The sequence below is a fragment of the Dermacentor variabilis genome, chromosome 8 (assembly GCF_050947875.1).
Source record: "Dermacentor variabilis isolate Ectoservices chromosome 8, ASM5094787v1, whole genome shotgun sequence".
NCBI lineage: Eukaryota > Metazoa > Arthropoda > Arachnida > Ixodida > Ixodidae > Dermacentor > Dermacentor variabilis.
The window spans coordinates 91215200-91337095 of record NC_134575.1 but is presented as its reverse complement, the minus strand read 5'-3'; the positions used below and the strand labels follow the sequence as shown (position 1 = coordinate 91337095).

General features: G+C 46.3%; 1 protein-coding gene and 3 non-coding genes across 5 annotated transcripts; 3 read left to right on the top strand and 1 right to left on the bottom strand.

The window, feature by feature from the left end:
* Positions 1-2103: 2103 nt before the first annotated feature.
* On the top strand, positions 2104-2176 carry TRNAF-GAA (transfer RNA phenylalanine (anticodon GAA)). Its single transcript has one exon. It is a non-coding gene; the product is annotated as a tRNA-Phe (tRNA).
* A 1933-nt stretch (positions 2177-4109) lies between these two features.
* TRNAF-GAA (transfer RNA phenylalanine (anticodon GAA)) lies at positions 4110-4182 on the top strand. The gene has a single exon. It is a non-coding gene; the product is annotated as a tRNA-Phe (tRNA).
* Positions 4183-17558: 13376 nt separating this feature from the next.
* Positions 17559-71579, top strand: LOC142590401 (uncharacterized). Of its 2 annotated transcripts, XM_075702485.1 has the most exons (6): positions 17559-17666; positions 20672-20881; positions 23323-23668; positions 26734-26893; positions 33218-33434; positions 71171-71579. In XM_075702485.1, exons 2-5 carry the CDS (start codon positions 20673-20675, stop codon positions 33421-33423), a joined length of 921 nt encoding a protein of 306 aa, XP_075558600.1. In that variant the 5' UTR covers positions 17559-17666; position 20672; the 3' UTR covers positions 33424-33434; positions 71171-71579. The 2 variants fall into 2 exon arrangements, with proteins under 2 accessions (XP_075558600.1, XP_075558599.1); XM_075702484.1 differs by lacking the exon at positions 71171-71579 and having other exon boundaries at positions 33218-35156.
* On the bottom strand, positions 24655-24727 carry TRNAS-UGA (transfer RNA serine (anticodon UGA)). The gene has a single exon. It is a non-coding gene; the product is annotated as a tRNA-Ser (tRNA).
* Positions 71580-121896: the final 50317 nt, after the last annotated feature.

Here is a 121896-nt window from a genome sequence, read left to right as displayed (position 1 = left end):
AAGCGTCCTTAAACGAAACCGAAACTGGATGTAGCAAACCTATTATATTAAAATATTTAGGGCGCTGTGTAGCTTACTTGAAAATCTAGCGTCAGTGTACCCAATAATTCTGTACTTGGACACTCGTGCTACCGCTGCAGCTACATATACATGCGCTTCAGCTACAGTCTCCTCCCGCTGTCGCTATTTGACATGTTTATGATATCTATATTCTTTAAACAAACGCGCACATGGGCTCGCACGAGGTACCGAAGCGAACAGCGCTGACCCGGAGGTATTATACCGATGCCCACGCGGCCACTTTCGATCGCGATCCAGCCCGATCCGGATCGAAATTCTTGACCGCGATTGGTTGCCTCCCGCAGCTTGCGCAAAGAAGCCAATCGCGACAGAAAAATTCGATCCCGATTGGGCTGAATCGCCATCGAAAGTGCTCCGCGTGTCACCCGTATTAATCAACGCTACGTATTAGTGGAGACGATGATGATGATACCATGGTTCTTTTTCATCTTTTGTAGAAAGCGGATGTAAAGGTGCATCCCGGCGGTGACATGCTTTATTTATCTAGTGGTGCCACTTTGCGTCTCGAAACCATGCATTCTAGACAAACGGCGAAAAGAGAACAAGGGACGTATTCTGAAACGTTCGCCGCCGCGAAAGTTTCGCCCTAGCCACGCCTCCGCCGTTGCGGCGCGCGCTGAATGGCTGCTTTGACAAAACCGGAAATTCACTTGCGCCACCTGGTAGTTCCTGTCTACGTCATTTTAACGTCATGGTGTCATTCGGTGCTCCGGACATATATTGAATAAGCGAACACGTCTTTTGGCGTTCGGTTGCTGGTGGAGTCTAGCAGGGTAGTTAGGTGGTAGCTTATAGTAGAGCTTTTGATGGCGTGGTGCATGTGTTGTTTCCAGGCGATTATTCATTGAAATATAACATTTCTCACTTTTTTTCTCTCATTTCCTTTACATAAAGCGACCGGAGCCAACCGTGGCCAGTGCCCAGAGCCGAGCGACGGCCTCTGCACTCGATTACAACACACCCGAGCCGTTCTACACTCGCCGGGCGCGATCTCTCGTGCGATGTGAAGCGTTCGAGAGCGCGCGCTGGTAGTGCACGCTGACGTCACGAGTGAGCAGGCGGTCGGCTTATCGAATGTGACGTTCGCGGCGGCGAAACTTTCGCGGCGGCGAACGTTTCAGAATACGTCCCCTGCTGGTTACCCCATGCCCATTGTCAAGCCTCAGACGCATACTGCCATCTATCGCTTTTTATATGAACGAACAAATAGGTGGGCTGACTTATATAAAACGATGCCCCCCCCCCCCTTTTTTTTTTGCTGCTACCATGCGCAGTTAATTTCAGAGGTCACGTGAACAGCAAAAACCGCTTGTTATTTACATCAACTTCAAAACGTAAAACACGACGAGACGACATACGTTGTTAGTCTCTGAGGCAACGCCAAACCGTGCTTGTTTCCTTGAGAGAAGCGCAGGTGCCGCCACCAGTCAATATGTGTTGTTGTAGATGGGACCAATGGGACTTTCACAGCGTTGATCATAAATTTGTGGCTTTCACGATGTATGAGTGAACGTAAATCGGGGCGATTGTTCGTACGAAGTCTTGAAGAAAATTAAAGTGAGGCGGTTACGAGCTGTCAAGCAACTTATATCAAGCAGCTTATGCAAGCTCACCGACTCATGCCCAGAATGCTCTATGTGATCCCATTCGCTTTGCTGACAAGAATTAGGATGCTGACGTCGTTTTGTATACAGGCACCGCTTCAATTATATCCTTCTCTCTTGTGAGCTCCAGATTGGAGACGAATGCAACATATACTTTGAATGTTCTATTAAGTTATCACAACGAACGTGCATCGGTGAAACATACACCGGCGTTTCGCGATCCCGCAAAACGCTTGCGCAGCCGCCACGGAGATGCTGACATGTCACGGTTCGCGACATTTACGAAGGATGATGTTTTTCTGCGAGCCACAGGTGGCTTGTGGTATTGATTGCACGAAAATGCTAAACCATGGAAAATGTGCGCGCACAATTCTGTTTTAATGAATTGCTTGGTTATTTAGCAAGAAGCTCAGCATCCGCCGAAATAGCTCAGTTGGGAGAGCGTTAGACTGAAGATCTAAAGGTCCCTGGTTCGATCCCGGGTTTCGGCAGTTCCTTTTGACTTCTGTACAACTCATTCGTTTCCTTATTTTTTTTTCTCTATATTGTGTTGCTTCCCAGACAACGTAACGGAATCCTCAGTAAGTCTCCGGGATGTCGGAATCACGACCTTCGTACGTCCTAACGATCACCTGCACGAATCCAGGCTCCTCCTCAGGCCCATTTGTCCGTCCCAAGTATATACTGAGAACATAAATGTTATGCATTTGGAAGGCCATTTTAGGACGATGCCAGGATGTGTTCCAAGGCACTACTGCTTGACGCTGTAATTAGAGGACAGTTAATTATTTACAAATTGGGTTAATATATGCATGACTCAGCTTTGACAGTTGGACTCAACCATAGTGTAGGGCTCCGTTTTGCCTTTTGTGTGCTTTCATGTGCTCTTAAATCTAAAAAAAAATTTGGCGTTCTTGTTTCTTGCAACCATCAAAAAGCCGTTCGGTATCACTGCCTCAGGCACTGCACGAATAGCATAGACTTTCGAAGTCGGCTTTTGTTACTTCAAGAGAGCCGTTGGCTGAAAGTGAAACCACGACCAATAATAATAATAATAATAATAATAATAATAATAATAATAATAATAATAATAATAATATATAAACAAAGTAGTCTACAAATAAATGATCTTTTTTGCAGCATGCCATTTGTATTTCGTCATTGGTCATTTTCAGTTACGTCTGGGCAAGCATGAAGCTCCCAAGTGAACAAATTTGGAAATAACGGAGAGAGATTATCCTGCTGAGGTGGTTGCTCGGATAGATGCCAATGGAGGTACGCTTTATGTTCAACAACGGATGTTGCGTTAAAAATTGACTGTGGGCATATGCCTCAACAAATTACCCCATGCCCATTGTCAAGCCGGATTCGATCCGAGAGTGTCAGTAAACGGCGCTTCGAGAACTGTCGCCTACGGTCACAAAGTGCACCGATTTATCACAAGTCAATACCTACCCCTCACTATAATCACACGAAGAAAGCAAGACATGATAACACTTCCACCGCCTTTGGATATACTCGTACATTGAAGTTATTTGGCAACAGTGGGCACAGCACTCAGTGCACATGTCCGCCTGATAGAAACTCGACATTATAACCACAAAAGGCACAGTTAAAGTAGAGATTAATTTCATTATCATGTTCTTGTTTTGCTTTACAATATTTCGCACGAAATTATTTTATGTCCTTCTGTAAAAATTGCTTATCTGAATATTGCATAGCCAATATGGTGTGACCCTGGAAACGCTAGCTGTTCCGGACGCTGGTACTAATTACGGCGGCTCATTTTCCTTTTCATATGCTGGATGACAGCTTTGGAGTGAATTACCGACAATTCTAACGTCCCGACAGTCGTTTGTTAGTTGCAAAACTAACCTTCGCTCTTTCATGCGCGCATCACTCAATCAGTGAAAATGGAATAGATTTGTACTGTTGAAAACATTTTTGTCTGTTCTTTGAATTCACACGCTCTTATGTATGCATAGAAGCAAATAGCATATAGGGACCCCCTTTACAACTGCTACGAGAGTTACGGGTTCGGCCCACCTTTATGTAATGTCTAACGTGCAATCCTTGTGTAACTCTTGAGGCACTTCTTTGTTCAAGCATTCATTACTAAACGTGAAAAATATGTACCTAGCTTTCGCGGTGATGGCAGCATGCTGGCCGCGGTCGTCCTTACCGGCAGAGGTAGCCGCTCGGACCCATTCGCTCCCCCGCCGGGCAATGGTGCCGTTTTGCGAAGAAACGGCCGTTCTGTAGCTGCCAACCCCCCCCCCCCCCACTCCCGGGCAAAAAGGCTAAGTGACGCTATAATGTGTCCATACCATAACCAGCGCTTCTCGCGTACCGATAGGCGCGAATCGGTTCTTAACACGTGGACATCTGTCAGTGCAGTGACAATCTGGGTCCGCTTCAACATCCGCCGAAATAGCTCAGTTGGGAGAGCGTTAGACTGAAGTTCTAAAGGTCCCTGGTTCGATCCCGGGTTTCGGCAGTTTCCTTTAATTTTTTTTTACTAACAGAAGAGAGTGAGTACGAAATATGTTCCCGCTGCGTGCTTTACTTCGATTGACGGCGAGCGGGGCAACGAAACAAATTTTGTTTCGGGTGCTGCAACGCTTGCGCTGCCCAGCTTGCTTCCATTGGCTCCCCTGATGAACGGCGACCTCTGAAATACAGACGCAAATGTTTCGCTAGCGACACGCTTCCTGACACCGAGCAGCGACGATGACCTGCTTAATTCGAAAGCAGATACGGTTCGTTGAACCCTGTAGTGTCATGTGCTTTTGATAAAGTTCTCAAAGACTACGAGTGCACTTGAGCATAAAAACGATTATACCTGTATTTGCAAGCGCATGCGCACTCGAGGAGTCCCATCGCAGGATCTGACATGAAGTGAATTGTCGTGAAACGCACGGAAATTCCAGCTACTACATACATTTACCGCATACTTTTGTCCCATAGAACGCGCAGGGCTGACTTGAAGTTAAACAAGACAGCGGCAATCGGCATTTTTCGAAGGGTGGAAATGGCCTATTGCTCATCCCCTACTTGCACCAAGCTCGCAGGATCTGACATGAAGTGAATTGTCGTGAAACGCGCGGAAATTCCAGCTACTACATACATTTACCGCATACTTTTGTCCCACAGAACGCGCAGGGCTGACTTGAAGTTAAACAAGACAGCGGCAATCGGCATTTCTCGAAGGGTGGAATTGGCTAGAGTGCTCATCCCCTACTTGCACCAAGCTTCATTGCACCGCGGTTGCTCAACTGCAACAATCCTGTTCACGGTTTACGCATTCCATTGCGCACAATTAAAGCAACGACAAGCTCCAAACAAAATAGAAGTTCCACTTTAGCGACACAATGTGTCGCAGTCTCGATCGCGAAGGGAGCTCCGTGCCACATTCGAATCGGGAGCCTCGGCGATACCCATGATGACTTCACGATCGTCTTAGCCAATCAGACAGAGCCCATTATCCACTCTGCGGCGCCCCGCGCAGCAGCTGCTGCGCATTTTTTTGCTTAATGAAAATGACTTCCCTTCTTTTATGGCCTGTTAAAAGGTGATTTTCGCGTTCAATGGGTGAATAACTCGCTGCAAGCTCACGTTTTTTTAAAAGGTGCTTCAGCTTCCCTGTCCATATATCCTGTCAGTGTTCAGCCTCGATCGTTCGTTCGAAGCATGTCTGAAAGCACTAATGTCGCTGTGCGCAAGCGCCTAGTCACACGGCGCTTTTTCATATCTCGCGCTTCTACTTTGGATCCAGAAAAAATTGAGAAATAATCAAATTCATTATTTCTGAATTCATCTTTTCCATTAATGAAATTTCACGCGCGAGAGGCGCATGGTAGAGTTTTCTTGATTTCTAAAATATGTGTTAGCAGTTCTTTGATACGGTACTTCATTATTATCACTTATAGAAAGCATGTTTCCACTGCATAGTGTGCAAGCTCAATCAGCTTGCCTCGGCCACTAAATGACACAAAATTCGCGCTGGCCAACTCCGTGCTTCCAAAGGGCACACACAGCGTGGGTGCGACTATTCGATTTCTCTGGCATGTATCTAACGGTTATGTGCAACTGCCTTGCAAAAGCACAACAAACCCAGACAACACAAGGCATTCCGTGGATGTCCTGGAAAGATATCTGAACGTCCTAGCTGTTGTGAATATTTGCTTTCATAAAAAAAAGAAAGGCAAGGGGAACGGTGAAGTTCAAGAAGGTCTTGCTATTCTTGTGCATCGAACATGGGGCTCATAACCACTATGGGGCATGGACCAGTGTTAAGTTCATAAGTGTGACCTACGTCGTCTTCTCAGAGTCTCCAACCCTCCAAAGAAATTGAAATTAATAAAGCTGTTAATATATGAGTTGGCCATCCCTCAGGAGGGATACGTTCCACTAACATAGGCTCTACATCTACATATACAAATATACGCTGTCATCGTGACAGATGCCTCACCATGCGAAGAAACATCCGGTATTGAAATTTTATCTACAGATGTTGAGTGGTCATTCTCAATTAGGATTCCGGACTTCTTACCTGTAGTTATGGCTGAATTTCGAGCGGGGGTAACAGCCCTACGCATACTAAATGCGTCAATACCGGCGGTTGTCACAACTACGGATTCTATATACTTATATTCATTGCTATTTGCTAATAGTGGTACTCTCCTTTCACGTACACTTCATTTTCTAGTGCCTGCTCGCGTAACCTTGATTAGCTTGGCTTGGGCACCTGGACACATGGGTTTATTTATGAACGAAATGGCCGTCAGCCTATAGCGACAGCGGCTGTCAGTGTTCTATCTGTTCGCTCATTAATTTCTGTGACGAATTACGTAATTAGTGCCATATTCAGGAGACATGTAATTACTTCCTTGAACCAAGCAATAGTTAATTTCTAAGGGTATCATCAACTCCTATTCCCTTGGCACACAAAATATTTTCATACTAGACGAACTGACGTAATTTTTACCCGATTACATTGTCGGATACCGGCCTTAAACACTTATCGTCACAGGGCTGGTCTGGCATTCTTCTTCTTGGCCCAACCTGGGGAGACTCAAGGATATTTGATCATTTTTTTAAGAGGAACTTTTAGCTGGGCCCATATCAGATTGCGCATACTTGATACGCGTTAATTGCAGAAGCACTTTTTTGAGATAACCCGTGGACCTATATTTTTGAAATTTGTTCCATTTGAGACAGAAAGCTAAGTTCTGCTGCCTACAGAAGCGGAATATTCATTTCGGGCGTAAATCTTTTATGAATATTGCCCGAAATTGATAAGTTCGAAATGAATTGAAGCACATATTTTACGTATTCGTAGCTCTGCACAAAAATAAATATTGCAGTTTTGTAAACTGCATCGGTTAGAACATATAAAGTAGTCTAATATAGTTCAATAATATACTGCTCACGTGGATTTGTTACAAAGTTTACAAAATTATTGCAAATGTCATATTGACAAATTATATATCTAACAGGGGTGTATAATATATGAACTTTGTCCGCTTTAGATGCATTATTGTATTTTGTGTTCAGAATTAATATATTGTTTTTCATTGCTGAGCTAGAGAGGTGTTCACTTTATAGTTTTGTTTTAAATTTTGTAATTTACAACACCTCTCATGAAAAAAAATTGAGGGCCGAAATGAAAAATCCGCTTACAATAGTCGCCAGATCTCAACTGTTTCTTCTAAAAGTAACAAACCTCAACAATATCAATGCAGTGGTTGCTGAGAAAAACGGATTTTTGCTTTCCCATGTAGTTAGGTGGGAGGCCTTGAAATAATAAAGCTTTCTCTTAATCTGTCGCCGTTTTTCGTTATTAAGAAAGAACATTTTAGAAGCAAGGCTTGCACAAATTGGCATGCATTTTTCCATTCTGGAGGTTCTCCCTTCGGGAGTCTCCTCTCTCGGACACTGTCACAGGTATGCTTGCTCAACAATATAAAATTTATTAGTTGCTTCAAACCGGTTTTCTTGGTAAATTCTCCGTGTGGTGCATTTCAATAATTTCTTCCAGAAAATTTGTATTGTTATTACTGGTAAGTTAACTTCTTTCTCAATAAAATGAATCTTTGCCAATTCGCCACAATGGTTATGCGCCATCAGTAAGGAAAATGAAACTAAACACAATGATGAGCTGGGTCTGGAACCTGTAGGGCATTCTGCTCGACATACTTATTAGCCATTTGAGACACCGCTCTTACCATACGACGTCTACACCTCCTATTCCCTTGGGGCAAAAATTTCTCCCGCAATAGAAAAATTGAAGTCCTGTTTACCGAATGCCGATGTCGAATACCTATGCTAAACTATTCCCTGTATCGATCTGGTCTGGCGCCCTCCTGCTTGTGCTCCTACTGTGGTGAGGACGAAACAATATAACATTTCATGTCATGTGTCAAATTATTATTAATAAGAGAACATACATTACAAGGCGAATTTCATGGGGTGGGATTGAATATAACGATTCCCGATATTCTATCTTTCGGAGCCTCTCCTCTGGAACATTGCCATACGGATACTGGTGCAGCTGTTGTGTGATATATTATCGAATCAGGATGATTTCCTTGTTAAATTCTTAAATTTTATCGGAATTCATTCTTTTCAGCTATTCAAGATTTCTCTGTAGTGCTTCTCTTAAGACTCGTATAATCAGTTTTCACAAATAGCCCGATTCTTGGCCAATCCCCCCATAGTGGGTATGAGCCACTCTCGAAGCCAGGCAATCAAGCAAGCGTCATGGCGACGCAGGCTCGAACTGCGCTTCCTAAGCTTCCTAGGCTCGCATCCGGGACTCCTAGCGACAATAGTGCGTCGTGCCCGTCCACTCCACGCAACTCGCCATGCGAGGCCGCTCCGCTGCACGAGCCGCCCGCAGCTGATCCGGCGATCCCATGCCGTGGCACCTCGTCCGCCGCCGTTCCGCCATCGAAGCCCGCAATAGCAGCTCAAGGACAGGGCGGCGGTGCTGGCGCGTGGAGAGGGGCTCCGCCGACTCCAGCGCGTTGCGCTTCGCCGTGGTCTTGCTGGCCGCCGTGGTCCTCTTCTCGGCCGTGGTCAGCGTGGCTTTCGTGCTGCACACCAGCCGCGCAAACGGCGGCGTACTCTGGACACGCGTAAACAACGCCACCGCGTCGACATCGACGCCGCGGCAGGCCGCGGCAAACGCCACCTGCACCACCGTCACGGCGCCGGAGGCAGCGTCGGGATGGAAGCCTAGACCTTTTGGCCGCGCGTCGCACAGACCTGCGCGCCGGCGTCACAGAACGATCCGAGGTGGCCGGCCCACCGCTGTGACGCCGGCTGCGCTGTACGTGCATGAGGTGCCGGACGGTGCGTTGTTGTTGGACGGACAGTACGGCGCATAGGCACGCTCCGCACGCTCCGGCAAGTGGCTGTCCCAAATGCAGTGTCGACTTCAAGCCTGAAGCAGCTGTGAAATTTCGAGCTTACTTTTCTCCGGGCTTTGATCACTGATATGTCCGGAGATCGAACAAAGGGGAAGAGATATTTATACACGTGACACTCGCTATATAGGCGTACCTATGACTCATTCCGCAAGCCGCGTCGCCTCCCGAGGGGTGTGTGTACTGCGCATACGTGGACAGTTTACAAGCGATTTCATTTCTTACCGGAATAAACTAGAAACAATAGGCGGTGGTCATATGGATCAGCGCGACGTCGTTGATGGTTTACGACGTCGCGAAGTTAATTTCCGCAGGCAGTGTTGTTAAGGCTTCTATAAGCTGCTCTCGAATCCGCAACTGCACTTTGAGCAACAACAGTGTAAGTTGTGAAGTGCGACAGCACACAGCGAAGCTGTTCGGTGCAAATTCCGGTCGCATAGACTTCCTCACGTGCCGACAAGGCGCGAATTTAGAAAGTGGGTGCAATCCCCGGTGCGAGAGCTGAAACCTGGCTTAACCACCCCAAAGACGACCTGCCTCTTATTTTAACCTTAGACTTTGGCAGTGACTTCGTGGAGTCTACACCGTACCACTGTTTCGTGTGCGTTATGTGCAACATTAGCGACACTGTACGATGATACCTCTGCGATTAACGGAGTTAGCGAGTTTCAGAAATGGCGAGCAAGTTACGAGCAAGTTAATATCAACCTTGCACTGCAAAATGAGAGGCTTCATCATTGCGCGCGAGGACATGCCGTTGCGCCACGTGACGCCAGTGCTCGAATGACGTTAAAGTTGGATCAAATGCCGGCACGTCTGCTTCAGTGCTGTCACGTGCGTTGTTTTTCGTCGTACTGCAGCGTAAGTTCAGTTTGGTGTAGCAGTCTTACCTAACAGTGCTTGTTCTCTGTTTTGACTCTAAGGTTTTGTACACTGTTTGATTATATCTGGTGTTGATCTTCTTGGTGCCGATTCGGGCCACATCATGCTCTGCGTACTATCGAATAAAAAAAATTACCGACGATTACGTTACTTCCTAATGCGAAATTTGAGCGCAGCAAATAAGCTGTTTCACCTTTTCGATAGATTGAGGCAAAGAAATCGAGCAACACATGTATGCGCTATCACAGAATTTTTTTTTATTTTTCACACGTATTCCTTTAACAAAGACTCCACTAACAGTTCTTGACAGTCATGAAGGAAGCTTTGTGGTCGGAGAAATAGACTGATATATTGTAGCGAAGTGACGCAGCCGTAAGATATCTGACGCATCAACTCACCAGGGAGACGGAAGAAGAATGGGGATGAGCTCTGGCAGGGAAGGTCCAAATCCGCAGGTACGACGACGAGAGTAGCATTTGAACTAGATTTATTCTCTTGGTATTTACCTTAAGTTTAAACTGTACAAAATATATACAAGCAAAACGATGTCATACCCGTCGTCGTCGGCCTGCCTGACCGGCCTGGTCTCCCCTGGTGAAGATGCGCCGTCTGCTGCTGTCTACTTGCTCACTCTAAACTACCCCAAACTATTCCTTAAATAAGTTTCCCCAGCATCCAAGAGACACTTTTCTCCACCAATGGGCTACTTCGTTACTCCGACCAATCAGGCAAGCCGACATCATCCAATAAGCGGCAGAGTTCAAGGGGTCAAGAAATGGTCGCGTCAACACTCCGTACACAAAAGCACTCTGACCATAACTAATTGGCCTTTGACAGCCGAGCGTGAGAAGACGACGCGACATGTGCAGGTGTGACGTCAGGTGCGGCGGGGGCGGCGGCCGCGCGGCAGCACTGTCCGCGGCGCCGTCGAGGTACAAAGGTTTGCCCCGCGTCAAGGACCCCACAAAATTCCCCGAAAGACAGCAAAGAAGGCCGCGTTACATTGTCTTCGCGACACCTCCCCCCTACGAAAAAGAGTGTCCCACTCGTCACAAAGCACTACTACAAAACCAAATTAACAATTTAAACACGTACAAATTAAACACGTACATTTGGGGATTCATATAAGAAAACTGAAGTAACCGTAAGAAAAATGGAACATCACATAAAACAAAGCACCAAACACGTTTTAACAAAATGGAAACAAAGTGGACAAGAAAAGTAACACCAAAGTTCATTCGCGCGCGCTACACAAGAAAATTAACAATGAAGATTATTCGCTTGAGCTGCAATACACATCAATGTCTGTGTCATACGAAGCGATGGTTCGAGACTCAGCCTCCCTATGAAATGTCCTCCAGTTGGAGTAAAGTTCAGTCCCGTGCGGTTTCTTGGCTTGTCCTCGATCATTAGTCGACATCTCACACACACGATTACACGTGGCATGCCTCCGGTCACCACAACTACATTGACGCACAACGCGACGAACACAACACATTTTCTTTTTCTTTGGACGTTCGTTATCAGATTTGCCGTCTGCGTCGTGATCATCGGAGCACTCCCTGACGTGGCACGGTCCTAATCGCGCAACATTAAAAGCGTCGCGTTTGTTGCCGGTTTGGTCGGCTAGAATCTGAGCAGAGTCCATTTGGTGGGCCGCTTTCTTGGCATCCTCGGTTCCGCGTTGAGTTCCTTGGCCCACCTGAAGTGGTGGCTCATTTTTGAAGGTCACAAAGGGGGCGATACTGGCTGGCTTCCTGGGGGCGAGTGGCTCTTTCTGGCAGTCAGAGCAGGAGCGGACATACTTGGTGACGTGGCAAAACATCTTTGGCCAGAAATAGCGGCGGCGAACTTTCTCCCATGTGCGCTTGATACCGAGGTGGCCTGCCGTGATGTCGTCATGGCAGTGCCTCAGAACCTCCGATCTCAAACACTTGGGGACAACGAGTGCTGCGCGATCTTCTTGAAAGCCTTTCGCTCTTCTGTACAATACACCGTCGACCAGCCGAAAGCTCCGTGCCGTTCTTTTCGTTTTTCTGACAACGGGCGCACTCGGCTGCTCTAGGTGCTGTATTATTTCTTGCATCCAGGAATCCTCTCTTTGCTTTTCGCCGATGTCCACATGATCCAGCACGAGCAACGGTAAGGGATTTTCGTCGCTTGCTGGCGCGGAATCATGCGGCAGTCGGGGAAGCGTGCGGGAGTTGCCTTGCTCAAAGTTAGAGCGCTGCTCCTTCCACTGGGGTCCGTTTTCCTGGAGCCATTGCCGGCACTGGGGCGCAACGTGGCCGACGCGGTCGCATAGCTGGCAGCGTGGTCGCTCGTCGTCGTCACGGGTATTTCTCGCTGGCCAAGGCACTGGGGGACGACGTACATCTTGTTCAATACCTTTCAGGCGGTCAAATAATGAGGCTATAGAGTCCGCGATCGTCCTCAAGTCCCTGTCGCGGTCGGTGGCCTCTCGCGGGCAGTGACGCTCTGCCGCAGCGCAGGTGGCGAGACATGTTGGAGGCGGCTGCACTGTTGCTCCAGCGGGTGTCACTCCGGCGGCAGGTGCCGAGGCGAATGGGTAGCACGACTGCTGGCCGGCAGAGAAATAGGTGCCGGTCGCTTCTGGTTGCGACGCACGCACCATCAAAAAAGCTGCCCAATCAATTCTTCGTAAAATTTCGAGGAAAGCAGAGCAGCTGTCCGGGTTTGCAATAAGAATTTTTTCCAGCACGTCCGGACGCAATCCGCGCATGAGGTGCCGCATCCGCTCCTCTTCCGTCATAGATGGATTGGCTCTGGCGCACAGCTGCACAACGTCATAATAATAATCTTCGGGAGATTCTGATGGCAGCTGCGTTCGGTTTTGGAGCCGCAAATATGCGATCTCAACTGAGTGGCGACTTGTGAAAGACGTTTTTAATAGCGTCGTCCACTCTTTCCATGTATTAGGGGCACCCGTTAAAATTTGCGTGGTGTGCCACTTTTTTGCATTGCCCTCTAATGCCAAATATAAAAATTTTACTTTCGTTCCTTCATCCCAGTTGTTGAGGGAGGTTACGTGTTCGTAGAAAAGCAGCCATTCCGATATTGACTCTTCGGGCGTGCCTCTAAAGACTGGCGGTCCGATGAAAGGTTCCGATTGAGGGCTGGACATGGTAGCGAGGACAGTAGGGGGTCCGGTCATGGTCGAGCTGTTAGAGCTAGGTTCTTCGGGTTTGTTGCCACGGCCGATGATATTAGAGCGTGGACTTCGGTACCCAGCACACTCCACCACTTTGTAGCGAAGTGACGCAGCCGTAAGATATCTGACGCATCAACTCACCAGGGAGACGGAAGAAGAATGGGGATGAGCTCTGGCAGGGAAGGTCCAAATCCGCAGGTACGACGACGAGAGTAGCATTTGAACTAGATTTATTCTCTTGGTATTTACCTTAAGTTTAAACTGTACAAAATATATACAAGCAAAACGATGTCATACCCGTCGTCGTCGGCCTGCCTGACCGGCCTGGTCTCCCCTGGTGAAGATGCGCCGTCTGCTGCTGTCTACTTGCTCACTCTAAACTACCCCAAACTATTCCTTAAATAAGTTTCCCCAGCATCCAAGAGACACTTTTCTCCACCAATGGGCTACTTCGTTACTCCGACCAATCAGGCAAGCCGACATCATCCAATAAGCGGCAGAGTTCAAGGGGTCAAGAAATGGTCGCGTCAACACTCCGTACACAAAAGCACTCTGACCATAACTAATTGGCCTTTGACAGCCGAGCGTGAGAAGACGACGCGACATGTGCAGGTGTGACGTCAGGTGCGGCGGGGGCGGCGGCCGCGCGGCAGCACTGTCCGCGGCGCCGTCGAGGTACAAAGGTTTGCCCCGCGTCAAGGACCCCACAAAATTCCCCGAAAGACAGCAAAGAAGGCCGCGTTACATTGTCTTCGCGACAATATGTTCGACTTGGTACACCAATGCTTGATTCTCAAAGACGAGATCTATACAAGTGCCTCGCGAGGTTGTCACAGCCGTGGGGGAAGCAGAGGCTAAGCGCCGCCGCCGAGAAGACCCTGCCGTTCGCGCCGCCGAAGCGGAGGCTCATCGCCGCCGTCGAGAGCAACCAGCAGTAAGCGAGGCTGAAGCAGAAGCTCATCGCCGCCGCCGAGAAGACCCTGCAGTTCGCGCCGCCGAAGCGGAGGCTCATCGCCGCCGTCGAGAGCAACCAGCAGTAAGCGGAAGCGGAGGGGGGCGGCGTGTACACCCAGCGGCAAACGATGGGGGCAGAAGCGCGCGCAGCAAGCGGACAACACGATAAAGGGAGGAGGGAAGAGATAGCAGCGACTGACTGATGCCGCTGACGGCGATAGTGAGTCAACCCCAGCTATCCGCCACACAAGAACAGGGGGGGGGGGGACCCTTTCCTCCTCTTTCTGCATGGCGGCGACGGTGTTCTATGCAGTCACGTTATCTTGACTCTCTAGCGGCGTCAGCGGCATCCAGCGGTATCAGTCGGTCGCTGCTAGCGCTGGGGGGATGAAAGGGGGGCGGAGCTGGTTACGAGGCCGACGACGACGCCGACGCCGACGACGACGCGAAACCCAGGAACGGACGCCAAAGAGCTGCGCTCTAAAAGATAGCTTGGTAGAAAATGACAGACAGAAACACTCGGCGCACTCTGTCCCCATCGCTGGTTGCTTTCAAGATAAGGCTCGCACGGCCGCGCCATACGCAGTAGCCCCCGGAGTAGAGCGCCCCTCCCCCCTTCCCTCGATGTCTTGCGTACGACGGAAGACAGCGCGCTTGCTCCTTCTTTCATCCCTTGCGCGCGCGAGATTGAACCGCCATCGTCAGCTCACGGTCGCACGCTTTCACACGCACATACAATATACGGCGCGCGGCGACGATCTTATCGCCCTTGGACTTTATACGGAACATCAGGGCAACGGCAGAAATGCGCCTATAGAGTGTCCACATAATTGGTACTGCAATAGACGAGTTTAAAGTAGCTGTAGACGGGGCGCGATGTGAGTCTCTCTGGCGTTACCACCCTCTGTCGTGCTGCCGTAAAGTGCCTTACAAGACCTCAGCGCAAATTTTGGAGGCAATGCTGCCAGCTAACTTAACTGTCGTGCCCTGCGCCAATGGCGTGAAGTGCCCGAGCTCAGCACACAGGAGAGCTGGGTCGGAGGAGCAGGAAGGTGGGAGAGTCGCCGGCCGCGCGGGTGGGTCGCCCAAGCATTGAATAGCGCCCGAGCATTGAACAGCGCCCGAGTATGTTGAACAAGCCGTAAGCAGTCGAGGCTAATTGGCCCTATGCAGTCCAGTAGCGTGAAAGAGCAGAGAGGAAACCGAGGCGAGGGGCGTATCCTAGATTGCTAAACGCTGCAAAAAAGAAAGGGCCAACAAAGTGTCGACCCTAAATAGGACAACGTCGACGCAATTGCGCGTGAAAGTGGACACGAGTAAAATACGAAATAAGAGAATAACGAACATGACAAAGAGACATAAAACGACTTAATAGAGGCATAATCAACAGTTCACCATCGACTCATTTGAACGACGTTGTACGTCGACCTTGTCCTGTTTAGCGTCGGCGCTTGGTTGACCCTTTCTTCACTTTTTTTTCTTTAATAGTGGTGTGTTTGAAGGTATATAGGTGCTTCAGCAGGTATGACCTAAGACTTTCCACTAGAAGCAGTGTAGACACGTACATTTGGCTAACTGCTGGAGGGTGGAGGGTGCCCAAATGAAAGCGCCTTTTTGTTGTTGTCTGGAACGGCTAATTAGCCATAACCTGTGGACATTCGAGCAGATCGTGGCTCACAGCTGACATGTACATTGTCTCGTTGCCTGTGAACAAGTACGCCGGTGGTTTAGGTGAGGCAGTGCCATAAAGAACGTTCTTCGGTCAAAGGGAACCCGATGTGGTTCGGTTTTAGTGTTTCCGATTTTAATTTCTCGATCGCACTTCCTACAGTCATGACGCGTAGACTGTGAATGTCAAGTGATCGGAAAACTGAAGAAAACAAGAACCCTCGGGGTACACCGGCTTGCAAATGATGTTGATGCCAAAAGGTTCAAAGGAAAGATTACCAGTCCAATAGGGACACTCCAATATGGCCGGCTGGAAGATCTGACCTGACAAGGTAGCTTTCACTTAGACACGGCAGTCGTACACTGTCCGCTTGCACAATCACTGGCCAATTTAGTGCCATTTATACGGGAGGAATGAGCGCGTCATGATGCCCTGCTGATATTTGTTCCTCAGGTTGTCCTTTATTATCAATTTTTTACACGTAAATACCCCCCCCCCCCCCAAAAAAAAAAAACGATAAAGCTCCGTTAAAAGTGTAAAGCACCGATCTTGACTGTGTAAATTTTTCCATTCTGACCCACATTTTCTGCTGCAGGCAAATGTGCGCTTGAGAAATAAGGACGTGCGAAAATTCGAAACTTCAAATACGGATCGAATAGTTTCTGCTATACGACTGGCGTTCGATTCGAAAATTCCTTATTCGGAGTTGACGAAAATTCGTTTCTATAGAATATATGTAAGGTATGAAAACGGTTCTTGAGAGTCTCGAGGGAGATACAGCGATGGATGTGGGGACTGTTCTAAACCGTTCTGCTGCAGGCTAGCTGCAATTTTTGCGCTGAGGTACGATTTTTTGAGTGACCGCACGGGGCATAAAACTTGTGCTTAATAATTTTCTGTTATTCAATAAGTACGGCTCGCTTTCCGGCAGCTCATACACGCATTTGTTTCCATTTTATATGTGGCCAGTATCACTGTTTACGCCTCCTTAAGTCAACGTGTGGTGCTGTTGTATTGAAGTTTGAGGTTTTACTTGCCAAAACCACGATTTGATTACGAGGAACGCCTTAATGGGGGACTACGGATTAACTTTGACCACCAGGGGACCTTTAACGTGCCCCCAATGCGTGTGACATGGGCGCCTTTGAGTTTCGCCGCCATCGAAATGCCGCCGCCGCGGCCGGCATGTGATCCCCCGACCTCGTGCTCAGCAGCGCAACACCGTAGCCGCTAAGCCACCGCGGCCGGTGTGTGTTGCTGCAAAATGACCCTTTTCACCTTAAGTGGAGACAGTGCTCGGCGTGCATCTGGTAACGTTGTTTTGACACTGTCTTTGCCATAATGCAGCAGATAATCGAAAGCGCTTGTTTCTAACTTACGAGCTCCTCAGTTGTCCGGATGTCCAATTGTGAATGGCATTGCATGTACTTGTCACTGCATAGAATTTTAAATTCATTTTTATCTAACCCAATACGCGCAAACTTCATATTTTGTGTTACTTTCGGAACGAGGGATTGTACAATATTATTGGGTGGTTGTATTTGTCGAATATTTATGCTCGATTTGATTAGGAAATTCCGCTGCTCACACACCTGTATTGCGAATGCTTTAGCTCGCGTTTTCCAGATAACATCACATGTGCGCTTTGTTCTAAAACGCCGTAAGTAGCGTAGTCACCGAGTAACAGCAGATACGGTATGACGTTGTGACCTTATTTCATTTTTTGAACTCGCCAATGTATAAAAGGCCTTTCCGGTCCTGTCTGCTCGCAGCTGCGTTTATGAGACCGGATTTTTTGTCACGGTGTATCCACCGGCACTAAAGCTCTCTGCTCCGTTCATGTACGGAAACCGCCGGTGTCCTATTCTGATATGGTGAGTAGAATGAAAGCCCAAGTGGGATATTTTTCTTTTTCAGAAGTTACGCGATTAGTGAAGAACGTTTCAAGAATATAGCCTGCCACACAGGTGAATTCAAACTTCGATATTTTTCACTCGAAGTATATTCGCACTTCCATATTTTTTCCCCATTTAGGAATGCAACCAAAGTGACGGAGGTCTAATAAGTTTATGGGACTGAGAGGTGACTTCTAAACGTCACAGCCACATTAATTTTGAAACATTGGAATGTTTTTTAAAGAAATAGCGGTCTTAGTAAGCGTTGTAGTCAGATTCACGTCGAGGGTCTACGCCACGACGAGATCTACGTGTATCGGCTGGACAAATTTAGATGAACTGGATGGCGGGAGATAGTCAGCCGGGAGCAGACTGTGGTTTCGCACCCGATTAAGCTTACAAATTTTAAGATGTTTGCCTAACGTGAAGTCTCCGGCATCGAAGCACTTTCTGAAGCGTCAGTCTCAAAATCGTGGTGTGGGAGTTTGCAAGCCAGTGTTGTGCTGCCAGAAAGCACACCATAATAATGTGACAGCGTGAAGATCTAAAGAGAATCTTTGATAAGCAAGACCAAATGTCATACCGAGCTCCACGTGACTGTCACTCACATCACTAACCACCAGGATGATGGTTGATGCAAATATGATCTTTAAAATTTGTATAATCTAACTAATGTACAAATATTGTAGCGATAGATTGCGCAGAAGAAACGTCATTGTATGCTACGTTAGCGGTCACCAGCCGCGAACATGTACTAGCGATATTTTCATGCCGCCGAAGGCCAGTTTTGGTGCCGTCGAGGTTTAAGCCAGTAAATATAAATGTACGGCGCTTGAGTTGAAAGCAGGGAGCGCAGAAATATGGCGTAGTTTTTGAACATTAGCGTACGATTGTGAAAATTTGCACTTCATGAAATAAACGCGGTTTATTCAGTCCCGCGTGTCGAGCTATAACGTCACGCAGAGGCTAGGCAAGACCATCCACTTTGTTTTGCTTGCCAGCTCTTCCTGAGTCTCAGCTAATCGGGACGCTGCCAGTGCTGTTACTCCTGTAATTTTCATCCTCAGAGGGTGTAATCGTGTACGCGCCTTACGATCGTGGAGGCATGTCGAGCTTTATGCTTGTAAGAACAAACTTTGTAGATGGTTTGTAGATGGTGCCTAAAATGTGAGCATAACTGTGGTGCACAAACATGATATAAATGACGTGTGGCGTAAATTTTTACAAGTAGGGACAGCTGGGTGAATTGGTGTGGCAACATAATAATAAAAAACAGCGCCAGAGAGACAGACAGAGAGAAAGAGAGAGAGAGAGAAAACAAGGATAGGAAAGGCAGGGAGGTCAACCAGAACAGCATCCGGTTTGCTACCCTACACTTAGGATGGGGGAAAGGGGAATAGAAAGAGGGAGAAAGGGAGAGAGTAGGCACTGAGTACGTGTGGGAGGGACGCCATACACAAGGAGAGGCAGACAGCGAAAAGAAACAACGGGTCAGTGCGCTCACTCTGAATTACAGTTTATTCGAGAAACACCCGCCGTGGTTGCTTAGTGGCTATGGTGTTAGGCTGCTAAGCGCGAGGTCGCGGGATCGAATCCCGGCCACGGCGGCCGCATTTCGATGGGGCGAAATGCGAAAACACCCGTGTACTTAGATTTAGGTGCACGTTAAAGAACCCCAGGTGATCGAAATTTCCGAAGTCTCTCACTATGGCGTGCCTCATAATCAGAAACTGGTTTTGGCACGTAAAACCTCATAATTTAATTTTAATTTATTCACGAAACACGGAATATAAACCTTTCAAGAACGCCATCGGGCGGACAGATAACATAAACGACATATGAGAACAAAAAGTAGAAAACAGGAAAAAAAAGGCATGAGCAGGGTCATGAGCAGGGAGCATGAGCAATGTGCGAACTCGAAAAGCTTTTCAACAATAATGGCGTGGCGTTAGCGATGGGTTCAAGACGTCACACAGCCTTGAACTATTTCAATGCGTAGTCTCATACTGAATGTAATTTGAGCATTTCAAGCCAAGCCCGTATTGGCTCAATGTTTTGATGGCGTGGTCTTTCATGGTCACGCAAAAAAAAAAAACCCAACCCACTTGCTCCCAGAGCAGAGCCGCTGCGAGAAAGGGCGATTTGATGAGTTGACAGGTGCACAGGCGCCGGAGCGTCAGTCGTTAGCAAGGATTCCAGCTGCATAGGCGCGCGCTCACGCCGCGTGCACAACCAATCAGAGCTGTTTCGCTTCCGCCGGGAAGGAAAAGGGCAGGAAAGGGTCTCGCGCACGCTGCGCCGGCTTCGTTTCCGTTCAGTTCAGTCTCGGAAAACGGATGGGACGGCCGCGCGTTCTGCGTTCCCTCAAGGATCAGGCTGCCTTCGACGAACGGTGGTGAGATCTCGCCCGTGAATGGACTCGCAGTCGGCGCGCCGATCCAACCGTTAAAGCCACATCGCGCGCGCTGCGCCTGCTTCGTTTCTGTTCAGTTCAGTTTTGGAAAACAGATGGGACGGCCACGCGTTGTGCGATCTCCCGAGGAACAAGCAACTTTCGACGAGCGGCGGTAAGAATTCGCCCGTGAAAGGGCTCGCCGTCGGCGCGTCGATCCAGCCGTTAGAGCCGCCCGAGCCCAGGAAATCCGACAGCAATAGAAAGAACATCCTACGCTCAGGGAGCGGGAGGCCGAAGCAATCCGGCACCGTTATCTGTGGGTTACTTAACCGTGACGAAGGTCAGGCGCACGCAGGACAAGCTTCGTTTACCTCCATTTTCCGGTAGGGGAAGGTTTGGTCTTCTTTTTTCATTTAATTTGAGGAAGAAAAATGAACTAAGGACATTGTCCTTCCCGAACTCCGTTTTATCCCTAGCAATCACAAGTCTACTTGCTCATACTAATATGTCGAGTCGTGTATCACTACTGCTTGGTAGTGATGGCTAAGAAAAACCAAATTGTGATTGCGTTCGAATTTATCATCCGCAGAATGGCCAGTTTTCAAGAGCACAGTTTGCAAGCAGTACCAGAATTACCATATGAACAGGAGCGAGTGAATTTGTATGACGTGAACTCTCAGGGACACGTCGGAGTCGTGGCCGAACTTCTAGACACGTTTCATAAAGCTTTCCGGCCCTGTGAAGATGAAGACCAGCAGTTCCTAGACATCGGATGCGGTCCAGGACGTCTCACAGCTGAGTATGTGCAACCAGTCTACAGCTGTACACACATGCGTAGGTAGCATAACATAAATGAAAAATATCTTCAGAAGTTCCGCATTGCAATATCATTAAAGCAGCATTGTTGACAAAAAAGAAAATGTATTGTTAATGACCTCTATAAATGCTGCATCGTGCAACTGCTATACCTGCAATTGTCAATATATCCGCGATCTTTGTGCGTTGCAACGCTAGTGTTAAAGAAATTATTTTTTAAATTTTCGATGTGCTTACGTGGCCAATCCTGCATTTTCTTCCAGGAGGCTAAACGTCGTGATGTAGCCCTCCGTGGATGAACGTCACGCTCTACGCATTTTTGAATTCCGTACCTTTTTGAGGCGAAAGCCTTAGATCTCTATATTTCAAGATAGCGTTGTAGACAGAAAATACCACGTGACCTGAGGACGGCCACAGTCGAACCAAAGCATGTCCAACCGTGTATAATAGGTGATTATTGATTAGCAAAGTTAATTAATGATTCATTAGTGATTGGATTGAAGTAGATCAGAAAGGATTAAGGTGAATTAAGGTTGATTAGGGTGGATTAAGGTAGAGAAAGGTGCTTGAAGGAGGATAAAGGTGGATTAGAGTGGATTAGGACAGATTAGGATGGATTAGCGTGGATTAAGGTTGATGAAGGTGGATTAAGAGTGGTTAAGGTGGATTAAGGTGAATTACAGTAGGTTTGGCAAGGCTTTCGCCTTCGCGTTTCTTAGGCGATGGCTAAGGATACGTGGGATTTTTTTTTCTCGCTATATGACGGCAATGCCTCTCGCGGTAGAGGCGCAATCTTCCTTTCCAATGCGATTCAAGCGTGTAGGTCACCGTACTTGGTCTTTATTACACGAAGCGGTAATGGCGAACGGCTTCTTAAGTTCGTTGAGCTCACATCATCGGCGCTCTCGTTCATATTTGGCCCTGCATGTGTGGAAATTTCCCCAACACAAACTTTTTCAAGTGCAATCTTGGAATACACTATAAAATACATAGTGGTATCACCTGGTTGATTTCTGTGGAATATGAAGCTCAAGAAAATAAAGTTTGGCTTGCAACATTCCATATGAATTCACTCTTTTCCGACTGCTATTTCTTTCAAGTGCTTTTTTTTTTGCTAAGTTTGGCATTATGGTATTTTGCATTTGCACAGCTCCCAATTCAGTTTATGTGTGTGCGTGCATGCGTGTGTGCGTGCGCGCGCGTGTGTATGTGGATGCATGTATATATATATGTAGGTATGAGTAGGTATGAACGGCAGATGTGCTTGCTGAACATAAACGCGAGAGAATGAGAAAGAGACACCGATATGGAATCACACGTTGCGTAAGCACAGTTTTGTTTTCCCGCAAAATTACAAGCATTTAAGCAAAACACTGTAAGAGTGTTTCATTGTGCGACTTCATTGTAGTTCTGCGAATTGAGCGCGCCATTAAACATTCAGTACCATTTCTTGAAATTCAGTGGTACGTGGATGCCCTGGACCAGTTGAACCGGACATCTCCGGAAGGGAATATCATTGAATATAATTTCGGCTAATATGCTCGACGTGATATATCACGAAAAATGTACGGGGCTGCAGGACTTCGGTGCTTTTTGAACGTGTTGCGCTCTGTCATTGAGCAATAGCAAAATATGTGCACTCAATGACCTCACCCCCTCCCCAATGAATTAAATGCTGATTAAAATGTGGGTGCTTTTGCATCGTAGACAGTGCGATACAACCAGGTTGGTAGGAAAGACCACGCTTTGCGCTTTTTTAAAGCTTCAATTATGTTTTAAAGAATATCATTCTGCCTCACTTTGGACTTTGTAACTGCGCGTATAGCGTGGTGGTACGTTAATACCATTAAAATGAATTACGAATTACATAAAAGCGTGGATAGGAAACCAAGGTACACGCTACTTTTTTTGTGACGAAGAAGGTCAGTGTATGGCACACATAACCGGTGGTCATTTATGAAAATACTGTCGCGGGTGGCAAAGTAGTATACAGTGAGTAATATAGACTGAAAAACTTTATAAAAATATGCAGAAATAAAAAAGTTCGGCTAACGCCGGGCATAAGCTATTGGAGATCACAGTAGCCTAAAAGCCTTAAAACACTGTGGACCTTAATCCTTCAGTGGACAGAAACAGGCTCGTATTGTTATTTCTTCTTACTGATATTGGAACTGTGTCATACAATGAGTGTCTTCGCTTACATATTGAGTGGATAATTGCTTCGAAAAATGATAGCTGACCTGTACACTCATTATGGTTCTCATTTTCCTGACGTATCACAATAATGCGTACTTAATGCACGAAACGCTTAAGAAAAAAAAAAAGGAGCGTAGGACTGATGCCACAGACGAAAAGGTAGTGAAATTTTTATAGAAGTTGTGCCAAGCTAAGACACGCACTCATTTCGTTGTTCGTCTCCCGTAGATGCCTGTTCCCGCGCTGCCCTGCGTGCCGGAGGCTCGTGGCCGTAGACAAATCCACAGCCATGCTGAAGTTTGCGGCTGAAAATTACCCTCACCCGAAGATCGATTACCTTGCTCTCGACATCGCGCAAGACGTGGATGAGTTTGTGCGTGAGCAGGGCCAGTTCCAGCGGGTGTACTCCTTCCTTACGCTACACTGGGTCCGAGACCAGCCCAGGGCCATGCAGAACATCGAGAGGCTGATGGCTCCTGGAGGAGAGTGCATCTTACTCTTCAAGCGAAGTGTGCACTTCTTTGACCTCTTTGAAGCGATGATAAATACGCAACGGTGGTCGAAGTACAGGGAGGTAATGTGCTTCAAAACCTACTCAATACGCCGTAGTCCCTTGATTTCCGGGCAGTGCTAGGAGAAGGACAGCACAGGAGAAACTGCATGCACTTATTAACTGAATTAAAGAAATGATAAATTAATCGAAATGAAAGTGGCTGAATAAACAACTGGCCGCAGGTGGGTCATGAACCCACGTTCTCGCATTACACGTGCGATGCTCTTACTAAGTGAGCTACGGCGGCGCCGTTTTCCCATCCTCTTTCTGGGCTATTTATGTTTATCTACCCGCCATGGTTGCTTAGTGGCTATGGTGGCTTAGTGGCTAAGCCCCATAACTTAATTAAATTTAAAACTATATTTATCCACTATAACTAAACCTGGCAGTGTTAGCCAACGCCACACCTTGACGGCCTTGAGGCCTTGACGGCAGATGTGGAACATCCTTTTTTTGACGTTGGCGTCACGTGTACGTTATGTTTTTGGGTGAGGGTAACTGGTTAATAAGCCCCCACGTGCTACCTGAAGGCATCGATGCTGCAGGATTCAAGGCCTCGCTATGTAATGAACAAGAAGAAAGGAAACTGAGGGCACGATTTTTATTAGACATATCATCAGAATCCAAACAAAGACACGAAGGAGAGCATAGAAGAAACTACATGTGCTTATTAATTGAGTTAAAGAAAATGGTAAAGTAATGGAAACGAAAGTGGGTGAGAAACTGGCCACAGGTAGGGCACAAAGCCAAGTCTTCGCATTTTGCGTGCAATGTGCTGATCTCTCTCTCTCTCTCTCTCTCTCTCTCTCTATATATATATATATATATATATATATATATATATATATATATATATATATATATTCATATATAGTCATATATAGTCATATCATAAGAAGCCAACAAACACTGACACCAAGGACAACATAGGGGAAATTACTTGTGCTTAATAAATGATATAAAGAAACTATAAATTAATGGAAATTAAAGTGGATGAAAAAACAACTTGCCGCAGGTGGAAACCGAACCCACAACCTTCGCATTTCACGTGCGATGCTCTACCGTTTGAGCTACAGCGGCGCTGTTTCCCCATCCACTTTCTTGGGTATTTATGTAGTAGAACCCTGGGAGTGTTAGCCAGTGCCACCACTCACAGACCTTGGCGGCGGACGTGGAGCGTCCGTTTTGCCGCAGGCGTCACGAGAACGTGATCTTTTTGGGTGAAGGCAACTGGTCAAGAAACCCACATATGCTACCTGAAGTCATCAATATATATATATATATATATATATATATATATATATATGTATATAAAGAGCTTCTGCGCGTTCTCGTACTTGCGTTAAGGCATGATTAGCTAGACAGCTCCTAATGCCTGTCGCTCACGTGGGCGCTACCCCATTGACTTACATATGTTACAATTTAGAAGTCCTTTTTTTATTGCTATCACGGCTTGCAGGGTATGCTTTAAGAACCTTGTTTAGGTGCTGCTGGAGCTCTACCAGATTTCAAGCTTATACTTTACAGTTATATAAATAAATTTAATTTATTGTCTTATTAATTCATCAAAAATAGTTTTTCTTTGTTGACGGGTCATCACAAAAGAAAGTGATAAACTTCCTGATGGAGTTCTGATCGTGCTGGTTGTAACATCAGCAGTGTTCGTTTTGCGAAATAACTTCATGTCCTACAGTATTTAAAAAAAAGCGTAATTTGTTCTTCTACATCAACGTTTTTCTGTGTGCGCGTGCCTTCTGCATTCAGTTAACCCCATTCAATGCTTGCGAGACAAACTTGTCAACATGCGTGAAGCACGATGTATCCTAGTGGTTTGTGGAGAATAATTTACAGTACCGAAGTGGGGAAAGCATGTGAAGTTGATGAGATGAAAAGAAAGAAACAGCACTTACTGATAACTATGCTACAACAATATACATTTTTTCCTTTCATTATTTATTACGTATTTATGCTCTTACTTTAATCATGTATGAACCAATTTCCCGTTTGCTGTAATAACATATCTTATTTTCCTGTTGTAAATATTAACAGGAGGTCCCGCCCTTACAGTCTTTGACTATAAGACCTCCTTTGGAATATATTGCGTGCCTAAATGTACTTATATATGCAATAAATTTCAATTTCAAATTTCAAAAGAAATGATGATAGCCAAATGTCTTCGAAGCTTTTGCAGGCTAGTTCTTCCAGGAAAGAAATGTGCTGCGGTGCTTAAAACTAACTTTAAAATAATTTGTGAAGTGGCCGGTATTAGAAAATATAATTCTTCGAATTTATAATGCGTCGAAAATAGGAAGCTGTCCTGACAAAGCTTGGCAACGTGCGCAAAAAAAAAAAGAGTATTTAAAAGGCAGTCGTCACGCATACGTTGCAATGGCCATTGGTCGAAACTTGGAACATTTACAGAGCAAAATTAACGAAGCAGAATCATACGAAGAGCTCGCTCGTGCTCTGGAGGCAAGTAAATAGTTCCCGTTATCACGGTACTACACTGCGGAGATGTCCCAGCTGCTCTTGTCCGTTTTCATTGCTTCACGTGCAGACGCATATTTAGCACTTTGTGCCCCAGAAGCACATAAAATTTGTTCTCAGTGCTTAACAAAGGCGCACTTTGTAAAGTACACACGACGAGTAAGTTAATTACGCACACAATCGGTAGAATTATACCAAGAAAACATTTGCGTGCGCTGATGCGGAAAAAATATATATATATATATATATATATATATATATATATATATATATATATATATATATATATATATATAGGGAGAGAGAGAGAGAGAGAGAGAGAGAGAGAGAGAGAGAGAAACTTTATTTGACAGGAATAGATTGTAAGGAGGGGTGGTCGGAGCCCCTCAGTCCAAGGCCCCACTGGCCTTTGCCGTCAAAAAACAAAATATCGGTACACTCATTGCCGACGCGATCGAGAAGAACGAAGGCTGTAGTGCTGAAATACCCATAACGTTGAGTGGCTTTATCGTAATCAGCCGCAACATTTTTTCTAAACCACTGCACATCGTGTATGCATGTTGGGATTATTTATTCGTACTTTTTTTTCTGCTGAACAGGTTCTTGAAAGTATGATGCCAGCAACCAGAATGATCAATGACGTCGTCTCTCTGAGGGCATATGCAAGAAACCTTGTTGAATCTACAAGACTCACGACACTGTCTTGCGAAGTTTTCGTCTCTCCCGAGGAACTACGCTGGACGAGAGGACAAATGACCGGTGAAACATTCAAACTCTTTCCTGTTAGACGTACAGTGTTAACGACCGCAGTGCTTCAGTGATGACGGCATTCTTTTGCATAGCAGGAGGTCACGGGTTGGAGTTCCAGCCACGGCGGCCGCATTTTGGTCGAGTAGCATAAAAAAATGAGGTAGTCTTTTCCGAAGGGCGAAGCCTTAACATATCTATAGCAATATCAAGAGTAGCGCTTGAACTCGTTGTACGGTATTCTAACTATACGTGAACGAGACATCTGGTCGCAATGCGGCATGCGAGGCAACTTCTGCTTGGCAGAAGACAGAGCGCCAAGGCAGTCTCAACACGATGTGGTGACGAGGAGAGCACCAGAAGTGTGACCACCAGCAACGGTCGCACTTCGGTGGTGCAGAGATGAGACCGAGGGGAAACCGCCGGCGGTTGTCGGCATCCAGTGCAATATTAGAGAACACCGGCTTGACATTTACTGCCCATTCGGCTCAGACTAGTGAATACATACAGTAGCTTCGCAGGAATGCTAGTGCGCTTATAGTATAGGGCGTGCAGGCGTGCAAGAGGCACATTACAGCGGCCCTGGCCGCCCTCGCTCCACCACGTATGCGAGTGAGCGTAGCGTTGGCTGCCCGTCGACTTCACTTTGTTTTTTTCACAGCCGAACGCGTTCCACGTCTCTGGAAACGTTGTAATCCCCCATGCGCGAGCCGTGCATGTGCTGTCGAATTGGAGGGCACGACAGCGGCGGTGGCGAAAACCGACGACACTTTTGAGTTTCAAACCTGCGTTTCATTGATATAGCAGTAAAAAACGATTGTGTACACAGCACACTACGTCTCACATAGCCATTGTGCTGCTTTGGGTTAATCAAAGTCCACGAACTAATGAATATACAAAGAAGCAACAAACAAGCATTAAATTGTTTAGTCATTTCTTATGCGTCATGAACACCATGTCAGCAAGAGGCGCACTGATGCGTTAGGCAGGCTAAAGTGGTTAATTAAGGTGATAGGCTCGTACATATTTATTGCGATTACCGTTCTTTGCCTACTTCAGCCATATCGAGCCTGCCTGCCTGCCTGCCTGCCTGCCTGCCTGCCTGCCTGCCTATCTATCTATCTATCTATCTATCTATCTATCTATCTATCTATCTATCTATCTATCTATCTATCTATCTATCTATCTATCTATCTATCTATCTATCTATCTATCTATCTATCTATCTATCTATCTATCTATCTATCTATCTATCTATCTATCTATCTATCTATCTATCTATCTATCTATCTATCTATCTATCTATCTATCTATCTATCTATCTATCTATCTATCTATCTAACGTCCACGCAGTGGCTCAAGTCTAGTAGCCTGGGTCACTAGTTATGTGTTCGTGGTTGTGTTGCCGTCGTGGCAGTTCCACTGTCGTCATTCCAGCTTCGTGATTTGACTCTCGTCATTCCATCGTCCTGACGTGTTCTTCACCAGCCCAGTGGCTCAAGTTGTCTGATAGCTTGAGTCACAAGGTGTGTGCTTGAGGTCGTGATCTCCTCGTGGTCACTGCATAGTCCAGCTTTGTGATCAGACTCGCGCACTGCAGCTTTCGTCACGCCATTGTCGTCATAACGTCGCCCTACATTCGCCGTCGTGGTCGTTCCATCGTCGTCAGCCCAGCTTCATCATCCGACTCTCGCCATGCCGTCGTCGGCACGCCATTGTCGTCATACGGGCTTCGCGGTAAGCCGTCGTCACGCTGCAGTTCTAGACCATCGTCATCACTTCAGTAACGTCCTTCCATTGTGTTCATGCCGTTGTCGTCATGCCGTCTTTGTCGTTACATCGATGTCAGCCCTTTATCATTACATTGTAATCATGCTGCCGTCATCCAGTCGTGATCATGCCACCGTTGTCATGACATCATCGTCATTGCGTCGTCGCGACTCGTTTCTTCATTCGACTCTTTACATGGCGTCATCGTCACAGCATCGTCGTCATGCCGTCGTCGTCATACATAGGGGTCGTGATACAGTCGTCGCCACGCCATTGTAGTCATACACTCGTCGACATCCCTTTGTCCTCATACTGTTGTCACGCAACCGTCGTGATTGCGTCGTCGTGCATTTGTTGTCATACCGTCTTCGTAATACCATCGTGATCTTTCCATCGTAGTCATCAGAACTCCGACATCCGACTCTCATCCTGCCATCATCGTCACCCCATCGTAGTCATGCAGTATTCATACATTCGTTGTCATATCGTTCTGAGGCCATCGTGGCCATTTCTATGTCGTCAATAAAGTTTCGTCATCTGACTCTCGTCATACGGCCGTCGTCACGCCGTCTACGTCGACTCAGTGATCCATGCTTAATTAGTTGACGAATAGGTACCTGCTCGTGACCGTGATACTGTCCTGGTCATTCAATTGTCGTATTTCCATGTTTGTAATCTGACTTTAGTCATGATGTCATCACGCCGTCTATGGCGACCACTGGGCCAAGGTGTCTGACAGCTTGGTCCGCGATGTATGTGTTCATGGCCCTGACACCGTCATGGCCGTTCCATCGGGATCATTTCAGATTTCTCATCTTACTCTAGTCATGCCACTGTCATCATGCCTTTTACGCCGGCCCAGTGGGCCATGTTGTTTAACTTGAGCCACTAGGCATGCGCTCATGATGGTGATACCGTCGTGGTCGTTCCATCATCGCCATCCCAGCTACGTCAATCACGTCCCGTTATGCCATCGTCTCAACCATTTGTCGTGCGGCCATCGTCGTCATACAGACTTCGTAATATAGTCGTTGTTATACAACTGTCATCACACTCGTCATCATCCGATTGTCCTCATACTGTTCCCATGCTGTCGTCGTCATTTTTTCGTCCTCATGCATTTGTTGTCATACCTGGTCGTGATACCGTCACGATCGTGTCATCGTCGTCATTCCAACTTTGTCATCAGACTCTCGTCATGCTGTCGTCGTAAGACAGTCGGCGCCATACCATTGTCGCCATGCCGTCCGCGTCATAGCGCCTTCGTCGTTCCATTGACGTCAGTCCTTGGTAATCTCATCGTTATTGCGCTGTCGTCATTAAATCGTAATTACACTGCCGTGGTCATGCTATCATTGTAACTGCATCGTTATCAGATAGTTGCCATCACGCACCAGTTGTCACACCGTCGTCCACATGCCGTCGCGGTCGGGCAATCATCGTCACTACAGCGTAGTCATCCGACTCTCGTCATGCTGTTATCGTCATACGGCTTCGCGCTACAGTTGTCACACCATGGTATTAATACACTCCTTGTCATCCCATTGTTCGATTTTCGTTGTCATGCCATTGTCGTCATTGCATCGTCATCATACAGTCGTCGTCATACATTCGTTTTCGTACCATCGTCGTGATGCCGTCATGATCGTTCCATCGTCGTCATTCTAACTTCGACATCCCGACTCTCATCAGGCGGTCGTTGTCATGCAATCGACGTCAAGCGGCCGTCGTGATGCCATTATCATGTCGTCATCGTCACGCAGTCATTTTACCAACCATCGTCGTCCTTCCAGTGACGTCATCCCATTTCCGCCATTCCGCCGTCGTAATACCGCCTTCTTCGTTATTCCCTCCTTATTCTATGGCACTTATGCTATCATCTTTCAATGGAGATTATCCACTGTTACCATGCCATCGTCATCATTGAAGAACGGCCATCTCATTGCCGTCATGCCTTTCTCATTACACTGCCTTTGTCGATCCATCGACGCTACTCCGTTTTCGTCATTCCATAGTCGTCACTCCGCCATGCTCCTGGGACTTTGGCAAGTGCCGATAGCAGATTGGAATGATACTGAATTATGCCAATATAGCCAAAGTAGCGGATGTCTCAGAATGACAACCGCAGGTGTCATTCAATCCACAAATAAGCCGTATCAATTCATTGCTAGGGAAGAAGATGAAGTTGCTCTATTCTAGAACGTTTTTTTTCTCTGGTTGCTAATTATTGCGAATAGCATTCTTTGCCAACTGAAGCACTTTCGAGCATCTCTCTCTCTCTCTCTCTCTCTCTCTTAGAGAGAGAGAGTAAAGTGAAGACGAGTACCTCGCACCTCCACCAAATGCCAAGGGATCATCTTTATTAAGTAGAGTCTGGAGGACACCTCACAGAAGGCCAGGAAAGCGGGGCAGTCTCACGGTAACCTTGGGGCCCAAGTTGTCTATCTGCTAGGGCCAATACATGTGGGCTTGTCTTCGCGACGCCGTCGTGGTCCTTGGATCTTCGCATTGCGGCTTTGTCGTTCGACTCTGATCCTCCCGTCGTCATCACGCCATCGTCGTCATAAAATATTCATGGATTGGTTGTCACACCGCCATAGTGATAGTAGTCAGTCCAGCTTCGTCGTCAATTCAACTTCATGATCTGACTCTCGTCATGCTGTCCTCTTCACGCCTTCTGTTCCGACCGAGCGGTTAATAGTTTGGGACACCGCGTATGTTTCCGGGGTCGTGATGCCGTCGTGGCCGTTACATCGTCTTCATTCCGTTTTCGCCATCACTGCGACACGCGACTCTCATTCCGTCTTTGCCGTCATGCCGCCGTCATGAATGGTTATGAGTTCGTTACGGAAGTTCATATACACGCATTCGCACTTGTTTAAATAAGCAGTAGTATGCCTTTCTATTGCAATAACAATTACAAGGACGCTCGAGTTGCACAAACATGTTCGGTGCCGTCACTACCGTTGTAGACGTTCCGGCTCAACAGTGGGGTGATACGCGCATGGAGGATCAGGCGACCTTCAAAGACACGGAGTGCGTTTGTCTGCAAAAACCACAAAACAAAGCAAAGCTACGCTCAATCGACCATTGCACCATTGCTCAATATCGATGACACCATCGCGGTACGATCCTTCTAACGTAACTGGCAACGGTCGACATCGAGCCTACTATGCGAGACGCCTGGTGGCTACTAGGGTGCCGCAACCAGGAGAAGTTGCCTTGCGGTATGAATCGCGCCAACATATCGCACCGGCGTGTAGTTAGAACTCCCTTTGTGGAGTCTAAGCGCAACGTTAATCTTGGTTATCGTTCTGAATGCCGAATTTTCTGCCCTGCAAGTAAGAGATTCATTTCCCATTCCTGCCAATACTGGCACAACAATGAAAGCTGTTGCACTCAAACATAGCGAAGAAGAAGCCACCGGAACCTGTCAACATGAAAAGGTTATTTAACTGCGAGTAACGTTATTTTGAAGCTCTTGCCAGGTTGTAGCGATAATTTCTAAACATCTTGTACAAGACGTTACAACACACTGCCAACATAAAGAATATGACAGCTGCCAGTAATTACATTTTTTTCAGCTCTTTTATTTATTTATTCATTTATTTATTCAGTTACCTCACAGGTTCCCGAAGGAGTATTGCGTGAGGGGAGGATACAGGGAATTAGCAAAAAGAAAGGAGTATGAGGAAATTATACACTGTTAGCAAGTAAACATGAAAAAACAAATATCTAAAAAAACTATAGATGAAACAGAACGGCTGTGTGAAGTAGCAAACATGGAGTGCCAAGAAATTATAGAAGTGGTCGCTGGTGAAGAGGAAAGAACAAGTCTGTAACAATGTTAACGCAAAACAAACAAACAAACAAACAAACAAACAAACAAACAAACAAACAAACAAACATTATACAACGTTGCTAAAAGTATTTACTTAGGTGTGCAGTAAGGTTTAGTTGTGATGAATTATGGAAATAATATGCATAAGCGTGCTTTGAAGGATAGGTTGCCAGGTTGTAGCCATAATTCTTAAAACTATAACGAGGAAGAGGCTGCCACGCCATGCCAAAATAGGTGACTTAGCTACAAGTGTTCGCATTTTTTTAGCTCTTGCCAGGGTGTAGCCGAGATTTCTAAGAAACACAGAGAAGAAGAGGCTACAACACCCTACCAACATAAAAGGGGGTCAACTGAATGTAACCTCATTTTAGCAGCTCTTTCCAGGTTGTAGTCATAACTTCTGAAAGCATAGTGAAGGAAAACGATACAACACGCTGCCAATGTGAAAAGGCGTTTTAGCTGCAGCAACGTGATTGAAGCAGTTCTTGCCAGGTTGTAGTTGTAATTTCTCAATTCTATCATGTACATCTAATTCATTTTGGCACCTTACTTTCTTAGTGACATTAAAACGATCCTTCAAATCAAGACACCTCTATTTTTGTTTAGCAAACATGTTTTATATATCTAGGTATTTACTGTTTCTTTTTCACCAATCATGCGATGAAACGCATCCTGTTTGCTTTTTCACCAATCATGCGATGAAACGCATCCTGTTTGCTTTTCAGAATCGCTCCTTGCATTCAACCCAGTATACCCACTGCTGGTTAAAGAAGAGAAGGAAGAGCTCCAAAACTTCATTAGAGAATTTATCAACACCTTCTCCGTTGACTTTTTCAACAGAGACCCGGCTAATCGAATGTATGTTTTTATCCATGCTTGTAAGCAATTCAGCGAGGGAGATACAACAAACTGCTCAACTGGTTCCTCATAGCTCTTCAAGACGTAAGCGCACTTAACATCAGCTAAGGGAAGAAACTTGCACGATTGATGTATGCTTTTTTCGCTTGGCATAGTTCAGTACCACTGGAAGGGGTGCGCGATGTGTTTACATAGAATACCTGGTAGCAGTAGAATACAAAATTGTTCTATATGCAGTGTCTTCTAAGCACCAGGCGTAGATCAGATGGCATTGCGGCTGTGCGTTTTCACATCCTGAATGTGTGGCAGAAGTCTGGTGCTGGTACTACGATAGGAATGAGGCGGTATTCTTAACAGCAACATACAGGCGCCCATTTCATGGCTTGCTCGAATTTGATGAGGTAAACCTTTCTCCTCTATGGCATTGTTGGGTGGCATGGCATTCACGGGTATATTGCTATATGGCAGAAAATGGAACGTGTAAGGTAGCATCTGGAAATGCTTGCCTTTAGACCACGGTGTAAGAACATTTCCAGGGGTTGAGACTCGCCCTCGAGTGCGGCCGGATATAGTGTTCGCACCTGCGGTGACCAAGCTGCAGTGCCCCCACTATTGTCACTGTCGGTGCATGTACCACGTGGCAGCGAACCCTGACCTCTGTGATTGCATCGGCTAATCTTTGGCTAGGGTGCGCCAGTGCGATTATCGAATCGAGTTGGCTTCTGGGGCGGGTTGACCTTTGCAGTTGAGCTGAAGGAATAATTAGTCTGTCATCGAAACCAGGCGCATAGCTGCAACATTCACAGGCAGGGCCTACGCAAAAGTATAAGCTTGCATGCAGCTGATACCGCGGTACTAAACTGCGACGCAATAGCGCCTCCTTTCCCGCTCCCCCAACACACGGAAAAAAAATCGGGTAGCCTGTATCAGGGGCGCAGCCACAGGGGTACCTGAACCGTCTTGTTCGCAGTGCAGAGGGTGTAAGGGCGCTAGCGTAGAAATGGCGTAACCAAATACAGAAGTTACAATTATTCACGCATTAGGAAGCACCCATGCCTAGTTTAAGTAACAGCTAGCCTTATGGTCTAATATTGCAATCTTGCTCGCTCCCTATTTGTAATGCGTCCATTTTTTTTGCATAGGGTGTTTGGGTACTAGGGTAAATAAATGATGTGACCCCCTAATGATGGCTCCCGGGACGGCCCAGCGACGCTGGAGCCTACCGCCCTCGCAGATGGTTGGGGCTCCTGTGCTTGCCTCAATTTTCCATGCTTGGGTTCCCCATGGAGAAAGACACGTTTCGCCGAGGTCAAAGGGGCTGGATATCCCTCTGTCTTGCTGCCCGAAACCCTTCACACGATTTCTGGACTCTACCTTCCGAACACAAGGGCGCCATAACCGAGGAAGCGTATCATTTCTGCAAATAAATTGCACAATGGCAGGCCTTATAACTGCCCATCAGCTCAAGTTCGAGTTTCATAGAGTGTACCTACGATGGCCGATTGAACTCTCTCAAATGTGTCCATTCTCGCTTGACTTGACAAATGGTGTGCCGAGGTACGCCTCTCTAAACGTCGAGCGAAATACTACATTCACATCCGATTGCGTCTTGCGCGGTGCAGCAACAGGGCCATCTCTGCACACGAAACATGCATGATGGAGTAATGACTGCTCTCATCTACACGACGATGCAAAAGTGAGGCGCGTGGCTAGTAGGGTTGCAAATATATAGCCCATAATAGTATTGTGAGTGAAGAAAAACCAAGCAGACGCTGGTGCCTGGTGTCCAAAATTATATTTTCAGCCGAGCCCGCTCAATCAGGTGGATGCCTGATTCCGCCGATTCTACTGCTCACACACCGTCAGTGTGGTATAGTATGGTATGGCATTCCTTATGCGGTGGCACACACCCACTGTGGAGGATTGGCCAAGATTTGGATGAAATTAGGCAATCTTTATTAAATACTAAAATTGGTAAAGCTAACTGGAGGAAATGAACAAAAATAAAATGTTTAAGAACTCAAGACAATCTCTTTGTAGCAATTATAAATTCCTCCACGGTTGAGCAAATATCCCTGCGGCACTTTTCAAGAGAGGAGGCTCTTAGAGAAAGGATATTTATAATTGAGATGCTTAAACCAAGCTGCGTAAATCTTGATTCTAGAATATTTTTTCTTAAAGAAGTAAAACGGCGGCAGAATATGAAAAAAATGATCTATTGTTTCATCTTCTCCGCAAACTGGGCACAGAGGGGAGGGCGCCATATCAGCCCTGTGACGATAGAAGTTTAGTTTTGGTATTCGACAACATAATCGGGTGTGCTAGGCGTGTCCTCGTCGTCTATTGTGACCGAACGATAGTGGCACGTAGTAGTGGGCTATAGTATAAAATGCTTTCGTTACATGCCGTTTTAGGAAGCAACCCACTCTGACCAATCTTAAAAATGTTTCTCGTAAAGAAACAATGAGAACGAAGAAAGAACATAAAAAAAGACGTATTATGCGGATCTCACGCACTGTGGAAATCGATGTAAGCGAAGCTTTCTGTGCTGGCTGCTTTGACTGACGATAATTAGCGGTGACGTTGACGGCGAATGTTTAATTTCTTCACCGGTTAGTCCAACGCGAGAGTGCTAAGCTGACGTTAAACGTTACGTTGCGTGCACCCCTGCTGTTTGTCTGCCTAGTGCACAGAATGCACAAGGAGAGGTGTTAGCTTGAGCCATGGTTGTGCACCATATTTTATAACCTCTGAGAGGATTGAGTATTGCCATTGCCTCAAATGGCACATCGCATCGTGGCAGAAGTATTGAACTTTAATTTAATTATGGGGCTGTACGTGCCAAAACCACAACGAATTATGAGGCACGCTGCAGTGGCGGACTCCGGATGAATTTCGACACCATGGTGCCCTTTACCATGCCCTAAATCTGAGTGCATGAGCACTTTTTATTTCACCCCCGTCGAAATGCAGCTGCCGCAGTCGGGATCAAACCCGCTATTTCAAGTAATGCCATAGACGCAGAGCTACTGCGGCGGGCACAGAAGTGCTGATTTCACGTGCGACCGCTTTCGTGGTGTCGTCTAGACCCTACGACGTACATTAATGCGGCTGTACTTTTGCACGCCTTGCGTAACTTGTCCGCTTGACAAATTTGCACGGTGTTTATCTTTCAGAAATAGCAGATACGTACCGCACCAGTACACCTCAAAGTTATATAAAAGGATATGCTGTAGCGCTTGCTCTAGCAGCTCAAAACAGCACGTAATACAGCGTCCAACGACACCGCAAGCCGCAGTCCGCCGCGTTGCCTCCGAGATCGCACTGCCGCAACTTAGCGAAAGGCATAACGGTGAAATCTGTGATACAACGGTTCGCCGTAGAGTGGTACAGGCGCTGACTGCGCTATAGCGGGGTTGATGCGGCACGGGGGACTCACCCCAGAGAGCAGCTGCGAACACCATCTGGTCGCGTTCATCCGCCATGCCGAGTGGAGAGCGTCATGACCTAAACTGTTCTCGAGATGAACGATATCTAAAGACATCGTGAACGCGCAACGTCTCGTTCAAGATATGATTCCTCCGCCGTCTAGGCTGTGTGATCTGGCGATGGCGTAGGCATTTAGCGCCCGGTGTCTATGCACTCGATTTATACTGGTCTGTTCAATAACTGCTCATTGTCTACGTGTTGTGCGCGTGAGGTATCTTGAATCAATTGTAAACGCTTTGGCAAACAATTGCCAGGACGAAGGCATGGCCAGAGACGAAGCGTTTCTCTTGCAAGTGCGAGCGACGCAGTTGTTTTCCAACACGCTTTCCAGAAGAAATAAACTGACATCACTGATTGCCGCCAGCAAAACGGTTGCCTTTACATGATCAAAATATTACAGAACGAGATCATGCACGTTTCCTTAACAAATCGTTAATACCTTAAAGGGCACCTCACCAGGTCCCATAGCAAATTTTGGTTATATGCTGGAAGTTGTTGCGTGTCCACTAGGGAGCGTTCTGCCGCAATTTTTTGTCATATCGGCTCCCCCATTAATAGCCGAGATATAAATATTTCAGTCTTCCGAACCCATGATTTTAGGAGGCAAGCTTCAGCGCAGACTTAGACGCTCTCTCCACTCGCCCCGTCTAGCCTCCGCAAGCGAAATTCCTTCCCTGCGTTCTCCCATACCGGACCTCGAGTATCGCGTGACGCCTATGTCACGCGCCCCGCCTTCATTTTTTTTTCTCTTCGCTTTTTTTGCGGCGGGGCGCACTTCCGCTGACGGCGTCGCGTGCGAGCTGTTGCGACTGTCTCGTTTCGCACAGCACGTGATTCCGTCCGCTGTGCACGAGGGCAGATGACTAGCGGCATAAGTCTGTGCTACATGAATACTGAAGCAGACATAAGCGGACCACAGAGAATATAAGTCTGTGCTACATGAATACCGAAGCAAACATAAGCGGATCACAGAGAATGATCCGGCGCTGGATGGATGGAAAAACTTTATTGGCAGTCCTGAGTCCCGCGCTGGAACATGTTAGAAAAAGACATTGTTTCGGTGCCTGCGCGCGTGATTGCACGACGTGGGAACAAGCAGACGAAACGGAAGTACATCTCTCTTGCTGCGGTGCGAAGTAAAACAAAGATATGCAGACATTCGTTTGTGTGTTTTATTATTTATCTAAGCTTTATTTTGTCTATTCTAGCAATATATTAGGCAAATAACAGATGTTGGCTTGAATAATTCTCGAAGTCACTTGTCACCACGAACGACGTCACAGCGCGAACACGTGTACGTCATCTTCCGGCTTGGAGCGCTGCGGCCGCGAGGAGAACGGAAAACGGCGTTCGGTTTGGAATTTCAGATCTTTGCGCGGCGCGTAGCGATGGAATACTTTGCAAACACGATCGTTATCGCACATTGTATGTCTGCACTTGTCAGCTCAAAATGACCAGACCTGGTGAGGGGCCCCTTATGAGGAAGCTTTACCTCGGCGGCTTCTGTCTAAAGCCATGGGAAAGCCGTAATATTTTCTCTCGCTAAGAACTGCACGGAACTTGATGAAATTTATTACAAATAAAAGAAAAAGTTAGAATGCAATTTTTCATTTGCGCTGTCGATGTTTAATAAGTATAGTAGAAAACTGCAAAATTTAGAAAACTATATAAGTTCACAACTAACTCTCTAGCTCAGCAATAAAAAATTCAGAGCCCTTCCACTCTGTGAAGATTGAAGAGCAGCGAAGCTGTATTGCGCAATACCTATATTTTATTTTTATGTTATGTTCAATACTGCCAGTCCCATAAGGGACTATAGCAGGTGGGTACACAAAAATGAAATATATGGTAATAAAAGTGCACGCACAAATTGCGTAAGTTCTATACGGTGGTTATACTATATTGGTTGAATAAAGGCACAAACACGTAACTTCGTTGTTTCGTCTTCTTTATTTGTTGTATCGTTTTATTTCCCTTGTGTTTCTATAATGTAAAAAATTTTTACTATGTAATACATTTTTTAAAACTTTATACATGATACTGACTTTTCGACACGCATTGTAATACATTAGCATTTGGAAAACAATGTCCATCGCTCCGGCCCATTCTTTTTGTTTAACATGATAGGTTCGTTCTTTGTTTCGTCTTTTCTTTATTTCTCCTTCTTATATTTATTTTCTTGTTTTTACGTTTTACTGTTTATATTTAATTTTAATCTTTTTTAAATCTTTTCTTCTTTTTTATATTTCTGGTTTTTCATTTATTCATTTTTTTACTATACAGATATGGTGCTGACGTTTCCACCCCCATCGAGCCCACAGGGTACCACACTCTAAGAACAGCTTACACCCTTTGGAGTGCCCCTTCTGCCACGCAACGATAATCGTCATCTGCCTTGATGCGTTTCCTTTCTTTAACGCTGCAAGCCCGGTACTTTCCACTAACGAACGGCACGCGCGTTACCAGCAGGATAGAATTGCCGACAGGAAATGCTATCACGCTGATAACGCGCGTGCCGTTCGTTACTGGAAAGTACCGGGCTCGCGGCGTTAAAGAAAGGAAACGCATCAAGGCAGATGACGATTATCGTTGCGTGGCAGAAGGGGCACTCCAAAGGGTGTAAGCTGTTCTTAGAGTGCAGGACAGGCGCGCTTGACTTGCTTTTGTCAACATCTCTGACACATTTTTTTTTCGACATCCTAGCCATAGACACCTTCGCTATAAAGCGATATAATGTTACGGTGACGTTTCAGTTCGTGCACACGGGTGACGCGCAAGCGTGGGGGTGCTATGGCGCACGCGACGATATGGGCCCTCGGCGCGCCTACACTCTAGAACCAGTTGCACCCTTTGGGGTGTATATTTGTCGCACAACGATAATCGTCATCTGTCTTGTCCGCATTTCCTTTCTTTAACGCGGCGAGCCCGGTACTTTCCAGTAACGAACGGCATGCGCGTTATCAGCATGACATAGCATTCCCGACAGGAAAGTAACGAGCGCAGCGTTTTCAAGAAAGGAAATGCGGGCAAGGCAGATGACGATTATTGTTGTGTGGCAAATATACACTCCAAAGGGTGTAAACATTTCTTAGAGGAGGGGGTCTTCTGTGTTTGCCGCTAGATGGCTCTGCGTGTGCGGAAAGCGCAGAAGAAATGTAGCGGAAACGTACTTCGCTACGTGTTTAACTGCGACTTCTGTTATTTACATGCTCATAACTACCGATATAGACAGCAGTATAACTTTCTACGGCGCGTTTTTAAGGCAACACCGCATTCACTAGAGGCGTTTTTGTCCCACCTTGAACGATCGAACTCATGACTGAGTGGTAGCGTCTCCGTCTCACACTGGTTCGATTCCCACCCAGTACATCTTGCAAGTTGTTTTTATTTACGAATTGCCATCTGGGATTTTTCACTCACGGCCAACGCCGCCGACGCCGATGACACAGGCTTTTCCGCCACATGAGCTCCTTAATGCTGTCACGTTAATACCCATTGTTAATAATAATGCGTATTGCTTGGTTTTGTAAGTGCTGAATAGACGAGATATGACAATTATATGTGTTTCCCCAGGAAACAATACCATAATTAATGTCGCAGTGAATGAGGGCAAAGTAAAATGCTAATAATTCGTCTTTAGAGAAATATGTTTTTGACTTGATTATTGCTCTAATACCGAAGGCACACTTTTGCTTAATGAAGGCAATGTGTTGAGTAAATTTAAGATTAGAATCTAACTTGATGCCCAAAAATGATGCACAGTCAGAGACAGGAATGTGATGACCATCTAGAGTTATCTCAGGCAAGCCAGGTAGTATTCTTTGGCTAGAACGGAAAATTATAAATTGAGTTTTTGAAGGATTGATAATTACATTATTAGACGAACACTAGGCAACAATATGGTCAAGCTCATTGTTTAGTTTAAGAATTGTAGCGTTCCTAACTGCGTCCAGCGCAGACCGCTTCATGAATTAAGGTAGTTAAAGAATTGTCACGCATCGATATAGTAGTATCGTCTACGTATAGTACACAATGTGCCCACTTAAGACACGTGGGTAAATCATTAATATACATAGAGAATAGTAAGGGACCTAATATGGGGGGGGGAGCCTTGTGGTACACCTTGGTTAATAACTTTAGTATCAGAATAAGCACCTCCAAAAAAAAACTTTGTTCTCTATCATGTAGGTAACTTTTTAGGAAGTTTAGTACTGGACCGGTAATTCCCAGCGCTTCTACATTAGTAAAAAGAATGTTATGATTGGTTGTATCAAAAGCTTTAGTGAAGTCCAAGAATACCAAACCAACGAAGTTTAATCAAGTTAATTTAACTTAAATAGTTTTCCTATGTAATTAATTAAAGAAATAAATTACTTAACTTAATTAGGTAAATTATTTAAATTTAATTTTAATTAGGCGTTTTCATCTCTCGTATAAGTCATGTAGATAAAGCTTTAGAATTGTGCTATCTCATATTGGAAATATAAAAAAAAAATCGGACCTTCTAAAAGAACACACTCGGTATATCCTTCAGGTGTGACCGATGTAAAATGAGGTGCGCAGGAGAGGGCAAAAAAGGAGGTACCAACCCGCAATGTTTGCTGGGTAAATTTTCACCGGGACGCATTGTTTACTGGAGTTTTAACGGTGACAACCGTCATGTTAGTCAGGGCAGCCATGCGCATACTGAACCGACCGACACACGACCCTCTGGGGCCGCGGTTCGAAACTAGTTGGCGTTGCGGGGATCCGGTTCACCTCCTCCAGGCGTTCGCTAACCCCTTACTTTACCGGGCGCCCGGGTAAGGGGGCGCCTGTACCCATCTCATGAACGGTGGGTTTCCGGCGGCGGGTTTCGAACCAACCACCTCCCGAAGCCGTGGCAGGCGCCCTATGCACAACGCCACGGCTGCGGTGGAAGCATTTGGCGAAAAATATACATTTCTGTGTGATATTATCTGTGTTTCCTTTGGCGTGTTTATTTTTTTGTTTTTCGAAAAACAAAATCTGCTGTCACGTCGGCGTATAGAACGAGTAGCGGTGTAGCGCAGTCGCCCATAGCTACAAAGTTCGTGACGAACACGGTGTGACACATAACCTAAGTTATCAATGGCAACGATAGTAGATCACAACGCCCAGTTATCCGTCGAAGTACATAGCGTTGGAAGCGACGCTCACATTGGAGAAGGCTTTTTTCGGTTGAGTGTACTTTAGATGCCCCGTTCGATAATTCTGGCGTTATGCTGGATGGGGCGATGGAAAAATAAACTCCAGCAATACGACTTCGATGCCTTCCACCAGGCATGTTGTTAGGTTACAGAAGACGAGGCCCTGTCGCTGTTGGCAGTTGAGGTCCCATGCGGTATGTTGAAGTGGGCAAACTGATTGTAAGGATATCAGTATATTCACTTTAAGGATAGAAAGTGTGCCCTACCATAGATGGTGATCCCAAAAGAGTTGCTTTACACCACGACAGTTCGGCATCTCAGTGCCACGACGGCCTCTGGTGAACATTCAACAAACTTCTTAAGCAGTTCTCGTAGAAAAGTTGATAATAGACTTTGAAGATTACTTCGAGTCACTGCCACTTGTGTCAAGTTAACAAATCTAAATACCTTTATCGACCCGGCGAGCTCGTCGTAGCTTATCATTCAGCCATACCATATTAAATCGTGCACATGCAGTTTGTACATATCGGAAAAAGGGTCGCGGCATCCTCAAGACACTATATTTCTGGTAGCAATAGATCCAGGTACCTGAATGGCGGCAGCGTGTCTTGGGCGAGAAGACGCTAACAGCGTTGTGGTTTGCTTGTGGTTGCCAGAACTCACAAGTTGTCATATCGGAAAATGCGCCTTCGTTCCTAACGACCAAGCTTCAGCTGCGAGCAGATAGCCGTAGCCGCTGTGTTACGTTATGATGTTGCGTTCCATATCACACACAGGCAGATGCAACGGCTTAACACACAGTGGTTGCGTAGTGGCTATGGCATCCGGGAGCGTGGTGTAAAATCCTGGCCGCGGCGGCCACATTTAGATGGGGATAAATGCAAAGATGCCTTTGCGATGTGAATTGAGCGCAAGTTAAAGAAGCAACCGGTGGTTAATATTATTAATTCCGCAGTCCACTACCAAGGCGTGCGTCATAGTCACGTCGGGGATTTGGCATGCAATACTCTACTATTTTATTCTTTTTAATGGCCAGAACGGCCACTCGCAAGCTCAAGCAAGTTATCTCTATCCACCCAACGTTTAAAAAGGGGCGAAGATGTTTCCTTGATGAAGAATTTTGGATATTATTATCGCAAGGGCCAACTGTGGCGAAAGAGCGCCAATGCAATGTTAGTTAACTGTGAATGAAGCACGAGCTGTGAATTTTGAAATGTGGATGGAGGCCTAATAACATGTGAAGTGTGTGGAATATATATACATTTTTAATATGAGAATTGCGCGCGAGGTGCGACACGCGCTTTCATCATAAAAGATACGCGATGAGTGGATCATATACAAATGATGAGGGTGTCAGTAGCGCAAATGCCTCAGCAGGACCCTGGAGCGCAAGGGCCTAGAAGCACGTGCTCTACAAAAGCGTGTTGTGTCAGCAGCAGCCTCCCGCGAGATGCTGTGCTACGAATCTCTTGAGTGTATAGGATGTAGTACGCCAACATTGTCTGTGAAAGCTAGGAATTATTTACAGTAAAGAATGAGCCATTAGGTAAGAACATTGCTGGATGTAGTTGGACTTGTTGACGGCATGGTAAACCAATTTTTTTTCCCGTGAACATCTAACGCATGGCATTCCAGTAACACGTGAACGCCAGTTAACGTCACGCTACATTTACCACATATAGGTGGCTCGCCACCAATCAAGAGGTACGAATGTGTGCCATACGTGTGGCACATTCTAAGTCGACAGATGATGACCTCGGTTCACGCTATTTTTGATGTGGGTTGCCTGTTTTCTTATTGCGTTGAAGCCATTGAAGCGCAAAGGAAGAGGGGCAAAGAAGAGGACTGGAAACGACGGGTGCTAACTTACAACTTTTTCGAGCTGTGAGTAAGCGCCCATGGTGTCTTGTCCCCTTCTTTCTCTGTGTTCCTCTACCGAATCATTGAAGTCGTCCAAAAAGAAGCTTTATTTTCTAATTTTGCTTTAATGACATGGAGCTCGTTAGATGTTTCATTGTCCCATCAGCATTGCCGAAGATTTTTTCATAAGAAAGGTCTTAAATCTATGGCAGGGACAGCTATAGAGGTGTTAGTGCCTTTTGTTGCTATTGATGTGGCGGTATCGTCAGCGAGCAAATTGGCCTGGATGGCTGTGTGTCCAGGGACCCAGCATGTTGTGACATGATGATTAGACAAATACGTTGCACACAGGACGGGCTAAAGGCAATTTAGCACCACATTTTTTGCCTTTATGAACCAAATTTAAGCTTCTTAAAAATCTTAAAGAGTCAGTGCATATAATGGCTTTCTGGATCTTCGTTTTCTTACTATGCTTAACAGCCGAACGTGCAGCCTATGCCTCCGCCGTACGGATGGTTGTTTGAATGTACATAACGTTGATTTCGGAGAAACATGGTCCGACTGCTACACAAGACACACCAGCATGTGATCTTGATGCGTCAGTGTAGTGCTCCGGGCATGAGTATTTCGCCTAAAGTTCTATAAAGTGCATCATAATGTATGCTTCTGGGGCGTGCTTACTAGTTACCTGAACAAGCGATATGTCACTTTATAAGATATCACACTGCCACAGCGGTAACAACCTTGCTGGAGGCATGAGTTAAAGGAGTGGTACACGCACTTCTTTGCTGACTTTTCATGTCGTTTATGGTTAAATAAGACGGATGTTCCGAATTGGCATTTGCTTTAAGAATATATGTGAAGCTGGGGTACGTCCTTTGTAGATGGGGTGAACACTCGTATGCTTCTACGTAGAGGACTTGTCCGAAAACGGCTGCGCCCAAAGGAATGCCTCAGTGGTGGACGGGATCAAGTATATTTAGGGCGCTGGGCGTAGCTGACTGAGACATTATAGCACGGAAGTCTAATCGTTTACGTAGAAGGGTCATATAGCGGTTGATGAGGCACTTACCATCACTACCCCAGGTTGTGTGACAAAATGAGGAATGTTCATTTTTAATCATTTGTTCTTAACATACTTCATGTGGGATGAAAGTAAACGTTGTGTCTAGTATTATGACTTAAAACTTGTATTCGGTGCTTACAGGTAAGCGCTGTGTATGCAGTTCTTTAACGGGATGAGCGTTCAATCCTGTTTTGTGTAAAAAGCACACAAGAGCTTTTATTCGGGTTCATATGAAAGCCATTTTCGTTAGCCCATTTAGAGACTTCGCTCAGACCAAGCTGAATCTGTTGCTGACAGATTGCCAGGTTTCTCAATGCCTCTAAATTTGGCCTCAGATTTCTTGCGTAAATAAATAAATAAATAAATAAATAAATAAATAAATAAATAAATAAATAAATAAATAAATTTAGCCCATTTGGCGGCGACCAGCTTCCAGTAAGTGGCAAGTGGAGGAAAGTCATACAGCTTTACCAGGCTCATATCATGAGAAGCCAACAAGCAGAGACGCCAAGCAAACATATGGAAATTACTTGTACTTACTAATTGAATTAAAGGAATGATAGATTAATGCAATGAAAGTGGATGAAAAAACAACTTGCCGCTGCTGGGGAACGATCCCACGTCTTCTCATTACGCGTCCGATGCATTGAGCGCAAGACACTTCAGAGGAATTTTGGCTTCTATTCTCGTGATAAGTGGGACTAGTAAAGGGCTTCATTCATGACGTTCGCCAGGGACCTTCGGTGCAATCCATAGCAGCGAAACTACAGCTTTCACCACCGGTTCTGCGCAAGCAAGTTTCAGCTAAATTGTATCGGCTGGAAACTGCTGATATCATCGAACGGGTGGGTCTCAACATCCGAGTGGATTTCTTTCCTCGTCGTGGTTCGGAAAAAGGACAACTTCATTCGACTTTGCTTCGATCTCCGGAAACCGAAGTAGACCATAGTGGCTAACGCTTTTTCGGTATCGACAGCTGATGCAGTAGCATCGACTTGCTGATGCTACTGTTTTCAGTAAGTTGAACTTACAATCTGCCCGTCGTAAGGTTCAGTTAGCCGAGAAAAGCCGAGAGCTTACCACTTTCATTGCTCATGACGGTCCTTTCCGGATTAAAAGCATGTGTTTCGGTTTGGCATCTGCGCCATCCGGTTTTCACTAGATCATGTCATATGTCTTCAAGGGACACTAAAGTGAAAAAGGATTTCTTCTGCATCAGTAAATTGCCGTTCTACAACACCAAAACACCACTCTTACAACGATAAGACGTTTGTTAAGCCAGAAAAAGCGCAAGAACGAAATACGGGTGGCGACGCCTACTTAAGTTCCTGCACCTGGGGTCTGTGACGTCTTGGATTTTGATGGAATCTTCTAGGGCCTACTAAATATACATAGCGGTACAGATTGACTACACTGTGTTCCAAAGGAACAAAATATTAAACATGACAAGTTTCGGGAACCTCTATTCAGCCAACGCGACCCAAATGCGATAACATACTTTGGAATCCCTGACGTCACGCTAACGTACAGGTGCTGGGGTTTCGGCGCGACATTCAAATGCTGATACTTGGACTTCATTTCGTCATCTAATAATCAAACTTTTTTTTTGAAATAACTGCCTGCAGGGTTCTCAAACATTGCTTCATTAGTCTAAACTGATTTATTGTTTCGCTTTAGTGTCCCTTTTAAACGCTGTCAGGGTACAATATGTTACCTTGATGATGTCCTTGGTTGTTGTCATACTCAACGCGACCACAATAGAAATTTGGAAGGGGTCCTTTCCAGAATAAGTGATTCTGGAAAGGAACCCTTCCAATAAGTGATTGATGGGGTCCTTCAATAAGTGAAAGTACCCCTTGAATAAGTGATTGATGTTTGGTGGATTGGTTGATTGACGTGTGACGTTTTATGGCGCAAAGGCCAGACTCGGCCATAGAGCGCCATGACAAATGTTCATGTTAGATGAATTATTGATGGCATGAACAATGTTTTTTTCGTGCCACATTTGGCATGGCAGTAAAAGGGCCTAAAAGCTGCGGCTGTAGTTGGCTTATAAGATATAGCAACTAAAGTAATGACGCTGACTAGTTAGTGATGTAGGCTATGGCAGCTGGTAGCATTAAAACATAATGAAACAAAACCTAAACGTGATGCAAGATCTTAAAAAGAGCTCTGGTGAACCAGGGCTGTTAATCACGTGCTAAAATTACTTGGTCAAATGATTTTTAGAGTGTCTGTTCCCGCTAAAAACTCTAAGGCGGTTTGCAGATTAAAACGCAGTTCATTGCTAGAAAAAATGCTGAGTGTAGAGGTATGTTTTCGTCGTATGCAAAAGGGAAATACTTTTTACCCTCTGCCTCTATTGCAAAACATTGAATAAGAACATAAACTGTGAGATTATTACCGCAGTTGCTATAAGTCGGACGATCGCTTCTATTCAAGAGGTAAGAGTTCGCACTGTAAATGTGTCCTATTCGTAATCGGCAAACAAGTACTTCCTTGTACCATGCTGTTTTCTCACTTATCCAGTTTCCTAGTTTTGGTTTTGCCATGTGTAGCTTATTCAGTACTCGGTTATTCCGTTGTCCTCGACAATGCTTCCTCAGCATACGGCGTAGAAGATACTTTAGTGGTGTGGCAGTGATGGGAATAGTTGCATCTGTATCGCTGAAAGTTACTGGCATAGCGTTTTTATCAGCAGCTACATTGCCTTCGATAGCTTTGTAGCCAGCTACCCAGCATGTGACAGTCACTTGATTGCACACATATGCAGAGCACAACAAACTGCACAGGTCACTAAAAACGGAGTTCTCATGCTTTCGCAGACTTATTAGACTTTTCACTACACTCAATGAATCTGTAAACACAATCGCCTTAGCGAGATTTGTGGGCCTTATGTGTCCACCAGCTGAGAGTATAGCGTAAGCTTCCGCTGTAAAGATACTTGTGTGCAAATTCAATTCCCCGGATCTTGAATATGAAGGTCCGAGAGCTGCGTAAGAAACACTAGTAGAGGACTTGGAAGCGTCTGTATAGTATTCTGTACAAAACTACTTGTCCCGGAGTTCCGAAAATTGGAGTGTATATGTGCTTCTGGCGCACGCTTTGATCTTTCTACAAAAGAGATGTCGCATTCAATGGTCTGCCATTCCCACGGTGGGGGCAGCGGGTGGGAGCCATTAGGACATTGTCTAGAATTGTGACGCCTGTGTCTTCCGCCAATGCTTTCAAATGAAGGTTCAATGGAGCCCTAATAGCTGGGCGGTTACGAAACAGCCTGGCAGTAGACATGTCATGAATAGATGAGTGACATGGGTGTTCCACATCTAATTTAACCTTGAAAGCGTAGGAAAAGCTTAGATATGTCGTTTGGAGATGTAGAGATGATTAATTAGATTCTACCTACAGGCTTTCTACGGGACTAGTCCTGAAAGCACATGTAGCTAGGCGTATATACAAGTGGTGAACTAGATCTAGCGTCTTCAAAGCACTAGGCGCAGCAGAGTTATGTACTGTAGCCCCGTAATCGAGGCGGGACCGCATAACGCCTTTGTAGAGACTCTACTGTGACTTTGTAAAGGCCTCTACTGTGACCAACCCCAGATGTGTAGGATAAGAGCTTGAGTAGATTCGTTGTCTTGAGACACCTCGCTCTCAGATACCTAAGATCAAGAACAAAAGTTAGTTTGGAGTCTAATATAATTCCTAAAAATTTATGTTCGCGGCTGACAGATAGCCCTTGCCCACTAACATAGATAGCGAGGTGAGGAATTACACCTCTCTTTTTGGAGAAGAGAACGCATGTGCTTTTTTGAGGGTTTAGTTTAAATATATTCTTGCCATCCCGCTTAGACAATTTATTGAGGCCGAGCTGTACATTTCGCTCACATATAGAATGATTACATGATTTAAATCATAGTTGTACGTCATCCACATACACAGAATAGAAGATTGTGCGTGGTATGTCCTTGCGTAGTGAGTTCATTCTTGCAACGAAGAGAGTGCAGCTCAGGACAGCACCATGTGGTACACCCATTTCCTGCGTAATTGGCAGAGATACATTACCAATCCTGACACGAAACATACGATTAGAGAGACAGCTTTGAATCACGTCCAATACGTTACCTCGGACATCGATACCAGCCAGATCACGAAGAATTCCAAAACGTCAAGTTGTGTCGTATGCCTTCTCCATATCTAAAAATACCGATAATAAGAACAGTGTGTGCACGAAGGCATTGCGGATATTCGCCTCGATGTGGATAAGGTGATCTGTTGTGGATCTACCCTCCCTAAACCGCTGTGCAAGGGGTCTAGTATTTTGCTACTTTCAAGATAATAGGCCAAACGTCGGTTTACAATTTTCTTAAAGAATGTGCATATGCAGCTTGTTAGGGCTATAGGCCTGTAGGTGCTGGCCAAAGACCGGTCCTTGCCTTCTTTGAGAATATGAATTATAACTGCTTGCTTCCAGGCGGATGGAATATAGCTGGCAGAGAATATGGCATTAAAAAGTGATAGGAGTCTTTTGTGGGCTTCCGGGTGTAAGTGTTCGATCATCTCGTAAACTATTCGATCGTTTCCAGGAGCTGATTTATTACAACTTAGTGCAGCCTGAAATTCCGCCATGTTGAATGGACAATTGTAATGTTCATTTCTGTTTCCTTTCTGATCCAGAGGCTGTCCTTCCGCTTGTCGCTGGTGTCTCAGGAATGCACCTGATTAATGGGATGAATTAGAAATGTACTGAAAATGTGCGCCTAGAGGATCAGCTTGGTCCTCAAGGGTGTCAACTTGTGTATTTACTAAGGGCAGAGGATCAGTTTCACGACATTTAATTTTGTTTACCCTGTTCCATGTTTTCGTTTCGTTAGTATAAGAATTTATGGTGGCGACGTATTTTTGCCAGCTTTCACTTTTGGCCCAGAGGCGCGTTCTTCTACTTTTGGACTTCATTTTCTTGAAGCTGATCAAGTTTTCAGCAGTTGGAGAGTCGCGAAGGTGACTCCAAGTCTTATTCTGATTTCTACGAGCTTCCTTATACTCCTCATTCCACCAGGGAACACATCGTTTGGAGGGGGAACTATTTGATTTAGGGATAGATAGTGACGCCACATCAACAATAACTGGTGTCAAATATGCCACTGCATCATCAGTAGGAAGTGTAGAGATGTCTTCTCAGGTCATGCGCGTGAGTTCTTCACAACGTTTCCAGTCGGCTGACTCGACTGTCCAGTGGGGGACGCGTGGAGAGCATTAATCACTTTTTGTTAATGTTATGACAGTTGGAAAATGGTCGCTCCGATATTGATTCTTAAGCCCGTTCCACTCTAGATTCGACACGAGTGTACTAGATGCAATGCTTCAGTCGATAAACGAAAATGTTTTGCTTGCCAAGCTATAAAATGTACGATCTTCATTATTCAGTAAGCCTGCACCTGTAGAGAAGGGGAAATTTTATACTAAGTACCCTCTGGCATCACAACGACAATCTCCCCAAAGGGTGTTGTGCGCATTAAAATCTCTTACGAGAATATAAGGTTCAGGTAGTTCATAGACAAAGCTGTCGCACTCTGTTTTTGAAAGATGGTAGTTGGGGGAGATATTGAGAGAGGTAACTTTGACCAACTTATTAAAGAGCACTGCACGGACAGGAACTGCTTGTAGGGGCGTAATAAGCTTAGAACGACAGAAAGCTGAGCTAGTTGGTAAGGATTCATTATGCACAAAAGACGTGAGGCGTGCAGATTGGACACAAGAGTAGAGAAGTGGACAACACGAACGCCGTCTATACCCTAATAAGCTGCACCCTATACCCTATACCGCAGTAAGCTGTAATTTCCAGCAAGCAACGCCCTTATCTACTTCTATGGCCACACCGCCCAAAGGCAGGGCGTCGTTGCAATCTTTTCGGTGAATGGCACACTGCAAGAGAAAGTTTGTGTGTAAAGAATTAGGATGTGTTTATGGCACATACAACACCCTTGGATTTAACATATGTGCGGGGTCTAGAATGTGGAGTAGACCCCTAACATTCCAGTGTAGTATCCGTGTATCCATGTTATATGTGTTTTGTGCTTTGCGTCTAGGAGAGATAGATCGAGTTAGCTCACGAGGCCTTGCCAGGGACTGTAATACGGAATTTTTCTTTCTTCCCGGCACGTTAGACGAAACTATGCCGCTCCTTGGGCGTCCGAGACGCCGGTGTTGTGCTCTTATCCATCATCTCGTCTCAGACGGTGGATAGTGCCCGCTGAGCGGGCACGTTTGCGGAGATTTTGGATCCATCTGCACGCGCAGCGGCTCCTGGTCCGGTAGACCTGGGGGTCTGTTGGCCCTCCTTGGCATGGGGCAGAACAGCGCTAGCTGCTCCAGCCGGAGAGGGGGGGAGCTGATGGCATGACCGCTGTCACTCCGTGTGCCTTGGCGGCCGCCGAATGATATCACGCGATTTGTGTAGGACGGACCAGACTGGTTCTTAAAGAAGCATTTGCACACCTCTTGGAATGAAAGGTAAAGTTTTATTTTAATTTCGATGATTTCCTTTTCTTTTTCCTACGATGGGCAAGAAGGGGAGCACGCGGGGATGATCTCCGTCACAGCGAAGTGGGTGGTGGAAGTGCAAGTGTCAGACGAGTGCTCGTTCTTTGCACATTTTGCCTCGGAAGCTTTGTGAGCCGTGCCCGGACCACTGACCCTTGAAGCGTCAGCGTGGATTAGGAATGTATGGCCTAACACGGAGTTTACCGTATCCTGCTTCTTTTGATTCTGGTATGTAGCTTGTGCCAAAAGTTATGATTACGTATTTTGGGGCATTCCCTTGCCGTCGCGCCAGATGGCTATTCTCTGAACCTTTTCTACATTCTGATCTTGCCATCCCTCAATTAGCTCACTTTCGCTAAGGGCGAGCAGGTCATTTTCAGAGACGGCACCGGGGACAATGTTCAAGGATCTGTGTGGGCCTACTGAAATTGGAATGTCTCCAAAAGCAATTAGTTTGGACAATTTACTGCACTGCGTCTTGTCACAAACATCAAGGAGAAGGTTGCGGCTTTGCATCTTAGTTACTTTGTATTCTGGGCCGATTGAGTTTGTCAACGATTCCGCCACAACAAAAGGAGATATTGTGCGGGCTGTCTTCGTTTCGTGGTGACTTACGTGGTATTTGGGAATGTTTCTTTCGGATTCATAAAGAAGTGGAAGGAGTCTTAGGTGCGTCCCCTATTGAAGGAGCCATCAGGGAGTGGGGGGAAAGTTGATTCCATAAGTTGTATTACTCTATTCGGCAGAGATGGCCACCGCCCACCATGGAGTCCCACTAGGAGACGACAGAAGATGGGAAGTATTCAGTTATGCACACACCAGCGGCACATCCCCAAATACATATATCCAAGGCTGGATATAATAGACAAAATTAACCTTTGCTGCCCGTGAAGTCGGAAGTAAATTGAAAATAAAGAGAAGACAGGAAAGATTGAAAGTGAGAGAAAAAGACGAAGATTGGCGAGGAGGATAGTAAAAGGCAACTACCGATTTCCCCCGGGGTGATTGACTCCGGGAGTGCCGTCTACGTGAAGCAGAAGCCAAAGAGGTGTGTTGCCTCCGCGAAGGGGCCATAAAGGTCCAAACAACCGACTTCGGCTTAACCTCTAGGATCCTCTTTTTCCCGGATATGGCTAAGCCACACACGCGGGAGGCTTCAACCCTCATATGCTCCGGTACGTGGTGTCGCAACACACCAAACGCCTGCTGATGCAGATGCCCCTGCGGGGACATTGGCAGGTTTACTCATGGGGTCGTCGTTTCATGCTTCAAACTGACCACCAAGCTCTTGTTGCACTACTGTCCTCCAAAAGGTCTAGTCAACGTCCTCTAAGAATTTCTCGATGGAGGCATCTACTCCTTTACTACAGCTTTGGCACAGAATACTGCAAGGGCAACCACAATGTCACAGTCGATGAATTGTCCTGTGTTACGTTTCGCCTACGACGCGCGGTTTAGCCGGCGCGGCTGCAACGGACGCCGGGGCTTCGTTCAAAGCGGCAGACATTTTGGCCCGTTCGGCGCCGCCGCTACGCCTCCCCGCCAAGCGCGTCCAGGCCTGTTCTAATGCCACGTGACTTCATGTGCGTGTGTGTGTGTATGTGCATGTTGGTGCCCACGCTTGTCGAAGCGCGGCAGCCGGGGAGAGGAGCTCCCCCAACTGTGAAGCGAGGGTGTCTGACCGGCGCCGACACGACGTATGCGCCACCTTCTCTTCCCATTGTGCCCGAACGGCGCCGGCACGACGGCTGCTCCACCTTCTCATCCCATTGTGCCCGAGCGGCACAGTCACGTGCTCGTCTATAGAGGGGTTCCTTCTTGCCCTCAACTGCGAGAGTATAAAAGCAGCTGCCCCCGGACGCCAAGAGAGGCTCCGATTTCTTCTGTTGAGTAACGTGCACTCCCGTCTCTCTACTTCGGTCGACCTGACCGCCAACTCTTTGCGATGTTAGAATAAACAAGTTGTTTTGTTGTTACCAGTCGACTCATGCTTTGCCGGGACCTTCGGATGCTTCCAGTTGTGCCCCAGGCCGCCAGGCCAACGCTACCCTTGGGGCTTGCGACCCAGGTGCCACAACGGGCGTCAGCGCCGAGTTCCCAACAACTCGTGCCAGCGGTGCGATTACAACAACTGTCTGCCAGCGGTGAGATCGCGACAACGGAGGCCAGCAGCGAAGAGATGCAGTTGACTGTATGCTGAGCAGCACAACGACCATCCGGGAGCAGTGCAACGAGCCCTGTGTGATGACTGGTTGCCTGCAGCGGAACGACTGCGCTGAATTCTTGGCTGCGAGGTTTGGTGAGTGCGGGACTTTCTTCTTCTGAGCTTTGCCAGGCTTTTGTTAGTGTCAGAAACAGAGCTGGTAGTTGTGGTTGTCGTCGCTGCCGGGTTAGTTTGCGGCAAGACAATAATAGGCAGTAGAGAAAGCAGCATTCAGAGCAGCCATGGATTTGAAGTCGTTGCGCAAACCGAAATTGCTGGAGCTTGCAAGAGAGTTGGGTCTGGATGTCGCAGACAAACTCAGAAAACCAGAACTGCTGAGGGCTATTCTTGAGTTAGAAGCTGAGGATGACGAGCTGTCGGAATGCCTTGAGACCATTGAGGAGAGGGAGACTGCAAAAAGACAGGAGCGCGAACTTAAAGAACAGAAAGAAAAAGAAGAGCGTGAACGTAAAGAACAGAAAGAGCGAGAGCAACAAGAGCGCGACCGTCAACACGCTTTGGAAATGAACCGTCTTGAGGTAGAGATGGAACGCGCTCGTAATGGAAGTCAGGCACACGGTGCAGGAGAACGAGTATTGTTCAATATGACTGACCTGATGCGGCCGTTTAAGCTTGGAGAGGACATTGGTTTGTTCCTGGTTAACTTTGAGCGAACGTGCGAGAAGCAGGGGTTCTCTCGGGAAACGTGGCCACAGCGCTTGCTCACTTTGTTACCCGGCGAGGCGGCCGACGTAGTCGCTCGCTTGAACAGAGAGGAGGCAGAGGATTTCGACAAAGTGAAATCGAGTCTGCTAAAAAAGTACAGGCTGTCAGCGGAGGCGTTCCGTCGGAAGTTTCGGGAAAATGAGAAAGGCAAAAGTGAGTCATATACAGAGTTTGCCTACAGGCTTATGTCAAACATGCAGGAGTGGCTCAAAGAAGAGAAAGCGTTTGGTGACCACGATAAAGTTCTGCAGTGCTTCCGGCTAGAACAGTTTGATAGTCGGTTACCTGAGAACGTGCGGTACTGGGTCTTTGATAGGCCAGACGTTAGTACAGTGGCTAAAGCCGCTGAGCTAGCCGAGGAGTTTGTGACGCGTCGGGCTCGCGGAGCTAAGGGCGGTCAAAAGGGTGAATTTGGCTCGAAGTTTGAGAGGCCGAAGTTCACACCCATGAGAACAAAGGGGAACACACGTAGTGCGGATGCGAGTGAAAGCAGTGCGACAGAACGTAAGGAGACGGCGGCAGCCGAAGCCGAACGCAGAAAGCGGTTCGAGATGAGGCAAGCGCGCGTGTGTTATACGTGCCAGAAGCCGGGTCACTTTTCGGCGCAGTGTCCGGAAACAAAACCTAAAGTTGTGTTTTTGTCATTATGCAGCACTGACGAGAACATGAAGCTTCTCGAGCCTTACATGCGAGACCTCCTCGTGAACGGGAAAGAGTGCCGAGTGCTTCGCGATTCCGCAGCTACGATGGATGTAGTTCACCCCTCCTACGTAGAACCCGATATGTTCACGGGCGAGTGCGCATGGATCAAGCAAGCCGTGGAAGCTCATAGCGTGTGTCTGCCCGTAGCAAAAGTGCTTATTGAAGGACCTTTCGGAGCACTTGAGACGGAGGCCGCAGTGTCATCTATGCTGCCCCCCCAGTACCCGTACCTATTTTCGAACAGGTCCGATCACCTCCTGCGCGAGAAGGGGCTTTTGTTTGGTGAGGCTAGCGTTCAGGCCTTAACCAGATCGAAGGTTCGGGAGCTCGCTGCAAAGGCGGTAGTTGCGGGGCCGACGTTATCAAACAATGAAAAAGGGTCAGAGGCGCAGCAAGCCGATATTCAGAGCACGCCCGAACTGAATAAAATTGAGCCTGTAACGTTAAAGGCACCAGATACTGGAGAGGAAATTCCCGATGCGGGAAAGTTAGAAGAGCTATCTGCAGATTTGCTCATCGCGCCTACGTCAGACGGACTTGATAGGTTGCTAAAAGTCAGCCGGTCGGCGTTGATAGCCGAGCAAAAGAAGGATGGCAGCCTTGAAAACATACGCTGCATTGTCAAGGAAGGTATCGCCAAGAAAAATGCTCGCTTTGTGGAAAGAGGTGGGGTCCTGTACCGGAAGTATCTAGACCGCAGGGGAGTGGAGTTCGATCAGCTGATCGTTCCTCAGTGCTACCGTCAGGATCTGTTGCGCTTGTCGCACGGGGGTTCGTGGTTCGGACACCTAGGAGTTAAGAAAACTAAGGACCGTCTCTTGCAAGAGTACTATTGGCCAGGGTGTTTTCGGGACGCAGACCACTTCGTGAGGTCATGTGACACCTGTCAGCGGGTGGGCAAACCAGGGGACAAATCGAGGGCGCCGTTGAAATTGGTACCTATCATTACGGAGCCTTTTAGACGGCTCGTTATTGATACAGTGGGACCTCTGCCGGTAGCAGCCACGGGGTACAGACACATTTTGACTGTGATCTGCCCAGCGACAAAGTTCCCTGAAGCAGTGCCGCTTAAAGAACTGAGCTCAGTTGAGATAGTCAATGCACTACTGTCCATATTTGCGCGAGTTGGTTTTCCTGCGGAAATCCAATCGGATCAGGGCACGGTGTTTACTAGCGCTTTGACGACAACTTTTCTCGAAAGGTGTGGGGTAAAGCTGTTACACAGCTCAGTGTACCACCCACAGTCGAATTCCGTTGAGAAGCTCCACTCCGTCATGAAGCGCGTGTTCAGAGCATTATGTTTTGAACATCAAACTGACTGGGAGCTGTGTCTGCCTGGGGTGATGTTTGCATTAAGGACCGCGCCGCATGCGGCTACGGGGTTTTCGCCAGCTGAGCTGGTGTACGGTCGCTCGCTGCGATCTCCGCTTCGCATGTTTCGAGAATCGTGGGAAGGCAGGGGCGACGACCCAGTCGTGGTGGAGTACGTGCTTAAGCTCCTCGAACGCTTAAGAAGGGCACAGGAGTTGTCAGGTGAAGCAATGGCAAAGGCCCAGCAGAGGGCCAAGGTTTATTATGATCGGACCGCCAGGGCCCGTCGTTTTGAGGTGGGCGATGAGGTCATGATATTGCGCACATCGCTAAACAACAAACTAGACGTGCAGTGGGAGGGCCCAGCACGAATTGTTCAGAAACTGTCGGACGTTAACTACGTGGTGAGTCTGCCAGGAAAGCGGAAAGCACAGCAAGTTTACCCACTGTAATCTGCTCAAACCTTATAGACAAAGGGAAGCAGTGGTGTGCATGATGGTAAACGTTCCTGTAGAGCTTCCGGTCGAGCTTCCGGGACTAGGCTCAGTGACGAACAGGAAAGACACCAATCAGGTCATTAGTGACTTAGTCAGTGGAGCATCGCTGTCGCCTGAGCAGAAAACCGAACTACACCAGCTCTTACAAGAGTTTCAAGGTCTGTTCTCTGAGAGGCCTGGTAGGACTTCTGTCCTTACTCATGATATAGAACTTACCTCCCCAGAGCCAGTACGATCCAAGGCGTATCGGGTGTCACCCCGCCAGAACGATATTATGGAGGCTGAGGTAAAGAAAATGCTACAGCTCGGAGTTATTGAGGCGGGTGAGAGTGATTATACCTCCCCTTTGATTTTAGTTGAGGTACCGGGCAAGGAACCTCGTCCTTGCGTCGACTACCGCAGGCTTAATTCCATCACTAAGGATCAAATTTATCCGATCCCTAACATCGAGGAGCGCCTTGAGAAAGTTAGTAGCGCTCAGTTTATTTCCACCCTAGATCTTGTCAGGGGTTATTGGCAGGTTCCACTTACAGAAGAGGCTAGTAGGTATGCGGCGTTCATTTCACCAATGGGAACATTCCGTCCTAAAGTGTTGAGTTTTGGTTTGAAGAACGCGCCATACTGCTTTTCAGGCCTCATGAATAAAGTGTTGCGGGGACAGGAAGAATTCGCTTTACCGTATTTAGACGACGTAGCGATATTCTCCGCATCCTGGTCTGAGCATATGGCACACTTGCGGGCAGTATTAACCCGCCTGCGCGAAGCGGGCTTGACAGTCAAGGCTCCTAAGTGCCAGTTAGCACAGGCCGAGGTTGTCTACCTCGGTCACGTGATTGGTCGGGGTCGTCGCCGCCCCTCTGAAATAAAGGTGGCCGCTGTGCGAGACTTCCCGCAACCGCGCACGAAGACCGATATTCGGTCGTTCTTAGGAGTCGCCGGCTACTATCAGAGGTACATCCCCAGGTACTCTGATATCGCGGCTCCCCTGACGGATGCTCTAAGAAAAACAGAGCCCCAAACAGTCGTCTGGGACGAGACAAAGGAAAGAGCTTTTAGCGCCCTAAAGAGTGCCCTAACAAGCCAGCCTGTGCTACGATCGCCAGACTATACAAAAGGGTTCGTTGTTCAGTGCGATGCTAGTGAGCAAGGCATGGGCGTTGTACTGTGCCAACGGGAAAATGGAGAAGTAGAACACCCCGTCCTGTATGCTAGTCGTAAGCTGACCAGTCGTGAGCAGGCGTACAGCGCCACCGAGAAAGAGTGTGCGTGTCTCGTGTGGGCCGTTCAGAAATTGTCATGCTATCTAGCCGGCTCGAGGTTTATCATTGAGACGGATCACTGCCCTCTCTAATGGCTGCAGACCATCTCTCCCAAAAATGGCCGCGTCCTGCGCTGGAGCCTCGCTTTGCAACAATATTCCTTTGAGGTGCGTTACAAAAAGGGGAGTCTCAACGGTAACGCCGATGGCTTAAGTCGAAGCCCCTAACGTAGGAATCAGCCTCAAAATTGTTTGTTACTGATGTGTTTCTTCCTGAGGCAGGATTTTTAACATATTGCTTTTGTGTAGTGTTTCAAAGTGATGATGTTCTTTCTAGTGCAATTTTCCAATTTGTGGACGCGTTCTGAGTGCTGCTAGACTACTTTAAGGAACTAGGCAGTGGTATAGAAGGGGAAAGAGCCTGGCAGGGCTTAGTGAGGGTTGTGCCGTGCTTGCTGACTGAGCGGTTGAGTTTCAGCGTAGTTTTAACGCTTGCCGGGAACGAGAACAAAAATGTGAACTCTCCCGAAGTCACTTTGCAGTGTCCTGTGCGAACCTGAACGAGAGAACGAGGCCTTCTCTGTGCGCTGCGCTCAAGAAACGTCGAGGGACGCCCGACTTCGGTTATGAGCATCATCGAGCGACATCCCTCCGGACAGCGGATGCAGTCCCCTGTCCATCGGGATCTCCTTCCCCCGGCGGGGCGGTCTGTTACGTTTCGCCTACGACGCGCGGTTTAGCCGGCGCGGCTGCAACGGACGCCGGGGCTTCGTTCAAAGCGGCAGACATTTTGGCCCGTTCGGCGCCGCCGCTACGCCTCCCCGCCAAGCGCGTCCAGGCCTGTTCTAATGCCACGTGTCTTCATGTGCGTGTGTGTGTGTATGTGCATGTTGGTGCCCACGCTTGTCGAAGCGCGGCAGCCGGGGAGAGGAGCTCCCCCAACTGTGAAGCGAGGGTGTCTGACCGGCGCCGACACGACGTATGCGCCACCTTCTCTTCCCATTGTGCCCGAACGGCGCCGGCACGACGGCTGCTCCACCTTCTCATCCCATTGTGCCCGAGCGGCACAGTCACGTGCTCGTCTATAGAGGGGTTCCTTCTTGCCCTCAACTGCGAGAGTATAAAAGCAGCTGCCCCCGGACGCCAAGAGAGGCTCCGATTTCTTCTGTTGAGTAACGTGCACTCCCGTCTCTCTACTTCGGTCGACCTGACCGCCAACTCTTTGCGATGTTAGAATAAACAAGTTGTTTTGTTGTTACCAGTCGACTCATGCTTTGCCGGGACCTTCGGATGCTTCCAGTTGTGCCCCAGGCCGCCAGGCCAACGCTACCCTTGGGGCTTGCGACCCAGGTGCCACAACGGGCGTCAGCGCCGAGTTCCCAACAACTCGTGCCAGCGGTGTGATTACAACACCTGCTTTCCTGCTTCTCTGGAATCTGAACCGGCACTAGATGAGGATATATTGACTTTGGTTTCAGTATGCATAACGAAAGAATAGTTTCAGGCAAGTAAACTGGCTGATCTAGTTTGTCAGGCTTTATGAGAATGGATAGTAAATCGATGGAGAAATGCTGCTGATCTGCCGCAAAAATCGCAGGCATATCTGTCCTTACAGTCGGAGTTAACCAACGTAGATAATCTTCGAGGAGAGCGTATGATTTCACCAGCTTCCATGCGTCAGAACCTCCTGTAATTTGCTCATGAGTGTCAATTGGGCATCACCCAAACAAAGGTCAGATTGAGAGGCATCTGTTGGGGGCCTCACATGAACCGACAAGTTGAGGAACTTGTAAGAAATGGCTTTATCTGTTATCCAACAGGTAAATCTGCCAAATCTTCTTCTGCTCCACCTCAACCTGTGGAATGACCTCTTCGACCATGGGAAAATTAGCTATAGACAGAATAGGTCCTGTAGTTCGTGCTCCACGGTAAGTTCGTTTCACCTTAGACATTGTCGACTATCATTCCAAGTGGCCTGGAGTTGTCTTCATGTCTTCAACCAGATCCGAAGCTATCAACTGTCTTTCTTCTCTATTCGATAGAGAATGGTTTCCTGATGCCATTGTGTCCGACAAAGAATCGCGACTTGTTTCCACCGAGATTGAAAACTTCTTGAAAGAAAGAGGCCTCAAGCACTTCCTGTCTTCACTTTACTACCCATAGGCAAATGGCTAGGTAGAAAGATTCATCCATGTCTTAAGACAATTCATGCAGATTGCTATGTTGGAGCAACGAGACCTGAAGTCGGCGGCGTTACAATACTTGGAAACCTACAGGTTTTCTCCACATGCGACTACAGATGTTTTTCCGGTAAGGCTTTCTCATAGTCGTCAACCGAGAGCTCGACTCGATGTCGGAAATATGCCTCCAATCTACTGGTAATCTTCTTCTCCTAAGTTGCACCAGCAAGTGCAAAGACTAGCGATAAAAGACAGGAAAATGTCAACAAGTACGCAGACCGTCAAGGCACCACAAAATTCCCCCAGTTTCACCCAGGAGATCTTGTCTGAGTACGTAACTCGCGAAAGCTCAGTCAAAGATATTTAGGTCCATTCAAGATTACCCGCGTCATCGGATCAAATACTTTCCAGCTTGAAATCGGCAAGCTTCGGAACCCTTCCAAATTGGTTAAATAACCGACATGGCAGGATTCTCTTGAGAGCTTGGATGAAATTGAGTCATTCCAGTCACTACCCATCTGTTGATCATGGTTTCCCACATTCTTCTCCAGATCCTACTGGTACAGGTTCCCCGGCTGCATACTACATTTCTAGCTTCTGTTTTACCCCCGCGAACGGGTTCATTCTCTGCAGAGGAATTTGCTTGTTTCCCCCTGTCACAGTGTCGCAAGAAAGGGCTCTTGAAGGAACTCAGAACAGCAATACTGAGAATCCCAACTCATGTATGAGTAATGATTTTTTTAGTACTACTCCACAACCAGAATGAGTTTTTCGAATGTCGACACGAAGCCAACAACCGTCGGTACGATTTAAGGATTATGATTTAAAATAGCTCCGCTGTTTCATTAGTTTGGAAACTTTCTTTCGCATGTTTTGTTTCAAACAGTCCTTTATACAGTGCACGCACTACTGTTGAAATTGTTGCGTTTTCTATAATTAGCACATTAACATAACATTGGTTTATTCAGCATTTAAGGGACTTTGTGCACAAGTTACCGTTTTTTATGCTAAACAGAGGGTTATTCCTCATATACGAATTCAGATCTCTTCAATGGCGCTAGCGTAACATTGTATCTTTCAATACGGGCAGATTTGATTGAACATTCCCGCACCATAAACGCGACATACGCACACCGCCACGTCAATCACGGTCAAGGACTATCGCTGTCGACCCAGGCTTAGGGCGAATAGGATGTTTAAAGAAAAATTCACGCACGCGTACAATTATGTGAACGCATTTTGGCTGCCGAAAGGCTGATTAATGATCGTCGCCAAGCGAGCAATCGTGCATGCAATTACGTCAGTGACCGTTAACTGAGCGTCATTTATCACTAACCGTAGTTCACAGCAGCTGCACGTTTTTTATACAAGTGGTGCGGACACGTAGATTTTAACGCATTTCAAATGTTCCTATGCCCACATTTCATACAAAGCTAATTTATGCACAACTGCTTCGTAGCAGCACATCTGCAAGTGGAAAAAGATTCAAAATACAGGAGCTTCTAAATCAAATTTATTTCGTACAAGGGACCTATTGTTGCTGGCAGCAGGGTAAGATTGATTGGAGGCTTTGGGGGCAGAATTCAAAGCAATTGAAAAGGCAAGAGGCTACTAACAGAAACAAGAGGTCATTTTTATTGCAGTACTTACATCAAGATGGCAAACTTGCAAACTAATTAGTCACACATTGCAGACTGTGATATGAGAACACATTTTTCATGACGTCCTCATAGAACTGACGTCAATTTACTGTCACACAGCGCTTATTAAGCATACAGGCAGAACTTTACATTTTTCAAGTCGACTAAGTCCGATCTAACAAGAAGGATATTGCAGGCGGTAAACGCTGAAGCTATCACAGCTGCCTCATAAGCGGGAGCGCGCGAGGTTTTCGTCTATTGCAAAAAGATATGAACACTAGCACACAGATGTTACAACAAAATTAGAACGCCTACAAAAATTACATAGAAACAGAAGAGAGCTAAACCAGGGTCCAATGGACAAATTATATCTGTTAGTATTTACGCTGTTTTGAACACACTGTTCGAGACCCGCATAGTCAGAACAATGGTACAAACAGGCCAGCGAATTGGGGGAGTTGGTAGAGAGAGAGAGCAAATTATAAATGAAAGGTAGGGAGGTTAACCAGGGTGAATTGGTAAGTTAACATTCTTGGCGTATATGTGCAGCGGGACACAGACGTGTCGTTCATTCTTTGTCCCGCATCTGTGTCGCGTGGCACACATACACCAAAGATCGTACAACAGCCTCTCACGCCAGGCGAACTCATCTCAGCGTCAACAGGAGTGTTACTCGGGATAAATATCGCTTTATAGAGTAAACAAGCCCAACTCACCTCTGTAAACAAGGCGAACGCACCTTGAATATTGACACGTGTACTTGTTTATCTTTATCGGGCGACCACGTTTCACCACCTAACAAATGTTATCGCCCAGCGGAGGACGCGCCTGCATGTATACGAAGTTTCTGGAATGTTATCGATGGTTCCATCCGCTGTCTGTGACCGAACCTTGTGTAATCTGATTGCATGCATGCGTGAGGCGAATAATGTAGAACTTTTGGAAGACACGTGGGCCCCAGCGATTACTCTGGAACATTCGACGACTGATGTATAAAAGCTATTTATAAGTGATGAAACTAGCATTTTATTGGGCAAACTTGTGCCCTCAAAAAACACGCTATACTGAAAGAACGGCGACAGCGGCGAACACAGTCGGCGATCGTCGAAAATCTGATCAGCGAGACAAGCGCGTCGGATTGGTCAGGCCAAGCTCTGGCTCTTCGGAATCCCTAAAGATGAAGAAAGGCGCCGGCTGTGGGAGCTCAATCTTCACCGCACCGATCGGCCCTTTAGAAGTCACTGACTCCATTTGTGAGCTGCACTTTGATGCAAAGTACTTACTGAGGTATTATGCGCATATTATTGAAGGTGAGGAATTAGCTACACAGCGTGGAAAGCCTGCGCATCGGTTTGATGCAGTACCCAGAATCTTTTGCGCTATCTTCCGGAGTATCTCTGCGAGCAGCTCACAAGCGAGCAGCCCACTCAAAAGAGAATGGCCTCACATGCAACAGATGAAGGCCAGTCATCATAGAGAACGCCCACTCTCTCGGTTGAACCGTCATTGACATTGCAAGCATGTGACAATGGAAACTTGCGCGAGCTCGAAGACGTAAACAGCCGATAATATGCTTCATAATATACACTCGAACGCATTTGCAACGTTGCATTCGAGCTCGGCCGCAACGCTGCAGTTACGGCCGAGCGTTGCGTTGCAATTACTGTGGTTTATATGTTCACGAATTCAGCGATATTTACAGGGTCTTTAATGCTGTTCATGAATTTAAAAGACCGCAAGAGCTATGCTGGCGGACGATTTACAAAGTCGCCTGGCAAAACACGTATTTGGCGCCATAGTCCCGTACTACGCTTACACAGACATTTCACTTATGTATGCAATCCAAGGTGCTCATTATTTGAATGCCAATGCCCCAAGTTTCTACCCACGCAAGAAGGCGATGAGCGCTGGTAATTAAACTACAGACGAATGATGCTGTATCCGACATTTTAGAATGTCAAGAATAATATCTACGGAAGCGAAGAATAGACACTCTAACTCATGATTAGCAATGGAAGTTCAGCTTGGGTTTATATGAAGAGAGCTCAGACAGCGACACGGTATTTTGGAATAGAGCATCCATCTTTTGAGAATAGAGCAATGAAATGGTAAGTATATCAAAAAATCTTTCTCAATCTTTTAATACCGATCCGAAGTGACTTTCGACAAGACTTGATACATGTAGCTTTCAGAGTCCAACGCCTTGGATCTGTGTTGTAACTTAGGCATCGCTTAATTGCTGCCGTTGCAGTGTTTGATATAAAATGTAATATAGAGTCTGTTGATACGGAAGAAAAGTGTAATGCCTACTGGTGACGTTTCTTTAAGTCTTTGAACTACCTCAGTCAGAAACGGCTCCTGATCACGCTTGTTGAAGCTTCGAAGATTCAGTGCTTGCACGTCTCATGTTATGTCTTGATATCGCGTGCTGTATGCCAGCATTACAACCGTAAACCTTCACCAAAATAAATAACAGCTGGCATCCTTTCAGCTGTTATTGCCAGTCTGCATGATCCATGGCTTGGCCTTTAAGTTGATGCCAACTGAGCTAAATTGATTGTGTGCTCTATGTTGCTCTATTTAAGCGATAAAGTAATTTGCTGACGAGATGGCATCGGCACACCTTGTGTTTAAAATGCCGTTTTCGTCTATACTTTCTGCGATTTTGTTCCCCTTGGATCTACTACCACTATCCGTTTACATGAAGGCCACTGCTGTCATTCAGTTAAAAAAATGGACATGCAACATAAAAGTACAGTCGTTAGCCATTGAAACGCGATTGTCGGAGCAAAGGGCTGCCACTGCATTTTGCAGTACCAATGGGCGCTGGGGACACCGAGATGGTGCATTGCGCTATACAATAAAAGCGACGATTTCCGTGACTCGTTGGGACTGCATTTCGCACCCCAGCCATGTGCTAGCGCTAAGCCGAGGCCCAAATTAGCGCCGACCGCTCTGCGCAACGATAATCGCGCTTAAAACGCTAAGCATTTACGTGCAATATGTAGTCACAGTAGATTCGCGAATTAGTTAGAGTTGCTCATTAGGTATAACCTCCTGAACCTTTCTGACCTATAGCGGTTAGAGCTCATCGATAGTCTAGGAGGCCTGTAATTATTCTGAATAAATTGAAGACTCAACTTACATTGCCTAAACGAATCTGTGTGTGTGTGCTAGGCTCACTGAACTTTAGTATATTCATATTGCCAATATAATTATTGATGTTCGTGCAGGGCCGGACTAAGAAAAATGGGGGCCCTGGGCTAATGCGCATGCAGGTCCCCTTTCTCTATACTGACCCCCCTCTCGCCTGCTACGCTACTAAAATATGCCATGTTTCATTTTAATTCCACCAAATTAAAAAGAACGAAGTGCGATCAATGGGATTGTTATTACTATTAATTTAAGGAAAACAACAAAACTTGCTTGAAACGCGTGTTGTTGTAAACACCAACACATATGTCCACTTTGTGATTATTCTGCATTGTGTTTTTAGCAAAAGCTAGGCTTTAAGGAAAAGTTTAGTGCACTCAAGACGAACAAGAACGTAGAAAAGACAACATAGCTCAGATGTCGATCCTTCTGAAGCTAGGCTTTGCTTGCATCACTAAGTTTAGTCCCGTGAGGAGATGCATGGTTGTATTCAAAACATTCTTTATTAAAATTCAAGCATCAGACTGCAGTAATCGTTATACACGTTACTCTATAAATATGGAATAGATATATACAATACTTAAGGCAATAGAAACACCATAAAGATGCGCTAGAATACAGACGAAAATTACCAACTGTAATTACAAAACATTATTTGAAGATATTTCCTTAAAGGTGAGAAAAGCACGGACGACACCAAATAAGCGCGGCACTATCAAAAACAACAAGAATACAGGTGTTTATAAGCACGCTAAATATCACAAGAAGAACAAACAAGAGACGAACAACGAATATTTGCATATCTTGAATTACGCTGCTCAGCGTTTCATTGGAAACGTGGAGGCTAGGAGGCGACACAACGAACTTATTGGAACTATTCATGTATAGCGCAAACAGTCCTCTTTTAAAATGGCATCTTTCGCGCCTTCGCTTTGGCGAAATCCGATATAGTCTGTTCGAAGGATAGATCAGGGACGAGGTCACTTTCAATGGACATGATAGCAAGTGAGTTCACCTTGTCGTCAAGGAGGCTCGAACGAGGCGATTTTTTATCAGCGACAACTTGGAAAACGGTCCTCCGGTCTCACAGTTTGCCACGGATGTGCTATAGAAAGAAAGGTTCGGAAACAAAATAGAAAGGTTCGGAAACACATCAATAAGCTTTCTTTCGTGCAGCAACTTCATTATTCCCAGGGGACTCGTGTCCTGGCACACAGAGTTATGTAGAAAGCTCGCAAACTGAATGATTTCAGCGGTAAATGCTGCCTCCAAATCGTTTTTCTAGGTTTTCACCAACTTCTCAGCCTGCTGTGACAGAGAGGTCTCGCTCCCAACTTCTGTCAGCAATTTTAAGAATCCGAACCTTTCGCAGAGTTCAGTGTAGGCAGCCTTTCGCACTCGCAAAGCAGAGCCTAGACTGTCAAGTGCAACATTGTAGGCCTCTATGATAAACTTTTTTCTACCTTGTAGCGCACTATGGCTTTTTCCGTCCGGGTGCTTACTCAAAACGATGCGTTTGCCCTCATCCTGATAACATTGATTGGTACGTAGCGTGCGTGCTCTCTCTTCGAAGGTATCAGAGAGATGTCGCAAATAATTAACAAAGCCTTCTCGAGAGCTCAGCAGGTCTACAGCAGTTGAAATGTCTGGGCCTGGTTTCTGAAGTGCTACGCTGGTCTTGTCAAAGCGATCCAAGATTTCACTCCAGAAAATCGCCATGAATGCAGTCTCTAGTTTTGTCATTTTCTTGAAGAGAGAGTGCGTTTCGTTCCTAGTGTCACCGTTTTCTTCCTTGTTCTTTGATATAGCTTCAAGACAACACAAGACTGCATTGAAATTTTTCAGAATGGCCTTACATGATTCAGCGGGTCTTGACCAGCTGGTCTCAGAGAGACTTTTCAAAACAACTGCTGGCCAGTTCCGCTCATGCTGTCCAATAGATACTTCCATGGCTTAGATGAGGCAACAAAGAACACATACAGTCTCTGAATCACAGTGAAAAATTTGACTGCCTCAAGGCGACTGTCAACGTTACACGCGCCAACTAAGTTCAGTGAATGACCAGCACACGGGACGTAGACTGCTAATTCGTTCAGGTGTTTCATTTGAGCTTTCAGTCCTTTGTATTGTCCTTACATATTACTCGCATTATCATAAGCTTGGCCCCTACAATCATCATTTGAGATGCCGTTGGTCGTCAAGAGGGACATCATGGTGTCCAAAAGATACAAGGTGGTATGCGGTTCTATTGGAACAAATCCAAGAAAGCGTTCGTGCACTATGTCATTTAAAGAGTATCGTAAAAGAACTGACAGCTGATCAACGTAAGGTCTGGAATTGAATCAACAATTAAAAAGAAGTATTTTGCGCGTTTCACTTCGTCAACGAGACGTTCCCTGACAGCCTTTGCCATAGGCTCGATAAATTCACAACAAATGGTTTTTGACAGATATGATGGGTGACCTTTTGTTCCCGTAGCGTTTGATGTGCTCCTCTAGAAAGGGATCAAACTTGGCAATAGCCTCAAGCACTCCCATATAATTGCCGTTTCTCGGTGAACAAAAAATCTCCTCACTGCCTCAAAACGCTAGGTTGCGCTCAGCTAGAAGCTTAACTACAACGACTACGCGCTCCAACACCTCTGTACAGTAAGCGGTCTCAGTGACAAGATGCTTAACCAGCTCCTTGTTAATTGTGCTGCTCGAGTTAGAACGGGCGAGCCATGCTGCCACGTAGTTCCGGTGCTCGACGCTATTTTCATGCACGCAAACCTTTTCTTCTGCTCTTTTTCAATCAGAAAAGCCGTGCGTGGTGAAAGCACTGGGTTTGCTTGAAATCGAAAATAGTTTGCACATGAAACAGTAAAGGGAACCTTTGGACTCCGAGTACATTATCCAGTGTCGCTCGTACGGCTCCCCATTTACAGCCTTTCGCACGAAAAGATGAGGTGACACATAGCGTTTCTGAGTTTTGTATTGCCTTTCGGAAGACGGAAAATTTTCTGCCCGATTTTGAAAATACAATGGCCCTTTCTCAAGGCATACACTCCGAAAGCTGTCAGTAATAATGTCCGGCCACTTAGCAGGGTCACTTCGGAGAATCTCGCAACTTAACTCTTGCTGCGGGGTTGTCTGTACTTCTTTGTTGCCGCAACGAGAAGCCGTCTCATTCGCCCTCTCAAGGCACACTTGTGGGTGGGAACACGATTATTTGAAGCCAAACTAAAAGGAAACAAATGAGTCGGTTCTTGGAGTGTTGTTTCCTGGCGCTCGTCAGTGGAAGGAGGCTCATCGGGGAGGTTTGGCACCTGTTGATCAGCAGTAGCAGAAATCGGGCGTGGCGGACCGGACACCTGAAGCTCTGTGGCAGGGACCCGGTCGAGTAGCATTGACGTTGCGGACTCAGGAACACGACAGGGCTTGGTTAGCGTCGGTTGCTCAGAAATATGGATGACCGAGGTTGGCACCGTTTTCAAAGGATCCAGACAACCGACGAGTCAAACCTTGCTTCTTGCTAGGAAACCGTGGTGATGGAGTTGGCAAGTCCTCCACAGAAGCACAGTCGGTACTAATGGGAGTTTGACACGGACTCTGGGTAGAGCGATCATACTGCTCCGCGGAAGGTGCATTCAGTAGGTACTCTGTCATTTTTGATAGCTTCTTTTCACGCTCTTCTCTTTCTAACTTCGCCTTTCGTTTAGACGCACAACTTTGATGCTTCCGACCGAGCATTTTCGCATGAATGGATGCTAATTGTTCACCGGGCGCTTCGTCAGTCCGACGCGACCGCAGGTGTCCAACGGTGGCCGTCCCGATGACTGGCGCACCCTGCCTGGATGGCTCGTGGCTGGCCGAGAGCGGTGCGTCCCCTGGGAGCTCCTCAGCGGGCGGGCTTATGCAAGCTTAACTGGCGGCTCAGGGCTGAATCGCAGCCCGCGATCAACTTCCTTTTATAGACGCGTGCCACGTCTGTCTGTTACTAGCGCCAAAGCAGGCGTTCACATACGCATAGAGTTCCTTCTACAAGTTCCCTCCTTCTCCGTACAAACTCACTCCTTCTTCTGTTCCGGTCTCGTCTTCCTATTGACTAGGAGCAATGGTCGGCTCTGGGAGGTTCTCGATTTTTCTTTCGCCCCATGGACGCCGAGAGCGAGAACGAAGGGGAGAGGGCGACTCCTAGCGCGGGCAAAGTTACGCGCCCTCCGTCGCCTCTGAGTCATCTTTTCCTACTTCTTTCAGGGAAGTTCGGCGGCCGGTCTGACCTATCTTTTCCAACGAGCGCGCGCGAGGGTGCGCAGCCACTAGGCAGGAATGGGCCCTGGAGACAGGCCTTTGTGTCCAGCTCTCCAACTTCCCCCTTCACTCTTCTACAACCCTAGCCCGAACAGTGAACATTCCATGCCCTACGGCACGCGGCACGTGTGACGCCTTCTTTCCTTTCCTGCCTAGACTCTGCCACCAGACTCATCATCATCTGCTATCGGACTCATCCTCTCCCGCCCAAATTACCACCACTGTATAGAAAAGTCGAATGGGAGGCACTGTTGGGTGTTGCAGCGCATCATTTCTATGAGAAGGACAGCAGCGGAACTATTTGAGAGGTGGAGGGGTGGCGTCGTGGTAACGAGGGGCAAGGGAGATTTACGTCCTCATCCCACATTACATGTTTTACGTGTTTGCCCCTTGCCCCTCCTCTCCAGACAGCACTGGACAGACGGGCTGACAGGAAACCATGAAAACTCTTCCAAGCAAACGCACCTCGCCTCGTAAGAAACAGGGCCCTGCCGGGGTGGCGGGGGACTCCTGTTTTTGCAACTCGACAAGCTCTCCCCAAATGATCAGGCTAAATGCATGCTGATACATTAGGCAGGGGGCCCCGTCTGCTCGTTCTGGTTTTCTCGCTTCAACCATGGCGCTCGAAGTTCCGTTGCCCATGGTTTCATAGACTAAGCAGGTTAGAATAAATGGGCCCGCTTCTCCTACTGTCTGAGGTGAGGCCCTGGGCTGCAGTCCCCTTAGCCCCCTTAATCCAGTGCGTCCGTGTATGCATATCATTGTAATGTTTCGCGGAACACATTATTTACAAATGATTTGTTACGTCCTTCTGCCGGTGTTGGTATTTCAATTGTGTACGAGAGCCACCAAGAGTATTGATGCATTCTAAATGGCTACACTTTATCTAATACCGCCCTTTAATGAAATATTGACTGTGTATAGTGCAATAGCAGATGGCGCAACCATCTGCCTTTGTTGCGTTAGAAGATCTATGGGCAGTATTTTGGGTCCATTACTGGAGTATTTAAGGTAGAGAGTTGGGAGAGTCGGAATATGGACAAAGACATGTTCCAGTGCGGAATAAAAAATGAAAAGAGGTACAGAGGAAGAAAGGCGATAAGAGGTCTATCTTCACTGGTAGTGCTTCCCATTTTGCGTTTAGTGCATCTTCACATTATTTAAAAATTTTCTCTTCGTTTTGCTAGTTGCTTAAGATTTGGTTCATTGTCGTAAATGGTTGTGTGTATTTTATTATTTACGGCTCATAATTCTGGCGACTTTCCGTAGGGTCAGATAGACTTGTCAGCATGCTCAGTCATGTTTTTATTTTCTCTCTGCAACATATAGAGAGGCAAATAAAGTGCCTGCTACCGGAACGGTGGCTCACGTGACTCTGCATGGCACAGCCCCTTCCGCCCCTTCCCATCTTGTGTTATTGGCTTGCTTTGAAGAGGTTTCACCATTTCTTAAAAATACTCTGTATGCACACTTGCGCAGTATTTCCTCGAACAATTAAGTGGCGTGATAGATTGTTTCATGTTTCTTCTCTTTTATTTTTTTCTGCGATCTGCCCAATGTTGTGACTTCGGAAGTCAACTCCGAGTTTACTCAAAGTTAAAATGTTGTATTCGGCGTGAAGTTTAGGGGTATATAGTTTTTTATCAGCTGCATTTCGTGTTTTTTGTGTCGTGGTAATGTTTGCTGCTTTCGTACAATTTCAGTTTATTTATTCACTTGTTTCATATTGCAGAGTCCCGACCACTACAGCCAAGGTCCACACAGGGCAGCGATACTAAGGTACCTGTGGGATCGCACGCGCATCCCAATATCTCCGGAGTGGCCACGCGGTTACACGCGATAATCACGTGCTCGTTCGTGGGGGGTAGCGGGTAGAGGGCACGTTCGCCGCTCCCGCTGCTCTTCGCGCCTGGCCGCGACGCCGGAGCCATGGCAACGTCAAGGAGGTGTTGGCCAAGGCACCCCGTTCCCTCCTTTCCCCTTTCTCGGAACCGGGGAGCCTCCCTCTCCGCCGCTCGGGGTGAAGCGCTATTCCCCCGACGCATCTTTGTCTTTCGGCTGAGGAGCTTGCGACTGGCCGCATCTCAATTCAGACGCTGAGACCGCCGCACCCCATCCCCCTGCAGCGCTCGGGCCCTGGGGCGGTCAGTTGCTCACGAAGGCGCTCGGCCTTCGTGAGCGACTGACCGCCCCAGGGCCCGAGTGCGGATTCACTTTGGGTGAGCTGAACCCTTATCAGCCCCTACCCCATCCCTCATCCACCCTTACCGAGCGATGGGAGACCTTGCTAACCAGCCCTGCCCTGGAAGACCGGCTCGTCTTGATCTGCAGGGGACAGGCGACTAGGGAAGCACATGAGTCCCCTGAAGAGGGAACCACTTCCATCGACGGCGTCTAAGAAGATGTCGAGCTCCGCTCAACAAAGTTGTTTCTCTCTCTCTCTGTCTCTATCTTGTGGTTTCCAACATTGTGCGGTTTCTTTCACCTCAGAGAACGCTCTGTCGCTGTGGTTTTGTTTTGTATTTGTGTTTGCTGTTGTTGTTCTGTTGGTACTTGTATCTTAAGGTGAATAAACACCTTAAGTCGAGACTCACCCTGTCCCCCTGGACTGAGCCCGCCGTGGTCGCAATTCACTGCGAACCGCGGGTTAGGGGTCTCAGCTCTGACTGTTAGGGTTGCTGCGAAAGTGCTAGCGAGCGACTGCCGGAACGCCGGCGCTGTGCGATCCAGAGAAGGGTCAGATGCGCACGCGCGAACTTGAGTAATACCCTTATATATTTGGTACCATTAGGGACCTATGTTAGGTCCGCTACAACAATGTGCGAGTAAGTGAGCGAAACGCCTCATAACAGTTCGGAGCGATGGCAGGCGCAGAAGTAAATTTTTTATTCTCCTTGCCTTTTTTTTAATCTCGCGGCACGAGGTACAATACACACGTGCCGGAGCGCGCCATATATAAAAAGCGGCCACAGAAGATGACGACGGCTACTAGAGAGCCCTCCCCTTTTTAGGAGATAAGGAACGGTGCCAAAGAAACAGCCTTTGATGTAAGGGAATCGGGCACATCCGTCGTTTCAGTGGTTGTAAAGTCGTTGAGAGCGGATAATGATGGCGAGGCTGCCAGGTAGGCTGCTTTGACCCTGTCTATCGCCACGACTTCTTCATGTCCGTCGAGGTCGACGGTAACAGCTTTTACCGCCCGCTGGAGTAACTTGAAAGGGCCATCATAGGGATGCGTAAGATATGGTAGGATGCCTCCGCGCCGTATGAAAACGTGGCTCGCTGTGGACATGTCTATGCTGACGAAAGCATTACTTGAGGATGCAACCCTATTAAGGCAAGGACCCAAGCACGTAAACAAAAAGCGTCGCTGCTGAACTTAGCTCTCTTGATTGGGCGTGGCAGCAGCAGGTGGAGCGCAAAATTCACCGGGTAAGCACAACGTTGTGCTGTAGGCCAGTCTCGCAGCTTTAAAGCCGAGGTATTCCTTGAAAGTAGAAGCGCTCACCTAGCACGTCGAGAGGAAGAGCTCCAGCCCAAGAACAGCTAGTGTTCCTGTATATGCTCCCGCAGGGGGCAGAGTTGCGCATAGGTCCGGCATTATGTTCCATCTATGCAGTGAAGCCATTCCTCGCGCGCGCAGGAGACAAATGTCGCGTGGTTTTCCCTTTGCTTTTTTGTCTGCTGGTAGCGAGCTACATGCGGCAGTCGTTCGCAAGTGCTGAGGAAGATGACCCATTAGCGCAGCTGGAGTGAGGTGGGGTTGCAAGCGCCCGAAGTTTTAGTTCGCACACACACACACACACACACACACACACACACACACACACACACACACACACACACACACACACACACACACACACACACACACACACACACACACACACACACACACACACACACACACACACACACACATACATATACATACATACATATATATATATATATATATATATATATATATATCACTGTTTTTCAGCATGCATGCATATGAAGTTATCTCGCCGAGGCTGGAAAGCAAGAAACGTCTTAAAGAATGCTTAACGAAGCTTAAATGATATTGCGCGACATAAAAAACGACACGGACGTGAAAGAAGACGACACACCAAGCGCAACCTTTGTTGCGCTTGGTGTGTCGTCTTCTTTCACGTCCGTGTCGTTTTTTATGTCGCGCAATATCATTTAAGCAATGGATTACCAACTTGCCCGGAATGCTGCTCTCATTAAGCTTAACGAAGACTTCACACACGTAACGTGGACAACTATGTGAGCGCATTTCGGCTTCCTAAAAGCCCATTAATGATCGTCGCCAAGCGCACTATGGTGCATGCGATTATGTCAGTGACCGCTAACAGAGCGTGATTTATCATTAACTGTCGTTCACCCCAGCTGCACGTTTTCAGTACATGCGGTGCAGACACGTGGATTTAAACGCATTTAAATGTTCACATGCGCACACTTTATGAAAAGCTTATTTTTACGATTCATTCATACCGCATACTAAACAGCTGCTTCGTAGCAGCAAATCTGCAAGTAGAAAAATATTCAAGATACAGGAGATTCTATGTAAAATTTATTTCGCACAAGGGAATGATTGACCTATGGCTGCTGGCAGCAGGGCAAGATTGCTGGTTGTTGGAGCTTTGGGGGCCTGAATTCCAAGCAACATGCAAGGTAGCAGACTATTAACAGTAACGAGAGGTCATTTTTCTTGCAGTAATCACATCAAGATCGCAAGCTTGTAAAGTAATTATTCAGGTATTGCAGACTGTAATATGAGAACACATATTTGTTGACGTCCTCATACCACTCACGTCGATTTACTATAACAGAGTGCTTATTAAGTATACAGGCAGAATTTTACACTGCTCAAGTCGAGTAAGGCCGATCTAACAAGAAATATATTGTAGGCGGTAAATGCTGAAGCTATCACAGCTGTTTCATAAGCGGGAGCGCGCGATGTTTTCGCTGAATAAGAAAAAATGAACACTAGGACATCGATATTACATGAAAATTAGAACGCCGACAAAAAATAAAATGAGAAACAGAGGAGAGAGAAACGAGGGTGCAGTGGACAAATTGCATGTGCTGGCATTTACTCTGTTTTGAACACACTGTCCTGGAGCCGCATAGCTAGAACAGTCGCACAAGCAGCACAGCGAATTGGGCGAGTTGGGAAGGTAATATTCTTGGCGTATATGTGCAGCGCTACTCAGACGTGTCATTCATTCTTTGTCCCGGGTCCTTGTGGCGCTGCACATATGCACCGAAAATCGTACAACAACCTCTCATGCCAGGCGAACTCATCTCATCGTTAACAGGTGTCTTACTTGAGATAAATGTTGTTTTAGTGTAAACAAGCCCAACTCACCGTCGTTAGCAAAGCGAACCCACCTCTTATATCCTGGTCCCTTACGGAGCCGGCCAGTGTCCGCGCATACACAGTAGCTATATGTAGTCGCGGGCACACGTCTGTCTGTCAGCATGGTACCGCGTAAAAAGCTTTGGCACTTTCCGTGCGGTTTGTGCGCTTTGGTACGCTGCACCCCCGTGATACTGGTATACAAGTGTCAATATGGTGTGTTTCGTATCAGTTAAACAAGGCGCTTAACTTCATATCGTCGAATTCCGAACCTACAGTCCGGAGCCGATGAATGCAACGCGCGCTCGACGCTCCGCTGATTGTAAGGCTGATGGCACTCACGCAAATGACGAGTCGGCGTCAAGCCCGTAAAGTTGGCTTCACAGAGGCGCAGTGGAACATTCGACGCCATTTTCCACCCCGGGACAGCGCTCGGCGAATAGCGGTGCAAGCGGTGCTAGAAAAGTTATGCGCAACTGTGCTCCCTGCGGGAGCATATACAGAAACACTAAGAACAGCGAGCCTGGCGCGCCATCAAGAAGCTTTGAGCTGAAGGTGAAGGCGTTTAACAATTTCATTCGCCTATGGGTGATACGCGGTAGTATGAGTGTGGCGAAGCCGGCACGACAGTTCGCGGAAGAGATCACATTCGAACTGTCGGCGCCGATTGGGAGTAACAACGTTGAGGCATCCAAAGCACGAGATACAGCTACTGAAAAACGCGAAAGTCATTGTAGGTGCCGTTGTGTCAGTGAGAGGGAATGCTTCAGGCCGTCGGGTATAACGGTGTACACAAGTATGTAGCGAGCACCTCGGTATGGTAAAAGCGGGCCAACGATGTCGATGTGAATGTGAAGTGGACGAAAGGAGTGAATTGGCGGCTTCTTGTGCCGTGCCGTCTTGAAGTGTTGGCAGTGAAGGCATTCGCGAGCCCAGTGGCGCATAGCAGATTTAACACTCGGCAACACAAATCGGAAAGTAATTAAACATTGACTGGCACGAACTCAAGGATGACTTGCGCCGTGTAGCTTGTGAAATACTTGATGGCGGACTTGGAATGCAACGAATGGGCGTGTTCGACCCCTTGGCACTCGCAAGTGGTAGTGCCTGAAGAAAATGGGAGGGACACGCCGGACAACGCTAATGACGGACAAAGCTTACGTCGAGCTTCAGGACGCTAAAAACGTCCCGAACATCGACGTCTGAATGGTGCACCGTGGCAATTTCTTCGAAGTCAAGTGCGGTTGCGGATATTGCGTCCATATGGGATAGATAAATAGATAGATAGATAGATAGATAGATAGATAGATAGATAGATAGATAGATAGATAGATAGATAGATAGATAAACTTTATTAAACGAATAAACAGAAGAATCGCTAATGGTCGGGGCCCTTAGTCCAGGGCTCCACTGGCTCTTGCCATCTTCTCAGCTCTCTGTATCAGCTTGAGCTGGTCGTCGAGGGTCGAGCTGGACAGCAGTGCCTCCCATTGCTCCCTCGTGGTGTTCGTGCCGGGGTGTTCTATGTTGTATAGTGTGCACTCCACGTACTGTGTTATAGGGTTGGTGTGGCCCCGCACCACGGGCATTCGTCCCTGTAGGCTGTGGGGTGTATGCGATGTAATATGTGTAGGTTCGTGTAAGTGCCTGTCTGGAGCCTACGCCAGGGAGCGGTATCCTCTGTCTTTAGATTTCGATGGGATGGTGGATATCGCAAGTGCCTCCCTCTGCGGTAGTTCACGATGGCTGAATACTCGATGTCGACGGGGTCCGGGCCTTCTGCAGCCGGTGTGATGAGCGCTCGGTTATGCACGAATCCTCGAACTGCTCTTTCGGCCTACAGGTTGCCTGTTATGCCAGTGTGGCCCGCTATCCAGATGATGGTTTGCGTGGTGATGTCCTCAGAGTCCTCCTTGAGTATTTCGGCTAGGACTTGTGCAGCAGGTCTTCCAATTCTTCCTTGTAGGAAGTTGCGGCAGGCCTGCTGGGAATCTGTGAGGATCGTCAGTGGTTTGCTAGCGTGCTGGCCTTCGCGGATGGCTAACGCGATGGCCAGCTCTTCGGCTTCCATGATCGTGAAGGGGCGGGTCGATGCAGCGGAGGTAACGTGGCCTCGGTGATTTCATACCACTGCCACTGCGCCCTTGTTGTTCGTCCCATACATGGCGGCGTCCGTAAAAGGGCCTGCAGCTACGTTGACTGGGCCTTCAGTGTATCGCATTTCCGCGGTGAACTCGGAGATGAAATTGAGGTGCCGTCTCTCTCGTGCGGTATAAATGTTGTGAGTACCACGAAAAGCCAACGTCAAAACCTTGTGATCCGTGAGGACGTGAAAGATTGTTCCTTCCAGCAGGTGTCGGAAATGCCAAACTTCAAGTATATCGCAAGCAGCTTGTGACCGAACGTTCCGTAGTACGTTTATGGAGGCTGCAGCTACTGGGAACCAACCATGGTTGCTTAGTGGCTGTGGCGTTGGGCTGCTAAGCACGAGATCGCGGGATGAAATCCCGGTCACAGCGGCCGCATTTCGATGGGGGGTGAAATGCGAAAACACCTGTGTGCTTCGTTTTAGGTTCACGTTAAAGAAACCCAGATGGTCCAAATTGTCCTGAAGTCTCCACTACTTCGTGGCTAATAATCAGATCGTCGTTTTGGCACGTAAAATCCCATTTTATAATTTTTAAGTTTTTTTAACTTCTGGGAGAAAAACCTAAGTGAATACCAGGAGTTGTTCTGGAACTCTTATAAAACGGCGCCGACAGCCACACCAGATGCATCGGTGATAAAACTCATTGGTGCAACATGTAGGGTATGCACCAGCAGGGTGTTATCTGACAATGCGTTTTTCGCAGCTTGGAAAGACTCTTCAGCGTTGGACGCCCAGGACAGTGGGGCGGACGGAGCTTTGGTTGTCTTGAGAAGCCCGGTCAGTGGTATAATAATTTGGGCCATGTTGTGAAGAAAACGGTGGTGGAAGTTGAACAGCCCCGGGAGCTCACGGAGCTTTCGCAGTGACCTTGGGCGCGAGAACTCGCGCAAGGCTTGAAATTTCTTTTCCAGCGGTCTCATTCCTTCGGAATTCAAGCGGTGTCCCAGAAACTCAATTTCGTGGACACCAAATATACACTTTGCGGGAACCGAGAAAGAACAGCAGGTGCAAATTGATTCTATACTGCTCGGACTATACACTAGCCACGAAGGGGTCATCCAGGTATGCGAAGACGAAGGGGAGTCGCCGGGTGACCTCGGTGATAAACCTCTAAAACGTCTGAGCAGCATTTCTCAGCACGAATGGCATGCAGGCATACTCGAAATGCCCGAATGGTGCCGCAATTGCAGTCTTTGGGATGTCCGCTGGCTCGACAGGGATAGTAGATTTTCACTATATTTATCTTGCCGAATATTACCGTTGCCACTAGGTTGGCTTCGAAGTCATGAATGTGAGGGGGTGGATAGCTATCAAGGACGGTACGTGTGATGAGCCCACGGTAGTCGCCGAACGGGCGCCCATCGCCTGCGTCACGCTTTCGCAACCACGGGGATAGCTGAAGGCCAACTGCTCGACGAATGACGGATGATAACAAGTGCAGCAAGTGGTCGAATTCTCTCCTTGCGATGGCAGGACGGTCGCCAGACGGTCTGCGTCGGCATAACGCTTGTGGGCCTGTGGTGACAACATGATGCGTGAGGTTGTGACCAGCAGCTCAAGATTGGAAGGTTTCGTGATGGCTGGGAAGTCTGACAGAATCGAAGTGAATGCAGATAATGGTATGTGTGGTCGGGTCTTAGTGCTTGATGTCATAGGCGCGAGGATGCCTCGTATAGAGATCCTAGTCTTCATCCCCACGATGAACACGGAGGTGACTACTAAGGGCTAAGTAGGTCGGAAGATGTGGCCATGCGTACGTCTGCAACAATAAACACCCATAGGAAGGTGCGTCGGTAAGGGAGCCCTGGCCATCTGTGTTGATAGAAGAGCTATTGGCTGCTTGAAGAGGCGTGGTTTTTTCGCACGCTGGCGCTCTAGTCGCGCGGCAGGAAAGACGCTGACCTCTATTAATATTAATATTTAATTAATATTAATATTTCTTACTGCCTTCAGTGGCGATTGGCCCAGCTTTGATTCAAATTGTATTGGGTTATTTTGTGTGCTAGTCTTAGAGAAAAGTTTTCAAGAGCTAACAGGTGTAGCATATTTATTGCACCATTTGTATAAGGGTTCCACTCCATAGGAGAATATTCGAGTTTACGAGTGACGTATGTGTAGCGTGTAAGCAGTTGTGCATTTACGAGAAAGCTCCGAAAGTTATCCATCGAAAATCATATTTTACGAAATGCTGAATAATAATTGGTTATTGCAAAAATGCAACGGCCTTAAAGATAGCCTTGAGGACCACTTGATGTCATAGAAATATAGCTTGAGCTATTCTTATGAATTAAATCAAGCTGGATTCGACTCGTAAGGTAAGCTCGAATTCACGAAATTAAATATCTGGAATAGTAATAGTTTTTTTATTTCACTGATAAGCGTTACATGTATGGCTTGAAAAGGAGCATCGCTAAATCCACAAAGATTGCAGTCCACAAACTGCGCTTTATTTTTTAAAGTTTTTGCAAAGCTGCGGACGGTTGTGATTAGTTGTATTATTGTTAACGTTTTCTAAGACTGTACTGGAACTGTGTTAGCACTGGATTTTTGCCTACGAAATTTGCAATATGACTAACATTAATGCGTGACGATAACTTTCAACAAGTGAAGCCTAAGGAGCTAGTAGGGTAGTTATTGACTTATGAACAGTTACTTTTCTTTTATATGGAAATAACTCGAGTGGTCTTCGAGACCACTGGGCGTTTAACTGTTAGTAAGGAACCTCCACACAGCTAATGAAAAAATTCACAATGGTTAGAGCACACCGTTGGAAGTATGCTCTAAAAGTATGCACTTCGGCACTCTTTCTGGTCCAAGGGCCTATTTAGTGTTGAAATTCAAAAGCGTTGCCACGTCAACAGAATTGCATATTCTGCCAGCCTGACATGGCCGAAAAGTGATTGCACCTTGTATGTGAGTAAACATGAGTCGTAAGACAAAAACCCACCAAGAAGATAGGTAATATGCTTGCAATATTAATTAATGAGTTCATGAGAAGTTAAACTCGGCCTTAACGTAATGATAACTGCTGTTCGTACGCACAATAACTGTTTCAATTAGTACTGTTCTCTAAGAAAGTCCGAAGTACTAGAACAAACACAACCTCACAAAATCTGGCTGACGTTCTTTCTAAACTCTTAAACATACGTTGTAATTAATCTTTTAGCCACAGGCTATGCAATAAAAGATCGCGGACTGAAATTCTGCATGTGTTATGAGGGAATTTTCTACTTAAGAAATGAATGTAAATGTTTGATCCTGTGATTTTCTGTGACATCAGTGGCTATGTGGTTCAGCTGCTCAGCACGTGCTGACGGGCTATATTGCAAGCCGCGATAGCAGCATGCTGACGTAGGTGGAATAGAAACAGTCGAAGCATTGTTCTTTGGGAGCAAGTTATGCAGCTGTAGTGGTCGAAATTTATGCGGAGCAGCTCTCCCTCACTGCACCCTCCTCCCAGCGGAAGTCAAAGACCCTGATTTTTATTGGATCCATGAACTTAATTGTGGTTAACGACTCCAGGCTCGTTATTTAACAATGAAATTTGTTATTTCATTTTTCCGTGGTGGGATGTAGGGTTAACGACTCCAGGCTCGTTATTCAACAATGTTATTTGTCATTTTATTTTTCCGTGGTGGGCTGTAGGGAATTTTGGGTAGTACTTATTGGACTGCGCATCTCCTGGCCTGCATAAAATGTTCAAATGATTGTAAGAGAATGCCGGAAGCTGTTCCAGCGTCCGAAACAATAAGTGCACTGTGTGAAATTGAACAATCTGGGCTTCTTGACGACGATTACAGGCCAGGTGGGGCAACAGGTATGAAAATCTATGTAAAATTCTCGGTTCTCTATGGTCTATTGTTTCTAATCTACGTTCTCCTCGGTTCGTAACAATATTTATGCTTGCACTACTAGAGACACCTCTTTTATCCATATTGATATTCGTTCGCCCCCCAGTGGCGACGTGAGTGCGGCTATCATAGTTTCTTTGGTACAGCAGCACGTTATTCTAACAATGCGCGGTGCGATTACGATGGCATTTGCGCCGCGGTCACAAAACTCTCCATGTAAATGGATGTCAGGTCCTTGCGACACTAACTACATATTTGAATAGTGAAGAAATGAAGAAACGTTGGCATCATCGCCTATAACCTGTATACAGTATATATACAACATGTACAACCGAACTCTGTCTGCATGAGCTGCTGAGCAGTCATTCTCTATGCACCCCCAGCGAATCTGGCCGGTGGCTTCCTATGGTGAGTAATTACGTGTGATTTGTATGATGGTGCGGGCTGCTAACGATTGCGGCAGAGGGGCACGTACGCGTGCAAATGTCCATTCCTTCTGTTTTATAACATGAATGTGCGATGGTAATAGAGAGTTCGAGATTGGATGCTGTCAACAATTAGACCTTAACATTGCCATTGTCACGTTGCCATTGTCCATTGCGACAATTAGCGCAGCGCATCCAAGAATGGAGAGACAGCAAAGTCATGCCAAGAAAACTCTGCCGAAGAATCCACGCTCTTGCTGCCACGAACTATAATTTCAAAAATTACACGAGTGTATTGGCGGGTGGCTCCTTTCAGCTTGGTGTCCCACGAGCTCAGTAGTTGCATTGATGACGTCTATTTGTTATATGTGATCTGAAGAATAGTGTCTATAGGCATGGTATCAGACAACGCTTAAGCCTCAGCTCTTTTACCAGACGCTGTAGTAGCAATTTGCTAAACCAACACTTTGTTCGCTCTGCGCGTCTTAGATCGGCACAGATTTGGACTTTTTGTGCAAATGATATCCTATGTAACCTTTGCAACCTGCATACGTCTTTCTTTCTGATCGCTTCAAGAAAAATATTAGAGAATTTATAATAGCATCACCATCAGCAGCAGGGCCCCAAACAACCAATCCCGACCGACATCCGTAGCTGGATCTACATAGACCCTATCCCTAGAAACATGCACCCTAAATATAACAGGGCCCGGCGTCAAGCTCGGGCCGGAGCTATCATAAAAGCCCTTGTTCACGTACCTGGCGTCACATTTGTTGATGCAGCCCAATATTGCAAGGGCACACGATTTGTGGCCGTCGCCACACGCGATGGAGTCCTACACCACGCCTCCAGCGTCACTACCCCCCCTGCCGAGACGGCTGAAGAAGTGGCCATCGCTCTGGCCACTCTAGATCCCACCTGTCACACCATCGTGTGTGACTCTCGCTCAGCCGTCACTAACTTCAGCAAAGGCTGTATTTCTCCCCAAGCTCTTCGCATCCTCTGCCAGGCACCACACTCTAAAGACAGCATAATCTCTCTAACATGGATCCTGGTCCGTGCGGGCTCTGTCCATCCACACCTCCCCAATCTCAACGAGGTCACCCACTCCATTGCGCGAGGCCTAGTCAACCGCGCCGGAGTCACTGGAGATGAGCTGGACACCAAAACAATTTGACAACTTATAACGATCTCGTTAAGGCCTTTTACCTCAGTCGCCGAACCTTCCCCCCCGCCTCACCCCAAGTTCAGCCCGGCGCAGGCTACCACCCTGCGTTTACCACCCGCCCGTCTCCACCTTATATTTCCAGACGTCTACACTACCCCCAACTGCCGGTGATGTGGCATTCACCCGGCTACGCTTCCGCATATGCTGTGGGAGTGCCCAGCACAGTACACACAGACTAACACCACGACTCTCTCGCGGAGGTTGCATGAGGCTCTGCGGAGCTTCGCCCTCGACGACCAAAGCTGGGCGACCCAGCACGCCCGTGAGGCGGCAGCGAGGCAAGCCCTCGACGTCCCTTCATGGGAGGCTAAGGCCCGGCCATCATAAAGTGCTGGTGTACAATAAATGTTCATTCCTCCTCCTCCTTTAGAATAGGGGCCTCAAGTTTGGAGCCCGAAGGAGCTTTGCAGGTGTTAGCGTTGGGACATGCAGCCGTGAAGAGTTTTATCAATCAATCAATCAATCAATCAATCAATCAATCAATCAATCAATCAATCAATCAATCAATCTTTATTCCGGACATAAATACAATGTTGTAGGTATGTCCACGAGGCGTGGCAAAAGGAAACACGTATGTTTCTTGAGAAGGCCTTCGCCTCGGGAGTACACATCAGACAGCATTTGCACTAAATGGAATACAGTGTGCAATCATATAATACCAAACAAGTGGAACAAAACAGATATTATAATACATATAGAACACAAGCAAATGTACACTTGACATAGATTATAATGAACTGAATAACACACAAAGAGTAACAAGTCATACAAGGTAGTGCAATACGATTGTGTCATTATATAAATATGAATATAAAGGGATGAATGCACTACATATATGCACTACATACAACGATGAATTTCATTAGAACAGGGCTTTGCGTTGGCGGATAGCGTCTTGCGCTTACAGCGCCACTACGGTGTCAAAGAAAACTATAATAAATGAATAAATAAAATATAAAAATTTATAAGTAGAGTAATTTTGACATTAGTGTTTTCGCGTTGAATTACATTTTAGAGGTTATTCTATTAGCAGCAAGCAATTCCTTGCGCTTAGTTTTGAGTAGCCAATATTAGGTGCCTTCACCAGCCAAGTTAAACCGTGTCAGGCCTACGAGCCACGAAATCGACAATCGAATTGCGAATCAGCGGCGTTTAATGAATCAATCTTCATAACACACGCTAGTTGAGTGAAAGCGATAACCGCAGTCACTTCTCCTAGCTTGCGAACATCACGAATTACTGCGAATCGAGCCCAGTTTGGTGCTCTGTTGGAGCCGTCGATTCGACGGCTGCCGCCATGTTTGTTAACGCAACCATTTGAACGAGACGGGATCCACTTCAATTTACAGGCTTGCACGAGAAGTGGGCTGGCGACTTGCTGGTCACGCTGTTGCTTTTCTAGGGGGCCCACGAGCGCTCAGGTGGCTAGAGTAGGTAGTAATGAAGAAGGTCCCGAAGGGGAACGTCAGAATAGCATTGCCGTCAATAACAGAAGGAGGAAAACAAGAAGGAGAGCTCGCCATGCAATAGTCTACGTAAACGATCAGGGCTATAGAAGAAAGGAAATGTGGGCAGATATTTAGGAGCAGTTAAATAAATGCAAATAGGGGTGTATGCGGTTACAGAAATGCACTTTAGAAACTCGGAAGAGCCGCCAGTGATTGGGAATTATGTTTGGGAAGGGTGCAGCAGAACTAAGTCGCAAAGAAAGAGATGGGGAATCAATATGCTCATTCATCACGGAGCCAAATGGAAAAGAGCAAATTTAAATTGTGTAGAGCATCTTCGGTTGAGGTACAGGCATCAGGTACAATGAGTGGGAAAAAAATTTGGCTAGGCGTTACGCATTTGTGGATCGGAAATAATTGCACATAGAAAAATAACGAGTTAGTGGAATGCATAAGTGCTGATATTAGGGGTTTCGGGAATGATGTCGAAATTATTATATTAGGTGACATGAACGCCCATATAGAGGATCTAGATGGCTATACCGACAACAACGGGAACATAACCTCGTTATCGTGAATTCAGGGCCAAAGTGTGAAGGGCAGCTCACGCGGGAAGTGGGAAACCGGCAAATGACCATTGATTACTGTCTGATGACCGAATGAATTCAGGATAAGTTCATAGACATTATCATTGACGGCAGCATAGGGAGTGACCATAAACGCATCATCTTGAAAATGGGATATGTAGTTGGGAAAGCGAGCAAGGAGTGCCAAACGGCCAATCCAAATTTGGACGCTGAGCAAATAACAAATATAGTCACAAGAGTCGAGGAAGAGCTTGGCAAATGGCCAAGTAAAAAGTGGGAATATAGTGACTTTCTAAGTGTAATAATGACAGAAATACGGAAAGAGAAACAACATGTTCGTTGGAAAGGAAGAAAAGCAACCGAAAAGCTGGTGAAACAGGGAGATACGAGACGCAATATCCGAATGACAGAAAGCATCCCGAGAGCACACACAGGCAACAAAATCGAAGTTGCCACATGATGAATTAGCCAGTAAATATAAAGTATACTGGGAGAAAAAATTTATAGTTCTAATACTGGAGCGAGCAAAGATAAAAGGTGAAAGTGAGCCTTGGTTGCCAGAAATAGGTGAGAAAAAGAAGGGCGCACCTAGGATATCTTGGAACCAGATAAAATTGTTAGGCAGGAAGGCACCAGCATTACAACAACATATCCTAGACGAAGATGGGAACAATATGGGAGGGGAAGCGGCATTAAATTTTATCCGAAATATAACAGCCGAATCCTTCCAATGCAATGAGGAGGTTGTATTTGAAGAAAAAAAGAGCATGAAAGATAACCAGACGGAAGGGGAGCTGGTGCTGACTCAACGCTTTTAAACGTTAAAAAGTGATGTACCTATTCTATTATCGAATATTAATAGGAAAATTTGAATATTTGACCAGTTTCCATGTTTTTATTTAACGATGCAGGCATTGATACTTCGTGAGCAGGAGGCAACCTTGCGCATCGCTGCGACGGAAATCGCGCCGCCGCAAACGCATGTGAAAGCTGTCAGTAAAAATCGCTCTGCCACGTGCGCGGCAAAGCGATTTTTTTCGCCCCACTCGCGCCATGTGAAATAGCCTTTTGGCGGACGCCATAGGGACGCGTTGCCGGCACTCGTGCGTCTTGAAAGCGAACTGCGACTTGGCCAAAGTGCACGCCCCCGTGGGCCTCATCTTCAAAGCGATCTGCCATGTTTGCAGAGTGCGCATAATGCCGGTACCTTCGTATGCGCTGTGATTTCGACGTTTAATTCGCGTTGAAGCGACAGATGCACGGAGGGCAATTGGCTCGCGGTCGCTGCCGCGATTCCTAACTCCAGCGTTTTCACAGACAGGTTCCGCTGTGATCGAGCGAGATGTGTTCATGTTTACCTGTGCGCGTGTGACACCGTGCTGGTTAATTTAGTTAAAACACGTTGACGGGCTAGTTGGTTTGAACCCACAATAAAATGTGTAGGCGCGAAAAAATAAGGACGTAGAAAGAAGCAGACGCACAAAGACAGCGCTGTCTCTCTGTGTCTTTTTCTTTCAGGGTCCTCGTTGAGTCACGCTTACATATTCTATCACTGCTAATTTAGTTAGTGAGCAAATGTTAACAAGTTTATACGGCCGTTAAAACTACTATCCTTACTTCGTACAGCTGTCTACTAGTTTGTCTTTCGGGCGGAACTGCGATTTTTTTTGTCAACGTACATTCGTGCGGTAAGATACCTGCAGGTGCAATAATCATATATTAGGTGGAATTCCGTTGCTGTTGTTGCAATGACCACTGCTGATTAGGACCGTGCTCAAAATTTTTAGACTTTCAGCGACTGACGTCATAGCGCTAATGTCGTAGCTGATTACCTCGTCATGGACGGTGGAAGGAAGCTTGACGCAGAAAGTGTGTCAGCCTAGCACGGTTCAGCCCAATCAAACAATATATCATGGCAAAAACTGCAATTGTTATATCGAGGCGTCATTTCAAAATTGCACAGACCTCTTATGGAGCAGCGCATAATATTCGTCTGCATTTGTGAATTTGCATGTTTGCTATATTTGGCTGACTCCATCATTTGACCACTGGGTGTGCGCCTCTGTGACGCATCAGCTATAGAAGCTTTGAATATAGTTATGTATATGTCACACACTTCTGAGCATGCGCCTGTCCTGATTATACTTCTCCCAGCAAGCATCAAATATTGCATTCGTCCGGTGAAAAAAAAGAACGTTGGGTCGAATCATTAGTGTGATCATCCACCTCAATTAACTTGTGGAAATCTGCAGATCTTTTGAATTATGCAGTGGATAAATACAGGGTGTTTCAGCGAACACTTTCAAAGTTTTTAAAGGTTGCCTGTGGCAGATACCTGAATTCTATTTCATGAGCCGGTGTACTCAAAGCGGCGGACACTACTTGCACAAAAAGTTGAAATGCAAAATTGACTAATTAACAAGAATTCCCTTAATAACTGTCTAGCTAATTATCGTATGACCCATATTGCAATTTACAAATTCTAGCAGTGGACTTCCAAGGTGGATCCACTTGGAACGAATTCTCAGGACGGCACCTGTTTCGAGATATAAATTTCCGAACTTTGGGGAGAAATGCATTAGCGTTTCAGTTACCTGTGTGCTTCAGTGCATGAAACGACGTTTTCTTAACAAATTAACTGGAACGCCAATGCATTTCTCCGTAAAGTTGAAGAATTTGTATCTCGAAACTGGCGTCATCTTGAAAATTAGTTCCAAGTAGATCCGGCTTGCGAAGTCCACGGCTATAATTAGTAAATTGGAATATTTGCTATATTTAATTATTTAGAAACTTAATTAGTGCATTTTTAATAATTAGTCGATTTTGCATCTCAGTTATTTGTGCAAGTATTATCTGCCGCTTCGAGCAGACCTGCTCATGAATTATCTCCCACAGGGCAACGTTTAAAGATTTTTGAAAATGTTCGCTCAAAAACCCTGTATAAACATTGCACGACTACAAGCTGCACAGGACAAAAGATAAATCTAAGTGTGTGCATAGACCTGAGATGTATAGTATAAATTCAGAGCTTTACGGAAGCTTCGCTAGAGAGAGGTTTCATGATGTGTGTTGGATTTGTGCACTTGTTTTTGGGCGGGGCACTAAGAAAGCATTCCAAGAGAGTTCAATTCTGTACGAGTATACGGCGCATTTATCCGTGGCTTCGTGAAGGACCCTCTGGTTACAGAGCGTCATGCTATGGGTCAAGATTAGTTAGTGTGACATTTCATTGGCTTGCACAGTTAGTGGACCATAAAATTTCTGCTTCAAGTATTTATAGAGCAACTAGTTGGGCTTGTTGGTTGAACATAGTGCAAGGCTACAGCGCGGGAAACAAAGGAGACAAAGGAGGCGCACGAAGTACACAGACACAGCACTGATTTCCTTCCCTTTCAAATGCCTTAAGAGAAATCCTGTGTTCACAAGGCGGAAGAAAGCTTTCGGCCGCAGCTATCCCGTTTCAGCCCAGTGTCGCGGAAAGTGCACTTAAGAAAGTCAGAAGAAATGGAAGCGCAAGGACACAGCTTACAGAAGGAAAAAGTCGTGACAACGTAAGGAAGGGAGTTATTCTGTATTTTCATGGAATCTCACACAGCCTTAAGAAGGTTGGCCTGAGCGCAAATGGTCATGTTCTTCTTTCCGCGCCTAGAAAACTGGTGTCACGGAGTAAGCAAACTTGCGCTATCTTACAAGAGAAGGCCCAGTGTAAAACAAATAGTGCCCAGTGTGTCGTATATGAGATACCTGTCTCATGGGGTAAAGTCTACATTGGGCAAAACGGCTGATGCATTAACTTAGGTTTAGGGAACGCAGCAACAATGTTAACAACCTGTCCAAACCTGTCTTCCACAAATGCAAGATTGTATCTAGAAGGAAATGAAGCCCTACAAGAGAAGTTCTCTAGGCTGTCGCAATTTCACGTGCGAGAAATAACTGTGTCAGTAGTCCCTCGAGAGCCTTGTGTGAAGAAGAGCTGACCTACCGTGATCCAAATGTCGGGGTGCGATGGTGGTACGAGCAGGTTCTGTGCGCATGTCTGGTCCTTTTTCTTTTTTGCATGCCTAGTGTTCCCTTTAAAACTAGCTGCGCACCGGCAAAATAATCTTTTTTTAAAAGTCAGCGCTGTGTCTGCGCACTTTGTGTGCCTCCTTTGTCTCCATCGGTTCCCGCGCTGTAGCCTTGCACTAAGTATAATTTTCATAAGATTGTTTGGGACGTCGTATAAGTAGGTGAAGAATTCATTGCACGTGCTGGTAAACCGACAACACGTACAATATTTCCGGCTTTTCACAATTAAAATTGAGGACGCGAACGCGTGAATTTTGTAGACACCCTAGTGTCATGCAAATTTAAAGCTATTACGATTTACATATTTAGCCTATACCTGAGTATTACATAATTAGGAGTGCTCACATTTTTGTAACAGTACTGCGGTTACCTTCCAAAATACATGGATAAAATGCCGTCTTTGTTTACAAAAGAGAGAATTGTAGTTTTTGCTAGTAGTTGCTGCAAGTGACTAACTTGCTGGCACATATCGTAGTGTCGAGGAAGAACTAGGCAACGAATTAGACATATTGATTCACAGTTGTGAAACCGTGTCTCACTAGCTGAGCTGGCGATAAGTTGGGGTATTTTCACATTTCTGCGTGTATTACCAGCGTCAATTTCTCAGTTGTTCTCAATATAGAATAAGTAATAAATGCGATATTAGCGACGACCACAATCATTTGATGTTATTCGCACATCGTGAGATAATCTTGACTTCTTCTTTTGTTGCAGCCATGAAAATCCTAGCTTTCACCTCCATTGTAATACATGGTAAGCAATGGCACAAAAAACTATTTATTTGCTGCATGCAGACAAAGCTTAAAGTTACGCTGACCACAATTATGTTCTTCCTTTTTTTAAGAGTACTTCATTTCTATGGCGCATGGTAATACTTACTATGAACCAAAGTCCTAAGAAATGACATACAGGGTGTCCCAACTACCATCACCAAGATTTAAAGATATGCAAATGCAATGTAGCCGGACAGAACGAAATAAATGTTTAGTTTTTTTGCCGTCGCTTGGAGATACTAGGGTTATTTTCACATTGCGCCTAACTACATAATTAGTCTTAGTGAACTGATGAACGTCTCAAATATAATGAGATGAAAAGTGTCAAGGGGAAATTTTAGAGCAACATGAAAAACTCCCGATCCGGCTTTTGTTGCGCAATACATGCTACATCAAAATGTTTTTTTGCGAGCGTGGAAGAACCCCGAGAGTACACGCAGAATTGACGCGCGACTGACCGCTCGAGGCACTTTGTGTCAGCACATCGCGGAGGCAGTGCAAAGTTGTCTCGAGTGTGTGTAAAATTTCTATCGGAGTAAAACGGCTTACAAAAACAGGCATCATGAACAGACCATCACTTTCCCAACCTAGAGAAGATGGCATCTTCAGCCCATGACCGGGTACTTAAACAAGGAATAAGGTGTTTTCAGCTTTGAAATATTCGAGTGGGTATTAGGAACTGATCTCGGAAGCAAGTACGCAACTTAGTTGTTTTCGGAAGTGAAAAGGTCAACGAGGTCCTAAGGAAAATCATGCTGGCAGATGCTGTAAAGGAAAACTCGCCTGAGTATATTAGAAGATAGCTAGAGTAACATGATAAGCACGCTCGTTATATGTCTCTTTTCTTCCAGGTTCCTTGGCCTACACCTCGGCCATCGGAAGGCTGGCGGATGTCTTATTTTCGCAGGATGCCAACCTGCCCTTGCCAGATCAACATTTCAATGTTACAATTACTGGCAACTTTTCAGCTAAAGTCTACATGTTCAACTTGACAAATGGACACCTGCATACAGTGGCGAAGCGAGACAAGGGTAGAAGTGGCAAAGCGTGCACCACAGCAAGCCGCGATACCATACACTTAACCTGTCGTGTAGTAACTGCGGGCTGGCACGCCACCTACGACGGAGTCATATACAATGGAACAGATCCACTTGGAGAACAATCCGCCGAGTCATTCAAAGTTACTGTAACAATAGAAGAATATCAATCACCTCCCAATCCTGCTCTCGTTATTGTATACATGAGAGTGTCCAATCCTCCCTCTGGTAAGTGTAAAGTGCGAGAGTGCGATAAGATTGCAGATGTGAGTTCAGTTAACGAAACTGTTGTTGAATAGGGGATGATGGATGGATAGATGAATGGATGGATGGATGGATCGATGCACCGTTAAAAAACCCATAAAATTACAGGAGGATCCTACGGGACCGCAGCCGCACGAACTCCATACCTGCCGTCTCCTGTAGCGGGCTTCGACGGCTCCGAAACCGTTTCTCAGTGGAATCTTATTTTGGGGTATGATAAGTAGCTGGGTTTAGTGTGTCTGATGTGGTGATTACGGTTATTGTCTGCGATTGCCAGGATGCCCATCCTTTATCCGTTTCGCTCATTCAGTACTAAAACTTTAATCGAAATGTTTGCTCGGAATTTGCCCGACGACGCCACTGCGCGGAAGAACATGGCCAGGCGCACGCAGGACTAATTTCTGGGGTGGTTTCGGATGCGCGAGTACCAGCGGCTGTGTCGTGGATTTCATCATTCCCCGCGTTTTTCGCTGCTGCAAGGTCCAACCGTGTAGAGTTGTGGATTCTGCAGCTCATGTCAAAGGATTGCACGGTAAGTTGGAATTAAATTTTTTGTTGTGTCAGAAAGCTGTTTATCAAGGAATTGATGATCCACTGGCTGTCAGTGCGCCTGGCTTCTTATATGGCACGCTTCGTTGCCATAGGTTAATATTCTAGACTTCATGCGAGTGCTTTTGTGACTTTCAGCCGCGTGCGCCATTGTTTCAGGGCACGTAACTGGTCGGTGACGGTTGCTTTATCGAGCCTGAGAATTTAAAATTTGTCGCCAAATCTGGGGTGGGTGCTTGCTTGTCACTTCGTCTATCCGCTCACACAGCGGATATATGTATTTGTGCGGTGGTGAGCTGCATGGTGTGTCGTTGCACGAGTTTGTATCGGCATCGACAGCGTGCTCATGTCTTCTTCTTACACCTCACAGCGGCTCATAAAATTTGGCATAGGCACTTGAGACTGCTTACGTGTGGGAATGCGAAAGCGTTGTAGTCCCTTTGGGGAAATGTATCGCTTAGCTATTCATCCGTATGGTCTCGTGCACGTTGTACACTTGCACGGCATTCCTTTTGTGTTCCTTTACTTCGTCTTCTGCGGCGTGCTTCCGTGGGCAACCACGTTGCACAGATGCCGCTGAGTTAGACGCTTCGGAGTGCATCCCATGACAGCAAGCACCGATGAAATCCGAAGAGCAAGTGGCGCGCGGGAGGCAGTGACGCAACACCTACACTGACACACGCGCTAGGCACAACTAGCTTTTTTTTAAATTTAAATTTCTACCTTTCTTAACACTCCAGTTTTAAATGTACATCACCACTGTGCCATTGCGCATCCATCATAAGAACATGTATATCTGCCACCCCCACGTGCTTCGTACCTGAATTCCTTCTTCTTTCAGACGACCAGGGACTGGAGTGATGTTGCCGATCAAAGTGTGTTTCATTTCAAGGTCTCTATAGAATATTTCTATCGAACAGAAACCCACCATTCATATAGTACCCGGACATGGGGTGTCTGAGGAAATAGAAAATTATTCGAAAAAACCAAATACTGGGCAATACACAGAGCTGTTATGCCCTACCATTTTTCAGGCTAACCACAAGAAGCAGGTAATGATGCTCTGAAAGAAGCGTGTGAGACTAGCCAGTATATTTTGGAAGCTGTATCCGCAAGTTACAGGGCTGTATATTAGTGTGCTCAATCCTCCTTACCCTTATTCCACAGATAGCCTTGCCTGTGAACAGTAATACACAAGAAAATGAGGCCACGGCAGACTTATTGGACAAGTGTCCTTGGCGCTTTGCTTTATTGTATCTTATTTTGACTTCGCCATCAGAAAGACAACAAGCCGTCTTTCATTTATGCATCGTATTACATTGAAAATATAATTTCTTTGCTTACATCTGGCACTTTCAAGCTCAAAAGTTATCATAATCACATTATTTCGCGCATATATAAGAAGTATTTTCAGTTGGTTCATCACTGATTATGCTTGTTAAGAATAATGGATACCATCATGGGCTACACGTATTTCTGCTGCGCTGTGGAATAACCTAGTATGAATGCCAAGATTTGCATAGATGATTATGAGTGGCTGTTGTGATCCGTGTGTATCTTAACAAGTTATGATTGTGGTAGGGACTCGATTATGTGCTAGGTTTAGTGATGCGGAATAAACCTCGGAATATAACTTAGTTGTGACAGTTATTTTTTGCATGGTTGTTAACTGGATTTGGCGTCTGCCTATCGCATATTCATTCCAAATACCTCGTTGGCATATGCGAAGAAGAAGGCATACGCTAGCAAATGAGTAAAAACAGAGGAGCACGCTCAAGTACTCTGGCAGCTTGCGCAGAGATTGCGATATTAAAGCAGAAATGTAACTCTGTGAGTCTTTTTTTATTATTGCTTGGTTGACGTTAGGTACTGACTTACATTTCCTGCTTTTTATTTTCAGCTCCTCTGGTGACTCAAGATCGGCTGTTCATTGTGCTCAAATACAGTACAACTGAAAACTGACCTTGTGTTTTTTTCCAAAGACAATCCTGAGTATTCATGTAACCTTTATGTAGGTTCAATTATTACTGCATGAAGAAATGTTTTCTGGTATTGGAAAGAAAAGGGGAAAACTCATCAACAAAACTTGAGCGCCTGATACCCATACAAAAGTCAAAAAGGTGGTTTTCTCCATTATTCTGGCTAACATATTTCTTTTCGAATGAACTCTTGACAGTATGAGTTTCAGTTTAATTAGACCATCTAGCAGAAGCCTACAACACTGGGGAATCCTGCACAGCACAAAAGAAAGGAGTCACACACACGAGCACCTGTAGCAATCGCTGGTGTGGCGATTCATTTCCTTCCGTGTATTTATGTTACATTACTTTATGACGTTATTGGTATTCATCAAAGCTGCTGTACAGCACAGCAACTACACAAATCCATTACGGTGTCATTATGTTCAGGCTGCCTCACAGATGAGATCCCTCATGCATTAGTTACGGTTCGGACTCTGAACTGGTATGTTGTATTTATGCAGCCGTTCACCCATGACATGGCATTGACACTGTTTATCTTCTTTTTACCATACCCTCAGGCCCAAAGGCAATTAAGAGGGGAGTGGGTTGCATGCGAAGGAATATGTATTGTTACAATCGAGGCGTGTTATTATGAGATGGATGAGTCTAGGAAAAACAGTCCAGCACTAGTTTCGTTCGGCGCTCCGCACCAAAACGATCCGTCGTCTTCTTCTTTTCGCCTCAACCAAGGCGTTACATTCTCCGTTTCGCAGACGAAACCCACCATGGTAGTTAGGGCTGAGTGATAGTGTGGTATCGCTTGAGGCGCGTAACGGGCTCAAGTTGAGTAGCACTAGTGGGGCGTCCTGATGACCTTACACGGACGACCACGTACGGTAAATTACTAACGCGGCCAATGACTATGAAGGGACCGGTATACTGAGCCAAGAACTTTTGGCATAACCCGCGTCTGCGCTGAGGCGTCCACAGCTACACCGTCCCTTTTTTCGAATGAAACCGAGTCGTGGCGGCGGTCATAGCACTATCTGGAACGACCTTGTGATGCCAATGTACACATACGAGCAATTTGTCGGCGTTCTTCAGCACGGCACAATGTTTCAGCAAATGAGTCCCTTGTATGGAGCGCAAAAGGGAAAATAGCATCGAGACAGCTGCACATTGTCAGAGCGTAGAGCAAGTAGAAAGATATGAAGTCAGTGGTTTCATGCTTCGCTGTATTGTAGGCGCAGGTGATAAGATGTCATCCCAGTTCTTGTGATTGGATGATACGTACACAGCCAGCATCTTGGTCAGGGTACGGTTGGCACGTTCAGCAAGCCCATTTGTCGGGGATATGGTGCTGATTGGCGGAACTGCGAAGTGCAGAACCTAACCAATTCTTCAACGGTGTCGGCGACGAATATGCGACCGCGGTCGCTGATGATTACGCGAAGCCGACCGTGGCGAGGAATTACGTAGCGTAACAAAAAGGCAGTGATGCAAGCGGCTGTTGAGGAAGATATCGCAGCGGTTTCCGCGTATCTAGTAAGGTGATCGACACAGACGATGGCCCAGCGATTATTGTTCGAAGATCGTGGAAAGGGTCTTAGCAGGTCGATACCGACTGAGTTCGATTTTTTTCGCTGCGATAGAATACTGCGCAGAGAAGCTGGCGTCCTTGTCGCCATAGAAAAGGACTTTGTTTCTTCACCGATTCTTACTGATTCTTTTATACAGGTTGTCCACGGGTATTGTTTAATCGCGGCACTACACATATAATTGTATGCACACCTTACTGCCCTCCTGATATGCAGGCAGGCTTTGTGACTGAACCTAACTGTTCACTTAGTCAGGTGACCATGAAGTTTCCTAACTCTTTATTACTAATTTTCGGAGAGCTGGTCTTTGCAAAGATAAGCTGGCCCATGCATTCTGTTTCATCAAGGCACACGGAAGCGCATTAATTTCTTCAAAGATGCCTTGACTTTTCCTTTAGCCAAATTATCAGCCAGTCAACGGGAAGCTTGTCAACATTATCAAATGTACTCGATTTGATATCTCATATTACTTCAACCATAACCCAACTACCTGGTCTCTCCGATCATGATAGTATAACCAGGGTTACCCGCTCGCACCAGTCGTTGTATCAGGGCTTCAACGCTGTTTTCAATCTCGTGTGGGCAACAGCTTTGCAGTACATTGCTGAAGGCGGCTTTCACGGTCCCTTGCTTTACTGGCCTTGAGTGGGGTTCGTTATTGGCAGCATCTTCCTTGGCTTTGTAAACCTTGGGGCAGAACCGCAGAGCCACTGTCTTTTTTGGACACAAGAAGCTTCAGCTGAATCTTCCTGAAGGAACTCACCAGTTGCCCATGTTTGACTCGTCGATCAACTTTGGATACTGCGGGTAACGCCTCTACCCATCCAAGATTATACTGGACGCCTCGTCTCATTTAGCTTTAGATGTGGTTGTCCGAACAAGGGCAACTGGGCGGGCTTCTGGAATGATGCGTGTGCGCAGTAATTGGGGTCCAGTTTTAATGAAGTCAAAACAAGTCTGCGAACACTCGAGCTCATCGATGCCTTCATCTTTGTCAAAGACGGCCATTCGTACGTCGACTGGATGTCCATTCAAATATGTGTACTTGCAAAAGTACCTTCCCCCTTCTTTGGTGTTCATGGAATGCCCTTGCCATTGACACATTCATGTTGTGGCTTTCGCGTTTTCCATGCTCTTGTATACCTCCGCCCCTAAGCAATAAACGTTGCTGGAAGTTAATGACCGTATCGCGAGGTCTGTTCTGTGTCTCGATCACACGCTGTTTCCTACTCTGGCTCTCGTTTTTTTACCACTGCGTTCGTTTAAATTGGGTAGTGTAAGTGAAGCTGTTACAAACTGTTTGTATCCCATTTGTGCAGTGGGCCGTGCATGATTGGTCAAACATTTTGGGGTCGCACCTGCTTCGCTTAGCTGTCATGCATCGTCACGAAAACCACAAGAACTCTCCTCTGATGTGACGTGTGCAAAGAGATTGCGCGTGATCCCACCGAAGAAAAGAAAAATTAATTATTTCTCATTCCACGCCTTTTCCGCCATTTGCTATCCGCTAGTGGTAAAAGGCTGTCCGCGCACTGCCCACTCCGCCTTTCTGTCACGCGACGTCACTAGGCAGCGAAAACTGACCACATCAAAGGGATGTGTGCACTTTAAATATTCCTTAATATGAAGAAAAAAACTGCACTTCTTTAGGGATAGCCGGAGACTACCCCATCCCGAAAGGAATAGAAGACGTCTACCTACCAATTGATCTGGCACTGGATACGCGGATGTGCAAGGAAACATATTTATTTGCGTAGAATAAAAAAATACGTGTCACTATAACAATGTTGAACACTTTCGGCACATATACGTCTGTCAACGCAGCTTCGGTGAGTAATCGCTTTAGCAACATTTTAGCCGTCCGTTGCACGTCGCCGTGATTTTCGATCAGCCACCTCAAGCTAAGCAAGATGAAGTGGGCCAATGCTAGACGTGGGCACCATAGTCCACAACCGGTTGTTTATTTTCAGTGAGCTTGATCAGCCCTACCAAAACCCGCTCCATTTCTGCGTGTTCCTCGCTTCTTGTCAACCGACTAGATAGGAAGAACTTTGTAAAGTAGGCAGTGATATTCTCTTTGAAACCAAGCTGCCAAGTAGCCTTTGAAACCTCTTTGAAACCAAGCTGCAAACCAAGTAGCCTTTTATAAACGAGCAGAGTAGTTGAGTGGATGGTTGAAACAAAGTTGCGGGTCACCGCCCGATGGTTATGGCAGCGCCTACGTAAATTTGACGTTAGGCGGTTCGATAAAAAACAGATTGCTATGGTTTGACGTTATACGGCCCTTGTTTCAGCTCGTTGTTGTTTTGTAGATCAGCTGAGAAGTGTTAGCGAATCATAAAGCTTCAGCCAATTGTAGTTCTTCAGGTGCATGCTGCTTGCAGTATATCATTGGCGCTGGCACTAAATTATGCGCAGTAAATCTTGAACAGTTTCATGCAGCTGCAACGGGGGGTACACAATGCACTTGAAGAAATTGCCGAAGCTCAAGAACGGGCTTAATTGACAAGACTCTCTGGAACCAAACCGGGTAGAGAAATCCTCGCCAAAGTGGGTCATGACACCGCAGCAATTGAGAATCTATACTAAAGAGTTCCGACGGACACACGCAACTCGGACACTCAGGGTTCGCCCACTAACGCGGAATATGAACCTCGCGCACCATCAACCCAGAACGCTGGCACGCTGACCGTTCATCCTGCGCGAAATACGGGATAAGAAGATCCTAGCCTGTTTCGTAGACGCGGCACAGTACCCGACCAGGAAGGCCTTAGTTGTCACCATGGTCAATAAGCAAGGGCAAGTCCCAAAACTCTCACAGTCAAGGCCCACAAGTCCGAGATAGCAGAACAGGTCGCCATCGCACTCCCTCTCACAGACCCGACCAACACCGACGTCTACAGCGATTCACGCTCGGCCACCAAAGCCTTTCAGATAGGATCCGTTGCAAGACGAGCACTACGAATAGTCAATACATCCGCACCGCTGCAGCATCACACCATCTTCTGGATTCCGGCACACCTCAGAGAGATCGAGGACGCCCCTCTCAATCTCAATGAGATGGCTCACAGGAGCGCGAGAGACGTAACCCTCCGCGACGCCACCTATTCTGGTTGTGACCATCCCAGCGAGAGTCGGGACTCTCCCACCACATACAACGAGAGCACAAAGCACTTTTATCTAGACCACAGAATATACACCACACCTCACAATAAGCTCACCTGGCCTCAAGCCCTCACCTTCAGAATGCTTCAAACCAACACATACCCCACGCAGAACAGATTACATCACTACGTGCTTGAGCTATACACATCATCATACTGCGAAAATTGCTATAGCACACTAGACGTACACCACTTCCTCTAGCCGTGTGGTGGACCCACGCAAACAAGAATCAAGACTCCGCCAGGCTACAAGAAGCATTACGCAGCACGGACCTGGCGGAGCAGTTCTGGGTCATCCAGCAAGCCCACGATGCGGCCAGGGAGTTACAACTCCTGGTGACAACTTGGGAGTAGCCTGCTATATGGGGCCGTGCGCCCCGTAGCTCACAGGACCTTTCAGTAAAGGTATTCCATCCATCCATCCATCCATCCATCCATCCATCCATCCATCCATCCTTGCATCCATCCATCCATCCATCCATCCATCCATCCATCCATCCATCCATCCATCCATCCATCCATCCATCCATCCATCCATCCATCCAGTATTAGTTACATTAAACATTCGCAAGTGCATGCGGAGCAATGTATTACTAATAAGGACACAGCGCTGATTACGGAGGAGGTCCTCCGCGGTCGTAATGTGGAGAGACTATTTTGCCCTCTTTTCTTCTTCCTGGCTTTCCGATCTTAGTGCTGGCTTTGTTTAAACTGTCCCACCTTGCTGCTGGTTTACTAACTAAATTTAGCATAATTACCTGATTAATCTTGCAGCAACACTTTCCCAAAATGTAATGGAAAATTAAAATTGTTCAATACGGAAGTGACGCTTATCCGTTAACAATCCAGTGTCTTGCACCAGTTTCGAGAAATGCGCCCAGAAACCATGCTGCTTACTGCACTGGTGTGCTGTGCAACCTTTATTATGAGTGCATTCTTCGACACTTTCAATAAGCGTTAAATACTTATGCATGCACAACATAACTACAGTTGTGACAGTGCCAAGAAAAATGCTAATTGCTTGGCGAGTGCCACCTGTGCTGGAGCTGTCACTTATTCCATAACCTCTTTCAAACAATGATGTATATTAAAATGTTGTTTTTCATGTATTTGTACATTCTGGGTAGAAATAAACAGAAGCGATTCAAATAAATTTTATTAATGTATTCAATGAAAGGCTCACACACAAAAAAGACAATATATGCGTAGAATATTTACCTGGAGCGTTATTTTTTATACCACTTACGTACAAAGTCGTGTTTATTGTGACGTTAGAAAATAAATACACTAAAACGCCCCCCCCCCACACATACAGACATACACATGCATATATATATATATATATATATATATATATATATATATATACAGAGAGAGAGAGAGAGAGAAAGAGAGGAGGGGCGGAAAGGGGAAAGGCTCGTTAGCTCGTTGGGGCATAGCCCCACCCCCGGGAAAGGGAATAAAATTCACCTGCGCATAAAGAGATATAGGGAGATCGCGAGAGGAAGCGTGTTGGTGACTCGCGGGCGCGATTGAGAGCAGCGGCCGTAGACAACTTCCGCTGATGCAGCGCTTTGTCATAGAAAAGACGCCCTCTATTCTGGTGCTATTTCGTAGCCATCGCCTCCGCAAAGCCCCTCGTGCGTGGCACTACGCTTGCATTCCTACGTTTTCACCATACCCTCCTCCTCGCTTTCCTCCTCGCGCTGTCTTCGATCTCGCTTCTTTTTGTATCCGCTGCTGCCCTTTGCGTTCGCTTTCATCTTTCGCTGTGCTCGTTCGCTTGGTTACGGGGTAGGGCGCCGCCGCTCGCCGCAGGAACGGGCGCATAGGAGCTGTGTTCTGAAGTTTCGTAGAGGATAGGAAAATGGTAGCGTGAAGTAAAACGTCCAAGAAGTTCAGCGTTGGATAGGACAGTTTTTGAAGTAACGAAATTTACACAAGGCGCTTTTTCTAGGAGAATAAGTTGAGCATAAGAGCGTTTGCGTGTCTTCAGGAAGATGCCGTACGTACTAAACATTGCTGCAGCATTGTGTTACATTTGCGATGAACAATTTATGCCGACTTCATTGCGCCAAGCAGATCCCGAGAATGGTGCGTCTGTGAATGTATTTAGGACAACATCGGCACCAGTATTGTATCCAATCAAGAGTTTGTTGGACATCATGCAAAGGTGTTGCTCTTGGAAAGGTGGGATTTCAGGCCACGCAAATACGATGGTGCTGTCCTCAGCTGTGAGAGTTCAATGCTGAATGTTCGAAAAATGTATGAAGCTCAATTATTCAAAATGCGCCAACGCGGCGTGCGCAACTATACCTGTTGTAGCTGTGCATACTTTAATCGACTGTGCGTACTATATTAACCATGAAGAACTTCAGGCAGTTGAGCAGTGAAGGTACTTTGATATAGTTATTTTCATTTCATTTCATTTATTGAACCCTCAGGGCCAAAGGCATTAAAGAGGGGAGTGGTTACAAAACAGAAATACATAAATAAATACAATGCATATTACAGAACAAGTATTATCATCTTCCTGTTATACAATGTTAGCTAGTGCAGAACGAAAATGCTGGTTATCAATTATGTTGACTATATCTGCGGGAAGGTGGTTCCATTCGCGTGATGTGCGAGGCAAGAAAGACTGAAATGCAGTTTTAGTGTTACATGTTTCAATGCCAACTTTGTGACGATGGTCAATGCGGTTTGACACGTATCTGGGGGACGAAATGAGAGAATCGCGTAGCATGGGGTGATGGTATAGTTTATGAAAAAGGCTCAAACGAATTGTCTGCCGGCGGGATGCTAGAAGAGGTAAAGAAAGATTAGCTTTCATGCTTGTTACACTTGCGGTACGGTTAAAGTTGGACAGGATAAAACGAGCAGCGTTATTTTGAACCAGCTCAAGTAAAGTTATCAGTTTTTCATGATGCGGATCCCATATCGCGGCGGCATATTCCAAATTAGAACGTATTAGTGTTTTATAAAGCAGTAATTTTAAAGAAGATGGAGTTTTGGAAAAGTTACGGCGCACGTAGCCCAACATGCGGTTAGCTTTGTTAGTAATGTATTCAATATGGCGCGTCCAGTTAAGATCAGCAGAAATATGAACACCCAGGTATTTATATGAAGTAACCGCTTCTAACGCAACGTTATTTAGGTAGTATACAGGCGGAGAGTTGGCACTTCTTGATATTCGCATAATTTTGCACTTATTAGTATTAAGTTCCATAAGCCATTCATTACTCCAAAGAGAAATGTTAGAGAGGTCACGCTGAAGAATGTTAGCATCGTCGGGGGATTTTATTTCGCGGAAAATAACACAGTCATCAGCAAACAAAAGAATGTTAGATGATACAATGGAAGGGAGATCATTGATGTAAATAAGAAATAAAAGGGGTCCAAGCACTGACCCTTGTGGCACGCCCGAGTAAACTTCGCTGAAAGGGGAGTTAAAATTATTAGCGTAAACGAACTGCGATCGGTTAAGAAGAAAGTATTCAATCCATTTCAGAACATTGTAGTCGATATTCAGTTGGGTTAGCTTTAAAAATAATAAGCGGTGACATACCTTGTCGAATGCTTTCGAGTAATCTAGGAAAATGCAGTCAGCTTCTGATGCGCGATCTAAAATATGGTGAAGTTTGATAGTGAAACTGGCAAGTTGTGTTTCGCAAGAAAATGACCTACGAAAACCATGCTGTGCGGGTGTAAAAAATGAATTAGACTCGAGAAAGTTCACAAGGTTAGTGAAGATTACATGTTCTAATAGTTTGCAACAAGTACTAGTGAGCGAGATGGGGCGATAATTTATAGGGGATGTTCTACTTCCTGACTTGAATAATGGAACCACCTTCCCGACTTTCCATTGTGTTGGCAGAGTGGAACTATCGAGAGTCTGCTGAAATAACTTTGTTAGTATTAAGGAACTGTAGACAATTGTGTTTTTTAAAAACTTAGCATGAATGCAGTCAAAACCGGGCGATGAATGAAATTTTAGGGCATCAATAAGTTTAGCAACGCCAGAGGAATCGATGAAAATTTGAGGCATAGTTGGGAAATTATACCGGAGTGGAACGGGATGTTTGGTGTTTGATGTGCGCGAGAAGTTGAGAACAAAGGTTTCGTTAAGTTCTGATGCACATAAATGAGCCGGAATAGGGTCACCTGACGCGTCAGTTAAGTTAATAGATTCTTCGGTATGCGGGTTGATGACGCGCCAAAATTTTTTAATATTGGTAGATAGCATCGAAGGTAAAGTGTTAGAGAGGAAGTTATCTTTTGCTTGCTTAAGCGCAGTTACATACGCATCAGCGGCAGTCTTGTATGCCTCCCAGTGTGCGTTACATTGCGATAGCCTGGCTGTACGATAACGGCGCTTTTTTCTGTTAGATAGGCGTCTTATATGGGCGGTATACCATGGGGCTTGAGGATTAGAAGTGATGGTGCGTCTGGGAACATATTTTTGAGTTAGTTCGTGAACTTTGGCCGTGAACATATCCCAGTTAGCTTGCACAGAGCGTTCGTAAAAGTTTCTGAAGAAGTTTTGAGTAAAAACTGATAATTCATTGTTAATGGCATCGAAGTCTGCTCTAATATAATCTAGTATGGTCTTTTTCTTTCTTGCAGGTTTAGGACAGGCAGTGTTAATGTTGAAAATGAGCAAAGAGTGATCACTTATGTTAGGTAAATAGGTGATGGCTGAAGCAAAGTCGGCTCGATTGGTTAGGATCAAATCTAAAGTGTTGGCTGTGTTGACAGAGATTCTGGTAGCGTTAGTGACTAATTGGGTAAGTGAAAAAATAGAGCATAAATCAAGAAAGTCGCTGGCATCGGATGAAAATGGAGATAGGGTGGGAGGCTGGGTAACCCAAGAAATACTCGGAAAGTTAAAATCACCTAGTAAAAACAAGGAAGCCGATGGAAATCTAGTGTGTATTATGTTAAGTTCGTCATGTAGGTCGTTAATAAACGAGCGTGGAGAAGAAGGAGGACGATAGCATACGCCGAATATTATTTTCTGATGGTCAAGAGTAACTGATGCCCAGACAGTTTCCAAGACGCTATTAGTGTAGATGCATGATGACGGTATGTCTTTCGAAATAGCAAGGAGTACGCCGCCTCCCCGTTGATTAGTTCGGTCATTGCGATATACTGCGAAGCGGTGTGCGTTGTGAAAGAGTTCATTATCGTGAATTTGAGATGATAGCCAAGTTTCAGTAAGTACGATGATATGCGCAGAACAGGTGTCGATTGCCGATGAAAGAGAAAGAAAAGTTTTCTTATTCAAGATACTTCTGATGTTAGTATACAGAATCGTAACATCAGATGGCGATGATGAATGACCACTGCCCCTCTCGCGCCCCTAGGACGCCCCATGTGACGAAGCGCTTGATCCTTGGGGCGCGTGTTTGGATGGCTGCTCGATTTCATCGATTGTGTCGTTAGAAGGATTGTACATGAAGCATTTGCCGTGTATGTATAGCTTATTGTAGCGAAGGCGAAATTTGGGTGATCCCGGATGGCCAATTCCAAATTCGGTAAGTTTTCGTCTCGCAGTTCGAGTGGCGGGTGAAAAATCTTCGCTTATTGAAATTTTGTGTTCCTTGAAATCATTGCGATGTGATAGGATTAGTTCTTTTATTTTGTAGTTGGTAAACTTCGCAATGATGGGTCTGCATTTATTAGCGGAAAATACCCCTAAACGATGGACACGCTGAAATGGGTCATTTGGTAGCGAGTCAAGAACCTTCGTTAGTGCATTGGTCAGTGCGCTTTCAGTTTGTTGCCAAGTTTCAGATGAATCTGTTAGTCCATGGAAAATCAAATTATCGCGGCGTGATCTGTCCTCCATATCATCTAGGCGCTTTCGTAAAAATTTATTTTGCACAGTTAAGCTTTCAATACATTCTTGCATGCCTGCAAACTCATGGCTGAAGGTATCAAGAACTTTCCCTTTCTCTTCTAGTTCATCCAGGCGCTTCTGAACGTTAGTTATTTTTGTTTCGATGTTTTTCTGCCCAGCCTTAATGGATTTAATGTCTGCGGTCAGCTCATGTTGTGCCTTCGAACTTTGTAAGGAGCGGGAGTGAACATCTTTGAGCAGTTGAAAAATTACGGTCATCTGTTCTGCAGGGTCTTCAGGGAGTGATTCAATTTCTAATAGGGATTCGGATCGAGTGGTGGGGCCAGGGTTCGTTTCTATGTCACCGGAGCACAAGAGTAGGAAAGCCATAGAAAAGCAATCATGCACAGTTTCACACAGCACCCCTGGGCACGGGAACAGCAATAAGCAGATGTCGTCGCTTTTCTTAGCGTACAAGGAAAACGTACACACCTGCATCGGAGCAAAGCGAAAATCAGGAGCCATGCTTCTTGCAATGTTCCCGTGCCCACTGAATCCGAGGACGGAGTGGCCACAGCTTAAATTCCTTGCGGGCGATGATGCAGTCGTCGATGGGGTTGAACGGCCGAAGGCGAGCGATTCCATCGGGTGCGCAGGGATGAAATATTTGTTGAAAGGGCCACGGTCAGGCGGTGGCGGTGGTAGCATCTGAGCTGATGGGCATGAGGGAGATAGCGATTCCGGTATCAGCCAGGTGAAGAAGAGCGTCAGTGTAACCTGCATCGGAGCAAAGCGAAAATCAGGAGCCATGCTTCTTGCAATGTTCCCGTGCCCACTGAATCCGAGGACGGAGTGGCCACAGCTTAAATTCCTTGCGGGCGATGATGCAGTCGTCGATGGGGTTGAACGGCCGAAGGCGAGCGATTCCATCGGGTGCGCAGGGATGAAATATTTGTTGAAAGGGCCACGGTCAGGCGGTGGCGGTGGTAGCATCTGAGCTGATGGGCATGAGGGAGATAGCGATTCCGGTATCAGCCAGGTGAAGAAGAGCGTCAGTGTAACCTGCATCGGAGCAAAGCGAAAATCAGGAGCCATGCTTCTTGCAATGTTCCCGTGCCCACTCCGTGAGGGGTGAAGAAAAACCACAGAGACGCTGGTGCCTGGTGTCCAAAAATTGTATGTTCAGCCGAGCCTGCTCAATCAAGCGGAAGCCTTATTCCGCCGGTTCCCCTGCTCGCGCATCATCAGCGTGCTGGTCGTGCCATCGTCGCCTTTTGTGATTGATCCATTGTGGCACGCAGCAGGGCATTACAGTGCCCCTCTTCTAGCGAGGAAGCCGTGAGCTGAGCGAAAGGCGAAGCGCGGATGGCGGTCGTGCGAAATACACGCAGCAAGTAGGACTGGCCTGGTCGGGAGGGAATGTGACAACAGAAGTGGCTAAAGTGTCAGAGTCCAAGTAGGCAGGTTGCAGACGGTCGACGGAGGCGTAAAGTCCTGAATGGGAAGTATTGGTACCAGTCCCGGACAGTGGCCTTGTTGAGAGCGTGGTTATCGTTGCAAGGTCGTCATGCACCAGTCTTCTTGGGCAGCATACGGAGTGGCGAGGCCAAAAGACTGGAGGAGGGAACAATGAAGCCAAGGTCAAGCATGTGTTCAAACTCTTTCTTTGACGACAGCTAGATGATCCAACGCGAGGCGACGAGCCCGAGCAAACACGACAGGGCCAGTCGGGACGATATGATGTGTCGCGCTGTGAGCGACCGAGGACTGAAAGGAGGGTGGTCGGAAGACACCCGCAAACTCGGCAAGGACGGCTGACCAAGGATAGGGAACGGCCATGTGTGCCTGGAGAAGCCGAAGCGGTGGAGTGCGACAAGAAACTCCATGTACAGTTAAGCTTGCTTCCGAGTCGAAGATGTGACTGTGCCGGATGTCGACGGCGAGCTTGTAATGCCAAAGAAAGTCGGCTCCGATAATGGGCTGGGGCATGACCACGATGACAAAGATCCAGCGAAAGGTACGTCTGAGGCTAAACTCAAGAGTCCATAGGTCCCGACGGTCGATCCGTTGGCCGCGGTGAGAGGAGGCGAGTCGGGAGGATGGCAGCGTTCAGCCAACGTAGGAGGAAGGACGCAAATCTCGGTGCCTGTGGGGTCGAGACAGCGGGCTTTGGTGACGCGGACAGTGATGTGGAAAAGGCGACTGGATGTGGGGCCTCGAAGAGCGGTCGCCGTCAGTGTTCCGCGTAACCATTTCTCAGCACTGGTTTGCGGCACTAGGCTGCCGGCACTGATTTGCGCGAGAGCCTTAGCGACGGTGGTACCAGCAAAGCGTAACGGGAGAAAGAGAACGGCGTTCCGAGTTGCCGAAGCTGGGGCGGCGAGGTCGTGACGAAGAACGACCTCAGCTGTCAGTCAGGTAACTTGGCGCGAGAGCTCCTCATTAGCTTCGACGAGACGCGCATAGCTGTCGCCAGCGACTGCGCCGTGGGGCGGAGGGTCAGGAGGGCGATGAACTGTGGCCACAGAGGGAAAAGCGACATCCATCATTTTGTCGGATAACTGGACCAGAGATTCCATCGTCGAGAATGAAGACGTGGTCAGGATCACCAGCACCTGCGGTGGAAGACACTGGAGAAAACGTTTCCGGAGAACTGGGTTGTCAGTTGAAGGAGCCAGGTCTCCAGCCAAGGCTTGCACACGATTCGGTAAGTTTGCGGTCACCGAGCTCCACCAATGTCAGAAGTTGCTGTAATTGATGCTGCTCCGTTTCAGTCATGCGTTGGATGAATGTCGCCTTAAACTGGTCATAGGGGTGGTCGACGGGCGGGGAGCGTAGAACATCGTGAACAATCGCAGGAGTAGTAGGTGGAGGCGCTCCAAGACATGGCCGAACATGGTCTACTGCGAACTGAGACGGTGGTGATGGAACAAGGATTCGATGGTAATGAACCAAAGTACCTAGTCCGATGACCAGAACTTCGGGAGCCAGAGAGCGGAGACCTTAGGATCGCGTGGTAGTGGCACTGACGGCACTACTTGAACGGATGAATCCGTGGCCATGACCGACTGGATAGAATGCGGACTTTGAATACAGCGGAGCTCGAGTTCCTGGCGGCGGCTCAGCTTTGACCAAAATAGCTCAGCTTTTTCACCAAAATAAATGCCCCCATCTGTCTCTACCTTTAAGCACGCGCATTAGCAATATAAGTCAGCCGATATTAAACGTTTGTCGTTAGCACTCAATAGTAAAGTAAAACTTAACAAGTCAAACACTTAACAAGAGCCCAACAAGTAATAATAAATTCCGTAGACTTCATTTATTCGACGATTACTGTAATGCGCGGATGTTATATGTGACACATGTAAATATACCGAAATATATAACAATAAACGGGTCCAAAACAAAGCACTCCTATTCATTTATCTCGCATACTGAAGGTATGTGACCAGAAAAAATTGGAGGACGCTTAAGCTTCGCCTTCAAGAGTGGAACGCGACAGCGTGCCCGTCGACCCGCCAAGGGGTGTAAGACAATGGGCTACGGCGCAGCGGCTACGCGCCCCGCATCGGACGCGGTGAGCGTCGGGCAACGCAGCGTTCGGCGCGACAATGAAATGTGCGCCTGAGCAAGCGACGCACGCCTGAGTCTTAGAAACAGCTCGTTTCTAAGGCAGCACCGCGTTCACTAGAGGCGCTTTTGTACCGCTTTGAAGCATCGAACTCGTGGTTCAGTGGTAACGTCTCCGTCTCACACTCCGGCGACCCTGATTCGATTCCCACCCAGCCCATCTTGGAAGTTGCTTTTTATTTATGAAGTGCCTGCCGTGATTTATCGCTCACGGCCAACGCCACGGACGCCGACACCGACGCCGACGACACCGGCTTTTCTGCGACACGAGCTCCTTAACGCTATCGCGTTAAAACAACTTCCCATTCAGTGGCTCCAGGATACCAACACTGGTGTCTCGCCATTAGTCCACAACGACCTAAAATGATACGCATCATAATTAAGAATAAAACTCAACTGAACGTAAGCGAGCACATGACACTTTACAGTGCAAGACCAATTCGCGAAAAACACGGCAGAACCATACGAGCGCCTTTAAGCAGAACGGTGACCTACCAATTTTCTTTCTGCGATCTATCGCACTCTGAAATCAACTTCAAATGACGCCATGTGTTTGTCGTCAGTACAACGTTTTTGTAGAAGCTGTATCACCGCCAATTTGACGTAAGACACTGGAAGTTGTTTTATTTATTGCTGTTCATTTATCCTACCGCCTCATATATCTCCAAATTTCTCTTTCGTTTTTATTCTTTCAGTCAGGTTACTGCATCCCCAAGCTTTTCTTTCTTTTTGCATATGACAAGCTTTCAATATGGTTACAATTTACATTAAAACATAACGTGCTCAATTTGTTGCTGCAATTCGTTGTTGTAGGTGCGTTTCTTTAAATGTGTGAAACAGATGCATATTGTTTGGAGGTACTTCTATGTGTTGTTTCACTTTTGTTCGTTATGTGTAGCTATACATGAAATGGATAAGATATTGTATTCACATTGAGGTTTCTCGTGCGTTGCAACTTGCTATACTTTACGTTTTCTTTTGTACCCAAATATATTATTGTTCTTGTGATCGCCCTCTGCAACAGCTGCCAAGGGGCGGCTGGTAGTATTGTGTAAATAAGTAAAGAATGAATTAAAGAAACCGCTTTCTCGTTTTATTTTTGATAGCTGTAAATGCTGCGGAAACAGAACGTTACGATTGACCTCTCGATATCGAATCCCGCATTCCGCGGAAACGAGATCAAGAGACAGGAAAGGATGCATGGAAAGGGAGGGAGTTCAACCAGAGGTAGTTCTGGTTGGCTACCCTGCACGGGGGGAAGGCTGAAGGGGGATGAAAAGAGAAAGAGAGCGGATGGCGGCGATTGAGAGAAATAGGGACGAGCATTAACAAACCGCATACACCATAGAGGGGTGGGAGGCGTCATTTCTAAAGTCTATCATTAATGTCCATAAACCGCACGAACGTTAGTAACGCGAGTAAGGCCTTTAGCGTGGATGTTCTGTGGGAGTATTGACTTAAAGGTTTGAGTTCTCATAGCGGACGATTGTCCAACTGATCCAGCACTCTGCACAGCACTTGGCTCTGATCACTACATCGCGGGCAGACACAGATAATATGTGCGAGCTGCACATCGATGTTGCATGTGGAGCACGTGGGACTGTTGGCCATTCCAATAAGGAAAGCACACGAGTTCGTAAGTGCAACGCCTAGCGACAGACGGTACAGCCTGGTCTGTTCACGTCTTGGTAACACAGGTGGTAGGTGCATCCGTACGTCCGGAGACAACGAAAGCAAATGACACATGGTGAAAGCGTTCGAGTCCCACGGAGGCAAAGCACATTCACGGGACATCAGTCGCAGCCCAGCTGCAGTGTCTGTTGGCGAAAGCGGAATCAAGACACGTTGACTACTGTCATATGCAGATCGGGCGGTTTCGTCGGCGTGGTAATTCCCGCTGATGCTGCAATGTCCTGGAAGCCATTGAAAGATTATGTTGTGTCTCTTGTCATGGCTGCGATGATACATGTGTGTCGATCCACGCTTGGAGGAAATAATCGTGATCGTGAAGGCGTGCAGCATATTGTAGGATAATTTGCTGAGCACCGTGAAAAAGTATAAATCATTGTTTATTCATTAGTTAATTAGACCGCCGCACGTAGAATATGTCAGTTGTGGTGAAAGATCATGTTCAGCTACAGTGGCGTAATCAGAAATTTATTTCATTGAGGATTCTTCGCTCCGGCCACTACCACTCCTGCCTTTCCTTCAGCTCTTTCTCTCTCGCTATCTCTAATATATATACACGGAACCAAACAAATCCAAGACAGCGCAATGTCTTTTGCCTTCTTGTTCAGCCCCGTTTTTGAAGCTGTTTGTTTTTCCACGTAATTATATAAGGAGCAGCGTTAATTACTAGCCCATAATTACCAACGTAACCCATCGTAGCCAAACTTTTGCAGATATATTTTGAGCAAGCGCGAGATATGTATTTTCCAACTACAATATTCTCGTCCGCCGACTAGCAGAACAATGTATTTTTACCATTGGACCGCTTCGCCTTCACCACTTGTAACTCCAAAACTCGATCTTAGAAAATGTAAAAAATAAATTTCCTCTCGTCGGCTAGGTGAGGGGTCGGGAACCATGAAGACAAAAAAATTTTCCCAGAAAGTCTAAAGCCTTCGAGATCGTGCTCTTTCCTTCGACAGACTGTACTTACAGGGAGGAATGGAGTCTGGGGAGAAGAGCTGAAATCCCCGTTGGAATTGGTAGTATATAGAGAATAAATTAAATAAAGAAACATGAGCTATTTCACTCTGTCAAGGTGCAGGACCACCGAAGCTGTTTAGCACACGATACAGAGGTGGCACAGAATTTTGAACAACGGTATGGACATATTTATTGTCTTGATCGGTGTTCATCCAGACGCTAGGTGCGCATGCACAATTTTGCATCACCTCTGTTGTTATTATAATATTTCCATCATGTTCGCATGTAGTCCTGACTCCCGTGAAGTAACGCGTTTACGAAGAGCGACGGCAGGAACAGTGATTAGAATGGAACCGTCACTGGCGGGCGTCCAACACCACCGATGAAGATCGTGCACAAAACGTAGCACTTCGTAGGCGCGTTGCTCCTCGAGATTCCGGACCATACGTGGCATCTCTATTACGACAACAGAAGAGAATGCGAAATTCAAAACGGAGAAAGGCAAGTTGTCTTGGTTTTTTATATACGCTTGCGTGGACGACGGGGCTGCCGGCCCGAGAAGCCTGAGGAACCTAGACACGCGGGACGTTTCGACGGCACTGATATCGCGGGAGAGCGGAAGAAAAGCAAACTAGATAAGCAAGCGCTTGGAATGACGACAAAGAGAGGACGGTGTGAGCATAGACATGGCCGACGCGGGTCGGTCTTTTTGGTTAAGATCCGGTCGTAGTTCTTACCCTTGTGCCTGGAACGTTTTGAGTCCCAGGTGAAGCAAGGGTAGCTCAAGGGCGCGTTACAGGTCCACGAGCCCGCAATCCGTAGTCCAAAGGAATATGTGCCATTGCACTTGGACCGTTTCTGCCAGGATCAGCGCACATTTTTGTTCACACAGAACAAAAGTGCACGGAACCCTAGCCATAAACAGCTTTGTACATGAAACGCGAAAAGCCGGTCAAGACAGCAAATCTGGATTTTTTACGAATGGTGTATAAAAATGCAACGTCCATTTGTGCTTCGTGAACGGAAGTAGGACTAGCGCTTCCTTCAACCATTACTTAAATAAAGTAAGTAAGTAAGAGCGAGGAATATTTTGGAAGTCCCCTATTACTCAATTGTGCGTCGGTATAAATTTAAACTACAGGAACAATGCTTTGCGCCAGAATTTTGATAGTAGCATGTGATGCATGTTTCACTCACTTTCGGTGACCTGCTGCCCGACTTGTTTGAGATGGTTGGAGGAAACATGAGATCATGATATTTTAGTCGTCACCACGAAACTCATATCATTATTTGGTCACATTCAGAAATCGATGATGCAGACAGTCCGATACAGGGCTGCTTTCTGTGTTAGAAGCCCTTGCTAAAATTTCGGCATCCGTAATTGGCAGTAAAATAAGGGCTAGCCGCTTCGAGAGGTTTGAGTAGAGCGTGTGTCCTCACACCTGGCTGTTCTGAAAACTGCAGAGATGTTTCGTTACAAGTTACGACGGGGTTGGTGTGGCCGTCTGGTTTCGAAGGATCGGGCATTGAGGTGACGCTGTTCTTATTTCCCTAGTTTTTCGCTACATTCGATCTTGATGCCTTTCATGCGCGTCGTCTCACATAATATTACCTTAAATAAGAATAAGTTCCCTTCAATTCCCATTTATGGGCGTGGTCTCGTCTTTTCCCTTCACTAAAATTTATCTGTCCGTGCTGAAGGAATCGCTATGTGCCTGTCATAAGCACAAGCAGCTGGGGCAACGCTGACGCAGATGAATTTTTGCGTTCACTTTGGAAAAGCCTCGGTAACAAAGCTAATGCCCCGGAAAATTTCTGTAATCTTCATTTCATTTTTCTTGCGCTAAGTACTGCAAGACGCAACGGGTACGAAACGAACCACTGGATATGAAGCGAATACGAGGTGGCACAAGAGAGCGCTCCCATTTGGCACCTATTGTTCGCTTGATATCCAGTGTTTCGTCTCGTCCCCATTGCATCTTGCAGTACTGAGCGCAAGAAAAATTCATACACACCAACTAGCCCAGTTCATAGATTTTCTGGAATCTTACTAGATGCAATGGCTCATCGTCTTGCGCTTCTTGAAATGGGCTCTCCTAATCGTCTGCTCGCCTATTTCATACCCACTAGACAGTGTGTCCCCAATGGGAGGCGAAATGTCTGAGTAAATTGTCCTAATATTCAGTATTGCAAATCCTCTAATTAATGAAAATAGGCCCTTTGTACTTTCTGGGCTCCCAAATAAGTGATTTTTTCAATTTTTTGTCTGCTATTAATTGCACCAGCCTCCATTCCTGGCCAATGTTCACGTGTCAGCTTCCAAAAAGCACAAATAGAGTCGGTGCTTCCACAACCAGACGCGCACTGATGCAGACGCATAGTAAGCAGCACCTTTCCCCTATTTGTTCTTGGTGCGGCGGCGAACACGTTTTTGGCGTGTGCATGGCAGAGGGAATTGCTGATAAGACACATCACGCGGCGCCCTTCAAACCGACATTAGCCCTCCACTTGCTTTCACATTCAACCTCTTGATTTCCATTCCTGTCGCTCTTTCTGAGCCCACCTCCTGAATTTTTCGGTGCCGTGGAAAAGGGGTGCGGGTATGGGGAAAGGTTTGTCAAAGGTTGAGACTACGACCCCCATTATAACATTACCTGGTTTTTATGGCTATATAAATTATTCTTCTACTGTGTCCGATGCGCGTATTTTATTATTGCTTGAATTTTTTGCCTTGGTACATGAACAAATTACCATTTTATATATATTTGCCAGACGTTTGTAGTTCACGTGCAATTATGAAGTTCAGATCGCACATATTCAGAAGAGCTCCCGAGGAGGATATCTGCTCATATTTTCTCTGTGCGGGCATTAACATATATGCTAAATGAGCCAATATGCCAATTGCTCGTCTTTTGTAATAAGTGATTTATGTGCTGCGTTTTCTTTCAGGGTTACTTGTCACTATATTTGCAACGGATTTTATTGTCGTGACCACTACAATGCCACCTTTCACAGAATTAGGAATCTTTCATGGCGACAGCGAACTTGCCCAAGAAGTAATGAAGCTCTTTGAGGAACATATGTGGGCCACAACAAAGCCTTATTTGAAGAAAGCGTTGACCCATGATTACCCGGAATATGTAAAAAAACAAATAAGAATTGAACAATGACGAATCAGCGAGCTTCTTGACGTGACTACCCATGTACGGGAATTGAGTATGAGTGAATTGTTTTCCTTAATAAAGCGCAATTTCTTTGATCTGCGTTCTACTGCGATTCATGACGAACGGCACCTTATATCTAGAGGCATCGCTTTCGTATCAAACGGCAATACCAATGTTTAAAAGTGTTTCAGTTACCAGTGGCACGCAGTGTGCTTTAGTATAAACTGAAATGTGCGCGGCACGTGATTAAGCAGTAGGGTCCTATATCGTAAAAGCATTGCAATCGGTTTGTATTGCAATCTTCGGATGTCAGATTTACGTAACCAGCGACGCACGCATCGGGCGGTAACCTGCAGCGTTGTTTGAAAAAGCCTAATCGTTTCTCACCAAGTATTGACAACCAAGTACGGTAACCAAGTACGGATAATTATCATCTCACTTTGTGTCCCCTTGGCCACGTAACTTATTTGCACAGGTGGTCTTCGCGTGCCTCCCAGTGCCTAACTTTAAGAAAACCATAAAGCTTAATTTTGAACACCTAGTACAACAGTCGTAGAGTCTGGGAACCCTTGCTAACATAGATCACGCCTGCTCTAGGTTTGGCAGTGTCCCGAGAAAATCCTATAACACCATATTTAATTGGTGAAAATAGGAGGCATGGTAAACGTAAAGTGCCGTGAAATTTCAGCCCTTTCATCTAACTGAGAGCTTTGGATATTTTTACTGAGCCCTACTTTTTTCTTTATTTTCATGTCATATATGGGGTTTGTAGCCGATTTTCCAGGTGTCTTCGGCGAATTAAACTTGGTGCCCTTTATATAATTGGTAAAAATGAGGGAAATATTTAAGGTAATGTGGAGGCGAAGTAGAAAGTGCGCAGGGTAATTTAGAGCACTTGCATAAGTTACGTATTCGAGCGATCTGGAGCGTTGAAGGTGTGTTTTACGAACGGCGCCAAATTTTGCCCGCTGTGCTGTGATTCTGAGTAAGATCGAATTTGCAAAGGGGGAACTATGTGGCGAATGAGCAAGTTAGATTCATTGCTAAATTACAGCTTCTGTAAAAAGAAATATTCAGTAAGTGTTTGAATGCGTGAGTCAGCTGTGATTGAAGGTTTCCTGGTGTCACACGGTAATTCTACATTACGTCAAGTTCGGATAAAGGGGGAATGGGGGGGGCGGGTTGTATGGAAAAAGTGTAATGTTTGAGCCCTAATTATGACCATTGAAAGTTTTTTTAATCAATGCTCTTCTTCTTTGTGTAACTCGATGCGTTCTACGAAGTACTTAGTAGGTTTTCTCAATGTTCTTAGTGAACTAAACGAGGAAATCGGTTTCTGTTACGTGAGAGTATGAGTAAAGATGTGGGTAATGTGTAAGCTGGGAGTGTGGTCTGGTCAGTTGAGACCTCTTCCGTAAATAACGTACGTGACGCATCCTAAATGTTGGATTAAAAGCGTGTTCTAGGAAAGGCGCAGAATTTACCTCGTCATCCTAGGGGGAAACATAACTACCACTGACTCAAAGTTTGCTATAAATGAGGGGAACCTTCGAGCAAATTGGGATGTGAAGTGAATGTTCCCGCTTAAAGTACAACCTCCTGAAAGATATCGTCTTCAAGTGCTCGAAAATATCTTACGGCTGTTATGTGCTGATCACCAATGCTCCGAAAGAAATCTATTCTAGACCATGTTAATGGAAATGGGGCGCCTGTGATGTGGAATCATGGGTGTCTTCGAATTATTGTTCAGCTGTGCAAATATTGTATGAACCACAGGCTTTCTCTGTTATGCGTTGTGCGAGATCACCAGTGCTGTCCTGGGTAAATTAAACGACTAGCCTTGTTAGCATTTTGTGGACACAGAGGCAATCAAAATTCTGAAGTTTTATGCGCGAAGATAACGATCTGACTATGAGGAACGCCGTAGTCTGTGGGTTCTGGAATAATTTGGCCACCTGGACTTCTTTGACATATACCCAATGCACAGGTACACAAGTATTTTTGGAAACTGCCCCCAATGAGCTGCCGCCACGACCTCGAACTCCGCAGCGATACACTATAGTCTATGAGATTTCACGGCGGCTGATAGAGCAGGGAACGTTGTGGGTAAAGTGTAGGCGCAGTCGTACGACCGCGGTTCAATTCAAGCGTTCTAGTTTATCCCACCCTCCTCGGAGAATATGAGCAACCGAGGTCATAAATGGTGGTAAGTTAAATATAGATGTGCATGCATGCGAAGTGTGGGCGAAGTAGGGCCTCAGTGAAAATGCAAGGTAGATTAAAAAGAAAGATATTTGAAACAGTCTATGTAAATTACCCTTTAACAGTATACATACAGCCGCTTTCACTGAGATATCATGAGAAGCCAACAAACACTGACACCAAGGACAACATAGGGGAAATTACTTGTGCTTAATAAATCGAATGAAGAAACGATAAATTAATGGAAATTAAAGTGGATGAAAAAACAACTTGCCGCAGGTGGGAACCGAACCCACAACCTTCACATTTCGTGTGCGATGCTCTACCAATTGAGCTACCGCGGCGCTGTTTTCCCATCCACTTTCTTGGGTGTTTATGCGTATTAGTAGAACCCTGGAAGTGTTAGCCAGCGCCACCACTCACAGAGCTAGGCGGCGGACGTGGAACGTCCTTGTTGCCGCAGGCGTCACGAGAACGTGATCTTTTTGGGTGAATGCAACTGGTCAATAAACCCACATATGCTACCTGAATGCATCAATGTTGCCGGATTCGAGACCCTCGTTATGTAATAAACGAGAAGAAAGGGGGTTAACCGAGGGGCCCGATTTTTGTATTCGGTTCCCACCTGCTTGTGGGTTCGGTTCCCACTTGCGGCAAGTCGCTTTTTCATCCACCTTAATTGCCATTAATTTATCGTTTCTTCATTCAATTTATTAAGCACAAGTAATTTCCCCTATGTTGTCCTTGGTGTCAGTGTTTGTTGGCTTCTCATGATATGACTAATAAAAATCGGGCCCCTCGGTTAACCCCCTTTCTTCTCGTTTATTACATAACGAGGGTCTGGAATCCGGCAACATTGATGCCTTCAGGTAGCATATGTGGGTTTATTGACCAGTTGCCTTCACCCAAAAAGATCACGTTCTCGTGACGCCTGCGGCAACAAGGATGTTCCACATCCACCGCCAAGGTCTGTGAGTGGTGGCGCTGGCTAAAACTTCCAGGGTTCTGCTAGTACACATAAATACCCAAGAAAGTGGATGGGAAACAGCGCCGCGGTAGCTCGATTGGTAGGGCATCGCACACGAAATGCGAAGGTTGTGGGTTCGGTTCCCACCTGCGGCAAGTTGTTTTTTCATCCACTTTAATTTCCATTAATTTATCGTTTGTTCATTCCATTTATTAAGCACAAGTAATTTCCCCTATGTTGTCCTTGGTGCCAGTGTTTGTTGGCTTCTCATGATATGACTAATAAAAATCGGGCCCCTCGGTTAACCCCCTTTCTTCTAGTTTTTCACTGAGATAGGAAGTTTGGAAAGCCAGAGAGAAACTCCAAAAAGCAAAAGGTGTGGGGCAACGCTGCCTTGAAGTTCCCGCACCAGGTTGCTGTGACGTCATAAATTTTCACAGCACCTGCTGTAACCTAATGCATTAGTTATAAATAAAAGTGGGTTGGGGGGGACTGGGTTGTAAAAGAGCCAGAGACTGAATTCGGCAAGTATAAAAACATTTACTGCCACAACACCTCAAGCAGGACAAGATGTCTTCAAATCCATGACATTAGAGTGACATACTGGCGCAGAGTTTTGGCGTGATATTAAAAAATATATAGAATTTTGATCTTCATAGTCTGTTTTAATAATCGAGGCCTACCAAGAGATTTACGATAATATCGATTTTGAATATTACCTCTTCAGTAGTACACTGATTCAGTGTTTCTCCTAGGAGTCCCTTTAACATGCCCAAAAGCCATGCCCAAAAGTTCCCCAATTGAGACTTCATATCAAATCATTCCAAAAGTATTTTTTTCTCTTGATATCAAACGCTGACTCGCCTTGTCCCCGCGCGCGCTGAAGCTGGCCAGAAGTTCTGCACGTCCTTTGTTCTTGAAGAACAATTGGGAAAAGTAATGAGCTGGTAGCGTCCTATATATTTCCGTTTAGGAGGTTGTAGGTAGTAGAGGTCAACGAAGAAATATTCCACGACCTCTTACTTCAGAGCAACAATGGAGTAAGTATTCGAAAGCGGTTTTGCAGGCAACAGTGCAAACAGACAAGTCGTCTCTGACTCTGTAAAACATCTAAAGGCATCAGTGGCGCCTGCGGTGGATGCGTTTTTCAACGATGTGCGAAATGAAAGGGAATGACGCGTGTGCCAACATTATTGCTTTACTTTCGAATAGGCAATGCTAAAGTGAGTGCTGCTGTTATGGATGTTTGGGGCTCCCCGGTGGACTTCGCGCGCGTGTAAACTTTGTGAGCGCATAAGCTTTGTGAGCGCTGGACGACAATATATATTGACAATGGGATACTAAAAGCAAAGCTGCATAGGAAACTTTTCGACAAACAACAGTATATGAATGTACACGCCACCATCCCAGGCATTGTAAGAAACGTCCCTTCAAAGGTGAAGCCACATGACTACGTTGCATTTGCGTTGAAAACCAAGAATACACATAGAAACTCGATCACCTTAAATGTACCCTTTCAAACAGGAACCACCCTACCACTGCCCTTCAAAGAGCCTACACTGACGCCGCCAACCTTGAGCTAGCCGAGGCCCCCAAACTCCTCCCTAAGATCACAAGAACAACAGCGCCTCTTCTTATTAATATTCGCAAACACACTTCTAAACGTGAACGGCATCCTCAATAAATACTGCCCAATTCTCAGAAGCAACACGAAACTTAATAAGATCTTTGCCGACCCACCCAGAGAGGCCTACAGATGCAAAACTAACTTTAAGGACATTCTTGTACATGCGAAACCAAGAAGAATGACGAAGCCAATGACCAGTCCCTGTTGCCGCCCAAGGTGCTCTACATGTAAACATATAAATACACTGACACAAATGAATGAAACAAATGTGAAACAAATGCGAGACTAATGAATTAATCAATTTCAATTTCGACATGCAATCTACTACAGTATAAAGTACACCATCGGGCTACCTTCGCAAGGTAACTTCGCGTTGAACTTGCCTGTCAAGCAACGTAGTCTACGGTGTAGAGTATGCAACTTGCAATAAACGATACATAGCTGGGACTGCAGAACAAAGTCATGCTAGACTCAACGGTCATGGCATATATACAAAAGGCAATTTACCTAAAGCAGTAGCCACTTATTTCCATGAACATGACGATATATTTGATAAAGCATGGCTTTATATACTTCGAATTCCCGTTCACCTCGAGAGGAATTATACGGGTTCATATCTCATACAAAAGTGCAAATGCCTACACCCAACGGGAATCAATTTGGCACTTGACAGCTTAGAATTGCTAAAAACTGTAACTAAACCTGAAACTATCATATTATTAAGAAAGGTACAAAACACGGTTAAGCCACCAGCTAACCTCGATTCTTAATCTCGTCTACACCTCCGTTTCCAGCTATTCCCTGCCTTCCCCAACCACTCAAGCTAATCTCTTATTCCACGCTTTTACGCACATATCAATCATACGAGCCCTTTTACCACGTACACCTGCGCCCTCCCTCTTTTTCTGCTGTCACCCTCCTATTTGCTGTTCCGTATTTTTTTCTTTTATCGTTTTTTTTGTCTTTCCAAAGTACCTGACGCCGGAATACCGTTTTCAGTTCCTCCCTCACACTGGATTGCCCCACTTCTGTATACGACGGTGAAGACGCCTATGCCGAACTACTGAGGGAAGCGTTCCTTGAAAGACCCGCTGGATTCCAACTCCTTGATGATTTTCCCCCAGACTCCGCGTCCCTATAATAACACCTTCAAGATTACCCGACACATAGCAGCTGCGCTACTCAAGTAATTCTTTCAACTCATGCCATTTTATTACTCGCAGTGACCTGCTGACCGGCTCCTCGAAAACCACAAATCATGTCGCCTATGACTCGTACAGCTTCTGTTCAGTTCGCTGAAAGCTTCCTAACCTCTCGCTCCCCCAACACCCTCCTATATTCTTCCTTTTCTTTTCTTTTTTTTCTGGCGCCTCTCTACTCTCCCGCTCTTGTCCTCTCGTCTTACAAACCACGCCTAGAGACGTCAAGCAACAGCGCTAACGTTCTTTTTAGTATCTCCCTTTACAGCGAGAGGCCCCCGACAACGACCGCACGTGACGTCATTCTACTAAATGTTAAAACTAATCTGCCGAGGATGAAGGCCGCCTTACACGGAGATAGGTCCTCCTATTGGAATGTCGGCCAACCTTTCTAAGGCACCTTAGCTGTGTTTATAACATTTATACAACAATGCGCTACTCCATCTGTCAGCGCCTTTTGGATTTTGGATTTCCATGCACAAAGTTTAGAAAGACAACAGACGCTCAATTCAAGGAAGCCACAGCGGAAATTACCTATGGTTGAAATTGAACACCTACGTAATACGTAAGTTGCAGGTCTGGCTCCCTGGGGTGGCATGTTACCTTTCCGTCCACGTTTACTGCCTTTCTTTACAACTTTCTACATTTCCATTTCAACCACAGTTAATTTTATTATGCTTTGCTTGGCTTCATAGTGTGTTGGCTTTGTATGGTCGTTATTGACAAAAATGAAGCCTCTTAGTATCCTTCCTTGCACAGACTTGAGCACTCTCACTCTCATCGTGTCAAAGCAGACTAAATTTATGCCGTTTTAAGGGCCCCTAAAATTTTTTTTTGAAAGTAGTCAGAAAACATCGTCAACCTGTCATTGAGGCTGCTTCCAGTGAACACGAGAGCCAAATATTACGGCACTGTATTACTGCACTTTAAGTTACTGCCGCAGGTAATTGACACTCTTTTATAAAAACATGCGAAAAATTGCTTCGTGTCGCTTTCGCAGTGCCTTGATGCAGTGTCACCCCAAACAACTGGATCCACCAACGCGAATGGCTGATTTTGTGATCGTGAGAAATTCTGAGTTCTGCTTGTTTGCTAACATTGTAGTTAAATATATGAAACATAAGTATGCCAGACAGAATTATTTTTATTTCCGAAAATTTATTAATTATTGTTTTAATAAGTATTTCAATAACACGCAACAAACCCCAAAACGTGCGTCATGTTAGCATTGCCGGTGACTGCGTGTTCTGCATGCGGCTTTCACGATAGCAAGATAACTAGATACGACGACAAGATAGACAACAAGATACGAAATGTGTGATTAACAATGGTGATAAAAAAGCACAAAGCGACAAAATAAATACATGCTCAAGAATTGAACATCGAATCATCTGAGCCACGAAACATCGAATTATTGAACCATATGAAAGTCGACCTTATCTTCCTTAGCATCGCCGCTTGGTTGACCCTTTCTTTGCTTTTTGCTTTCATGGTTGTGTGTTTGAAGGTATGAATAGGTATGAATAGGTGCTCTGAGAGGTATTATCTATGACTTTTCGCCGAAAGCAGTGTAGATGCATACACTTGGCTTACTGTTGCCATATGGAGGGTGCCTGAATGAAACAGGCTTTTGTTGATGTGTGTAACGGCTAAATCGCTAGAACATGTGAACATTCGGGGAGCTTGTATCTCACAGCTGAGACTCACATAGTCTCGTTGCCTGTAAATAAGTATCCCCGTGGCTTAGGAGAGGCATTGCCTTAGCTAACGTTTGTTGGTCAAAGGCAACCTAGTGTGCTTCTGTTTTCGTGTTTCCGATTTTAATGTCTCGATCGTACTCCTCACAGTCATGACGCATGGACTGTGACAGTCATGTGATGGAAAACTGAAAAAAGAATAACTCGCAAGGCACACCGGTTTGCGAATGACGTCGATGTGAAAGGGCTCAACGGAAAAATTACTGGGCAAATCTGGACACTCTTCCATCAAAGCATTCGCGATGTCTTGAGAGGCCGAAAAATCTGACCCGACAACGTGACTATGACTTAGATGCGACAATCATGCATTGTCTGGTTGCATAACTGCGTGGTACGGAAACAAACGTTGATTAGAAAGTGAAAAAAGATGCAGTTTTCCGGGACGAATGAACGCGTCAAGATGCCCTCCTGGTACTAGTTCCTCTTGTGGACCTTGTTTATTATCGAACATTTTTACGCATAAATATGAAAATCAAACAAATAATTCGTTGAAAGTGTGGGGCACCGTTCTTGACTGTAGAAAATTTCCTGGGTTGCCCAACATTTTTCGCTGCAGGAAAATATGGACTTGAGTACTAAGGACGTGCGAATTGAATAGTTTCAGCTGTACCATTTATTTTCTATTTCAATATTTGTTATTTAAGGTTGACGCAAATTTGTTTTTTTATGGAGTATGTAAGCAGTGAAAACGCTGATTGGAAGCCTCCACGGAGACAGAGCGATGGATGTGGGCATTGCTCCATACGGTTGTGCTGCGGGATTGATGAAATTGCACTGAGGTACCAGTTTCTGAGTGAACGCATGGGTAGGATAATCTGTGCCTAACAATTTCCAGTCATTAAATAAGTATGGCTCGCTCTCAGGCAGTTTATGCTTATATTTGTTCGCATTTATTATTTGAACAGTCCCACCATGCTTTCACCCCTTACGTCAACGTGTGGTGCTGTA

What these genes read in the sequence shown, in the direction of transcription:
- LOC142590401 (XM_075702485.1), top strand. Translation starts at nt 20,673, where the DNA reads ATGGCCAGTTTTCAAGAGCACAGTTTGCAAGCAGTACCAGAATTACCA. An exon ending in GGTGGTCGAAGTACAGGGAG is followed by an intron (nt 23,669 to 26,733) that starts GTAATGTGCTTC and finishes TCTGCTGAACAG; the next exon opens with GTTCTTGAAAGTATGATGCC. An exon ending in GACGAGAGGACAAATGACCG is followed by an intron (nt 26,894 to 33,217) that starts GTGAAACATTCA and finishes TTTGCTTTTCAG; the next exon opens with AATCGCTCCTTGCATTCAAC.